Source organism: Metopolophium dirhodum, chromosome 3, assembly GCF_019925205.1.
Source record: "Metopolophium dirhodum isolate CAU chromosome 3, ASM1992520v1, whole genome shotgun sequence".
Lineage (NCBI taxonomy): Eukaryota > Metazoa > Arthropoda > Insecta > Hemiptera > Aphididae > Metopolophium > Metopolophium dirhodum.
The window spans coordinates 5,475,907-5,616,461 of record NC_083562.1 but is presented as its reverse complement, the minus strand read 5'-3'; the positions used below and the strand labels follow the sequence as shown (position 1 = coordinate 5,616,461).

The 140,555-nt window shown below is 29.7% G+C and overlaps 23 protein-coding genes and 1 pseudogene across 45 annotated transcripts; 11 read left to right on the top strand and 13 right to left on the bottom strand.

Moving 5' to 3' along the window:
* Positions 1-6,067: 6,067 nt before the first annotated feature.
* On the bottom strand, positions 6,068-13,689 carry LOC132940803 (armadillo segment polarity protein). Of its 3 annotated transcripts, none has more exons than XM_061008557.1 (14): positions 13,273-13,689; positions 12,839-12,867; positions 12,540-12,743; positions 12,289-12,476; positions 12,062-12,211; positions 11,842-11,996; positions 11,475-11,776; positions 11,263-11,408; positions 10,295-10,504; positions 9,970-10,224; positions 8,800-9,133; positions 8,572-8,723; positions 8,209-8,296; positions 6,068-7,056 (listed from the first exon to the last, which is right to left on the bottom strand). In XM_061008557.1, the coding sequence occupies exons 2-14, from the start codon at positions 12,855-12,857 to the stop codon at positions 6,875-6,877; spliced, it is 2,385 nt and encodes a 794-aa protein (XP_060864540.1). In that variant the 5' UTR covers positions 12,858-12,867; positions 13,273-13,689; the 3' UTR covers positions 6,068-6,874. The 3 variants fall into 3 exon arrangements, with proteins under 3 accessions (XP_060864540.1, XP_060864542.1, XP_060864541.1); XM_061008558.1 differs by lacking the exon at positions 8,209-8,296 and adding an exon at positions 8,483-8,507 and having other exon boundaries at positions 6,939-7,056; XM_061008559.1 differs by lacking the exon at positions 8,209-8,296 and having other exon boundaries at positions 6,891-7,056.
* A 223-nt stretch (positions 13,690-13,912) lies between these two features.
* LOC132940805 (armadillo segment polarity protein-like) lies at positions 13,913-20,353 on the top strand. 2 transcript variants are annotated; one of them, XM_061008560.1, is made up of 12 exons: positions 13,913-14,594; positions 14,728-14,952; positions 15,017-15,324; positions 15,408-15,562; positions 15,665-15,984; positions 16,061-16,206; positions 16,515-16,724; positions 16,790-17,044; positions 17,112-17,409; positions 17,476-17,618; positions 18,004-18,094; positions 19,834-20,353. In XM_061008560.1, exons 1-12 carry the CDS (start codon positions 14,573-14,575, stop codon positions 19,956-19,958), a joined length of 2,298 nt encoding a protein of 765 aa, XP_060864543.1. In that variant the 5' UTR covers positions 13,913-14,572; the 3' UTR covers positions 19,959-20,353. The 2 variants fall into 2 exon arrangements, with proteins under 2 accessions (XP_060864543.1, XP_060864544.1); XM_061008561.1 differs by lacking the exon at positions 18,004-18,094.
* A 579-nt stretch (positions 20,354-20,932) lies between these two features.
* On the bottom strand, positions 20,933-23,957 carry LOC132940806 (nucleotide exchange factor SIL1). Its single transcript, XM_061008563.1, has 7 exons — positions 23,430-23,957; positions 22,868-23,004; positions 22,539-22,789; positions 22,229-22,403; positions 21,999-22,142; positions 21,749-21,909; positions 20,933-21,680 (listed from the first exon to the last, which is right to left on the bottom strand). Exons 1-7 carry the CDS (start codon positions 23,650-23,652, stop codon positions 21,410-21,412), a joined length of 1,362 nt encoding a protein of 453 aa, XP_060864546.1. The 5' UTR covers positions 23,653-23,957; the 3' UTR covers positions 20,933-21,409.
* Positions 23,958-24,158: 201 nt separating this feature from the next.
* On the top strand, positions 24,159-27,252 carry LOC132940808 (nucleoplasmin-like protein ANO39). Of its 3 annotated transcripts, none has more exons than XM_061008571.1 (6): positions 24,159-24,373; positions 25,256-25,368; positions 25,425-25,644; positions 25,822-25,916; positions 25,981-26,065; positions 26,993-27,252. In XM_061008571.1, exons 1-5 carry the CDS (start codon positions 24,352-24,354, stop codon positions 25,999-26,001), a joined length of 471 nt encoding a protein of 156 aa, XP_060864554.1. In that variant the 5' UTR covers positions 24,159-24,351; the 3' UTR covers positions 26,002-26,065; positions 26,993-27,252. The 3 variants fall into 3 exon arrangements, with proteins under 3 accessions (XP_060864554.1, XP_060864553.1, XP_060864555.1); XM_061008570.1 differs by having other exon boundaries at positions 25,981-26,069; XM_061008572.1 differs by having other exon boundaries at positions 24,163-24,373; positions 25,825-25,916; positions 25,981-26,069.
* On the bottom strand, positions 27,107-29,456 carry LOC132940807 (WD repeat-containing protein 54-like). 6 transcript variants are annotated; one of them, XM_061008569.1, is made up of 5 exons: positions 28,832-29,456; positions 28,204-28,384; positions 27,937-28,147; positions 27,601-27,841; positions 27,107-27,519 (listed from the first exon to the last, which is right to left on the bottom strand). In XM_061008569.1, the coding sequence occupies exons 1-5, from the start codon at positions 29,045-29,047 to the stop codon at positions 27,379-27,381; spliced, it is 990 nt and encodes a 329-aa protein (XP_060864552.1). In that variant the 5' UTR covers positions 29,048-29,456; the 3' UTR covers positions 27,107-27,378. The 6 variants fall into 6 exon arrangements, with proteins under 6 accessions (XP_060864552.1, XP_060864548.1, XP_060864551.1 ...); XM_061008565.1 differs by having other exon boundaries at positions 27,107-27,841; positions 28,832-29,090; positions 29,191-29,456; XM_061008568.1 differs by having other exon boundaries at positions 27,580-27,841; positions 28,832-29,455.
* Positions 29,457-35,680: 6,224 nt separating this feature from the next.
* On the bottom strand, positions 35,681-48,976 carry LOC132940118 (M-phase inducer phosphatase 3-like). 3 transcript variants are annotated; one of them, XM_061007542.1, is made up of 6 exons: positions 48,553-48,976; positions 42,473-42,934; positions 40,608-40,827; positions 40,200-40,368; positions 39,946-40,131; positions 35,681-36,386 (listed from the first exon to the last, which is right to left on the bottom strand). In XM_061007542.1, the coding sequence occupies exons 2-6, from the start codon at positions 42,926-42,928 to the stop codon at positions 36,110-36,112; spliced, it is 1,308 nt and encodes a 435-aa protein (XP_060863525.1). In that variant the 5' UTR covers positions 42,929-42,934; positions 48,553-48,976; the 3' UTR covers positions 35,681-36,109. The 3 variants fall into 3 exon arrangements, with proteins under 3 accessions (XP_060863525.1, XP_060863524.1, XP_060863527.1); XM_061007541.1 differs by having other exon boundaries at positions 35,682-36,386; positions 48,546-48,976; XM_061007544.1 differs by lacking the exon at positions 35,681-36,386 and having other exon boundaries at positions 39,942-40,131; positions 48,546-48,976.
* A 926-nt stretch (positions 48,977-49,902) lies between these two features.
* On the top strand, positions 49,903-51,059 carry LOC132940120 (nascent polypeptide-associated complex subunit alpha). The gene is made up of 3 exons (XM_061007546.1): positions 49,903-50,061; positions 50,168-50,397; positions 50,471-51,059. The coding sequence occupies exons 2-3, from the start codon at positions 50,173-50,175 to the stop codon at positions 50,873-50,875; spliced, it is 630 nt and encodes a 209-aa protein (XP_060863529.1). The 5' UTR covers positions 49,903-50,061; positions 50,168-50,172; the 3' UTR covers positions 50,876-51,059.
* A 2,506-nt stretch (positions 51,060-53,565) lies between these two features.
* LOC132940870 (attractin-like protein 1) lies at positions 53,566-71,129 on the bottom strand. Of its 2 annotated transcripts, none has more exons than XM_061008668.1 (23): positions 70,924-71,129; positions 70,511-70,856; positions 67,684-67,887; positions 64,646-64,774; positions 64,270-64,466; positions 64,035-64,208; positions 63,883-63,962; positions 63,478-63,808; positions 63,200-63,383; positions 62,668-62,982; positions 62,420-62,581; positions 62,128-62,314; positions 60,532-60,702; positions 60,277-60,460; positions 59,864-60,031; positions 59,245-59,388; positions 58,993-59,142; positions 58,717-58,881; positions 58,145-58,361; positions 57,989-58,067; positions 57,629-57,775; positions 57,437-57,551; positions 53,566-56,561 (listed from the first exon to the last, which is right to left on the bottom strand). In XM_061008668.1, exons 2-23 carry the CDS (start codon positions 70,780-70,782, stop codon positions 56,401-56,403), a joined length of 3,936 nt encoding a protein of 1,311 aa, XP_060864651.1. In that variant the 5' UTR covers positions 70,783-70,856; positions 70,924-71,129; the 3' UTR covers positions 53,566-56,400. The 2 variants fall into 2 exon arrangements, with proteins under 2 accessions (XP_060864651.1, XP_060864650.1); XM_061008667.1 differs by having other exon boundaries at positions 70,944-71,129.
* Positions 71,130-78,603: 7,474 nt separating this feature from the next.
* On the top strand, positions 78,604-80,986 carry LOC132941659 (cyclin-dependent kinase 7). Its single transcript, XM_061009803.1, has 8 exons — positions 78,604-79,251; positions 79,390-79,449; positions 79,511-79,619; positions 79,696-79,868; positions 79,934-80,239; positions 80,357-80,529; positions 80,612-80,739; positions 80,857-80,986. The coding sequence occupies exons 1-8, from the start codon at positions 79,198-79,200 to the stop codon at positions 80,895-80,897; spliced, it is 1,044 nt and encodes a 347-aa protein (XP_060865786.1). The 5' UTR covers positions 78,604-79,197; the 3' UTR covers positions 80,898-80,986.
* LOC132941660 (phosducin-like protein) lies at positions 80,788-81,896 on the bottom strand. The gene has a single exon (XM_061009804.1). It carries the CDS (start codon positions 81,735-81,737, stop codon positions 80,976-80,978), a length of 762 nt encoding a protein of 253 aa, XP_060865787.1. The 5' UTR covers positions 81,738-81,896; the 3' UTR covers positions 80,788-80,975.
* A 3,285-nt stretch (positions 81,897-85,181) lies between these two features.
* On the bottom strand, positions 85,182-86,928 carry LOC132941986 (uncharacterized). Its single transcript, XM_061010268.1, has 3 exons — positions 86,391-86,928; positions 86,110-86,317; positions 85,182-86,051 (listed from the first exon to the last, which is right to left on the bottom strand). Exons 1-3 carry the CDS (start codon positions 86,734-86,736, stop codon positions 85,808-85,810), a joined length of 798 nt encoding a protein of 265 aa, XP_060866251.1. The 5' UTR covers positions 86,737-86,928; the 3' UTR covers positions 85,182-85,807.
* Positions 86,929-87,025: 97 nt separating this feature from the next.
* Positions 87,026-88,492, top strand: LOC132941988 (thioredoxin domain-containing protein 9). The gene is made up of 3 exons (XM_061010270.1): positions 87,026-87,213; positions 87,345-87,529; positions 87,589-88,492. The coding sequence occupies exons 2-3, from the start codon at positions 87,353-87,355 to the stop codon at positions 88,063-88,065; spliced, it is 654 nt and encodes a 217-aa protein (XP_060866253.1). The 5' UTR covers positions 87,026-87,213; positions 87,345-87,352; the 3' UTR covers positions 88,066-88,492.
* Positions 88,493-89,672: 1,180 nt separating this feature from the next.
* LOC132941984 (exosome complex component RRP45-like) lies at positions 89,673-94,640 on the bottom strand. The gene is made up of 8 exons (XM_061010266.1): positions 94,489-94,640; positions 94,244-94,426; positions 93,829-94,122; positions 92,509-92,729; positions 92,222-92,443; positions 91,790-91,917; positions 90,958-91,176; positions 89,673-89,846 (listed from the first exon to the last, which is right to left on the bottom strand). The coding sequence occupies exons 2-8, from the start codon at positions 94,307-94,309 to the stop codon at positions 89,797-89,799; spliced, it is 1,200 nt and encodes a 399-aa protein (XP_060866249.1). The 5' UTR covers positions 94,310-94,426; positions 94,489-94,640; the 3' UTR covers positions 89,673-89,796.
* A 321-nt stretch (positions 94,641-94,961) lies between these two features.
* On the top strand, positions 94,962-96,057 carry LOC132941989 (probable small nuclear ribonucleoprotein E). Its single transcript, XM_061010271.1, has 2 exons — positions 94,962-95,201; positions 95,774-96,057. Exons 1-2 carry the CDS (start codon positions 95,112-95,114, stop codon positions 95,963-95,965), a joined length of 282 nt encoding a protein of 93 aa, XP_060866254.1. The 5' UTR covers positions 94,962-95,111; the 3' UTR covers positions 95,966-96,057.
* A 1,173-nt stretch (positions 96,058-97,230) lies between these two features.
* LOC132941985 (protein abrupt-like) lies at positions 97,231-104,802 on the top strand. Its single transcript, XM_061010267.1, has 4 exons — positions 97,231-101,241; positions 101,329-101,511; positions 101,899-102,045; positions 102,108-104,802. Exons 1-4 carry the CDS (start codon positions 101,056-101,058, stop codon positions 102,528-102,530), a joined length of 939 nt encoding a protein of 312 aa, XP_060866250.1. The 5' UTR covers positions 97,231-101,055; the 3' UTR covers positions 102,531-104,802.
* A 161-nt stretch (positions 104,803-104,963) lies between these two features.
* Positions 104,964-110,643, bottom strand: LOC132941987 (CD82 antigen-like). Its single transcript, XM_061010269.1, has 5 exons — positions 110,313-110,643; positions 109,035-109,229; positions 108,791-108,964; positions 106,418-106,624; positions 104,964-106,097 (listed from the first exon to the last, which is right to left on the bottom strand). Exons 1-5 carry the CDS (start codon positions 110,376-110,378, stop codon positions 105,945-105,947), a joined length of 795 nt encoding a protein of 264 aa, XP_060866252.1. The 5' UTR covers positions 110,379-110,643; the 3' UTR covers positions 104,964-105,944.
* A 1,867-nt stretch (positions 110,644-112,510) lies between these two features.
* On the top strand, positions 112,511-114,020 carry LOC132940121 (ubiquitin-conjugating enzyme E2-17 kDa). The gene is made up of 4 exons (XM_061007547.1): positions 112,511-112,779; positions 112,890-112,970; positions 113,030-113,234; positions 113,613-114,020. Exons 1-4 carry the CDS (start codon positions 112,736-112,738, stop codon positions 113,736-113,738), a joined length of 456 nt encoding a protein of 151 aa, XP_060863530.1. The 5' UTR covers positions 112,511-112,735; the 3' UTR covers positions 113,739-114,020.
* Positions 114,021-115,277: 1,257 nt separating this feature from the next.
* LOC132940055 (uncharacterized) lies at positions 115,278-116,033 on the bottom strand (annotated as a pseudogene).
* LOC132940119 (proteasome subunit alpha type-6-like) lies at positions 115,977-119,963 on the bottom strand. Its single transcript, XM_061007545.1, has 7 exons — positions 119,804-119,963; positions 119,634-119,728; positions 118,472-118,553; positions 118,230-118,385; positions 117,976-118,154; positions 117,796-117,890; positions 115,977-116,347 (listed from the first exon to the last, which is right to left on the bottom strand). Exons 1-7 carry the CDS (start codon positions 119,877-119,879, stop codon positions 116,290-116,292), a joined length of 741 nt encoding a protein of 246 aa, XP_060863528.1. The 5' UTR covers positions 119,880-119,963; the 3' UTR covers positions 115,977-116,289.
* Positions 119,964-120,166: 203 nt separating this feature from the next.
* LOC132940117 (probable DNA-directed RNA polymerase III subunit RPC6) lies at positions 120,167-121,300 on the top strand. Its single transcript, XM_061007540.1, has one exon. The coding sequence runs from the start codon at positions 120,235-120,237 to the stop codon at positions 121,192-121,194; it is 960 nt and encodes a 319-aa protein (XP_060863523.1). The 5' UTR covers positions 120,167-120,234; the 3' UTR covers positions 121,195-121,300.
* Positions 121,301-124,663: 3,363 nt separating this feature from the next.
* Positions 124,664-126,436, top strand: LOC132940139 (ubiquitin-conjugating enzyme E2-17 kDa-like). Its single transcript, XM_061007577.1, has 3 exons — positions 124,664-125,162; positions 125,271-125,351; positions 125,408-126,436. Exons 1-3 carry the CDS (start codon positions 125,083-125,085, stop codon positions 125,547-125,549), a joined length of 303 nt encoding a protein of 100 aa, XP_060863560.1. The 5' UTR covers positions 124,664-125,082; the 3' UTR covers positions 125,550-126,436.
* A 126-nt stretch (positions 126,437-126,562) lies between these two features.
* Positions 126,563-133,456, bottom strand: LOC132940135 (condensin-2 complex subunit H2-like). The gene is given in 16 exon segments (XM_061007566.1): positions 126,563-127,130; positions 127,192-127,416; positions 127,472-127,647; positions 130,398-130,436; positions 130,515-130,538; positions 130,618-130,639; positions 130,641-130,784; positions 131,289-131,418; positions 131,482-131,603; positions 131,681-131,792; positions 131,858-132,017; positions 132,105-132,235; positions 132,708-132,874; positions 132,947-133,074; positions 133,148-133,235; positions 133,317-133,456. Coding segments are annotated over 15 exon segments (1,746 nt in total). The 5' UTR covers positions 133,179-133,235; positions 133,317-133,456; the 3' UTR covers positions 126,563-126,995.
* Positions 133,432-138,717, bottom strand: LOC132940137 (ADP-ribose pyrophosphatase, mitochondrial). Of its 9 annotated transcripts, XR_009664064.1 has the most exons (5): positions 138,273-138,699; positions 138,047-138,181; positions 134,126-135,206; positions 133,648-133,818; positions 133,432-133,568 (listed from the first exon to the last, which is right to left on the bottom strand). XR_009664064.1 is itself a non-coding variant. In XM_061007569.1 (4 exons), exons 3-4 carry the CDS (start codon positions 135,013-135,015, stop codon positions 133,505-133,507), a joined length of 954 nt encoding a protein of 317 aa, XP_060863552.1. In that variant the 5' UTR covers positions 135,016-135,206; positions 138,047-138,181; positions 138,273-138,717; the 3' UTR covers positions 133,434-133,504. The 9 variants fall into 9 exon arrangements, 7 of the variants coding, with proteins under 7 accessions (XP_060863552.1, XP_060863554.1, XP_060863558.1 ...); XR_009664063.1 differs by having other exon boundaries at positions 133,648-135,206; positions 138,273-138,695; XM_061007569.1 differs by lacking the exon at positions 133,648-133,818 and having other exon boundaries at positions 133,434-133,568; positions 138,273-138,717.
* Positions 136,035-138,127, top strand: LOC132940136 (trimethyllysine dioxygenase, mitochondrial). 2 transcript variants are annotated; one of them, XM_061007567.1, is made up of 6 exons: positions 136,035-136,174; positions 136,275-136,396; positions 136,499-136,707; positions 137,106-137,281; positions 137,379-137,609; positions 137,689-138,127. In XM_061007567.1, exons 1-6 carry the CDS (start codon positions 136,104-136,106, stop codon positions 137,948-137,950), a joined length of 1,071 nt encoding a protein of 356 aa, XP_060863550.1. In that variant the 5' UTR covers positions 136,035-136,103; the 3' UTR covers positions 137,951-138,127. The 2 variants fall into 2 exon arrangements, with proteins under 2 accessions (XP_060863550.1, XP_060863551.1); XM_061007568.1 differs by having other exon boundaries at positions 136,499-136,711; positions 137,110-137,281.
* Positions 138,718-140,555: the final 1,838 nt, after the last annotated feature.

Below are 140,555 nucleotides of genomic sequence, written 5' to 3'. Positions count from 1 at the left end.
TTTTAAATATTTTATTGTACCTATTGAATAAAATGTTGAACAATTATAATATTATCATTTATTTTTAAACTACATATTTTATTAAAATATAACAATAATAAATTATATTTTAACTCTAATACCACGTACCTAATTATCTACATTTGTTTGGCAGCTATAATTTTAAAGTATAACTATAAACATTGATAATATAATCCGATACTAGAAAAGCATAAAATGCAAATAAAATTGTAATGGATGGTCTTAAATTTGAATTCAATGATATAATATCATTGTATACAAAATTATGAAAAACGATTCTGAGCAGATGATTTGTCAGTCTAGGATATTTTATATTATATTTATATTATTACTTATTTTAAATTATTATTATTATTTATTACGGTAAGTAAGTTTAGTAAGTATTATAAAATATAAAAAGGTGGATAAGTGGATGTCGCTCTGCTGTACAGTAGGTTACAAGTGGGTCACTGTAATGGATGCTGTTAAATTTGAATTCAATGATATAATATCATTGTATAAGAAAAACGATTCTGAGCGAAAACAGTCAGTCAGCCTATGATATTACCAAGTATATTTGATGATATTATTGTGAATAAAGTAATTTATATATAACCTATTTACGCGGAGCCTTGTTTTAAATTTTCAATCCTTAGCCATAAAAGTTAAACATTTTATACATTTTTAACTACAAAATAATTAATAAATTATAAATTTGATAAATGTTGTCAAAATTTGAACTTTAAATGCATATAAAAAAAATTGTGCCAATGTATTTTTAATATTTTTCAACTGCTATTAGAACGACATATCAGGAGCCTTATATTAAATGTTCACGCTTTTTTACCCAACAAATAAAATTTTATTGATATTTATAGAAAAAAAACACTAAAAAAATTGAAAACTGACAATGTCCGTAAACAGCTCAAAAAGAGTCAAAATTTTATGGTGTATAGAAAATGCTAATATAAACATTCAGTGAAATTTTCAAGTATCTACAGTCATTCGTTTTTTAATTACGATAAAATAAGAAAATTGTTACATGAGAAATCGAGTGAATATCAAATGTTGTAAAAATATAAATTTCAGACGCTCATAAAAATTTAATTTAAGTTTCTTGTAAACATTTTTTTTTGTTTGATAAAGGTAGACAAACTTAAATGTTAGAAATGTCAGATATATAAACTGTAATAAAGGTTATTTAATTAATCATATTAATTACAATGATTGTTAGTCAATGTGCTATGACCATGTCGGCATGTCCTTAGTATATTATAATATACAATATAATAGGTAGGTAAGGTAGACAAACTTATGAGTTATGAGTAATCTTATATTACATTTTCAAATCTTAAATTTAAAAAGAAAAATTTTTATGAATTCTCAACTCAAAATAATTTGCTAATTTTCGTGATTTTTCCGTATTTTGTTAAAATTTTAACTTTAAATGCTTATAAATAAAAACTGTGACTAAGGATTTTTAATTTTTTTCATCTGCCTTTGAAGCAATAACCTAGGAGCCTTCTATTAAATTTTCAAGCTTTTTTACTCAACACATAAAATTTTATTGATATTTATAGAAAAAAAACTAAAAAAATTGAAAACTGACAATGTCCGTAACCAGCTCAAAAAGAGTCAAAATATTTTCAAAATTGTATGGTGTATTGAAAATGCTAATATTAACATTCAGTCAAAATTTCATGTCCCTACGGTTATTTGTTTTAGAGTTACACCAAAAACCAAAATCGATTTTCTCGAAAGCAAATTTTGCGTAAAAATTCCTGTTTTTCCTTAATTTTTCTTTTGTTTTTCACGTCGCCTTTGAAAATTACTGGGAACCAACTAGATTCACTTTCCTATCAGAAAAGTTACTGTTGGAGAAAATCCAAGCACTTTTACTGTCCTGAAAGGTGATGACAGACACAAAAATAAAAAATAAATTTAAAAAATTAAAAAATTAAAAAAAAAACACACATCATTGTAAAATCAATACATTCATCGCTTCGCTCAGAATCTAAAATAAATTACCCAATAAAGTAATATATAAATATTTTACTGTATGGACGACTGCCGGTCGTCCAAACACTGCACGTGTGTACATGCGTACGGTGTACCCACTACCTATATGCTCCTGGTATCCGATAGAAATAACCAGTTCGCACACGACAATCAAAATATGTATTAGACAAATGTAAAGTAGGTAGTAGGTAATTTATAACTATTTTACTATTTAAAAATGTAAAATTAAGAATATTATACAATTAATTTTCTTAATTTTAGTAGGGGAGCGATCGTCCCGTCGTCCAAACCACGAGCCGCCACTGATTACAAGGTAGTGTAGATCAAGTCACCATAGGACGTATAGCCGTTTATAGGTACCGTAAACGGCGTAAACCAACTGAAGCGCTAAAACGCTAAAAAATGTCAACGTTTATAAGTCCATTTCTTCGCATATGAATCTTGTTGAGTTAAGCTTTAACGCCTTTAACTAAAGTTCTTTAATATATTTATGTAAATTAATTTGGTTGTATCAATAGGTAGGTTAATGAGTATATACTATACACGCAGTGCTGTAGACAGGAATTTTCATTTGAGGGGGGGGAGGGGTAAATATACATTATTTTTAAGGTAGAACGCGAGGTAGTGTTCCTGCACTAATATTATATATAAAAAAAAAATAAAAAAAAAAATTTTAAAAACACACTTTTCCATAAAAACATTTAAAAAAAAATTTTAAAAATTGCACTAAAAAGACAAAAATAATTCTCTGTACTTAAAAATAATGAAAAATTTATTGATGAAAAATTTAAAAGTGTGTGGTGCTCATACACTTGACATATATTCCCAGTCACTATCTTATAAACATGATTGAACAAAGAAGTGTATGTGAGACTTTCCTTGGCTTTTAAATTTTTCATCAGTAAATTTTTCATTATTTTGCTCTTATACTTGACATATACTGCCAGTCACTATCTTATAAACAGGATTGAACAAAGAAGTGTATGTGAGACTTAGCTCGGCTTTTAATGTTTTGTATGATGCACCACACACTTTTAAATTTTTCATCAATAAATTTTTCATTATTTTTAAGTACAGAGAATTATTTTTGTCTTTTTAGTGCAATTTTTAAAATTTTTTTTTAAATGTTTTTATGGAAAAGTGTGTTTTTAAAATTTTTTTTTTTATTTTTTATTTTCTACTTTTTAGTTGAAAGTAAATATTTTTATTAAACGTTTAAGAAATATGTTATCCGGTGTTTTCGGTACCTATATCAGAATACCGGTATAATGTTATTTGGTAATAATTACCGTTGTTACCATAGATATTATAATAATGGATAGGACACGCCTATACTTGCTTCGTAAGAGGTTGCGGTTTTTTTTGGGGAAGAGAGAAAGTTCAATATCTGCGAGAGATATTACGGCGACGTCGTGGGGACAATCCTTTTTTTTTTTTTTTGGTCCATGTCCCAAAATGACAACGGATTATTGTATTGTCATCCAAGACCAAGGTCTATACCAATTTTCAGAATTTTTCATCTTCAAAAAGTGCCTCAAATCGAGCGCGCAAGATTTGATCACAGACAGACGTGAAACCAAACTTAAGAAAAGTGTTAAAAAAGAACAAATGGGGATCCATGACCCATTACCGTCACCCAGTGAATACTCCCATGTATACACGGTATTATTGACGAATGATGGACACCTAGAAAATGTCAGCAACAAGTGCCGACAACAGCGTTTTCCTAACAAATGGTGGAAATGATCCGGTAAATCACGATTCCGTACGTTTTACCCACGCTGTAGATAATACGGTGTATTAACTTCCTATGTTTTGATTAAGTCATTTTTTAGTCGTATTTCGACGGCATTTAATGCGGGAATTGTCTGCCAGAAGCGCTAGGAAGGCCGATTCTTTAAATAATTTTATGTAGCGCTGTATATGGATTAAAACTTAAGGAACCATTATAGTTTACTTCCCAAACGATTTTTTGGAAATGTTAGTACTTTTTATTTTTTAACAAAAAAAGTAAGTAAGATAGGTAAATTTTGATTTCACCAACACGTTTAGCATATAAATATCAACATCTCATAAAAATGTAAATTCTTAGTATTTTAAATTTAAAAACACGATTTTTCCAATAATCGAGCTTTTTGAAGTGTTTTTCGACTATAACTTAAAAATTAAGTAATAGCGATTTTTTTTCAAGTAAAACGAGCAAAGACAAATGTTGTGTTTTATTTTGGGTATTAATTTCCTTTTAATTATGTAACCTACCTATTAAATTGTATATTATAATATACTAAGGACATGCCGACATGGTCATAGCACATTAACTAACAATCATTGTAATTAATATGATTAATTAAATAACCTTTATTACAGTTTATATATCTGACATTTCTAACATTTAAGTTTGTCTACCTTTATCAAACAAAAAAAATGTCTACAAGCAATTCAAATTAAATTTTTATGAGCGTTTGAAGTTCATATTTTTACAACAATATTGGATATTCACTCGATTTCTCATGTGGCGGTTTTGTTATTTTATTGTTATTCAAAAACGAATAACTGTAGATCACATGACAATTTTACTGAATATTTATATTTTCATTTTCTATACACCATAATATTTTGAAAATATTTTGACTCTTTTTGGACTGTTTATGGACATTGTCTGTTTTCAATTTTTTAGTTTTTTTTCTATAAATATCAATAAAATTTTATTTGTTGGGTAACGAAACGTGAAAATTTATTGCAAGGCTCCTGATATATTGTTACAATAGCAGTTGAAAAATATTAAAAATACAATGCACTTTTTTTTTATAATCATTTTAAGTTCGAATTTTGACAAAAATTAATAATTTTAGATTCTGAGCGAAGCGATGAATGTATTGATTTTACAATGATGTGTGTTTTTTTTTATTTTTTTATTTTTGTGTCTGTCATCACCTTTTAGGACAGTAAAAGTGCTTGGATTTTCTTCAATAGTAACTTTTCTGATAGGAAAGTGAATCTAGTTGGTACTTTGGGGGGGGTCAAAAGTAAAAGTTTCCCAGTAATTTTCAAAAGCGAAGTGAAAAACAAAAGAATAATTAAGGAAAAACGGGAATTTTTACGCAAAATCTGTTTTCGAGAAAATCGATTTTGGTTTTTGGTGTAACTCTAAAACAAATGACCGTAGGGACATGAAATTTTGACTGAATGTTTATATTAGCATTTTCTATACACCATAAAATTTTGAAAATATATTGACTCTTTTTGAGTTGTTTACGGACATTGTCAGTTTTCAATTTTTTTAGTTTTTTTTTCTATAAATATCAATAAAATTTTATTTGTTGGGTAAAAAAGCGTGAAAATTTAATATAAGGCTCCTGATATATCGTTCTAATAGCAGTTGAAAAATATTAAAAATCCTTAGTCACAGTTTTTATTTCTAAGCATTTAAAGTTCAAATTTTGATAACATTTATCAAATTTATAATTTATTAATTATTTTGTAGTTAAAAATGTATAAAATGTTTAACTTTTATGGCTAATGATTGAAAATTTAAAACAAGGCTTCATGTAAATAGGTTATTAATAAATTACTTTATTCACAATAATATCATCAAATATACTTATATAATTTGCTGACTGACCATTTTCGCTCAGAATCGTTTTTTCTTATACAATGATATAATATCATTGAATTCAAATTTAACACCATCCATTACAGTGACCCACTTGCCCACCTATTTATGATGTTTGCTTCCAAAATTACATTGATTTGGAATATTTTAGCAGGATATAGTATATTATACATTTTATCTGTTTTATGTTTACTACTATTAATTTCAATGTTCCAATCCCTGCATTGGTTAAATTCACTTCAAGGAATTTAGAAGTATCTACTTTTTCAAAGGTATCAACATAAAAATTATTATTTTTTAGAAATTCTATAATATTATTATTAAATTGTTATATCCTTGAGCAAATAAAGTAAAAGTTTAATGGTTACGCTCAGATATAAACATTGCCGAAATATTGGTATTTTACATTTAAAATAAAATGCCATTTAATAAATATACAGTATAATATCAAATTTATTTATTTAGTTTGATAAAAAAAAAATGTATTTAGTAAGAATCAAAATATAATATAATGTTGGTACATAATAAGTATAATAAATAATATCAAATATAATATAAAATAAAAATATTTAGATGATTTATCTAGTTGTATGCAAACACAAAAATGTTATAACAACAATGAAATTAATAAATTGTTAAAAATAAAATAATAATTTCTATGAATGTGTAATCAGTTTTAAAAACAAATTCACTTAGTTTACATATCTAATTATTTCATAAAAAATAAATCACTGTAAACAAAAACACGAAGAATAACAGAGATCAATAATTTTCAACTACAAGAAACATAAAGAACATTTTTAATTTTTGGTTTCACTTTTGGGAAAATAATAATATATTATACTAATTTATATAAAGCAAATATACACTATTATAAATGTAAGGATAGTACATACATTACATAAAATAAATGACAGTATGTTAATAATTCAAAATAGTGCTAGAGGTTTAATAATTATAATGATGCTGTTAGCTGATTCATAGTTTATTTTATTCAAATGGTCCTCATATAATTATTTTTAAGCTATATCAACATCATTAGTTATTGTTTGTAACCTCTTGGCTTATTTCCGCCAAAAAAAACTGATTTACGTTATTTGGACCATTTTACAACCCAGAGTTGTTTATATGAATTGAGTATCTGTCCATGTCCAAACAACTGAAGTGATTTGTAATTTATTTACAATATAAAAAATTTAATCTATTTCATATTTAATACTTATTAGGTTATTTCAATCAAATTTATAGGTCAGTATCATACCAAGCAGCTACTTGATTGTTGTCTTGAGGAGGTTCAGGTAAATCTCCTAGACGACCAAAATCAATATCATTAGCTGTTACTACGTCCATCGGACTACAGTTGGATTCTTGTTGAGAACATATTTCTAAACCTTGCATAGAGTCTATTGGTAACGTGTCATACCCTTAAAAATATAAAATCAATTGTTCATTATTTACATAAATTACACAATTAAAAACTAGCATATTAGATTAATAGAATCATTATAATCTAATCTAAAGCCGATTTATTAAAAATTATATTTAAATGTTTTATACAAGAATTAACTTAACAAATATAATTCAATTGCATTTGTTAAAAGTTTGGTAGGAGTAAGATATTAATCGTATTAAAATTACTTAAATAACAATTGTTTGTTGTGTTCCCTGACCACGTTTTCATAATTCCTGCTCTAAGAGTTTTTTAAAAAGCTTAAAAATTATTTTGTAGTTAAAACTTACAAAATATTCAACTTTTAAAAGTTGAAAATCAAAAACAAGGTTAAAAAAGGGTTAAAGTTTAGTTTTTTAGAAGGTTAGATTTTAGGAAAGAGTTCCTATTTCGGAAAATGTGGAAAAGGGTTTAACTTTTATAAAAAATAAAAGAATTAAAGTAAAATAAAAGGGTTGTATTTTAACAGGTTTTTTAAACGAGTAAATTTTTATACTTAATACTTTTTTAAAAAGGGTAAAATTTACTTTTTACTTTTTTTTTTATCAAAGTTATGCCAAGTAAAAACGACTAACTTGGTATAGCTTTGATACTTTAGAGTTAATTCATACACTTACGTACAAACAACACGGGGTCCGTGATCTACCGCAGGTAGATTGCTTACCTGATAATATACTGCTGCGAATCAGAATTTTTATTCCGGGCAACAGAAAAGTTAAGATAGATCTAGAACATCATACACGTAATTCCTGCTCTAACGGTTTTCCCAGAAAGTCGAATTTTCCACGGGTGGGGCTGGGGTAATGTTACTATTAAAAAATAGGGAAGAGTTGTCCTATCTTGTCTAGAGAGCAGCCGGTACAAAGTTTTAAACTAGCGACAGAGCTTGACAACACTGGCACTTATAATCCCATTCATTCTAACTGTTCCCATATAATATATTGTTAACAATTTAAATAAAACATATTTATTTTAATGAAACAAAAATTTATAAATATTAAATATTTTTAATGAGGAATTTATTTACTTTGTACTTACTGTTAATGTAGAATTGCATGCAAAACAAGCGCAGAATTATTAGTATAGTTAAGCAAATTCAGCCACTAGATCTAAAACATGTATGTACCTGACTGTTGATGGTAGTTGTTACGTCTCATTGGGCCCATTCCATTGTGAACGCTACCAAGTCCGTGACTATACAAATCGTATGCATCCTGTTTACAAAATATAAACAAAAAATCTAACTACTGTACAAAACAATAATAAAATAAATAATATTCCATGCCAACACTGCCTAGGTGTACAAAACACCATGCATCAACTTATAAAATTATATAATATATATACATTTTTCAGATAAAAAGCAACAATGACACTTTACTGTTTATTCGAAAACATACCTCAACAAGCGATGTATGCCTCTGGCTAATAGAAACATTTTATATTAAATCAGACTTGAAAAAAAAGAAGTCTTAATGATTTTAATTACCTGAAGATCAGGCCCCATTCCAAGATCATTAGGTGGCCATGTATTTTGATCTTCACGGCATAGTGAATTACTCAGCTCTGCTGATAACCGTTTTTTATAATCATTTGGTTTATCTTCTGACATTCGGAATAAAACTGCTGCTGCATATGTTGCTTTAAACAAAATTACAAAAAACATGATGCATTTTTTTTTTTTGTTATTTTATAAATTAAAATAATTTACACTTACCAACTCCTTCGTTACGGGAATGTAATAGTTCAGTTAGAGGCGCTGTCGCACCTTCTGCTTCAATCATATCTGCTCCATCTTTATCAATAGCTAACTCGCATAGTGCACCAGCAGCCACTCGTTGAACATTTTCAATATCATTAAATAACAATTGAACTAATACTGCTATCAGTCCTTGTTGGGAGCGCATAAGCACTCGATTGTGTGATTCTCTTGCAAGAATATGCAATGCACCAGTAGTGCCTTCAACAATTTCTTCCATGCGCACTCCATCAGCATATACACCACCTGATTGTGATCTGCCAGATCCTGCTACACTACTATTTGTAGATGTCTATAAAGTCAAGTTGAAAATTTTAAATATAAATATTAATTTTACGGATCAAATGGAAAATTGATAATACATATATTAATATGCATACAGTAATATATTACATGGGAGCCAGAAAAAAAGTCTGGGGAAAAAAAGTACACGGAAAAAAAGTCCGATTTAATTTTTTTCGGAAAAAAAGTCCGACAAGAAAATTATTATACAAAAAAAAAGTCCGGTTTAATTTAAAAAAAAATAAAATTACTAAATGTATAATATATAATATGAATTTAATTTAAAACTATAAATAATTAAAATTTAAAACTAATATTTATTTCGTTTTCGAATGCAATGGCCAATATTAATTAAAAATTCTTCCACCGATATTTCGTCAACGGCCACTCTAGAACATAAGTTTTTTAAACGTTCACCGGTACGTTTTTTTGGTGTTGGAATCCCTTCACCTAATTCTTGTTACGCTATTTTAGCTCTATCTACTCCTAACACTTCACGCATTTTAGAAATTAACTTCCATTCATATTTTATCTTATAATACAGATTAATTGTGCTATCTTTATTGCCTTTTAATGTACACGATTTTTCTATCATATATTCTAGTATATTTTTTCCATCTACCTTACCTTAATACCTTCTATTTCTGTAGATTGTATAACGACGTGAAATTTTAATTCTTTATAGTTTTAAATTATATTAGATCATACCAATCATATATAATATTATTAATTTTGAATTAATTAAATAAGTTTAAATATTTTTTATGAAACAATAAATCAACCGGACTTTTTTTCCGTATAATAATTTTCTTGTCGAACTTTTTTTCCGGGATTCATATTACATACCCTTTGAATATCTTGAAACGCTCTCATCAATAAACGTATTAAATGGAGAATTGCGCCGTGTTCTCTTAATGGCACATGGTTTCCTTGACATTGAGCTACATTTCGAATTAGTCCAATAGCAGCTTTGACAAGTGGCCAACGGGAAGGAGGTTGTAACAACTTTACTATAACTTGAATACCTCCAATGTGACGTATAGCATTTTGAGCACTATCTGATTCAACATGTCTAGATGTCAAATGTCTCAAAGCACACACCTGAAATGAAATTATGATATTTTTTAATTCAAACTATTTAATACAATTCTATCTAAACAATTAAATTTACAGCTGGTTCAGTTATTTCTTCACGATCTCCAGCATTCATAATTGTCTGTACTAGTGCTTCAACACCACCCACTTGAACCACAGTAACTTTATTACGTTGATTATTACAAGTCAAATTTGATAAAATTCCAGCAGCACAAGTAACTACATTAACATCTGAATGGTTTAAAGCAATTACCAACGATTGCAATAACTGTTCTAATCCATCAACCTTAAAAATAAAAATAGTTTATTAGCAAACTTATTAATATAATAATATATCTATATTAATAAAATGCAGTGTGTGTGTGTGTGTATGTATATTTGTAAGCAATCCACAGCCAAGACTATCACACTCATGGCTTTGGTACATCCTATACCTGAGGCACCACGGAGCTAATTTTTATATTTTGTATTAAAAAGAAAGGCTCACCAGGGATTTGTGGGTTCACAAACTAATATTATTTTGTTTATATACAATTGCTGACAGCAAATTAAACAGTTATTATAATCAGATAAAATTTTAGACCTGTATTTTATATTTGGTCAAATTACTGTGGTAAAAATATGCGTAGCTTACATTTAACGTAGTTAAAAGACAGAGTAAATCCACTGTCGTTATTTAATTTATCACGGTCAACGATGTGCAAGATCAGCTGTAATTAATTACATTATAAAATCATAGACATAAAACAGATGACACTTATGCAAATTCAATTTTTGCACGATTTCATAAAATGTTAGTCAATATAGATTCAGTAAGAAAATAATTATAATAATAGGATATGATTTTTAACCTGTAATTTATATTTTGTCAAAACAACCTAAATCACTGTTAAAAATTTTTATAGTTCACATTTAACAGTTTAAGAAGGGGTAAATCTAAAATCCACGGAATTTAATTTGTCACAGCCAGATCTGTGTGCAAGATCATTTAGTATATGATACAAATTACAATTCCAACATAAATATATTTTGATTCTAAAATACCTTAGTTCCGGCGTCAGACAAGTTACGCAAGGTCCATAAAGCATTTTGTACCAAACGTTGACTGCCATGTTGTAAATGCATAGCAAGAGCTTGCATGCCACCAGCTTCCACAATTGCCGGTTTGTTACTTGAACACACAGACAAAACTGAAAAGAACATTTATTTATTTATTAAATTTAAAACGATAAATATTAAATAATAAAATTTAATACCTTTCAAAACTCTAGATGTTGTCCACAAAAGCTTCTCATAGTCATATGAACGCATAATACGTACAAGTTCAATAGGTCCTTGAGAGGCAAGAATAATTAATTTACTTTCTTGATTACCATATGCTAATATTTGTAAGCAATCAGTTATGATTGTCAAAAATTTAACATTGTTACGTTGCAAAAGCGCTACCATTTTTTGTAGACCTCCAGCAAGACGAACTGCCATTTTTGAACCCTCTTGGTGTAGCAATAAATTATGTAAAGTTGTTATAGCATAATATAATATAGACTCGACAGGAGAACTAAAAAATATTTGTATATTATTATATAAGTTAGATGAAAAAATGAATTACTAATTAGTAATTACCTAAGTAGTTTAACCAAAGCTGGTATTCCTCCACTTTTAAATATAGCTAAAAGTCCTTGTCGATGATGTGATAAATTATGTAGAGTACCAACTGCACCTTTAGTCATTTCTAAATCATTACTATTTGACAATGCTTTCACTAATGCAGCAACCATCTAGACATCAATCAATCATTAAAAAAATAATCTATTAAATATGAATAAAAAAAAATTTAATTTACTTGAGGACTATTCATGATTGCATGTCGTGATGCTTCTTTTTTCGATAATTGGTGAACCATCATGGCAGCTTGTGATACAACAACTTGGTCTTCATCATTCAATAATTTTATGAGTTCTGGGATAGCTCTAGTTGCCAAATCAGCATCATCCTAAAATATAAAAATGTATATTTAAATATTAAATGTCACCTATAATTTAGAATTTAGTATTATAAAAAAGTATTTACCTGATAATTAATCAAATTAACTACGGCATGTTTAAGCATTTGACTAGGCTCAGCTAACCGTTGGACAGCTGTCAACTGTCCTTGATTGAATTGTGTAGAAGGAATCTCAATTCCTTCTTCCAGTGTTTCTGGAAACATCGCTGCTCTTACTCTTTGAGTACGTGACTGACTCAGTTGTTGATTCATTTCTGGAATAACATTTTAGTTTAATTATTGATATGTAGTTATTTAAATATAATTATGCTATTTACCATCAACTTGATCTTGAGTAAACCCATGTGAAAATCCTTGATTAAGTTCATAGATCAATTGGTCACGTTCTAAATCATCTTCTTTGTCAGTAATAGAATGCGCTTGGGTGGTTCCACCAGAGTGGATACCGGACTCTGGCAAGTACTGCCCACCTTGTTGCCACATCATGGCTGTATCCTTTGAATAACCCGTGTTACTCGGCACTTAACAAAATTTAACATATGAAATTAAATTAGGATTTATACTTAATGGGTAGATGCAATCATAATAGTAGGTTGTTTGACAATATGATACTTACACACTCGTGATTGATACATTCTGTTAGAGCTACAACAAAAAAATAAATAAAAGAGAGTACTGGTTAATATGATACTGGTACGGTTTGCTTAAGTCTAAATTACATGATTTTTTTATAATATAACTCCACAATGGTAATGATATGGTATTCCTTAAGATTGTATGACTCATAGTATATGTTTAGTCATGCATTGTTTACCAAGTATTTGACACGATTTGTACAGCAGTTACCTACCTATATGATTCAACTGGACACGAACAAAGATTTATCTTATAAAAAAATATTATAGATATCAATAGTTCTACAAAACTTTGGTTCCTCTTGGAGGAGGGTACGGGACGGGAAGCAAGCGATATTGCTCGATTATTAATCGCGAACGGATGGGATTAATGTTGTATCGAGTGAGTAAACGACGTCGCATCGAGGACACTTACTTTTGAACGATGTCCGGAACCGCAGCAATACAATCCTCCAACGGAATAGATGAGACGATCGGTAGGAAAAAAATGAAAACACTCAACGCGTAAACATTACCGTCTCGCGAAGATCGGTGATATTACTACTGCCGCGGAACGCGTAATATCGTCCGGCGCTATCAACGAATTATTTTACAATATTTCTTTCACTCGGACCTCTGAGTCACGTCCGTCTGCGGGAGTTTGTCGGACAACGAAATATGGCCGAGTAGGCGTACAATCACAACAACATAATAATAATAATAATAATAATAATAGGAAAGAAACGGAAAAAAAAAATACGACAAGAACGGATTACTCGGGAGCGGTGGGGGCGGCGGCGAACGCAAGCACTGCACTCCGAACAGGATAAATACACTATAGCACTGCAGCAGAGTACGATTCGGCGGTGGTGCGTGGTGGTGTAACACAACTATTTACTACGAAAATACTACGCCACTCGGCGGCAGTGTTCGGTTGTCGGGTCGATACGAATATTTTCCTCGCCGACACGGATTCCGTGGCAGTGTGACCGCCGCCGCAATATTATCGGGCACGAAAAGCCGGAGATGTACAATAATAAGAGTTGTTATTGCCATTGTGCATATTAACTTGCCTTGTACTAATGTTGTATTGGAATATCGTACGGTGATATGTGTAGTTTTGTAGTTGTGTGTGCATTCCACCACCATCCACGACACGCCAGTACCATAATATTTAAGTGTGTATAGTGTGTACTATTATAGACAGTGTATACTGTGTACCTAGTATTACGCGGTCCAGACGTGGAGTGTGCACTCGCTTATATATATATATATAGAGCCGTCGGTGACAAGTGTACTACCGTCAGGCTGCCACGGCCCGCGGAGGATCCTTCCTTACACCCCCGGTGAATAGTTGCGCTACTCAGTGCACACCCAGGACAGGACGAACGGGAACACCTCCCCAACGCCATTTTGTAGCGCTTTAACTCCGATATCCGTACGTTCGTGGTGCGTCCGAATTTCGGCAGTTGTTCGTACAAAACGATAGACGATCCGAGACCATTCCGTTCGACAGCAGAAGTGAGAAAAACATCGGTTTAAAAAAAAAAAAAAAAACATAAATACCGAAGACTCCGATAACGACGAGCACTTCGTCGGCGGTATCAGTGTCTTTCGCGGCGCCCGGTCGAGTGCAACGTCCAGAAAAAACTTCGCACGTCAGCGAGTGAGTTTCAATAAATTTATTGTGCTGTGGCTTGTGAGTACCTCTACGGTCGAAATACCTACTGACAACCATGAGCTACCAACCTAGAGGAAGTACGTATTTTTCACGATCGCTACGTTTCAGTTATTGTTTTTTTATTTTTCATAATTCATCATAGACTATGTAATTCATGTATTCTTATCTATGTATAATATACATTATAATATCTATGTGTACGCATAATAGTGTCCGGTAACATGGTGAACCCAATCAACGAGACCATGGACATCAAAGATCCGTCGCTGGTATGGCAGCAGAGCGGCCAATATTTACCAGACTCTGGCATACAATCCGGAGGTAGCACCCAGACGCATTCTATAACTACCAAAGAAGATGATATGGAGAGGGACCGACTTTTGTTTGATCTTGATCAAGGGTTCCCGCAATCTTTTCCACATGATCAAGTCGAAGGTATGATGATTAAATTACTGTTGCAGTGTAACAGTAGATATTTTATATTTTGTAATGTTTTCAGGCATGAATCAACATTTAGGCCAAACTTGTGGTGAAAATTTAGAAGATGAAGTGGAAATGCCCACCCAATTCAATGTCAACAGTGCTGCGAATGTACAAAATATGACTGGGCCAAGCCAAATGTTGAAATATGCTGTTGTCAATTTGATCAACTACCAAGATAATGCCGAACTTGCCACCTGGGCTATTCCAGAATTAATAAAGTTGTTGAATGATGAAGATCAAGTTGTTGTATCACAAGCTGCCGTCATGGTTTATCAACTATCTAACAGAGAAGCTGCGTTGCATGCAATTATAAACAGCCCACAAGTATACATCTATTTTCCTTTAAAATTATTTCAGAATTATTTGTTTTAAAGTAAAACATCTTAAAATTAAATTAAATTTTATAGATGATTGGTACATTAGTTAAATCTATATCAAACAGCAATGATTTGGACACCACAATTGGTGCAGTTGGAACATTACGAAATTTGTCTAATCACCGTCAGGGCTTATTAGCAATTTTCAAGAGTGGAGGAATACCAGCTTTGGTAAAATTAATGAGGTGATTTAACATTGTCTTATTTAAATCTTGACCAATAACAAATATACTTTATTATATATATGACATATGTTTCGTGGTTTTATTTTAAATCTGTTTTAATAGCTCTCCTGTTGTAACCATTTTACGAGATGCTGTGATAACTATTCATAATTTATTATTGCATCAAGATGGTTCTAAAATGGCTGTTCGTGTAGCTGGTGGCTTACAAAAAATGATATCTTTGTTGACATTCAAGTCGAATAGCCATTCGATTACTGTTAAGTTTTTAACTATCATCACTGATTGTCTGCATATTTTGGCTTGTGGAAATCAAGAAAGCAAATTGATAATACTAGCTGCACAAGGACATGTTGAACTTGTGCGTATTATGCGTTCATATAATTATGAGAAATTATTATGGCTCACTTGTCGTGTTCTTAAAGGTATAAAATAGTTATAATTTATAATTACTTAAATTATCGTATTCATTCTATATTTAATTGTTTTATATATTTTTAGTTCTTTCTGTGTGCTCACGAAACAAGCCAGCTATTGTGGAAGCTGGTGGAATGCAAGCTTTGGCAATGCATCTTCAACATGACAGTCAGCAATTAGTGTATAATGTTTTATGGACTTTGAGAAACTTATCAGATGCAGGAACAAAGGTAATTTCAACAATATTGATCAACTGTGTAAATGTTAATATAAATATTAATATAATAATATTATGAATATTTAAATTTTTGATACTCTTTATAGGCTCAAACTATTATCTTCTAAGTGACAACTTTCTTTGTTTAATTTTGGTAGTCTCTAATACACATAATTAACAAACAATACAATACATTTTCATTCTATTAAAATAATTTCCTTTAATTCATAAAAAATAGTATACATATTAGATTATGAATGTATAATAATTTTTCAATATTTACTCTAAAAGTCATAAACTATAGTTCGTTCAAAACTTTAGGTTGATGGATTAGAACAACTATTGCAATCGCTAGTTGCAGCTTTGGGTCACACAAATATTAATATTGTAACTTGTGCTGCTGGAATATTATCGAATTTGACATGTAATAACCAGAGAAATAAGTTGACTGTATGCCAGTTTGGAGGTGTTGAAGCTCTTGTACGTGCAATCATGAACGCTGGAGACAATGAAGAGATAACTAAACCTGCTGTAACATTTCATTCAAATATTTTTACAATTTGAATTATTTATAAATTATAAAATTTTTCTTTTAGGTTTGTGCTTTAAGACATATAACATCAGGACACGCAGAAGTTGAAAACGCTCAAAATGCAGTTTGTCGATCAGGTGGTGCTCAAGTTGTGGCCAAGCTATTACAACCATCATCTCATTGGCCTCTTATTAAAGCTGTAATTGGTTTGATAAAAAATATAGCACAGTGTAAAGCAACTCATGGATTACTTCGTGAACATAATGCCATACACAATTTAGTTGGACTTTCAATGCGTGCTTTCCAAGATCTTCAGAATGTAATTATTTTTATAACATTTATCAAAATGATTCATAATGTAATATTTATGATTAAATCTATTTCAGCATTCAAATACTAGTGTAAAACCAGAAGGAGTCCGGATGGAAGAGGTTATTGAATGTGTTATTGGAACGTTACACATATTAGCTAAAGAATCGCAAAGTCGATCAATAATGCGTTCTCAGCAAGGATTTATGGCTATATTAATACAGTTATTATTTAACAACTTTGAAAATATACAACGTTTAGCTGCTGACACATTAAACGAGTTAGCTGCGGATAAAGAAGGTGCCGATATGATAGAAGCTGAAGGAGGAACTGCCTCACTTAGTGAATTATTACATTGTGGAAATGAAGCTCTTGGTTAGTATTTTTCTTTTTTTCTAATTTAAAATAATATATTGGTTTAATAATTTGTATATTTTCTAGCTACATGTGCAGCTGCTATTCTATCTAGGGTTTCTGAACATAAATTACAAAAATGTCTGTCTATGGAACTCAGTAACTCATTATTTAGCGAAGATCAAAATTTATGGCCATCTGGTGATCTTGGTATAGCACCAGATCTTCAGGTATATATTAATAGGTTTAACTTTTTATTAGTGTGCAGATATTTGATAAAACTTAGAGCGTGAGATATTCATCTTCATAATATTTATCTATGAACATTGTGTAGGTAAGTCCAGTAATTAAATTAGATATGTGTGTTACAATTTGATCCACAAGCTAGTTGTATTACACTACAACAATTTAATTCCTGCACATAGTTCAATATACTCTTATCAATACATCCATGTTTAGCTTGACACCATATTTTGTATTTCTATTACAGTATTATTAGTACCCAAGTATTATTGTATGAAGTTGTTTTTATGTTTTTTAGTTAGGCATTATAAATATTAGAAAATTTGCACACTTGTACATTGTTTGAGCTTTTGTGTGTTTTTCAACCAACAGGACATGATAGGTGCGAACGAGTATGATATGTATGGTCAAGGATTGAGCACTGTCTACAGTGGTGTAGGGTCACCCAAACACAGTGCTTCAGGTACACTTTAAATATAAAAACCACTGCTTACATGTATTTTTATAATAGATAACATAGTATTGCTTTAGCTCACTTTTTTTTTTATTTCGTCGCATTGCTTGGGGATTTGGTAAGTTATAGTACTACCAAGTACCAACTAAAATGACTAATATTTTATATTTTGTAAGTATTGAATTATGATAATTAGGGATGGTTTGATCTTAAGTATTCAAACCTAAAAATGTTTAATGGTTAGATCATAACAAATTTCAAAGTACAATAATGGTACAGTTTACACTTGACAGAATACTGTCATACTTCAAACATTTCAAACTTGATTATGCTTGATCTGTTTGATGTATGAATATAACTTATATGTGAAAAACTAAAAACCTCAAATACTCATCCCTAATTATAATGTATAATAATATAACTTGTAGATTACATGTGAACTATAAAAGTCTTGAGATAATGAGATCAACTAAATATTTCAAACAGTTAAAATTAAATACATGTTTTTAATTCGAGTCATATCAAAGTAAAAAATAGAGTAGGTATCTAACTTTTGTTGGGTCATAACTTTTCATAGTTTTCTTTGAAACTGATAAACAGTGCTCGGAAGTTATAGCACTAAAAAATATATTTTTTAGCACTTAAATTAAATCATTGAGTATATTTTATTGTATTTCAATATATACTATTTATGCATTAAAAATAGGAAAGATGCTAAATATATTTAACAAAAACATTTACATTTATTTTCATTTTTATTCTATGAAATGCCTTTTTATCAAAATTTGTGTCTAGTATAATGGCATATATTATACGGTAGATAAAATATGTTCACTGCTCAAGAATTAGGTACTGGCTATTCATTTATAAAAAAATAATTGCATATCCAAAAGTTTTAATTTTATTTATTTTTAACATTATCAATGAGCATATATTTAAAAAGTTCAACAAAATTAGTTTGACTTCATTCATATATGATAATAAACCTAAAAATAATACTCAAAATTCAAAATAAGCAAAATGGCACTGAAACCTGCAAACATGCAAATATTTTGTTTAATACATCAAGGAAGTATGATATTTAATAATCAATGTTCAATTGGTAATAGTATGGTAATAGTTACTAACACAATCTTTTAATACCTACTGTGCTTTCACTCACTTAATTTTATCTCTATTGCAATAAATTCTTTAGAGAACGCCACATGAACATTTGTTGTCTCCGTCCTATAAGTGTGTAACATAGCAAATTTACGCTCGCCGGATAACGTTTTGCTCCGTTAGTTTAACAATTAGAGTGAGTAAACCTATTATGAAACTTGATAATAAGAACATTATCTGTGTTTGTATGTTGGTTTTTTAAGATAGTTCAACTTAGTATATAATATAGCGTAAATTAAAAATGTCCTTAACTCACTTAAAAACTGTATATAGTAATATTGTAATAGTAAAAAACAATCATACGAACACAGATAATGTTCTTACCATCAAGTTTCATAATAGTTGATTCACTCTAATTTTTAAACTAACAGAGCTAAACGTCATCTGGGCATCCCCTTAAGCTTTAATGTTTCTCCGTCCATCTAAATAATCATAACATAACATTTTTGCATAGATCATTAAATATTAAAAAAATTATTTTTATGAACATTAACGTCAATATTATTTTACTAACAGTTGAAATTATTATATTATATTATGGATTATCATAATACTATATATTAATGTAATATTTCACATGTTTTCAGGGTATGACACGCTACCCTTAGATTCAATGGAAGGATTAGAAATTTGTCCTCAACAAGATTCCAGTTATGGCTCAATGGATGTCGATTTTGTTATTCAAAATGACATGACTTCTTTGCCACTCTAACGATGAGATGAACAATGGCATGTATTTGAAATTTATTTTCAAAGTGTATACGTTTATTTTAAATTATTTGGATTACTGATTTATGTTATAAATTTAGTTTTTATATATGCCATAAGTTAAGTATAAATATCATTGAATATGGAAATGTACTTACAGATGGATATAATTGAATATTTTAAGTTTAAATCAATTATCGACTGTTTAATATTTAATAGCTAAATCCCAGCAATAGTAAGACAGAAAAATAAGTATAACGTAAAATGAACTTCTTATATTAGTGTTTTATTTATCATTGAGACTTATTTGAAATAATTTTTTATTATGTGTACTGTGTAGTATGTAATTTTACATTATTATTAAATTTGAATGTTTAATGCTTCAATTGTTGCAGTTTATTTTATGTTTATGATTTTTTTTTGTTCATGTATTAACAAATTATATCCCTAACTTCTACTATAGATTTTTGGAAAATACTATCATTGTATTTAATTTAGTAATAATTGTGGCTTAGTAATATGGGTTTCTAAGAATTAATAAGGACAAACGTTTCTTTATTTATATTATCTATAAATATTAAATAATATAATATAATTCCAAAAGCAAATGAGAACTATTCAAGTGTTTACCAATTTACATAGAAAACCATAAAGTAACCTCAGGCGACGACTGATATTTGTCAGGTTTGGTCTGACCATAATCCTTGATTAAATTAGATATTGTACAAGATTGTCTGTACATTGTTGTCTTCACAAAACCTAAGCTAGATAGTTGGAACATTAAAGACATGTCATTTTGAAGAGCGCAGCACTTTAGTCAAACCCATTACCACCACCATGCACAGAAGTCCGCTGCCTTTGGATACTCTTATATGAGACGGACTGACAAAGGTATATAATATATTAATATGTATTTACTATATACTACACTGTATTTATGTTCCTATATGTGACACTGATAGAGCGATATAAATACTATTATAGGCAATAACTTTTATTTAAAAATATTCATCAAACAAATTAAATGTATTTAACTACCTATGTTATTATTTAGTTAATACTTGTTTAACAATAATTAACATATTCACAAGTTGGCTGTCATATACGATACCCAACTATCAACTTAAGTAGAAGTTAACTTTGTTTATTTTTAGGTAAAAATAGGCCCAAATCAGATACTGGATTTTTTTTTGTATATAAATGTATTTGGAGTCAAGTAGATATATTATTAATTATGGCAAATCATAGATATTTAAGTTATACATTTTTTTAAATATATATTTATAATTCAAATAATTAACAAACACTAAACATATAATCTTTTTCTCAAAATAAATATATAATTTCAATAAATTAAAAACTAAATAAAAATTATATCACAGAAAAAAATATTCAGTATATTAGATTTTAGTTACACACAGTTTCATCAATTTATAAGGTAAACTAGACATAATACTATTCTAATACAGGGTCATAAGTGTTAGTCAACTCCGTCGTTAATTGATATAACTCATCAAAAAATACATCTTTTTGGTGTAATTGTTTGTAATGAGTTTGTAGTGTGTAAAGTGATTGATATAATTCCTTATTCCCTTGTAATTTAACTTTGCATAATTTTTGCATTGCTAATAAAGATTTTCCAGAGGCTTCAACCATATCATGGTTTTCTTCATCAAGTGGTAATTGGTTAGAGAGTATAATAAACTCATTGCCCAAAATGTTGCACCTTAACAAATGATTAAAATGTGAATATTCAACAAAATCTAACATGAATGTAATTTTTTTTAAACATACCACCCGTTTTCAACAAGTATATCTTTCAAGTGCAAATCATCATACTGACGAACTCTTTCGGCAGCCTCAGTGCTTAACTTCTTATTAGTTTCTTCTTTGAATGTTAGTTTAGCATCTTCAATTTCTATAGTTAAGTCTTCTAATAGTTGAGTAACTTTTAACTAACATGAAAAAATAAAACATACTTATATTTCAGAAAAATATGAATGATTAATTAGTACTGTCAATAATTAAATTAAATAATTGTCACCTTAAGTTTAGTATTTAATTCGGTTGAAGGCCTTTTGAATACAGAAATGAAAGTTTGAATACCATTATTATCTATTAATTGTTTTTGCGCTAATGGAAATCGTCTAGTAATCGATGATAGAGCAAAGATACAATTTTTTTGAACCTGGGTAAAAATGTAATAAGAATTATGATAAAATGATAAAACAAAATAAATATTTTTTCAAACAGTTAAATATAATATGTACTTACAGAAAATATAAATTCATCATCAATATATTTTAATAAAAGTGGTATAACATTGCTTTCTAAAGAGGCAATTTGAACCTTTTGATTATTAGAGGCAGCAGAACCAAGGAGCATTGCTCCTTGTGCTTTCATTAAACTGGAATTACTATTAATACAAGGAATTATAATTAATTTTATCCTGAAACAAAAAATAGATCATTATGAATCATTTAATTTAAAAAGTAAAAAAGTTTAGTAAACATATTATACAATTTGTATAGTGTTTATAAGATTTAACTACATTTACTAAACACTTAAGTGAGGTAACACATACCCTTTATTTTTTACAAAAACCTCTGCTGTATCAACCTGATGTAAGAGATATTCAAGATCAGTTAAAATATTTTGAAGATTTTTGTCACTATCTTCATATAATTTTAGTTGTTCCTGAAATTTTTTAGAAAGTTCATCCATGATATCCATATCACTTTTTATAGTCATATTTAAATCTTTGAGATCGTCTTTAAGTTTTTCATATGATCTAAATTTGTGTGAATTATCTGGTAGACTTCTCTTTGTATCTTTCTGTAAATACATTTAACAAATTTTAATTAATAAATAAAAATTATGATTTATTTTTAGGACAACACAAAAATTACTTACAATATTCTTTGGTTCACTAGAGTCTGTAATGGCCAAACTATTTGTATTGTTTTTTTTATTGTCCTCCATTAATTTAACTTTTTTCTCACCAGTCTGAAGATCAATTTGTATATGAAGTCCGGGAGGAATAAGTTGATCTAAAGAAAAATATAAACTTTGTTACTAATTTACATATTTTTGAATGAACTAAAATGTAGCAAAATGTTGACAGGGAAAATTACTACATTAGCCTAAGATTATCTATAATAAATGAGTCAATTGCTCAGATTAAAAGCATTGATTATGTACCTAATATAGAAGTATTTAGCTAGGATATCCATAATTCTAACCGGAACAAAGAAAAAATCAGAAAACATGATAATTCAAATAGCCAATGCAGAATACTATTTCAATATTACAATACATTTTGATGAATATAATATGCAGATATTTGCTGGGGCATCATGAGACACAACTAGAGAAATTTCTAATCTAACCAGACATTTAAGGAATATTAATATATTGAATTAGAATAAATTCATAGGATTACAGTTGCTAAATAATACAAAATTTAATTGTATACCTGCATCGATTATTTGCCATTCGTTTGTTGGCACAAACTCTTTAGGCTTATTGAAAGTCGTAACATTTTTTGAAGATTCTGGCACTGTTTCAACAACCATTTCTTCGGGCTGGGGCAATACTCGGTCCCAATGATAAAACACTGTGTCCAGATACAAAAAAGCGCCCAGCGACGCGGCTACAAGAATCACCAAGAATAATCTGACTAAAGACATTTCAAACATTTTCTTCGAGGTTATTTTACGTTAACTGGACGTGCAGTAGATGAGTAAAATGTATCAAGAGTAGACGCGGAGGTTGATTTTATTGGTTCAACAGAAATAAAATAAACTGCCTGTGCAAATATTGAAACAAAACCGCCAAAATATCATCACTCATTAGTAGGAATGTTGACGGTGTTTTCATAAAAAAAAATTAAATATGGCAAATAATGTTCAACTGTTAAAGTGACGTACTGTAGTTATTATTATTTATTTTTTAGTTTTTAGTTGTTATTTACTTGATCGCAAAAACCAAAATCCGAATCGTGTGCAGATAACGCGGCAATTACAGCATCCAATGAGAAACGAACAGATAAGGTGAATACGACGTACGACGGGCGTACCATACGTTCGGTCTGAACTTTTTTTTCCTCCCTTAGCTCCGGCCTCACTGACCCGGCGTGGCGTCCGTAGGTAGCGCCACAGATGGTCGGCGGTGTATGGACAGACAACGGATTTTGTTTACCGGCAACGACGACGACGGCGACGACGACGACGAAAACCGCTGTCGGCCATTACTGTTGCAGTTGTCGTACCGTACACGTTGTGCGCAATTGTCAATTTTAACAGTACTCTTTTTACCAACTCCGCGTTTTAACTACAAACGCGTCGCCACTCACGCTCGAAAACATTTTCACGTCGATAAACAGTCGAAACGTCAGAATGACTGAAGACTACTTTTGGGGTGAGTATGATGGCCGCGCGAAAACTTCGTGTTTGTCGATATTTAATATGGTCGCGCGCTCCACACGTTGCTGATTTTTTTCACGATTTACTTCCCCCCGTCCACACCGATTTTCTGCGTTTTGCGTGGTTTCCTCGCGTGGTTCACACGTTTCCGGCCGAATGTTTTTTACAGCCGTCTGCGGCGCGCGATTTTTTCTATCCCTTCGAGTGGCCCCTCGGCAAACCGAAGCCTAAAAGTCACATGGTCCGCGCGCAGCCCGCTCTTTGTGCGCGACAACGTTTTCCCGGCGAAAAAATTGTTCGTTATTGTTCTCGTCGACGTTTATGAATCGTTCATCGACGACTCGATTCATTTTACTTTTTATTGCCTCGTGCGCGGCCGTTACGATCTATTTCGGTTTTTCCACGTCGGACGGGACGCGTGTCGTTGGTGATTAAATTTTTCTACGATTGGGCGCGTGCCCGACAGAGACGTTGTTTTTCGTCTGTTCCCGAATTTTTTTTTACTGCACGTCCTCCCGCGCCTCGTGTGCCCGTCGCACGTTGCGTCGTCGCGTTTGACATAATATGAGAGGGCATGACGACCGTTTCAAGGCGAAAGACGGCGACCCCGATCTTCCGGTTTTTAATTTTGGCTACGCGATATGGCTGTACGTTGTTACACCTACCACCCATATTTAACGACAACTTGCTTATTTTGCTCGACGCCGTCCCGTGCCCGCACTGTTGATGTTATTCCGGCGCGGAATGATGAGGGATAATTTTAAACCGGTTCGGCCTAACGAATTTCTAGACGCGTTGTGTATGTTAGGGATTGCTTTTACACGGTGCATTCTTGTGTTGTAAACATTAATTGTATAAGTGAACAAACAATTTATAGGAGTTACCTTGGATAAGACTAAGGGTACCGAAGTGTGGGATCCTGATGTAAAACCCGATGTCAACGACAGTACTCACGTTTTCCGGGGTGAACATACTTTGCTCGTCAAACAGGTTGGTAAAATTTATATTTAGTTATCTAGACAATTTGTACAAATACATTTTTTCAGGCTGTTCTTGGACCGGAAGTACCGGACGATGAAGTCAACGTAATTGAAGTGGAAGCAATGGGTTACAAATCCGACATTAAGTTCCCCGTTGTTGTATTGAAAGGAGGCACTGGTCATAGTCAATGTGTACTTGATCTTTTGTTCCCAGATCCTCCAGTTACATTTAAACTTGTAAAAGGAAATGGTCCTATTCATCTATTGGGAAATCACTCAGTTGGTAGTAAGTATTAATAAGCAGTGATTGTTTTTTTTTGTTTTTTGCTATGATGAATTATTTTTGGGTAATTTGCGTCTGATTAACAATCTGATGAACCTTTTTTAGTTTCTGAGCAAAATTTTTATATTTTTAATTTATATAATATGATGGTTATTTAAAATACAAACAATTTACTTGGAGTAGCTGGTGAAGGAATGGCTGATGAAGAAGATGATGATGAAATTGATGAAGAATTTGAAGAAGAGGAAGAGGAAATTGAAGAAGAAAAAAATAGTGTATGTAGTTTCTTATTAATTTTTTTTAAATGTTATTTATATTATTTTGACTTTATTATTATAGGTAGATGAAAAAAAAACGTAAAATAGCTGCCAATTCAAATTCAAAGGGCGGTAAAGCACCTAAGAGGCCTAAAATTGATAACGAAGTAGGTAATGTATTTTTGTTATTTTGTATCATAAGTTATGTTAACTTACAGAATTAATTTAATATTTACATATGTTCTTTTTGGAATAAAGTAGTTTTCTCATTATTCAAACTCAGTAATATGTGAAGGTTTTCATAATTTTGGGTCATTTTATTCATGAACATCAAACAGTGATTTTTAATTATTATCAATTTATTACATTTTTGGTGCCACTGAGCAATCGCTTCTAAGTGGCGACCAAAACTCATCTGTTCTCACCAACGTAGGCCATCGCCGTGAGTGGGAGAATTTTGGGTACGCTAATGAGTAGCGCTCTCTCGGTGGCACGAGTGTAACATACTAGTTTTGGCCTCTTGTTTAATATAAACTTTAAAATAATGTTGTATCCTGTTATTTTTTTTTTTTTTAATTTGAACATTTCATCATCAGCCTGCTAGATTTACACTCAATACATGTTTAATAAAAGATCAAGTATAGATCTCATGAACTTGTGTTGCTTGACCACCGCTGTCTTTTCCTAATGTGAATAGAATATAATTATTATAAACTATTTATGTGAAGATTAAATGACTTGTAGAACAGGAAATAAAAGGACTACCAAGATTATTATGCTAATTTTTTTTAAAAATTATTTCTCGTCTTCGTGTAACTTAAAGTCAAGATAAAGTTTCCAGCTAGAAACTAATTTTTCAAATTTGCTGCTGACCCCCTAACAGGGGGTTCCATTATTGTCAGTTCACTTTGTCTTAACTTAATTATTAGATAATAAGTACATTTACTTTATACTAGAGCTAACATTACAAGGTGGGTTAGGTATGAAAAATAAAATAGTGCGCTGACATTTTTTCCCCCAATTGTATGTAATGAATCTATTAAATATTATATAAACATTTTATAAGTGTACTAATACTTTGTTTTTTTTTTCAGACTAATTAAACTCAACATCAGGCTTTAATGTTCCTGGATGTATAAATTCCAATGAAACAAGAGACACTGTCCTCTGGTGTTAATTTATTTAACAATTAAGGTTTTTTAATTTCAAATTGTTTTTTTTTTTTTAGTCTGACCTTCTGTATGTAATAATTAGGCTTTTTAACTTATATTAAGGATATCCTATCTGTTATCCGAAAATAGAAACATCCAAAATAATGTTGAAGTTACTAAAATTATATATTCATAATATCTGATGTATTTTTTTTATTATTATTTAAGCCCTCCACTTATACAATATAAATACAATGTCTTGTTTTAAATTCAAATTTTTTACCATATTTACATTAATTAAATTTTTTTTAAAAATAAAGTTACATATCCTACAACTGGTTTAATGTGTAGCATGTTATATATGGTGAATCATATGCAGTAGTACAAAATTTTGATCCATTTCTAGTAATGAATTGGCATCCCACAAACATGGTATCTTCTTTCATGTAGCAATATACTAAAGTAACCGTCTGAAATGGTAAAATAGTAGGTAATTTGCAAAATATGTTTGTGTTCATTATTATTATTACTGTAGAACTTATTTTCCAAACCCTAATCCATGAGTCTTCAGATACACTCAACAACAAATCTGCATCTTTAGCTGCTGACATTGATGTTACGCATCTGGCGTGAGCTGATATCTGGACCATCATTGGTAGCTCATCTTCTGCATCTCCATTTATAAGTTTGACAGTTGGGTCGAACATACGAATTGTTCCACATCCATAACCTACGGCCATTAGTCCGACTCTAGTCATTTCGGTTGTAGTGCACGGATGTCTAAAAGACAGACTGTAAGTGTCAATGCCTCATACTTCAGATGTGTTATTTTGTGAAATATAAAATGGCAAATTGTGCAGTGCTATCATATTCTGTGTTATACAAACCCCCCAAAAATTTTTGATCGAGCAATGATCATCAGTTCTCCACAATCAATTTGTGAGAGTACTGTACAACCAGACTCATCACAAGACACCAAATTGTGTTTGTAAGATGACATGTCTGTGATAGGGGCTCCATGGAACAGCTTTCGGTCTAAAAACACCACTTGTCCGTCTTCATCTGGTCCGAACACTCTGATTGCTCCGTTACTATTCCCTGTTGATGTAATTTTATGTTATAATCTTACAGAAACTAAAACTGAATTTACGTACCGACACACAGGTAAGTGCACTCGAATGCAGCTATCCCTTTTGCGTATTTCTCCTTCATGCTTTTGTCCTCGCAGTTATGTGTGTATATGCGTTTGAACTGTTTGTCGCAATCATAAATGATCAATCCTTCTGAACAAGTGACTACAAGGCAATTTATGTAGCCGAGTGTACACCAGAGTATCTAAAGATAGGAAAATAACCATAATACTGGTTTCGGAATTGTATGTATATAATTTGTACAAATATTTATTGACAAGTAAGTTGTATGAGTTCAGAAAATTTCTTTTATGAATAATAAGTGATTGAAAAGTTTGGATAATTTTCTTTTCAGTCAACAAGTTGTAGGCTTGTATCGACTAGGTCAAAATACCTTTGTTCTTTGTCATTTGAAGGGTGTAGTTTATCATGGAATATTGTTAGGAGAGTTTTGATGCTCGATCAGGCCTGCTAGTGATACGTATGGAGGGGGTTCAATTACTAACATAGATATCCACGGTGGGAAATTGGTAATTGACTTGAAAAATCGTATAATTTTGCCGGTTGATTTAAAGTTATAAAAAATTTCTTCCCGTATCCGAATACTATTTTTAATATTGTTACTTATTCGAGGATTTTATAATCATTTTACTTGGGTGACGTCGGTCTTCGTGTCGAGACAATACTGCAGAACATCGGCTGCATTATCCACGGAATTTTCTGTACCCACCACGTGAACCGATTGCCGGTCGATGACCGCGAAACCGTGCAACGTTTTTTGATACTTGGACACGTTCACGGCAACGTTGTTCGTGACCGCCGACACGGTACCTTTGACGAAAATTTGTTTTTCCTTTGAGTATAACATCGGTCGTCCGTGGGTTCCGGGTAATACCGTGTCCGTTTATGGCCTAAATATATGGTTTTAGTAAGTTTAAATTAAAAATCGACTCTCTTGGCTCAAGCTATTTTATCACAATAATTATATATATCGGGAAGTGCAGTTATTACAGTCGTGCAGTAGTAGCTGTGCGAGTAAACTAAACCATACACAGACAAAGCCAGGAGGGGGTTGAATAAAGGGTTGGTCGTTGTAGACATTAAAAAATCTAACGATCGATTCGATAATCGGTCGTCTTTGTCTCGGGAATGAAATTTGTTACTAATATTTAATAGAATATACTATTGTGTAGCCCGGTAGTCGTACCACCGTGCGAGTTTATTGATTTTAACCCGGGGTTAGTCCTATTATTCGCGGTGTTGTTCACATTATTTAACGTGTGTGAAGTTGGGTGAACAAAGATAGGTGACTCTACGGTGATAAGAAACCATGTATGCCCGGTTGCATGTCGGTGAATTCCAGGCGCCCAACATTTACAGTCGACTCTCGATAATTCGAACCTTCAGTAATTCCATGACAAAATGAATAGGTATGCCATCAACTTTGTGATGCGCAACTACTGTGTGTTGTCTCACCACAAAAAATTACGTCATCCTTTCACCGATATTATATTATATAATTATTATTATTATTTCTGCTGGTGAGAACGGCTTCTTGGCCGAAGTGCGGGAGGGGTGCGCGTTCTCGACCAATATTTGTTACGTTGATGGCATACCTATTTATTTTGTCATGAGTAATTCGAAACCTTCGGTAATATTCGAAGTAAATACTCCGGTCCCTTGAAAATCACGCCGTAATTCGAACAAAAACGATGCATTTAAGTACACTCGATAATTCGAAATTAAATTTTGGGAAAACTGGCCACCAAGTTAGTAACACGTCACGATTCGTTCAACGCTCGGCAATCCGAAATATAATCACCCAATGTATTTTATATGTATTCTTATAATATTTTTGTTAATAATTTACCATGCAATCGTTTAGTAAATTTAGCTCATTATTTTCGATAACCATAGAATTATTATCGTAAGAACCTTATCGTTTTATTTCTTAATCGTCTCTAACCCGTCAGTGGTCGCGATGTGAGCTCACCTCTTTAGTATTTTGAGAGACACTATTATTTATTTATTACTTGATTCATCTGATACTCTTTATACCTTCAATCGAAACATGTTTAAATATACTTTTGCAAATATAATAATTTTATAGATAATTCTCGATTAGATATCGACATGCAATGTTGTTAATATCCATAAATTGAGCATTGCACTCACTCTGCAATAGATCGACCTAATACTATTTCGTTAACTCAGGGCCGTTCTTACCATCGCCAGTTAAGGTTAACGGACACTAATTAACCGGCAGAATTCTTTGCCGGTAATAAAATCTGTTATCAGCCGGTGAGCGTTAACCGACACTTACCCAGACATTGTAAGAATTTTCACACATTGTCAGACCTATTTTTAAGGAGCACACAATATTCATGTATGCGTACTGTATAAATGTATAATAATCAGCAAAATATTCCAAACCACTAGGGCCAAGCTGAACGATAATGATTATATTACGTATAAAAAATTATAAATCAATTTTTAGTGGTGAACAATTTATAATCAAGAAAAATTGTAGGAACATTTTTTGTAAAAGATCAAAGTATAAATAATTTGTTGTTGGTTTCAATATTTTATGTTCATTTTATATTAAATAATGATGAAAAAACAACGAGGCGAGCGCAGCGTTCACTCAATACCAATGGCGGGCGGGACTCTGCATATCGTACTAACGACGGTATATCGTAATTTAACTCGTCGAGTGGTTGATAGCCGTCAGCCGAATGTAGTTTTAGTTCAAAAAAATACTATCGAAAAAATGAAACTTAATTCGATGAAGCAGAAGACCATTACAGATTTCTTCAAATAATAATAATCTTTCATAATAATAATTTCATTTATATATATATTATATTACAGTATAATGATTGTAGTTATAAAGTGGGTAAGTGGATGTCGCTCTGCTGTACAGTAAGCAGTTGCGTATATATAGGAATTATTTTCACTATGGACCAATAAATCAGTTATCACTAGTCAAGCATAGCACGCCATAATTATACTTTTTTAGGGAGCTGGGTGGTTATTATCACGACGTACACAGTACAAATAAAAATTGCGCAATTCAATTTTATAATTATTATGTAAAATTAATTTTTTGGTTCTTTTTTTAAAAATATTGACAGTTTCATTTATATATTTTAATGTTATCTCACTATGAATTTAATATCAAAGTCAATGAGTCACCAAAGCAAGTCCTGACAATCTAACATTTCCTTGTTGATTCCTCAAAAATGATTTTAATCAACCAGCTAACTTAACGATGGCGAAAAACTGTAAACAGTGTAAACATACATGCAATGCTTTAATTGAACCTGCGATTTCATTATGGGCTTTGGCCTAGGGGGGCTCCCCCCCTCCTATATACGCCACTGACAGTAGGTTACAAGTGGGTCAGTGTAAGTTTTTCAACAGTCCCGTCAACTTTGAATTATCGATAGTCGACTGCATATGTATATATATATATATACAAAATCAGTGGCGGCTCGTGGGCGGTGCTGGTGGTTGGGGTGCGACTTAAAATATAATAGCGGTAGCCATAGGTATAACAAATTATTTAAATATACGAAAATATACATCTTACCATGAAAAAATAGATTTATTTTGTCATGCATCCCACTTTTTATATAGTCGCAGGTCGCAGTAGAAAATGTAAGTTAAAATAATAATAATAGCGATTAGCAACCGACAACGCTGTTAATTTTAAAAATAAATTACCCAATATTGTAATATACTAATGTATATAAATATTTTACTGTATGGACGACGCTGCCAGTCGTCCAAACCCGTATATAACATCGCAGCAACAATAAACGTACCCGCACGCACACGATTTCGGGCGTCGTTTATAAGTCATTATTAGGGCTCAGAAGTTGAGGCATTTTGCATTTTTTTTTGGATCTTTTTAGACGATGCTCTCCTGGCCACAAATGTGTTTCATTAGCACGTGAATCTGAAAAACTAAATTTTATTTTGCATTTTTATGCTTTTTTTGGCTTTTTTTCCTTTTAAGTAATTTTTTGACATTTTAAGTCATTTTTATTGATTTCACACTAGTTCACTTCTTATAGTTTCTTATCTATGCCAATAACTTAAAACTTGGAAATTACCACGGACTAAGATTAGTACCTATCCGATTTTATCTCGCCGATTATATTTTGTCGTTGTCGTGTTTCCTAATAATCGATTAGTATCCGATTTTATCTGACCGATTACAGTCGTAATTTCAGATATGCCCCAATCACTTCAGTGGACGTGGAGAGAAGTTTTTCAAACTATAAATATTTATTAACAGATAATCGTCGTTCATTTACTTTTGATAACATCAAAACGCTCTAATTATACAATGCAATGATTTTTGAGTAATTTGTACGGTTTGATAAATGTATCGAACAAATATTTTTTATTTCATTTTTAAAGACATTATTTGTCATTTTTATGTCATACTTTGAGGGATTTGTAAGCTTTGATAAATGTATATAGAAATTTATAGTAAAATAGAGTAAAAAAATTTAAAAAAAATGTATTTTTATAAATTTAAAACAAATATTTGTAATTTTTTTAGATCATTTTTAAAGACATTTTTCGTCATTTTTGCATTTTTTTTAGGTCATTTTTTGATGTTTTTAAGGTCATCAACTTCCAAGCCCTAGTTATTATATACGAATTCTGAATATTGCTCGTACGCATAGATATTGAAGAATCTGATTAAAAATAAATTACCCAATATTGTAATATACTAATATATGAATATTTTACCACTGCTCGTGTGGTAATTTATAACTTACTATTTTACTATTTAAAATGTAAAATTAAGAATATTATACAATTAATTTTCTTAATTTTAGTAGGGGTGCGATCGTCCCGTCGTCCAAACCACGAGCCGCCACTGTACAAAATACTAAATATATAATATACTAAAAAAAGAATTCGAATTACAGTTAAGAAAAAAATTTTGTTTTTTATTATTGTACATGTTTATTATTTTAGTAAATTAGGTGGTACATAATAGAATTATTTATTGCTTTTAAATTTTAAATTAAACTAAATAATAATTGTACTACGTAAATTAAATTATTATTATAAAAGATTATTATTTTTGGGGAAATCTGTAATGGTTTTCTGCTTCGTCGAATTTAGTTTCATTTTTTCAATAGTATTTTTTTTGAACTAAAACTTGAAATAAAACTATATTCGGCTGTCGGCTATCGACGAATCGACGAGTTCAATTACGATTAGAGACGATTAAGAAATAAAACGATAAGGCGGTAATAATGCTATAGTTATCGAAAATAATAAGGTAAATTTCTATATATGATTTGTACAGTAAATTATTAACAAAAAGATTATAGGAATAGAGATAAGATACAAATGGTGAATATATTTAGGATTGCCGAGCGGTGAACGAATGATACTTCAAATTGTGATTTGTGACGTGTTAGTGGCAGTGGTGTATTAACGGGGGGGGGGGGGGGGGTCAATCGCCCCATAGGCTGTATATAATAGTCAAAATTTTTCGGAGTCCTAACTTGAGACGTCTAGCTTTAAAAGCTAAAAAGCGGGACTACTGAATAAAATCCCCCCCCACCCATGACAAAAACCGCGTAATTTTCAAGGGACCTAGTATTTACTTCGAATTACTGAAGGTTTGAATTATCGAGAGTCGACTCTACTTACAACTCACATAGTCACATATTATATATGTTGTTGTTTTGGTAGGCACTGTTATTCATTTGGACACGGGTCACAACTCACAACATATCCATCACGCGTTCATCGATGAATCGCTGAAAAAATGTCCCACACTAGGAAAAAAACGTTCCGATAAAAATGAATGAAAATATATCAAAACTGAAATATAAATATGTTAAAATTGTATTGAAAAATACATTAAAGTTACATAAAAAAATCATAACCTATCATAACTTATGTAATTACTTAGGTACTATTAAATCACATATTAAAATATAATAAAATTTAATTTAATACAAGTCTAAAATAATAAAATGCAATACAATAGTCAATAATATAAATACAATTATAGTACCTATATAATTATAATAATAATGCTATAAAAATGTAATATTATAATTTTTTTTTTTTTATTAGGGTTAAGGCTTCGATTACTAGGTCATTAGCCTGTCGTACTGTAGATTAGTTAACACGTGTGTGTTTGTTTTGGCAGAATTTTTAATTTGGGCACCTGTAGGTATCTGCCATGCCCGGCCGGGGGATGGCGCCACTTGTTTTCCGGACACCGTGACTTGCCCGAAGAAAAATGCCGCCCGCGACCGAGGTATCGAACTCGGGTCGGCCACTCCGTCCCCCAATATTATAATTAGATACACCTCTTTCTTATGTTATGATTTACGGCTGTTAAAAAGGCCTATTTTAGGTATACATATAACCTATTGGATATTATTATTCCGAAAAACGTTTGTTTTTATGTTGTGTTCCTAATCAAAGTTCAAGTTATAAGTATCTAAAGTAATTTCGTATATATTTATTAGTCTACTATATTTGAAAAACCATCCAGAATGAATTCCTATTATAACAAACTAACATTTTTTAAATATTACCTCTGCTTTATATCTTTCAATTTATGATGAATAATTTATAATATGAAACTTTTTATATTTATCTATACTATTTGATACATACCATATTATCATTACACTAAAACTAAATAGTAAATTACTAAATTATAGCAAAAGCCAAAAATATGATCTTCATTAAGGAACTTGAATATTAAATATACATATATAATATTATAGTATATACACTATTTAGGTATGTAAGCTACCTTCTATTTTTTATGTAACTTTAATGTATTTTTCAATACAATTTTAACATAATTATACTTCAATATTGATATATTTTCATTAATTTTTTTCGGGATTTTTTTTTTTCCGATTACCTTCATTGATTCACTATATAAAGGCAAGAACCACTCAGGCTTTAGTTCAAGTTGAGCAATCCAATGTTCACACTAGAAAGAAGTGAACATTGACTGTGCAACGTTGTTTTTAATATTTCGATATCACAAATTCAAAAAAAAGTATTCAAGTTTGAAAAACTCAAAAAAATGAATTTTCAAACAATAAGAACTTTTTTTGAATTTGTGATAAGTTTAAAAAAATTAAAAACAATTTTGCACAGTCAATATTTTCTTCTTTCTAAAGTGAAAATTTGGTTGCTTAGCTTGGACAACAGCCTGAGTGGTTCTTACCTACATAAAATCAGTTTTTATTATGTCTTACATTTGTCAGACGGAGACAAGACATGAACCCGGTAGCGACCTCATAAGGGGTAGTTTTAACTATCTTTTTTGTTTAATGCTCTTTTGAACGAGTTGATAGAGAGAATGTTTAAAAATTATAACTAACAGCCATTGACATAGATAAATATATTAAAATATAATATAATGTACATAATATATGATCTCATAACAATTAATATTTCAGACAAAATATGAAAAAAATAAATTTATTGAATACATTTTTTTTTTAAATACTTAGCATATATACATTTTACTAATACACATAAAAATGTAGAACACAATATGGGAAACGTGATATGAAAAAAAAAATAACACATTCAATCGATTTTCATTCATTATAACTTAATTATTTTAATAATGGATTGAAAAAAAACATAATAAATCCTATAAGTCTTCTTTTTTTAAATGTTTACACACCAACAAGTAATATTTTTTTTTTTTTTAGTTTAATGCTATACAAAAAATCTTATTGCACTTAGCAATACTATAATATAGCATCACAAAAGTTATACAAAATTGCATCAGTTTTAAAAAGAAAAATTGGTTAAATGGTTAAAAAGAATACAAATAAACGCAAAAACAATCAAATATATATAAAAAAAAACTCAACACTTATTTACACGAAATAATACGTAAAAGCGATTAATTAAAACCCAATCGTTTGAGTGTGTTTCTGCCAGCTAAAAGTGACGTTGTAACATTGTGACAAGACGATGTTTTTGATTTGGAACGGAACTTTCTTAGATCTGAGGTGTGGGCAGGATCATACATTGACCGATAACTAGATGGCACACACAAACTACTGTGTTGACTGTAAAATTTACAGTATCCACCATCAAGCAAATACATTTCTGGATAGTCCAAGTAAGGATAGCACATACTGTTATTTTCCCTATCTGCGTTACGCAGGTATCGCGACCTACAAAACAAACAAAACAGGCTATTCATTTCTTTGGTTTACTTAAAAAAAAAAAAAATGTGAAATAGCTAAATCATATATTTTAATCTTTACTAATACTATAAAGCTGAAGAGTTTATTTTAGAGAGCCTTTATATATAAGAAAGTGGTTAACTTTTTCTATAGACTGTCTGTTATCATTGATAATGGACGCCATTTTTCGTCCAAATTTGTATATATCTTACCAATGTTAAATACATTAATTGTCAATTGTTTTTACACTACCTACAATGTTATTTTAATAATATGTAACTATTAATATTTTGTTTTGTTTTGTTGCATAATAATATAATAACCGTATTCATATTTTGTATCATAGACTATTGTTATTTGTTATGATAAATTAAGATATATATATATATATACCTAGTTATTACATCCATATTTAATATTATATTAAACAATAATTTATTATTTTAGTTGCTGTTATGCAGTACCTAAGCATATTTCTTTAATATTTTATAAATTTACTAATAAATTATATTATTTCCTATTTTATGCATTTTAGGTTTAAAAAAATGGGGGAATTTTTGGACAAAAAAAGGCTGATATTTACTCATTTGACCTCTCTCTTATTATCTAGGTTCTCTAGTTTGTTTTATTTGAAATCGCTAATCTAAGAAACTACTGGTTTGATTTGAAAAATTATTTTTGTGCTGGGTAGTCTGTTTGTTGAGAAAAGCTATAAGCTATATAACATCATGCTACAACCAATAGGTCTAACTCCCGGGAGATTCTCAAATAGGGACTTTGAGATTATTATTATTTTTGTTTATAAATGGTTGGTTTTAGTTTTAATAATAACTATTATTATTAATGCGATAAGCTTTAACAAACTCTTCAGCTTTACAATAGTAGTATAGATACTAGATAGTATGGAAAAATTTAAATTTCTTCGCAACAATGTAACCGTTGCTATAGTTTTGACTGGTCCAACAGTTGGTCAAACAATACTAAAATGTTGCATACCAATGATTTGCATTTTAACTTCAAAATAATACAATTTTCTCTTAAGTTATCATCTGTAGTAACAATTAATAAAACATTTAAGCACGTAGGAATTGATCAAGACTATTTTTCACATGAACTATATGTTATCAAGATAAGGTTGCAGAGAAAACCAGTATGTTCTTCTACCATAAGAAAATAAAACTAAAGAAGTATCTACTTTAAAATAAATACTACAAAAATAGAACTAATTATATAAATACATACTTACTAACTATAATATAATATTTGAGTTACAAAACTCCCCCAATTACATGGGGAAAACTATATTCAACAATTTAAATAACGAAGTAAAAAGTCTAATAAAAGTGTATGTGAGCCAATCCAATAATACCAATGATATTATTAATAAAAATAAAATAAAAAAAGGCAATAAATAAAATAGTTAGTGATCTTGATGATAATGTGTGTATCAATAAAATTATAAAAAGTTTATATGTCTAAACATAATATCTTAAAATAGTATGTACCTATATGTAACGTTATATATATACTACATTATGTTTAATTAATTAAATCGTATTTTTATTTGTATAAGTATTTTACTATAAAACTTATTGTAATATTGATGGACTTTGTATACCAGATACGAGCTTATAGCTCAGTTGGTATACGTATCAGCTATTATTAATGTAATTTATTGTTATTATTTAATTGTGATTGTTTAGGTTGAATAAATAAATACATTTTAATCATAATATAAAGTTGTCATTTTTTACAGACCACAAAGTACGCAGGATCAGCTAGCTAGTACTTTAAGATTTAAATAGTTCAAGTATATAATTATAATCACCTTAATAATTGTGTTACATGAGTTCAGTGGATTAAATCTAAATTTATATATTTTGAGGGTACAATAAGAATATGTGATTGTGTGAGAATTTAGGCCATAAGTCCACATGGGCTTAATTAAAAATGTATACATGAGAAGTTTGATGCTTAGTTTGGTGTTTGTTAGATATTAGTGTTTTAATTGAGCAAAGACAAGTTTAAGGCGAGTTTTTTTGTTCTGATATGGAGTGTCCAGGTAAGACTGCGATCAATGGTTAGGCCTAAGTACAGATTGGGACAAAGGAATTGGGATGTTACCAAGAGAGACTTCTGAGCAGGGGGAAGAAGACGGTGAGTGAAAGTAGTGTGTATGGATTTTGATTGGTTGACTTTGACTCTCCATTTTTGACATTAAGTCAAGGAGATTATGGAGATTTGAGGAAACAGTGTGTGGTTTTTTATGTACTGATATAATTGCCTTAATCTTTCGTAAATCCAGCTACTGACGGAACGTTGGTCTGCAACATATATAATACATAGTATTGGAGAAAGTAGGACCCTTGAGAGGCTCCCGCATTAATAATTGCAATGCTTGAGAAGCAAAAACCAAACTTGACTTAAAAATGATGAACAGTAAGATAAGATTTAATCAGTAAAAAGAATATGTTGGGGGGAGAAAAATTTTACATTTATATAGTAGCCCATCGTACAAAGCCTATCAAAGGCCTGATGTGAAACATCAAGGAACACGCACGAGCAGTATTTATTTTTTTTCAGACAGAAGAATAATCTATGTAATTGATGTGTTGAGAGGCCTGAAAGCCGAATTGGGTGTTAGGAAGATGTTAAAAGAAAAAAATGGAAGGCAGAATTCTTTTTAGAATAAGTCTTTTTGATAGGTTGTTAATAGATATAAGATTAATAGGTCGAAAGGATCAATATAACAGTGTTGTTAAAATTCCTTTTATATAGGAATCTGTTCAATTCCTCGTTCCTTTAGTATAAATAGGAAGTCGTTTATTTAGTTCCTCATTCATTTAATGTCAAAAGGAACTCGTTCAATTCCTAGTTCCTATGAAAAAGGAACTCATTCTTTTCCTCGTTCTTCACAGTTCATGAGCTATCAGTTATTATTATAATCACTAATCAGAACACAGTCATATGTGAATAAAAAGTTGGTAGTCACGTCTATTATTTTTTTTACAGATAATCAAACAAAATTAAAAAAATTTTCTTTCCTAATGTTTTTTTAAACTCTTCCGAGAAGAACAAAAGAATTATAATATTTACGATCCTGTTCCTAAAAATAAGGAATTGATTCACGTTCCTATTCCTTTAAAAAATAATGGAATTTATTACTTCATCCGTTCCTCTAAAAAGGAATCAATTCCAGGAATCGTTCTTTGACAACACTGCAATATAACTATATTTTAGTGTATATTTCGCGATGAAAATGATAATAAAACTTTTTAACTTAAAAACTAAAAATATTGTTCCTTTGGTTATGCTTTAGTTTTAGTTGCTAAATCATTTTTACTAGTCAGGACTTTTAGGTCCTTAAAGAGTTTAATATATTCCACCTAATATTTTAAGATTATTTCTTAGTGTCATTTAAGTTGGAATATAAGTCAGTATTTATTACTACTTGTCAAGTTGAATACACTCAAAAAACAAAAATATAAACTATAAATGTACAACATAAATTTAAGTCTATTATAATAATTAATAACATTTTACTCACAGACGTGGGCCTCTCTCCGATGAAAATTCACAGTGAAATATCAAAACATTTCTCTTCACATTAATTTTATCAGTTTTATGAGATTTTTTACCCAACTTGTCTTCAGTATAATCTTTAAATAGTTGCTCTTTAGTAAATATGTTGATAGCTCCTCTTATATGACCACCTTCATATTCATAGGGATATCTGCAAAAAAAATTAATTAATAAATACATAACACAATTTTACTTACAATAAAATAATATTTGTATAACCTGCAATCTATTATCACATAGGAATCAATACAATCATTGAATGCGCCCTCCAATAAATGAGCCAATGTATCGGAAGATATACTACGGAGATCTGCATGACGGCCAAGTGTTAACAAAGGCAATATAAATGATCGACTGAAGTCACCAATTAAATTTGATTCATTATCCTCTGATAAAATAAAAGAACAATATTTTTTTTAAAGTTGTACAACTATTTTAATTTGATCACATAAATTGGCCAAAGAAAACTACTGTAGCATATTATAATTATCATCATAAATAAATTTCAATACATAGTTAAACTATTAATTAATGAAGTTATTTTGTTATCATTTTAATCCAACAATTTTACAAACAAAAAATAAGGATTTAATTGCTTCGTTTAAAATAATCTAGTGTATTACTTACCTTTCTCAAATGCAGCTTTTATAGTGGCATCATTAGTTGAAAATGACCTTTGAAGCTTGGGAACACTATTTTTGCAAAATCCATAGTCAAAGAATGAAGTTTTCTTGTGCGATACAGGAGCAGTTAAAGAAGTATTTTCAGTGTCTAACTCAAATTCATTAAATAATTTACGTTTTTTCAGAACAACATTAGTGTCTTTAATTTTTCCAAAGACTAAATCCTATTTGTAAGAAAATACAATGATAAATTGAAAAAATTATTTACACTACTACATAAAATAATTACTTTCAACTTTTCGAGTTGTTTCTGAATCATATTTAGAATTTCTTTGTTTTAAAATAGGTTATAAAATAGGTATTAATGGCTTTGAATTGTGTTCAAATCTTCATATACAGTAAAATATATAAATCAGACAAAAATACAAATAAAAGTTAAATTGTGGCTTGGTGTTGTGGTCCATGCATTCAGTCACAAAATGTGTTGCACAAATACACCTTCGTGTTCCAATCCAACCATACATCCTCCCCCCCTTGCAAACAGTGAATGGCCATAGTTGCTGTGCTTAAATATAAAATTAAAATGTAATTTAATGATTTTAGGAAAATACCTGGTTAATGCCCGTGAATCTTCAGAGAGCACTGAAAAAAAATAACAATTTATTATTAGTAATTAAATTAGGAGTTCTTTGAAGTTCTTGATCCACAGTTGTAATGTAAGACAACCTATCTTGTATTAAGTGGGTAATTACCTAAATAATTAGATTTTGTGATGTATACTTGTGTTTCTATTTAACCATTATGAAATAAATACATTTCTATTTTTTTATTTTTTTAATGAGTGTTAAAATGAGTTCATTTAATGATGAAGCACTAATCAATAAAGAGGTATCACCAATGACAAATTTAGTAAATAGTCTAACAGTCGGATGCAAACTAACATTATAACCCAGAGAAACTCCAAAAAAATGTTATGATAACATACTCCACGTTCTTACTCAATTAAAATAAATAATAGTTATTTTGTATTACTTTGATTTGAGTGTCCTGAGAAATCAATTGTATCCAAAGTGTTAAAGCCTAAGGCTTTGTCATTTACATCTCCAACAATGTACTAAGTTCTTGATGCACTGGCATAATACAAGAGGTCGTCACCCATTGGAAGATCATGATCTTAATTCATGAGACTGTGGTTTTTTTTCAATGCTCTCTGAAGATTCCCGGGCAAGATTAACCAGGTATTTTCCTAAAATCAGTAAATTTAATTTTAATTTTTATATTTAAGCACGGCTACTATGCCCATTCACTGTTTGTAGGGGGGTACGGTTAAATTGGAACACATGTGTATTTGTGCAACACATTTTGTGACTGAATGCATCCACCGCACCAACACCAAGCCACAATTTAACTTTTATTTGTATTTTTACCTGAATTATATATTTTACTGTGTATGAAGATTTGAACCCAGAACTGTAATTGAAAAGAAAAATTCATTATTAAATGTTTCTTGGTCAAATTCAATTGTTTGTTACAAAGGAGTTCCAGAAATAGATGATCAATTTCCAGAAAAGTAACCTTTCTTCATCAATATTGGTAAATAATAAATAAGAATACATTATATTTTAATACCTACTATAGTTTAACTATTATTGATGGTGGAAGTCCCAAGATTCACTTCACAATGGAGATATTTTTTTCTTACATTCGCCATTAATTAAACCTATTGTCAAATGTAAGGGAGGAGAGGTGGGAAATTAGGGAATTTGAATGGTTGAATAATATGTATTTTTGTGAAATCGCTTATACCTGTGTACCTACCTATAAATTAAATATTTAGTGAATAAGTAATACACAATTTAAATTTCTTACCTTATAATCATAAGAACTCGAAGCTTTTACTTCATAGTCAGCTTTGTTATTTTGAATTTTGTTTGAACTAAAGGTATCATTTGAAAGATATTCAACTCCTTTGACATTTTTCGATTTCAGTGGTGTTATGGTATTATGTTCAATTAGTTGAGAAGTTGAAGATTCCGCTGTGGCAATTGATGATAAACATAATTGTTCATTCTTTGATTTTGAAATAAGACTTTCAAATTTTTCACTCAGAGTAGGAGTTAATTCAGTTGAATTCATATTAAAAGATGTTTCAGGAAAATCATGTTCAGGATCATATACTTTTGATGGAGAGATATTTTCATCCACATTGTCTATACAAAATAATTTACGTTTTCTATTTGTTGTCAATGGTGATTGTTCAATTTTATGTAACTGAATCTGAAGAGACCTCGGAAGAGATTTACGAGGATTTGTATAAGTAAACATTTTAATCTAAAACAAATAAAAATATTAAATATATTTAACCAATGATATTATACACTACAATAAATAGGAATACCCGAATACATTTACCAAGCACCCTGATTTTCAACCAATTTTTTAGAGGACTTGAGTATTTTAGTACATTGAAAACGATGGTGAAAGAATTTGGATGTCAGTCTTTGTTTCAAATTTAAAGCTATATTTTAAGTTAGCTGTTTATACCATACAGTATTAAATAGCTATCTTTTCCATTAAAAAAAAGGACAATGGGACAGTGGGTTTCAAGTTAAAACAATACACATCAGGTACATGTAACCCAAACACAAAAAAAAAAATTAAAAAAGGGTGCCCAGTAAAGTAATTCCTTGAATTTTTATTATTTATATACCATACAATTTCCGTAATAATCATAGAATAAAGAATATAGAAGAATAATAATAATAGAGAATAAATACTCAATTTAATGATCTAATTTTACCAATTGAGAGTTCTAATTTTAATTATTTTTTGTTTTATAATATTTTGTAATAGCCCATGTGTTATATATATTTTATAAATTAAGTTGTAAAATAGCGTTTTGATAATGATTACAATAGGTAATAATATACCTACCTATGTAGCAAGGGCGAGCACTTAGTTATTTTAAAATATTTTTTGTTGACATAAAAGAACCTATAAATTGTTAGTTGTTAGGAAACTACTGTAGTTAATTACTCTTTTTTTTTGTTTTCACAATCAGGCATGTCATTAAAGACTAAAGAAGCAACATTTTTATAGGAAGCTGAAAAAGTATATTTGAGGGAAATGTAACAAATAGACTATTACCTACTAGTTATTGCTAAAAAACTAAATGATCTTGTTAGTTGGAATGAACAATATCTAGTCTCATGATATATAAATCAACTGTTAAACTCTGTGATTGATTCAAAACTTAGATCTCTTAAATCATATAGACTAATTATTAAAAGAATTAAAAATATTTTGAAAATTTTATCATTTAGGTAGGTACAGAAAATGATTCGCAGAAGAATACAAAAGCAGTTTCCGCGGTGTCGTCGGTTCAAACACGAAAAATAAAAATAAAAAGGTACAGAAAATGCTACTTAAATATTTTGTGAAAATTTCAAGTATCTGCAGTTGTGTTTTTAAGAAATGCCAAGAAAATTGATTTTGTCAAAAACAGGATTATTAAAAATAAAAAAACGAACAACACGCAAAATTATAGTAAAATAATCTAAGTCTTTTGTATCATACAATTTTAACTAATTTTGATCATTATCAAGCTAAAACAACTTTAAAATAATAATATAATTTATTGGGTATCAAAATATATATATACAATGTACTAACTACATAGGTACCAAAATATAAATTTATCTAAAGCCAAATCAAATTTTAAACTTACATTATAAAAATTGATTATAATGGTTGTAGTAAAGTCATGAGAGTAAGATGAAATGGTGAAAATTGCAAACATCTAGCTTTAAACTTATATTTTTCATTTTTTAATACTTATCTATTTGGTAGCTTTGTTATGCGAATAGTACCTATAAAGATAAGTGAAAAATAAAAGAATTGACTTCTCTGTAGTTCACTATAGTTTAGTTTACTTTGAATTTTGATTATAGAGTAAATAAAACAAGAAATAAGGTAAATTTTTTGTTAAATGGGCCGATTCTTTGTTGAGGGTCAATAGAAATTTAAAATCACAATCCAGCGCTGAACTTACATCAAATATTCAAATTTATTTTAATATAATACAGGGTGATTCTTTTATTATAAAACACTCATTATTTCAAAAAGTATTTATGTTTTTGAAAATATTTTTTTACATAGTTTCATGTTGTTAAAAAAACAAGTTTTTATTAAAAAAACAAGTTTTTATTAAAAAAACATTTTTTAATTATTTTACTTTTTGAATGACAACATAGGTAAAGTTTTAATTTCATATTCCAAAGCAAAATAGTTTTCTAAATATTTTGATACATAAAAATCAAATTAAGGGGGAGTAGCTAGTTTATGAGTTATGAGTTATCCTTCTATGGTAGGATGTTGCGTGGGGGAACCAGTTTTGGTCGGTGCACCGTGCGTTCTCTGGTTGAACAGAGTATACATTATGTCTATACGATAACAAGTTTTTGGCATTATTTTTTGTAACATCTGCACCGAAAAGTTGGAGCGACTTTTTCATGTACAGGTCGTGATGAGGTGGGAATTCCCATAGTGTCGGGTGGTTACATGGAAATCCCCAAAAGTGCCTGGTGGTAAAATGGAAATCCCCAAGTGCCGGGCTCGCATATCCCCTGCACAAACAGCCACTGAAATCTATACCACGGTCCTTACAAAACATAAACTTTTGGTTACATCTTAACAGCGGCGGTCAAATGATTTTGCCATGGAGGGGGATGTGGTTGAATTTTTAACATTTAAACAAATATAATTTTATGATACCTATAGATATTTATGGTAATGCCAAATATCAATTTTATCAATTATGGTAAATACAAACTTCATTTATAAAGAATTAATTACAATATTATTATAAAATAATAGTAAATCTATTTTTTATTTTTATTTTGCTAGTTTGTTCAGTATTACTTTCAATGCTTATGAAAATTATTGTGACTTATGATTTATAATTTTTTTGTAATGAAAATATGTACAACTTATGAATTACCTTTTATTCAATTTTCAAAATTGTTCGGCTAGCCAAATTTATCTTATCGACAATTCAAAAAAACTGTCTATAAATAGCTCAAAAAACCTCAAAATCTTTCAAAAGTTATATCATGTACCTATAGGTGACGCCAATAAAAACATTTGATGAAAATTTCAAGTATCTAAATTTTTTAGTTTTTGAGAAACCGCAAAATTAAAAAAAAGGTGGGTAAGTGGACGTTGCTCTGCCGTACAGTAGGTTACAAGTGGGTCACTGTAATGGATGGTGTTAAATTTGAATTCAATGATATAATATCATTGTATAAGAAAAACGATTCTGAGCAAAAACAGTCAGTCAGCCTATGATATTACCAAGTATATTTGATGATATTATTGTGAATAAAGTAATTTATATATAATTTATTTACGTGGAGCCTTGTTTTCAATTTTCAATCCTTAGCTATAAAAGTTGAATATTTTATAAATTTTTAACTACAAAAAAATTATTAAACTTTAAATTTGATACATTTTGTCAAAATTTGAACTTTAAATGCTTATAAAAAAAAATTGTGCTTAGGTATGTATATTTAATATTTTTTAACTGTTATTGTAACAATATATCAGGAGCCTTGAATTAAATGTTCACGCTTTTTTACCCATCAAATAAAATTTAATTGAGCCTTAGCGATCCAAAAAGCAATCCATATAATCAAGGAAATGCCTAACAACACCTTCAATATATTAACTGACTCTCTGAGTACACTAATAAGTATCCAAAACCCCAATAAAAATAACGAAATAACTAATAATATTACCAATCTTCTCAACAGCACTAACAAACTTATAACACTAACATGGATTCCTAGCCATACCGGAATTGAAGGGAACGAAAGAGCAGACATGATGGCAAAACAAGCAACCAGTGACCAAACCATTGAAGTATTGAACTTTCTTTCCAAAGATGACCTTAAAAGAGAAGCCAAACATTTCATAACAAACTTATGGCGTAAGGAATGGCATTTACTAAGGGACAACAAATTAAGAGAAATTAAACCCACCACCGATAGATGGATTAACCCAACAAATTTAACAAGACAACAAGTAATTTTAACCCGCTTAAGGATTGGACACACCTGGCGTACTCACAAACACCTCATGGACAAAACAGACCTAGAACCATGCACCACCTGCGGATCCGAAATCTCCATCAAACACCTGCTACTAGAATGCCGCCAATTTAATGAAGAAAGAACTAAACACAACATTCCCAGCAGTCTCTCCGTATGTCTCAACAATGAACCCCTAAATATCAACCGAACACTTAGTTTTATAAGAGACACTAATTTACATAAAACCATGTAACCAAAAATCTAAATAATTTTAATTTTTTCCTTTTTGTTATAATTTACTACATATTTATAAGTATTTACCTATAATGTATTATAATAATATTGTCAGTTTGTAATAATTAATCGCGGCCAATGACCTATGCAGTCGAGGCCTTGTTCTTTATAATAATAAAAAAAAAAAATTTAATTGATATTTATAGACAAAAAAACTAAAAATATTGAAAACTGACAATGTTCGTAAACAGCTCAAAATAAGTAAAAATATTTTGAAAACATTCAGTAAAGTTTGCATGTTTCTAGAGTCGTTAGTTTTTGAATTATATCAAAATAAAAAAATCGTTACATAAGAAATTGAGTGAATAACAAATTTTGTAAAAATATGAATTTAAAATGCTCATAAAAATTTAATTTCACTTTCCGGTTGACATTTTTTTTTTTGATAAAGGTAGACAAACTTATGAAAAATCTTGTATTACACTTTCAAATTTTAGATTTAAAAAAAAATTTTTTATGAATTTCAAGCTAAAAAAAATTTGAAAAATGTCGTGTTTTTTCCGTATTTTGTCAATAATGAACTTTAAATGCTTATTAAAAAAAAACAGAAAAAACTGTGACTAAGGATTTTTAATATTTTTCAAAAATCATTGTAACAACATAATAGGAGCTTTATATTAATTTTCCAAGCTTTTTTATCTAACAAATAAAGTTTTATTGTCATTCATAGAAAAAAACCTAAAAAGTTGGAAACTGAGTATATCCGTAAACAGCTCAAAACAATTCAAAATATTTTTAAAATTTTTTCATGTATAGAAAAGACTAATATAAGCATTCAGTGAAAATGTCATGTATTTACGATCATTTGTTTTAGAGATCCACCAAAAGCCAAAATCGATTTTGTCAAAAACAAATTTTGCGTAAAAATTCCCGTTTTTCATTAATTTTTAATTTTTTTTTTCGGGCGCTTTTGAAAACTATTGGGAATTTTAAATTTCGACCTCCTAAAAGTACCAACTAGATTCACTTTCCCATCGAACAAAATACTAAAGTTGAAAATCGAAGCATTATTTCGACTACCAATCGTGTACACAGACACAAAAATAAAAAAAAAAAATAAAAAAACTCATCATTGTAAAATCAATACATTCATCGTTTCACTCAGAATCTAAAAATCAATTTTGTCAAAAACTAGTTTTGCGTAAAAATTCACGTTTTTCCCTAATTTTTAATTTGGTTTTTCCTGGAGCATTGATGTCATGGGGGGATCCATCCCCATTGTTTGACCACCACCGCATCTTATATCACAGAATAGATAAATAATATTCATATTATAACCTCCATGAAGCTTAAAAGAAATAAAACCAAATCGTTTCTTTCATGCATTAGTTGTTGTCGTAAAATGGTCTATAGTTGTTGCATAGATCCTTTGCGGTGGTCAATGAATGCAAAGGAGTGACAACAAATAATATGTGTGGCTCGTGCGGGAATGCAATTTCAGTCTTCGGCATATCACCTACGACTGATATGCTGACCTCGCGCCGTTGTCCACACTCCACAGTATACCTACTATCGACGTTTAAGGCTTAAAAGTATGTAATATTGTCGCGACTACTTACGACTTACTGCGACTACTCCGGTGTATTGCAATTTGAAGTCTGAAGACCGAACGCACTCCACGTCTTCACTAGTCCGTTTTAAAAACGTGTAACGTGGATTAATTTTTAGTAACTACAATAATATAACTGTTACGCTTATGGTATCGTGAAAATGTGAAATAGCTATAATAGACAATCGGCCATCAGAAATGGTAAACAAGCCGACCCGCGTATCGTACCCCACCTATGTGCCAGTAAACGTTTCCATAATACGGGTAACCAAGGTTAGAACATCATGTTGGTGCGCGGGCTTGTTTCCATGTTATTCGGAGATACAAACTTCAGATCAAGGTGTATCAATATTCAATATTCAATACAGTTTACAGTACCTTGCTTCAGATCATACAGTATGATTTATACCACGAATTAAGATATATCTATCTATTAAGGTATATCTTAATTCGTGTTTATACTGATCGTAGGTATAATTTTTCATGGTAAATTTTCCTGGCTTTCCAAATATCTATGTTAAGAAGTCCGTCGACTCCTTCCGGAACGTTGCCAAAAAAAATCAAAAACCTCTGACGGATACCCTTTGGGCGTCATACGGGAAATAGTCATCTGTGTCTTTCGGGTGCTAAATACAATTACTTAATAAGCCGTGTGTTTTTTTTTAATGTATCTCGTCGGATAGTGATACTTCCTGGCTTTCCGAATAATTATGTTAAGTCCGTCGGCTCCTTCCAGAACGTTGCCAAGAAAATTAAAAACCACGGACGGATATCCGGTTTGCGTCGTATGGCCGTCATGTCCTGGGCTTTGCGGCGCTATTTTATAATACTTAATAACCTTTAAGGGTTTTTATGAAATTACAACAAAATATTTTGGGGCAAATCCTTTGCCGATATTTTTGTGGTTAGAAATGGAAGTAGAACATTCAATTTTCAATATACAAACGGCAATATAAATAACGCCTAGAAAATACCGTAATGCGACCGAGCATACAAGTGTTCTTATCACTAGCCACCCGAAAAAAATAGTCAACCAACTTCAAGGTTAATAGAATATTATATAGAATATTATATTCTATTAACCTTGACCCAACTCGTATTATTTATTAGATTAGTTATTAACAATGTACATTTTTAGGCGCTCAATCTTTGGTCCGACGTTAAATGTACCTACCTGACGTACGGATATCCTGTCTCATAATTCGTATTTCGTATTGAATTATTATCAAAAGACATAAGTCATAATATTGTTTTTTACTTTTTTTGACACATTATTTTGTCGTTCAAGCAGTTTGACCGGGACTTTCGACATTATCACGCGCGGTAACACTGTACGCTTATTTCTTTTACACAGAATATTATACTCTCATACTCCTTGACTTGAATGCCGAACTGTGATTTTGATAATACCGAAGTCGGTCTTCGCGAGTCTCATTGTTGATCACAACACGTTTTTTCGTACCTAACCTCGAGGCCTGTCCCGTTGTTTGTTGTTCGACCACCATCAATTTTTTCTAACGCATCGAGTAAGTAACGAAAGACGTCGAGTCTATGGCACATTCGTCTTTAATACGTTAACAATCCTTAAGTGAACAGACTTTAAATGGCGCTAACGCTTGTGTTTTATTGCAGGAAACATGCCTGAATTAACGGAAATCGATGCGACGAAAAAGGTAAGCTTCGAGGACCCCAAGAAAGACGCTGCAGACAGTGACAGTGATTCGAGCGGCGTAGATGTTGCAACCGGTAAGGGTGGCGAGGGAGCAAGCGGCGTCACCGCGGAAGACTTGTCCAACAAGGCCAGACAGTCGAGAGGCGAGAAAAAAGCCAGGAAAATCATATCTAAACTTGGTCTCAAGCAGGTGCGTTGTAGGAAATTATTGTTTGGTTATAATGCTCGGTGTTCATCAACCCTCAAATTGTTATTGGTTTTAGATCCACGGAGTCAATCGAGTGACCATTCGCAAGTCCAAAAATATTTTGTTTGTCATTAACAATCCTGATGTCTTCAAGAACCCAGCGTCCGACACTTACATTGTGTTTGGTGAGGCCAAGATCGAAGATTTAAGCCAGCAAGCGCAAGTTGCAGCTGCTGAGAAGTTCAAGTCTGCTGATATGATGCCGAACGTATTGGACAAAGATGGTGCATCCCGGCCAATGGTCAGCCAGCCTATCCAAGAAGAAGAAGAGGAAGAAGGCGAGATTGATTACAAGGGAGTAGAAGAAAAGGATGTGGACCTAGTTTGTGCGCAAGCACAAGTGACCAAACGCAAGGCCATTGAAGCGCTGCTAAAGAACAACAATGATATTGTCAATGCCATTATGGACTTGACGATGTAAAACTAATATACATATATAACGTTTTAAGGGAGAGAATTATCATTGTTTATACTTTAGACTGATAATGAGATCCATAAATAAATAAGCAGGTTTACTTCGTGATCTTCTGTAAAATTGATTATATCCTAAACGTTATTTGTATATACTATTTTTCAGTTCAATACAAAACTTTCTCTGGCTACAATATTGAGTTACTTCATTTTTATAGCAACCTTCTAAATATGCATTGATTTATTTTATCTCTTATCTCAGCTATATATTATTGTCTCTTAAAATTAAGTACATAATAATATCATATAAACAATTTTTTTGGTGTTTGTTGAATTACTTATTAAAATAACATTTAATTAATATCTTTGTGTTGTTTGATAGACAGTCATCTTGGTTTTAAGTTACAATAATGAAAGAATGTTACAAATAATATAAATAAAAATAATTGTTAACATCATCTTGTTGGAATTTATTGTCAAATATACGGATGCAATGCAACAAAATTACATTTGAACAAAAAAAGAAAATTATACATTAGATTATTATAAAACATCAAGAATTATAATCAAGGCAGGATTAAGGGGGATCTAGCCAGGGCTCTCCCAAGTACCAAAATGAAAGGGGCCCAAACAATTTTAAGCTGATACACATTTTTTAGTGATTTTAAAGAAAAGTTTTTCAATATTTTAAAAACCATTTTTTTTTTATCGACAAAAAGAACTAAATAGTAGATACGTACTAAAGCACTATGGTAGAAAAGACGTATTTTACTGTAATGTAATATTTTCATTGATATCAATAATATCATCAATCATTATTTATATTCTTTATGTACGGAGAGAGCTTTTTTCTAAATTAACTAGGGTAAAACATAAGTATTTAACCAATCAAACCCAAGAAAACTTAGACATACAAATGATTTTATATTCTGAGAATGATTTGTTAAAATCATTAGACTTAAATGAAGTACTAAGAGAGTTGGCCTCAAGTAAAGCAAGAAAAACAAAATTATTTGATAAAATGGTTTTTGTTTTATATATTAACTTTGATTTTTGTTGTAAATGAGTATACTGTTAATAAATTAAAAAGTTATTATGAAAATTTGAATTTAAATTAATGAAATATGAAGTATTGACTTTTATTATACTACAATAAATTAATGAGTAGCTTTTAGACATAAATTACATTTACCTATTAATTTTATGATTTTATAATGCAATTGTCAATTTGTGAAATAGTTGGAAAAATGTATGTTCCGGCGAGCAGCTTTGTTAAGCATATTTTGTCAAAAGAGCCCATATGAAATTTCAGCCCCGGAGCTCAATAGGTTCTTAATCCGGCCTTAAAATATACGCATTATTTCCATGACATTGAGGTTAAAATACAATTTAGATACATTTATTTATAAATTAGTTATGACTTATACATACAAGTCTGAAGTCTTATACGGATGCCTATGTCTGGCACATTAATGAAGTAAAGAAAAATTGCTTTAAGTTGTAACTGGGCTGCCCCTTTTACGCTGCCAAACTTGTATTTTTAGTGGAAATCAAACCTCAGTAATTGGCTTTGGGCACACAACACAAAATGGTGAACATTAACTAAAATATTTATTGTAAGTGCCACAATTGATGTATATGGGGGATTCTTCCATTCTTTTTGCGACAAACTGTTTTCACATTCACAAATATTTACATTTAATTATTATTTACAAATTCCATGGTTTTTCATTGAAGTCAGCTGTGATAATTGGTATTTGTCAAAAAAATATGTTCAATTTATTTTTTAAGTTTTCTTAATGCTATGATGTGTGGGCGGCCGTTCAGTATAAATAAATGTGTGCAGTTGGTTTTGAATTTCCAACATTTGTCGGTTCGTAAGAAGGATTTTACTTAGTTATCATCAGCCATATGTAGTACGGTCCGTACTATGTGGCTGGTGACAATGTATAATCAACACTTCTCTGTTTATATCAATATTAAAGTTGGCAAGACACCAACGTCCAGTAGACTTTCAACATATTATATATGTGAATAGGCGTTGATTTAAACTTAAATCTTAGTTATATATTTATAATTTAATCATTTTAGTGTCTATTCAATTGATTCATAAAATAATGTAGTAATACATAAATGCGAGTAGGCTGATTTATTATATCGTATAGGCTATTGCTTTTTATAATAATTGTATTTGCAATTACTTTTGATATAATGATCGTGATTTACTAAGATTAATTGACAATGTGAGAATAGTCTGTAGGTCAATATATATATTATATGGTGGACATTGGACATGGATATATGGTACATAATTAATAGTTACAAAAAAATAATTTAACAAGTATTGCTTGCAGGCTAGACTCAACAGGTTAATTCTTTCAAGATTAGTTATAGCATCCTACATTTATGATAGTTTTATTTTCATTTATTTTATTAAAAACACAACAATTTTTTAACAGTGCTTTTAATAGTTATATTTAGCTATTATAGTATTATTAAAATGTTCTATTGTATTATTTAATGTGCCCAGAACACATAATATTTTTTGAATTCACAATTCACCATAACATACATATTGTTAGATCAACTGAACGATTTTGTATGAAAATACTTTCAAATAAATATTCATAAGGCTTAATATAGGTTAAATTTGTTCGTTAGGATTTACAGTCAAAAGTAGAACAACATTTTTTAGTTGATTGTAAATTGTATATTTATATTTAACTAGAATTAAAAATTCTTGTGTTATATACATTTAATAACTTTAAAAATGTATGACTTATAACAAAAGGTACTAAATATGCACATATTTATTTTATTTTTATAACAGTATAACCATTTTTAATAACATCATTTAACATAATATTTAACATTCCCAATAGCGTTTATAGTTGAATAATGCATTTATTATGTAAATAGTAATTATTGAATTGATTTAGATGAAATATCAAATATACAAGTTTTTTTGAAACAATAATATTCTCAAAAGCTAATATTATTTTCTCGCATTAAATTTATGATAATTATATTTTTATAAGTAGGTACAATAGATGCATCATATTATAATTTAAGCCATATACTCTGTGTCCTGTTTTCTTTCTTTTATACAAAATAAACTAGGATATTAAATAACATGACTAATGACCAGGGGCGCCCGCAGAAAATCAGCTCAGTGAGTGCAAAATTAAATTTATCTTATACATACATAGGTAGTCAGTAGTCACATATTTACATTATTATTCACTGATTTTTTTATTCATTAAAAAAATTCCAGTAGGTACAATGGCACCCACTGGCCACTCTCTGCAGGGGCCCCTGCTAATGACAAAACAAGTATAGTTTAATAGTTTTCTTAACAAAAAATATATGATAATGAAAATATAAAAAAAATGGACGTTTTAAAAAAAAATATTTATAAACTAATAATATATGATATACTAAAATTATAATAATAAAAAAAAAAAAATTTATATAACTGTATTAATTAATAATAATTAGCACTTAGCAGTGTTATTTGGAGAATTTTACCATTCGTATAATATGTATAATATATGTACATACAAAATCATAAAGTAGTTAACACTATATAAAGAAAAACCACTCACAATCGAGCAAGCAAATCTAAAATCACAGAAAATATTTTTTATAAATAATACGTTTCTTTTTATCAGAACACATAATAATTAATAATGTATAATTTATAATAATAAATAATTCTTATAAAATGTATCATAGCACAGTATTACTACAGTATATTATTATAATGAGAAAAAGAGTTTTACCGAATACGCGTGTCATCGTCGTGTCATGCCGGACACCCGTTAGACGAACGATTTAGAATTTGGCCCCGTTTCGAATTACGGACCTAAATATATTATTATCATAATTATGTAGGCAATGTAAGCGTAGAAGATCGAAACAAAAAACCACCCGAAAAGAATAATGAAAACCGAACCGAGAAACTTCATGTCATGCCTATAATGTAGTATCAATAATATTATAGTACAAGTAAAATATGTTGCGATAACGCAATCCGACAAATTCATAATGGGAAATGGGGATACGAAAATATGGAAACGACTACCTAATTTAGTTGACTAATACGGACGCTCTTGGATCGTATGCGATTGATGGATGGAGAAATTGCAGGGCTATGTTGGATCCGCTGCCGTAGTATCTTTTATTACTGTTCGCGATAGCAACGAGATGTTTCACTTTCGAGGGATTAAGCGATTTGACTATTTGAGGGCTGGCGACATGTGCCACGGAATGGACGAGAAGAGGCGACATTTCGAACCGTCCGTACATGGGTATTGCAAAGAAATACTGTCTATCGTACAACAAGTAACAACAATAATAATAATTTTATATGGGTGTCACAGCAGTTGTACACAATAATAAATAATATATTAAATAATTATAATATCGTAAGACGTAGAGGTATGTATAAATATTTTATAAATATAATAATCACAAACGACATGCGACATGCAAAATATTATATATTCTACCTACGCGGCAGTACGGTGTACTAGGTACACCCAAACCGTCTCTCGACATTAGAGACCGATGGTATAATATATTATTATATAGGAATTAGGAATGTGTGGCAGCGCGTGTCTGAGAAGAGAACTATTGCACTCTGAACGAGTGTGTATACATGGCGAAGGCAGGCATTGGTAAGCAAGTAAAAAATTAAACTATAAATCATGGGTGATTGATGAGGGGGGGGGAGAAGTCAATCAGGAGGGATATCCATTGACACATTGTAACATATGGCGTGTTTATCAATTGGTGAATAAGACACAGATTTGAGATTTTTGTGGAATGAAAGTACACGGATCAAGATGAGATTCTAAGTATCGTGTCCATATGCATTGGCGCAAAACTTGGGTTAAAATTCTGGTAGGGGGGGGGGGGGGTAGGCTCACCTAACAAAACTATTAATTTAAAATAACCCATTGGGGCTTATATCTAAATCAATAAGGGATAATTTTAAGGGGGCTAAGCACCCCCTAGTTGCGCCACTGCCTATATGAGATTAAAAAGAAATGGCCTGTGCGCGGCGTCTATACAATAAAAATGTTACAACACTTGCTGGCGCAGCAGTAAAAAAAATACAGGCCTAGCGTGTGTATAATACTATTATATTCCATCGTACCTATGTTTTGTCGTTAATAAACCAATCTGACGACCAACAGATTAATTCAGAAACCTACGGATAGTTTAGTAGTAGTAGTAGTAGTAGTAGTAGTAGTAATAGTAGTACATTAATTGTATTTATATTAAATATAGTAGTAAAGTATTACATAAATGCACCGTATAAACGTATATTATAATAATATATACGATCTCATCAGTCTTATCTGGTTCGACTATACACACAGTGGATATATATAAATATATATATATATATTTAGGTGTAGGTATTTTTTTATACGATTATAATATTACTATATGTTATGCTGCAGCACGAAAGAACCGCCAACGAAGCTGGTGAAGAGAAGAGAGATTGTGAGTGTCGTCGTCATTATTTTAAATTCGCGCTTCGCTGGGATGCTGACTGGCTTTCAAACCCCTACCGGTCCAGTGGACGTCTTCTTTGCCCGGCAGCGGAGAACTGCTGTTGTCGATTCCGTTGGTCTTGGAATGTTGAACATTGCCGACCACCACCAGAGCTGACGCTATCGCCAGACCTGAGTTGAATAACAAAAAAATGCGACAGAAGTATTAACTTTAGTAGTAGTAGGTGCATACATTTGCAAACTAGTTTGTAAAAAATTGAGAAAAACAAACAACTTATTATTATATTATATTAACTGCCGCAGTTGTTGGACTGGGAGATAAAGATGATATCCCTCAATAGTGGCGTAGCCAGGATTATGAACAGGAGGGAGGCGTATAAATCAAACTAAGTTTTTTTACAGTTTTTGTATACTAATAATACATTTATTCGGGCAGGAAAGGCAATGGGAGTGGGGGGGGGAGGATTAAACACCTAAATTCTCCCTCCTGGCTTCGTCACTTTCCCTGAAATGTTACTCCTCAGGGCTCGAGAGTACGGTAGGCTTATCATAGACACGCCTTGGGAATGGTGGGGTTTGTGGCGTAGGAAACTGCCTTAAGAAAATACAAAGCATTTCTAGACATTTAAAGCCAGCTTCCCACAGCTCGAGGTTTGTGGTTCCGGTAGTCACTAGTCAGTTTTAAAGATTAAAAGACAGTTGGTGTGTACAAGCGCTGGCTGTGGTAAGGCTCGTCAGTATCTCATCAATTTATAATACATTTCGTTCTATGGTTGCGGCAATGATTTCAGCGGGTTTCTGAAATTTTCATTTTAATTTACTGAAAAATTAATTTAAGGACGAGCCAAGCCGAGCAATTCTGATTACACACTACACAGAATATTAGTATTACTTATTATCGCCACTCTGACGCTCTGTACAATCATGAGTTACAACTCCAAACTACGAGCCTCAAGTTGTGGAAAACCTCCTTAGTCCTTGAGTTAGTTCAAATGAACCATTCTGATATCTAAATAGATAATAGGCATTTAATATATTTGACATACCCGAATATCCGTGTGGTGTGAATCTATCGTTACCCGTCGGCTGTCTGACAAGCAATGTCAACACGGCTGCTCGATTGCCAGCACAAGGTTCCAAGGCCACTGGATTTGGTACGTCCTGCATAACAAAGCATATATTTTTAAGCACACCTAATGTCATATTACTGTTTAATAATAGTTATTAATATCACTTACGATTTTGCGTTTTCTCAAATTGCTCGAAACAGAAATGGTCGGTATCGATGGTATTTGGTTACCATGAATGGCATTGCGTTTTTCTATTTCCACCTCGACCACCGAAAACGGTCTGCTGGCCATCTGTTCCATTTCCACGAACATTCTCTACGCGCAAAATGAACAGAATAATATGATATTATTATAATTGTCATGCATTTGTATACATGCTCGGCTACATAACATTGCAGTGTTAAAACGTGTTGGCTATTTTTTTAGATTTAAACGGATTACCAGTAAAATTGATTTTTTGGCAATGGGCCAAAGTTAGAGACAATATGAACAAATATTTATTATTTACACATAAACGACAAGACCTACCTGTCTCCTGCGATACATGTCATATTTCTGTTTGAGTTTCCACAATATGGCGGCCACCAACAGCAATAGCAAGAAACATCTGCAACGTTATAACAAAAATCCGAGGTAATGACAATACAGAACCTGCTGAACCTGCTGCGGTAAAATTATACGTACGAAGAGAATGTGATGAAAAACTGTTGGAGATTTAATTTTGGATACTGAGAAAACGATATCTGTATCCAGAGTGGAGGTTTAAAATCGTAAACGTAAACATAGAATGTTGTCAGCGACATGTTGTCACCGGTGCCAAACATGTATTCTGATTTCAAAAACTTAGTTCTAAAGTTTGTGCAATTCTGTAATGGTAGTAGCATCTTTTCTGGTCCGGAAGCTATAAATGTGAAATATTATAAAAATTAAACTTACAAGTTGATTAATTTTTATACTGTAGATTTCTTTTCTTAAGAAAACCCCCTTAAATAAGTTTGAGTGGAATCTAAAATGTGTTATGTGTCAGCTAAAGAAAAATAGTACAAGTTGGGTCCATATTTATTACGGTATAAACACGTATTATGGAAGAAAATGAGAAAATGAGAAAGAGCTATTAATTTTTAACATATTTTATTGTAGAAATGAAGGGGCACAGGCCAATTGAGTTTTGATGTTGCTGCCAATGAATACACTGCACCATTTGATTCAAAAATATAAATACATATATATTTTTTTATTTTTTTACTGAAACATACCAGGTCTGACAGTGATGTTCATCTTGGCCATCACCGAACAGGTGATGCTAAAGTCGGCATCAACATCAGACTTTGAAGGCGAATTTTGAAAATTGATTTGTGTGAACCTCAGATCATCTTTTTTCGACAAGTTGAACGTGAATTGATAGTCAATGGTCAGATCATCTAAAAAAATAAAATGTTATAATGCTTGAAATAGTAGATGAATGGAGCATAAATGTATACATTATATTGATATTTGTTCTAATCCTAAGCAAAACTAGACAATTTACTTACAAAAACAGGAACCGTGATTAGATGGATCTCCAAGATAATGGTTATTTGTGTCACATTTTTCACAGTTATCTCCGATTATCCCTTTTGTAGTACAATAGCATTTTCCATTCTCCTGATTACAATGGTTACCTTGATTGTTACACCGACACTCTATAAAATTAAATTTGTATGAATAATTTAATTATTTTTACTGGTCCCTAGTGCAATAATAATAATTATAATAATGATTAATTCCCTAAATAAAACAATTACCTTTACATTCACCACCATTGACTGGGTTCCCATAGAATCCTTTAATACACGTCTCACAGTTTTGACCTTCGGTGTTATTTGAACAGGGGTGTATACACACATCAGTATTGTTCATACAAGTGCTGTGGCCATTGCACTGGCAAGCTGTGTAAATAGTAAATAACATTGCATTAGTATGTATAAAACCATAGGAAGTAAAAAAAAAGTAAAAATTCTAATAATGTCCATTTAAAGCCTTAGAAATAATTAAACAATATTGTGAAAAAAAAAAACTATATTATAAATTTGACTATTCTTAAGAATCCGATTGTTCTTAAAAAATTTAATTCATTTTTGACTACTGTCTACTGTACTTTCACATACATTTTGAAATAGTTTATGTCTGATACTATACTCCGTTCCACAAGAGAATAATCGGTCCACCAACTACCCGGTGTTAGCGTGATCATGTGGTTCACGACGCACCAATCAAATCATTTATGATGCACAAAAAGTGATTATTCTCACGTGGGACAGAGTATATAAATACTATGATCAAATAAATTAAAAATTCTGTGCAAAATCTTGTGGAACACTTATTTTATTAAATACCAATTAATGCTTAATTTTATATACTAACTTGGGCAGTGAGTGAAGTACCATTTATTTTGAGAACATGATTGTGGTGGCGTATTGCCACCTGCCATGCATGAACCTAACCCAGTGCCCGACCCGTCATCACACCAACCACACTCTGGATCATCTCGACAGTCAGTGCAAGTCCTATAGTAATTGCATTGTGAATTACCTGAAAACATTTGGTAATTTAAAATAAAAATAGAAGTTCTATTTTAAACTAAAGTGTATAATAATAAAAATAGTTTTGTACCAAATTAATATTTTTGAGTTTACATTTCAAGTAAAAAATTATAAAGAATAATAATAAGCATTAAAATATCAAAACATTAAACATACAATATTATCAGGAAATGTTGTCATCACTTATCAGCATTAGCAAAATATAAAAATAAAAATAAATTAGAAATTACTCACCTGGTGAAGTTCTACAACGGTGCTCATCTGTTGTCCATTCTCTGCACTGACCGTATGGAAATGAAGATGTGTACGCATTTTTGTCAATGCATCGTTCATTATTTTGACACCAAATGCATTCATCTTTTGTACAATTGGTACATTCAGTATAATGATCACAAACACTTTCACATACATCTGGTGACTGTGTAAAAAATATGGAGCTTATAAAATTGTATTTATAAAACAATCATAGACTTTGGAGACAAAACTAACTGTAAAATCTTGAATCATGGATTTGTTTGTGATTGGTACACATATAGGAACTTCAATCTTGGAATTCCAATGACATCCAGTATGTGTAACACAATATTGACAAGAGTGAAGATGGTTACAACGCATATGATCAGCATTTTCATTAGTACATTGATAACCAGATGTTATTGGCTACAAAAGCGAAATCATCATTTATATTAGACATTTTGATATGGGCGCAAATCCAGGATGTCCCCACTTTTAGAAATTGTATGTATTTGACATTTATATGTATAATAAATAATTCATGTCTTAAAATCCATAAATTTAAAATGTAATTAAATATTATTATGGTACTTCCTGGTTATCTCGACAACCCAAATTTTTCTAAGACTACCTGTTCGAACTATCCACATTATCTCGACAACCTCCGTATAGGAATCTATTTATAAATTTAAATTCCCATGTGTTAATCTATATCTTCGCAATACACAATAAATTTTTTTTTTCTATGTACAATTTACTATCACGTATTTTGCCATCAGACTATTAACTATTTATGTCGGTATGTATTTGGACATAAATAAAATTAAATCCAACCACTGGAGCACACACACCCATAAAATCAAACGCCTTAGTAGTGAAAGTAGTGAAACTTTGCAAACAATCCATTTTATAAAATTCGAATGGATATTAAAACATACTAACAAATTATTAATGTAATTTTTTGATTTAAATTATTTATTTTGTTTGAATTTTTAAAATGTTTTTAAACTTATACATTATTTTACCTGTTTTATTACCATCTTAAATGTAATAACTGAATGTCAACAATATAATACAAATAAATACTTAGTTATGTAATAAATGTGGTAGTCGAGATAACACTTAAGTACCATTGTTATTAATTCATATCTAGTGTTACACAATGTGATTCTCCAAGTATGGTACATGGTTATTCAAAATCTTATTTTTGGAATTTTTAAATATATTTAAAGACCATTTTTCAAATTCTTGAGATTTCTTGTACTACTCAAGGAATGTCTTGTGAAGATACAAACTCCGTTTTTCAACCCCCTTTCCACTGTACATTTATCATCCTTAATTAGTAAAAATTGTCCAAGTATAATCTATTAAGCATAGTTTAAATCTTTGTAATACCATTTTTAAGGACTTTATTAGTATAAACATTTTAATAAGTGAAAAACTACTCATTTGAATTTTATTTGTCAACTTTTACAGACAAGTTATTCATAAATTAATTTACAGTAAAAGGGTGGGGGGGTCCTATCTAAAAAGTAGATATTTGGATCACTACAGGACACTCCATAAGAAGTACAAAACATCTAAAGAGTTTGAAATATGGTCTAAATATATTTAAAAATTCCAAAAACAAGATTTTTAACAACGGCATTATTGAAGAAAAATAGGAGGCCAGAGTGCTTGGTGAATAACCTGTATATAATCTATTATGTACTAAAATTGTATGCTTGTATTTTTTCTTAAAAAAATTAGCCACTCGCCTATTTCAGAGATCTAGAACTACGCCCGTTTAAATATAAGTATTCACTATTAAGTATACATGAAATCGCTCTGCCATCAAGCTACAATACTTACACGTTCACTACGATACGGAATATCATCTCTATTCATTGTAGTACATTGTTCTATATCATGTACACAGGAATTTGATAAAGGGCACCAACCACACCGATGAGTATGAACGCATGATTCACATGTAGTTTGCCGCTTGCACTGATCGATAATTCCCGTGACTTGAGACTTACTTTCTTCAGGACAACGGCTATATTTTTTATTTTATGGATCAAAAATTGTAATATTTACATTGTTAAATGGTTAAGAAAGAATATATTTATCAATGTTTTATTAAAGATTAAATTGATATTACCTGTAAGTTGATTCAAAATCTATACTGGGTGGAATAGCTGGGATTTCTGAAAATGGTAAACAAATGGCTTTTTCGTTATCCCAGACACATTTAACACCAAAATGACGACTATTCAAACAATTAGTTATCATATTATTTGATGAACAATTCCCAGGAGAAAATCTAAATAAAATAAAAGTTGTATGTATCATCAGTAAAAATGTCAATGTAAAAGCACTAAAAATGATAAACAGTTTGATTTTTCTTACTTGAGAATATCATTGAGCATTTGGCCATTGAAACCACCGTAAAGATACATAGATTTTTCAAATGTTATTGCAGAATGTCCAAATCGCATGAGACTGGTGAATAGATTTGAGGGCAATGCCATTTGTGTCCAAGAGTCACAATAGGTATCATAAAGTAATGGCTGTGCAGTGTAACACTGACCTCCAGATGAAACTAAATTTACTCCAGTATCGTTGTGTATGTTTCCACCGTAAATCAACATTAAACCTCCAGTAGGACTCAACATAGAACCACTATGTAAGAACCTACCACTTGGACCATCACTCATTAAATACCTGTAGAGAAAGACATATACATTATAATTATTTTTATTTATTTTACTGTAATCACTCTTTCAAGGATGCCTATTTGCTTAAAAGTTACAAGAAACCTATGTAGTTACTATAAATCATGTCTATTTACTTTTGACATGTTATTTTTAATTTATCTCTGTAGTTCCTTAAGTATAAGTATATAAAGAAAAGAAAAAGTATAATCAATAATATTAATTACCATGTATGTGAGTAAGGATCATATGCATACAGTTTTGAAGATAAAGCCGATTGCAAAGGACTCATTGACACATAGCCACCATATACAAGAATACGTTCTGTCACAGGATCCCAAGCAGCACTGTGCCCGTATCCACCCTTTACTGGATAACCTTTAGTTTTTACAACTGCCCATTCTCTAGTGCCTATAAAAAATATTATTATTGATTTGTATTTAATCAAATCAACAGATAAAATAATTTTATCACTATTAAATGATTATATTTATTAATGACTTACCAAAATAATATTCTTGAACAAAATTCATAAAACCATAAGTAGGAGAATGTCCAAAAATAATAATCATGCGTTCTGTCACATATCTAGAGCCAGATCCAGACGAAGTAGATTGTGATATAAACGAAGGCGGTACCAATGTTGCTGTGTGTCCAGCACTACGCAATGGTCCACACAAGGCTTGATTTGTGAAACCAATGTTCATAAGGTTACGTTCACATGAACCAGTATTGACTGTGACATTTTCCCAGGACTTGGCACTTATGTCATAAGCCCACAATTCATTACACACAATTCCATCTTCTTTTACTCCTCCATAAACATATATCTTGTCCTACAAACAATTGTAATTTTGCATAATATTTAACACTATTAAATAAAACTATAATATTGTTTAGATATACATACACCAAACAGCACAGACGAATGTCCATATCGTATGGTTGGTGCTGTTTTGCTTATTACATGAGGTGTTTCCCATACATGACCTAACATAAAATAAAGTAAAAATAAATATTGTATTTCATTATTTAATGTATATAAGTAATTTAGAAACTTACCATTGAAATCATAAACATATAACATATGTCCTTTTTTAAAAGACTCTCCCCCAACAATATACATAGAGTCTTGCCATACAACTGCTGTATGAGATGCAGATCCTTGGGGAACAAAATCGCTTGTCTTCAATAATTCCCAGTAACCGTGTTCAGCTACTTGGCTACAGTCATCACCTATAAAAAAGCACACAATTAGTAATATAGAATTAAATACAAATCTAAATAATTTATTTACCTTTATACTTTGGATTGCAGACACAGCGATGTTGTTCCTTATCACACACCCCATTACTGGCTGTGCACTTGTTTGGACAAATCGGAATGTGGCATGCTTCTCCAATAAATTGGGCATCACAAGTGCATACAGAGTCTACACAAACACCATGTCCTGAACATTCTTTAGAGGAAGTTGTACTTGGACATGTGTTTAAACTGAAATATTTTATACATTAGTTTTTAGTCTTATCTAATTAAATTCTAAATTTACAAAGATAGTATCTTTAATACATAAACTTCAATACTGAATTTAATTTTAAAATTTTTTCATATAAAAATGTTATTATATATAAACTTTTGTTACATACAATGACTCTAAGATAAATTTAACATACCTGTAAGAAATATTAAAACCAGACAAATTATAAGCTATATCGCTATAAAAATGTAATAGAGCAAATCCGGAATGGGCAACTATTTCTGGTACACTCTGCAGAGAGTAATCTTTTGAGTACATAAGACCACTGAAAATATACATTATAATTACATTTTATTATTTTTAAATCATTGTTTTAGTACAGTAGAAATCCGTAATGAGTCCCAAGGGTCAGAAACTGTATCTTGTTGTATATGGTTAAAATGAGTGTTCACTGTAAATAAGTGGAAAAATTAAAAATACCAAAAAAAAAAGAAAGATTTTTGTGCTTATTGAAAAACTGTAACTAAACTAACGACACAATATGATTGGAAGTTTTCACGTTACTAACAATACTTATACGTTATAATCAATGTATACTTTAAAACACCGGAACTCATATAAACATGTTTATATCATAAGCACAAATAGTAGGGGGGGCTGACTAAACTACTCATAGCCCCCTTAAGATAGATTAATCTTTGAATTCATATAATATAAATCAGTGGTGCGCAATCTGGGGTTCGCAACATTTTAATAAGGGTTGTCAATAATTTAACACCAAATGAAAAAGTTACATATTATTACATAATATTATTTTGTACTGTCGGTAATTGGGTAAAATTGTATACGGACATTACATATTATTATTCAAATGTTTGGGCTAGTTGTGCCACTGGTTTTTATAAAGGTACACATTCAGTATAATATGTATGTGATTAATGTAATAATGTATATAATATATTATATTTATGTTGCATCCACTTAGTATAATCGTATTTTTCATAAAATAAACTACCATCCAGGGCTTGGAACCGAAATTAAAAATACCGGTATTTTAACCAGAACCTATTGAAAATATTGAAATCAGAACCTTACCGAAACCCTTTTTTTGATTTTCTTAGGAACTTAAACCGGAATCGATATTTGTCGGAAGGGAATTTTTCGGTTTTTTTCGGTTCTGGTTTTATTTAATTATTTGATATATTTAGGTAGGTAATACATTTAAAATAAAAATAGTTGATTCATAAAATTTGGTTGTAAATGTATACTGATTAGTCAACCTGTTTTTTAAATACAAAATATAATAAAATTGTTCATATGGTTATTTAAATTTTTTATTGCATTAAATTTTACATGAAAAATAAACTATACATTTGGTCTTTTAAACCACCAAAAATACTATTTTTTAGTGTCTATTCTAGATTAAAATTTAAAAGTAAAATAAATTATATTTCAGACTCTTATTATATTATATATTATGGTCTCATATTAAATTAGACCAAAAATTATCAAAAATGAATTCAGATTTTGAAACCCAAAACTTGAAATAAGAAAAAGTCAATTAATCAAAATAACTTTTAGTAGAAAAGTAATTTTCATATTTTAATTTATACTAAAAACCATCAGTTAAGTAAATTAAGTACCTTTTCACACAAAATATGATTTTTATAGAAAAAAATCTTTATATGCCTATTGTACAATTTCTGGTATAAATGTCAGTAGTTCAAGCTGAACTTTACAACTCACAAGGTCACAGATTCACAGGCCACAGCTACAGAGTAAATTAGTCAAGGATCTAAGGGCTGTATAAATTGGAATCTATTGAACAATGACAATGCTTTTTAATACTCTTTTCAATTGAAAATTATGTACCTTGTACAAATTACCTATATATCAAAATTAATTTACAAGAACCTATAATTTAAGATAATATACCGAGGCAGAGTTCCATTCTCAAGTGTTGGCCACGTGCACATCATACACAATTCTAGGCAATTATTTAAATAAAACTACTTTTTATAGAAACCATTGAGTATTTGAGTGTTTGATTGTATCAAATTATACGATGCACTGACTTCTACTTTTTACAACATGAGCCAACCCTATTTTTTAAAATTTGTTTTGGATTTTTTTAAAACAAAATTATAGTTAACTTACCTACTAATCCCTTTAATCCAATAAGACTACTATCATTTTAGATAATATATGTATGAAGTTTAAACTTGTTCTTTTTTTACTTTTTGAAAAATAATATACCTATAAATACCAGTATTTACCGGTACCAGAACCGAAACCGAAATAGCATAAATGTTCGAAGCCCTGCTACCATCATATCATGTAAGTCAAATTTTAGTTCATGAAATGGACATATATTATATCCATTTCATGAAATGAAAATATCTTATTTTACACTTTGTGTAATATTTTTAATTAATTACATCAATAGGTAAGTTTTGTGAAATCAAAATAATAACATTGACAAGATCACACAAATCTAATTATTTTAATTTTAGCCATGTCAGCTTCTGTTATGTATAACAGTCATTGCCATAACGCTAATAATATTTGTAATAATAAGTATTAATACATATATTATAATAATAAATAATGTTCTACTTATTATGTACTCTATGCTCTTAGGCATTTATAATTAAAATGAATAAATAAAAATAAATAAATCATTGTAATACAAGTAATAATAAATATATAATATAGTAGTTTAAAAATTTAACTTATTTTAAACTGGTAGTATTTTTTTGAAAACAAATCAGAGTTTAGTATAAAACATGTTATATTAATGACAACAATTTAAGAATATTAGATTCATGTAATCGTGTCAATATTATTATTTTGATTTCACGAAAAGTTACCAATTGATGTAATTAATTAAAAATATTACAGTGTAAAATATGATTTTCCTTTTTGTGAACTTAAATTTAACTTACACAATATGATCGTAGTTCATGAAATGGATATACATTTCATGAAAAATACGATTACATTAATTGGACGTGGCATTTACATAGTTACATTCATATCTACAGAATAACATGCTCTGTGTTTTTCTCACGTTAGATGATATCTAATTCTAACCATAATTGTTGTAGACAAATATACTTATGTACAATCTATATGGACTTGTGTCAGGATCTAGCATTTGAATGTTCTAACAGACGCTCATTGTAGTGATTTCTTCTGTAAATAGATTTTTTTTAACTGCAAAATAATACATGCCTATAAACACCAAGTAGTGGAGAATGAACACTGTCTCCATCATATATATATAAATGATCCCAACCGCATTCCGTAATGAATTCTTCAAAATGCAATCTGATCGTGGAATTAGTGGAATTTCCTGCTTCTATAAGCCAACTACACTTCACATCCAGCGAGTAGTTACCAATGCCATCAGAAATGAAACCAGAAGTTCCATTTAATCTAGAATGAAATTTAACTTGATAATAACACATATTATATTATAAAACCACGTATTATATAATATTGAATTAAATAATATTGAAATAAAAATCTCAAATGGAATTCAACTTTCAAAGATTTAAACTAAACATTATTCAGTGTTTATTCACTGTATAATGAATATTTCTTTCAAAAAATTTTAACTAGTTCTAAACAATATTATTTATTAGAAGATATTTATAATAGCTAATAGACGACACTAGTATAAATAGTTTAAAATTCGAGTGGTAAATTGTATAATTTTATATAAAATTGGTTATAAATTATAATGCTGCATTTTCCATACAAGGGTAAACTTAATGCTTTGTCGACTGTTACCAAACTGATACATTATGGTAGTGGAGGAAGTTTAACAGGTTATTGATTTTTAAAAAGATGGATATTCCAAGTTAAAATACGAGTTGAGATAAGGTTGAATATTGAATTAAGCCATATGAAATTCTCCATATGTGATGCCAATGGCTAATGAACCTTGACTCATTTGGGTCTGCAATCTTTATTTGATAAAGAAAATATTATAGTAAATACAATTTGGCAGTTTTAAATAAATGACCATGGAAAAAAACCCCGAAAATAGCCTAGAAGCTAGAATTATATTATTTTGCATATTTTTTTTGAGTCCACACAGTATTGTAGTCATACGGGGGTTTGAAATCTTTACAAATCACGAACATGTAAATTAATATAAAAAGTTTTTTTTGCATATTTGAAAATATTTTAAGATAAAAGAATATTTTGTATAATAAAGAATATTAGAGAATATATTGATTAATTGTATGGATTTTTGATATTTTGTGTCGCAGTGGCGTAAATAATATGAATTATATGCCCAATAATAGTGATATATATATATATGTATTAAATATTTATATACCAACATCTATACGATAATTATAAGTTATAACTTATAACCCATAAATTCATTTAACAGTCCATAGATAACGATGAAAACTGTGTTAATTAAAAGTACATCATTAATCTAATTTAATTAAATAAATAAAATATTATCTCTATAAGTTAGTTTTTTATAAGCAGTACTTATTATTTTTTCTTAGCTATATACCTATTTATATTAGTATTTTTTGTATTATGTCAGTGGCGCCGAAGTCCATGTTTATGTATGGCAGCTGCCATACATATAAACATTTAGCTAGGGGGGGGGGGGGGGGGGGTTATAGGAGGATAAAATTATGAAAATTTATAGGAATAGGATCACAAATTATTAAGTAATATTGCCCATTGAGAGTAATAACAATATTAGTATTGTATACTATTATAATATAATGTAAAAGGTTGCATTTTGTTTATATTTTTGTATTTTGTACTATTGTTGCAGCCGTTGCAGGTAATTAATTATTATTTTAATATTATTACATACGTATTGGTTGAAAAAAAGAAGAGAAATCTGATCAAAAATAAAACAAAAGTGGATGGCAAATTGTTTGTGAGACTGTGAGGGGGTTTCAAATTTTCTTAGTGGGTTATGTGGGGTGGGGTGGGTGGTTGTCGGAGATCCTTGCCATACATTTAATTTTGTACTTCGGCGCCACTGTATTATGTACTTTATTATTCTTATTCTTTAGCATATAAAAGCATATTTTTAATTTAAGAGAATATATTTATATAAAAGCATATTTATTGCATATTTTATTATAATTTTTAAAGAATATTGGAAGAATATTTTCAACTTTTTAAGAGAATATTAGTCTGGCCTCTACCTATGGTAATAAAAGTCCATGTGATTGCCTTATAATTATTTTATTATAGTTAATATAATATTTTATAATTAAATATGTTGTTGGTTATACTGTAACATAGAACAATTTTGAACTTCAGAAGTACTAGAACCTCAATGACCAAGTGTATACTAGTGTGGTAGTACATATTTTAAATATTGAAATACCCATTTGAATGGATATGCCTTTCAATAAATTGTATTTTAGTACTCAACTTTGATAACAACAAAGTACAGTTAACTTAATTTATATTTTAGAGTTTTGGCTAGATAAAACCACTGTATACCAGGTTGTTAGTGTCTCTCGTCATTGAGTAGGTTATTGTTATAGATGTATTAAAATTTAATTTTATAATAAAATCTTCATTTCTCAAGCAATTTGTTAAAATAATAGTATAAAAGTGAGTTTGTTCCAGTGGATATTTATTCTGCATTTCATGCAATTTATGTGCATTTAGTATTATTCAATACTGACAAATATTGAGTTAAGAAAGTACCTATATCCACCCTGAAGCTATAATTGAAAACAGACATAATAAAATGAACTAATTAACTCAATAAACTCTACATTTTTAGTTAGTATTACCTACTATTAAGTATGTTTACAAATTCTTTCCGATGTCAAAAACTAGGCCATAGGTACAAAATATAATGTAGATTTTAAATACACATATGAAACTGATAGTCATGGAGATGTAATACAAGTGATACAACCAATAAATTCATTGAGCGACATGCTAACTGGTTGACCCACATTACAGAGACAAATTCATAAGTGAACTAGACTTCTTCACTGAGTCACAACACAGAAACTATGGTACTAGTACTTTATCTGGGGCGGTAACTCACTTGACTTTTCCACCACAATACTGGCACTGAGGGCCTTGCCATCCGTCATTGCACACGCATGTTCCATTCAAGCAGATGCCATTGCCGCACTCGACGTCTTTGCACCGGTCCAATGAGCATTGTGCCAAGGATGCTAAACCAAAAACGATTACCAGCAGCAGCAGCGGAGCGAAATTGGTAGCCACCTTAGCGGTCATTGTTGGGGCAATCCGTTTCCGTCGATATTTGGACTTAAACAGGAACAGAAACATGTCGAACAAGGCATGTTTCATGATGTGCGGCAATCGTGGTCGTCTGACCAAAATACCGAAAGTTGGACGACGGCGAGATCGAGTCTCTCCTTTTCCTTTTTAATAATAATTATTATAGTTAATAGTTAATACTAATATTACTTATTACTTATTAGTTATTACTTATTATTATTATTGTTTACTTTTTTTTGTTAGTGTCCCGAATCTTAAGGAGATCGACGTTATCTCATTCTGTCACTCTCTAATCATGTCAGCTCGTTATCTACGTTGCACTCGCACACGCAAGCAGAAAACATAGTGGTCACTCGTCACCATGAAATATGAATTAAGATAATATTATTATGGACAACGACCGTAGTCAGTACTGGAAACGCTGAACGGCCACCTAGACCCCCGGTTAACTAGATCCCCAAGATCTAAATGATACCAAAACGAACAAGGATCTAGTTATCAGTGGATCTAAATAACCACGAGGAACTAGTTGACCATGGGAGGACTAGTGGTCTCAGGATCTAAATTACTATGCATTTGTATTTGGTATTATGGTATTTTACTATTTTGTAGTTAGTAGTTCCAGAATAATTTACGGAAATATAAAATACATATAAAAAAAAAAGTGGGTAAGTAGATGTCGCTCTGCTGTACAGTAGGTTACAAGTAGGTCACTGTAATGGATGGTGTTAAATTTGAATTCAATGTTATAATATCATTGTATAAGAAAAACGATTCTGAGCGAAAACGGTCTGTCAGCCTATGATATTACTAAGTATATTTGATGATATTATTGTGTATTAAGTAATTTATATATTGACCTATTTACGTGGAACCTTGTTTTAAATTTTCATTCTTATATAATACTAGCTGACCTAGTGGCTAGTTCAATAAGTCAAAAGAAGGTTAGTTAAGTAAACCTTTGGTTAGTTGAAGCTAGAGATATAATTATAATAATATATAAATTATAAAGGCTCTCTAGTTGAAGCTATGGTGAGGTTAGTGGACTATCAACACTGCAGGGACGGATCTGAAGCTTGTTTATGCTGGCGGTAAGTAGGAATACTATTGAGTGGTATATAATAAAATTAGTACAACGAAAATTTAATTTATGTATTAATTAATAATTAACTTATATGAGTTCATATGAGAATCCAAATTCCAAGTTCAGTTTAAATACTCTGAACAAACATTGATTAACAATATTACTGTAATTAATATGATTAATTAAATAAATAATAATTAAATAATCTTAGTTACAGTTTATAAATCTGACTTTTCTGAGTGGGTACACATAAATATCGCGTTTTAAATCCATAAGTATATAACTTTAAGTTTGGTATAAATGCAGTTCAGCTTGGCCAAGCGTTTTTTGGATTTTTTTTCTTCGAAATGCGTGTTTTGCATGCTTAATTTGATGGTACTTACCAAATAAAAACGCTCAAACTTAGTTTGTAAGTTATGGTCAAAAAATTTTTTTTTTAATTTTTGATATCGCCACAGTTGTTTGAATCCTTGGTAACTTTCAATCAGTTGTATACATTAAAGAAATTGGGATAGACCGCCTCTGGTATTTGACTGTGTTCACCTTCACAATATCTGATGCCTGTATCATTGTACAAAACATATACTCCCGTTCGCCGACAGAATGTTGTTATTTCGCGCACATGACTGGTGCTGGGAAGTAGGAATTTGGGTGTTTAGGGCGATGTACAAATACTAATGTACGACACGTTTTGGTTTGTGAGCACTGTGACCATATTTTGCCTATACTATACGCCGTGCAACGCTTTATGTTCACGTGAAGTATTTAAAACGATATTATTATCATGTCGTCGTTCTACAACAAATATGGTGAGAGAAAAGTTGTCCCGCGCAAAACAGTTTTTGCTATGTCGTACATTTGTAAAACGGAGACAACACATGCGGGTGTGACATCCTCTTAAGAAATAAGAACATTTTTTTTTTTTTTTATTGATACGGCTTCAACATTAAAGTCATTAGCCGGGGACAAAAACATGTTTACAAGTTATTTACAATTATCTTAATATTTAAATAAAGGAAATACAGTATAGTACAAGTATGTGGTGATAATGGTAAAGGTAACAATAATATATAACTATTTAGATTCTATTAAATAGATTGGTTATTTTAAGGAATGTTATTAAATAGTTAAAATTGTCTATACTTAAAATATCTCTTAATGTTAGGTGAGGAAAAATTTTTCTTTGTTCTGTTAAATTAGGGCATTCAAGGAGTAGGTGTGCTGTGGAAATCGGGGCGTTGTTGCAGCATTCGCAGTTTGGTCTCGGCTCTCTTCTCATTAAGTGGACGTGTGTCCAATTTTCATTCGTGTCCATATCACTTGTTGTCTTCTCGTACTTGAGGGAGGATTCGGGTTAGGTGACAGAAAAGGTTTTATCTGGTATAGTTTGTTGTTAAATTCCTGGTCCCAGAGTCGCTGGTGAATCTTTTTGCTATTTTTTAAGGCGTATCGGGCAGTGTCCTGATAAGTCGAAAGGTCTATTTTGGGGATATTGATGTTGATCGAGGCTTCTTTAGCTGCTACATCAGCTTCTTCATTTCCTGGTATGTTTTTGTGGACAGGAATCCACATGAAGGTTACCGAACGGGGGGCAAGGGAAGAGGCTCTTTCTTGTATGTTTTTTATTATTTCATTTGATGTCCCTTGGTTTAGTATAGCTAGGATAGAACTAAGGGAATCGCTGGCTATTAAGAAGGACTTTGTATTTTTCCAATTTTGCTCAGTTAGTTCTATGGCTTTCAGGATCGCTAGTGCCTCGATGGTGAAAATAGAATTAATCTCCAGTGAAGAGAACTTAAAGGTTTCTTCATCTGTAATTATAGCTAGTCCTGTTTTGTCGTTGGATTTTGATCCATCGGTGTATATAATTTTATGATTACAGAAATTCTTAAGTATAATGTCATTAAAATGTTTAGGGATTTCGGACGGCTCTATGTAATAAGAACATTATCTGTGTTTGTATGTGGGTTTTTTACGATGGTTAAATTTAACACATAAAAATGGCCAAATAGGATAGTTGTTGTAACTCTTTACTATGTCCTTGTCCCTTGACCATTAAAATTGAAGTTAACTGCATTTGTCAGTCAAATCAACTAAAATGGAACGTTTATCTAAATATAGTATCTTAATTATTATTTATTTGAAGGTATTAAAATAAGAAATTGTAAGAAATTTTAGAATTGTAATTTTGTAAACCGATGTTATTTAGTTAAATGTTTTTTGAGGGTTAATTGTTAAATGTACTAGAAGCTTAGGCCATTACCTGAAATATTTTATCAGCTAAAATAAATATCAATGCAAGTTCTTATGACTATGTGTATTATGTATAGTCATACATAACTCATAGTTGATTTATTAAATCCGTCAACAATAATATCAAATATGAGATTACCACTGCGGCAATGCGGCCCGCGATTCCTCTTCTATCATAACCTATTTAATATAAAATAATCTCAATAATTGTATTTGCATAAAATGTAGGTAGGTACCTAATTATTTACCAATGGTTTTAATCTAATTATTAAAAAATTTCATTCGATTTAATAAAAAATATTAGATTCCGAGTGAAACGAGATATGTATATTTTTAAAATCTATATTTTTATATCTGTATTAATTAATCTATATTTCGTATACCTATTATAAAAGTGATGAACCATATTATGTAGATATAAGATATTTTAAGTCTTGAAATAAACAGGTAGGTTTCAAATGAAAAATTACAATTTACAACTCGTGGTACTTTCTAAGCGTTGTACCGGAAAATAACTTGCGAAGTAAGCACAATATTATTAAAATACCGAATAAGGTGTACAACAGGCTGTTGTCAACTACAGTTGTACGGACATCGAACACACACATTATGCACGATACAAGATAATCGGTTATCTTCGTCTGTTGAGTGCTTCTTTGAAACGCGATTATCGCGTATTTTGGATATTCCAAAAAAAAATGTATAGGTACCCTTACTTGATAACGTATTATAATATAATATTATAATCGCCCGCCTCAACCATCGCCACATGCTATTAGAGTATCTATTAGTAGATCATATATTCATATTATACTATAAAAAAGGTTAGGTTAGGTTAGGTTAGGTTAATACTAGTATAATATGATCTAAGGCCGTATACCAGCATTGCTTAAATGCGATGACGGATGAAAGAAATAGACGGTTTATCGATTTTCTACTGTATATTATATGCATAATATAATAATATTATTAGGTAGGTAATAGGTATATCGTTATAAGTATGCGTGTTATGACGTTATGTTATGAGCCGTTCATTAGGTTTTTATCTTGTGCCGACTGCCGATTCTCGCAGTCTCGATGTACATTTGCGAATCCGCTCCATAACCCATTACGAAGATATTGAGTTAAAACAATATTAACATTTAAACAATTTATTTAATTTTCCTTTCCTCGTCTTAAAAAATTGGACGACCCCCCCATGACCCCCCTTCGGTTCATCCCTGTACAGATTATATTACTATGTTATAAGTTTCTACACAGTACTTACTCAAACTTGTAATATTATAATAATATACCTATTGATTATTGTGAATTTTAATTCTATATTTTCTATAATGTATAATATTTCTATCGATATCGACTATCATCTCATCATGACTTCCCCTTTTAAACAGCTTTTTGAAGTGAGTATTTTAATAGTTAGGTACATATTATATTTTATTTGTATAATTATATATATAGTAGTACTATAAACCATAATGAATGTTATTCAATAATTTAATATTTTTACTGTACATAGGATACTGAAAAAAATGACAAAATATATGACGTAAAACCTAAGTATATTGAAGTTCATTTACAATTCACAAGCAGTCCAGATTCGTTTGACATATCTACACAGTCTGAAAGTAAAAGATTTGAACCATACTCCAGGCCATGTACTTCAGCTTCTTCAATTACACTTAATTCCAAATATGGTATTTTTAAACCCATGGAATGGACTAACAATGTAAGTTAATATTTTTAATACAATTTTCATTTTCATTTTATTATTTTGATGGTATAGGTATTGATTCTTATTATATTCTGTATATAGACTGTATTAAAACTGTTAAGCACAATAAATGATGGAAGATATGTCATTGCCAATGCAAAACAAAACAACGGTTTCTTATCCGACGAAGGACAAAATGTAGATCGCGGACCCCGTGCTGTTTGTACGTAAGTGTATCTAAATTATCAAAATTTTATCAAGTTTGTCATTTTTACTTAATTCCACCTACGGAGGATTAATATAATCAATTAATACAAAAGCCTAACGCAACCGTACTAAAATCCGATGAATAAAAAAAAACAAATTTAACACTTTTTAATTTAGCCTATCTTCTTCCCAGAGGTCTAATCTTGCACACAAACATTCATTTTTATCTATACTAATATATAAAATGATAGTGTTTGTTTGTATGTTCGGGATAAACTCCGAAACTACTGAACCGATTTCAAAAATTCTTTCACCAATACGAAACCACATTATTTGTGAGTGTCATAGGCTAATTTAAAAAGGGAAGTGATTACCCCCAGTAGGTGCTCAAACAGGAATTTTGAGATTTACGATAGAAATTTTTGTTTTTTAATGATTGCTATTGGTTATATATATATATAGATAAAAATAATTGTATAGACGTTGTTGTTGTTTTCGGCCATGTCGCCAGGTGTGCACTTAAGAGGCCATAACTCCGGGGAACCACTTATTCCACAGCGTACAAACGTCACAGAAACCATCTACTTATCAATCTTAATATGTCCTGAATTTTTTATCGAAATCGGTTTGGTGGATCTTGAGTTATAAAATTTATTCAAAATGTACACTTATTTTTATATATATAGATATTCTGTGGATATATAGAACAACTAGATAGCCGACTACTATACAACTGTCATCAAATACTATAGATTATCTAAAGCATTTGCTGTCATGTTGTTCTATATGTCTATGGATATAATATCTTAGTCCGTGGCACAGTGCCACAGTTACATATGAGCAGTGTTGGGGAAGTTACTTATTTTGGGTAATTAAATTACATTACTAATTACTAATCAAAATTGTAACTCAATTATTTTTAAGTTACTTTTTTTTCATTTTGTCAAGTTTTGAGTTTTAAAAGTAACTCAATAGAAGTTACTTTTCTTTTTTTTAATATCACTGGAGCTTAATAACTATTTTTCCTATATGACAATACACAAACTAAATAATGACTATCAACAATATGAAATTATTAACAATTAATACTAATTTTGCTACACATTAAATATCAATCTTTATTTTTCAAATTTATTATAAACAACAATGCGTTTTCAAAATTATTGTCACTAATTTTGGATCGCTTTTTAGTGCATATATCTCCTGCTATGCTAAACAAACGTTCAACAGAAGCACTTGAGGGTAAAGCAGTATTATATTTAAAAAAAATTAATCTCATTATTGGCATGTTTTTTTAAAATAGTTAAATCACCATTAAAAGGAGTAAATAAAAAACGTTCAAGTTAAGCATTAGAATGCTCTATATCTTCATCAAAAATAATGTTATCATTGACTTCCTCAAGTTGATTTTGCTCTAAACTATTATCATTAACAGGTTTGAAATATTCTATTTCACTTTGAAGGATGTCAGTGGCTTCTTCTTTTTCCAATACTGACATACCTTTGAACTTAAATCACGTATTTCACTTTCACAGTCTAATTCCATTTTATACACAAAAATGCACTTCAAAATTATAAAATCCAGTGATTCACGAATGTCGAATTGTCGAATAATCTAAAACTTAAATCGTAATGAACTAACGAGCCATAACTAATAAGTAATAACTAATAGGTATCAGAAATTCATAAGGTTAGATCGTCAACGGACGACGACAGACAATAGTCACCGATTACAAGAAACGAATTTGTGGGTAATTACAATAAGCAATAAATAATAATAATAATAATTATTATTATTTTTAGTATTATTAAATTATTTATTATTATTATTGAGTTCCAACAACACTGTTGTATAAGCAGACGTCGACGTCGTGAGCCTGCTGCGGGCGACCGCGGAGACACAACACAGAGTAAAGATAACAATTCCATTCTAAAAATAACAGTTTATCGTCAAATAGTAAATAGCTATAATAACAAAAGTATTTTAGTATCACAAGTTTAGAAAATTCTACTTATAAATTATAATAATTAGGTATATGATATATTTTAATATTTACACTCATTATCAATACCTACGGGCTACGTTCTAAAAATGTATTAATCCAAAAAAAAAGTAACGAGTAATTTAGTAAAAATTACTACAAAAAAGTAACTTAAATTACATATAAATTACTTACAATAAAATGTAATTAAATTACCATCAAATTACTTAAAAAGTAATTTCGTTACAGTAACTTGTAACTTAAGTTACTCCCCAACACTGCATATTATATTATATATAATAATTTATTATATATATCTGTGGTCCGTGGCACGAATTAAGATATAAACGGTACGAAACGAACTTGTGATGAGTGAAACCCGCACCTTCTCACGGTGCGGCTAGACTACTAGCGCTATACAAGATTGTTCAGTGTTAACCGGGAGAATAAGAAACTAATAGTTCATTATTCTCCCGGTTAACACAACAATCCTATAAAGCGCTAAAGTCTAACCGCAACGTGAGATTGAGAAGCGGGCGGATTCAGAAAAAACTTTGATAAGACCTTTCCGTTTCGTATTCTGTATATTATCAGCTTAGTCCGTGCCCGTGGATAATACCTATTTAACATAGGCGTGGCCTACCCATATCTTTATTATCTATGAGTGATCCGCTCGTGTTAATACCCGTGGTACTATTTATACTGTTTTTGAATTATGAGTTACAAGTGTCTGCTTCACGTCGTGACTACAGACTAAATGCTTCAGGTTTACACAGTCGTAGTATAATTACCTTAGTGCTCAGCTCATATTATACTAAGTACATTACACTATACTACCTGAAACTTCGTTCTTCGTTGACCGATTGTTCGTATATTTCAATACTTGTCAATGCGAGTAAAGTTATTGACGATCGACATACAGCTTAAGTATGAACTAGATACTTCCTGAATTGCGAAATTTGTCAATATTCTTATTCGCCAAACCACATTTATAATATCTGTCTCTGCTAATGCTAAATTACTTCGTAGTTCGTTAACACCGCGAATCAAGATATTTATTTACCGAGCATTGAAACATTAATGTTATGGTTCATCTCAGTAGATCGATTATGTTTGTACAATCAATATTTGTTAATTGGTATATTATAAAAGGTTACCGTCTTGGATAAGATTTTTAAACATTTTTCATTCCAATTTCTTATTACGAATTTATAAACACGTGCGATCTTATAAATTTTACAACAATGGATTCCAAATCAAAAAAATACGAAATTATTGAATTTTTGGGCGAAGGACAGGTAATATGAATTTAATTAATGTATCTCTTTAAAATATTAATATTCATATTTGATACTTGTATAATTGTAAAACCAACTTAAAATAAGTTATATTATTTAGAATCAAAATAATAATATTTCTTAATTTATTCAATTTAGTTTGCCACGGTGTATAAAGCTAAGGATTCAGTCACCGACAACATTGTTGCTGTCAAAAAGGTAATTTTGATTAGATATAGCTGTACAATATATTATTTTAAACGACTGTTTTGTCCTTTAGATTAAAGTTGGTACTGTAGAAGACGCCAAGGATGGTGTTAATCGTACAGCTCTCAGAGAAATAAAACTTCTTATTGAACTTGATCATGAAAATATCATTGCTCTGTTTGGTATACGATTGAAGAATTTAATATAATATAATCAATTTAGCATGTATTGTTATCTTTGTTTAAACATTTTTTTTAGATGTTTTTGGTCATTTGTCAAATATATCTTTAGTATATGATTTTATGGACACAGATCTTGAAGTCATTATTAAAGACTCATCAATAGTATTCACTCAGTCCCACATTAAAGCGTATACAATAATGACACTCAAAGGATTGGAATATTTACATATGAATTGGATTTTGCATAGAGTAAGAATTGCTTTTAAATCATCAAATATATATAACATTTAAACCATGATACTGATTTATTACAGGATTTAAAACCAAACAACTTATTAGTGAATAAAAAAGGTATATTAAAAATAGCTGATTTTGGTTTAGCTAAAAGATTTGGATCACCGGATCGCTTGCACACACATCGGGTAGTCACTAGATTTTATCGAGCACCAGAACTGCTATTTGGTGCACGAGCATATGGACCTGCTGTTGACATTTGGGCAACTGGCTGTATAGTAGCAGAACTTTTACTTAGAGTTCCATTTTTACCTGGTGAATCCGATTTAGACCAGTTAACCAAAATATTTACTACCCTAGGATCACCAAATGAAGAGACTTGGCCGGTAACAATCTTAAATGATTTTTATGTACAATTATATGCTTGAATATTATACTATATTATACTTGGCATATTCTATTAATGACCAAATGTAATTTTATTTGTTCATATCTATTTTCAGGGTGTTGCTAAATTATCTGATTATGTGGTATTCAAAAAATTTCCAGCAATTCCTTTAAGAGAAATATTCACAGCAGCTCCAAATGAATTACTAGATGTAATTGGTGGTATGCTTAATATTAATCCATTGGCAAGACCTACATGTTCTGAAGCATTACAAATGCCATACTTTAGGTGAATAAAAATTAAACTTACATATTTTTAATCGTTTAATTAACTTACGCATTTACTTATCTTTTATAATACACATTTTCAGTAATCGGCCACCACCTTCTTTAGGTAGTCAACTGCCAATACCATCTTGTATCAGAGATAGTAACCCAGAAGATCAGGATCAGGATGCTAAAGGACAAAAAAGGAAATTCACCGATTATTCAGAAGGAGGCAATTATAATTTTAACTAAAATGTCAAATGATTTTTACAAATTTAAATGTTCATTAATTATGAGTATATTTAATTTTACAATTAATAATAAAATTAAAATGTTTGATTTGTTTCAGGAACACAACCAAAACGTTTAGTCTTTGATAACTTTGCATAAGTATGTTAAGCATACCAACAAGAAATAATTCCTTACATTAAATTTGTATATTATATTTTTGTACACATTAAAATTAATTTAAATATCATCATCGTTGTCATTTTCTTTGGTTATTATAGAAGGTATACACGATTTATCTGAAAGAACACCATGTTCAATTAAGAAGTTTTCTACGTCACCGGCATAAAAGTCATCTCCTAGTTCGTCTGTAATTCGCACAAAATTTCCAACAAGTTGTCCCGCTCTATATGCAAGTAAAGCTGGAACACCACACATTTTGAAGTTTAAACTCATACCAGCACTTGAACCAATTAGCTTACAAAATTTTGTTTTTTGAAATTCGCGGCATAGAACTTTCAAACATGAATTCATGATTGAACATGTTGGCACATTGTGTTCATAAACATGCACAATAACAGTTACATAGGGATTTTCATTCTCGACTGCAACTAAAAAGTCGTCTCCAGTTAATAAATCAAAGACTTTACCAAATTCTGGTGCTTCCTGAGTCTTGGCCATCATTTCCTTCATCCGCTTTTTACGGTATTCAGCTAGAAATTGATCATCTAATTCTTCAGCTTCTGACTTACATGTTAGAGCCATATCATTTATCTGCTTTAATACATCTTTTTCACGCTGTATCCTCTGAGCAGACTGCTGTCGTTTGTATTGTTCCCAATCATTAAGTACTCCTTTTGGTCCAGTGTTTGACGATGTCCCGTCCCAGTCTGACTTTGACTGTTTGGGAGGATCCCTGTCAAGCATTGGCTCATCTTCGTCACTGCTACTACAGTAGTAATGCAGTTTTTCGCCCAGCAATTTACTTTCTAAATCTGCCATGGTGAATAAATGAATGAGGTAATATTAAATCGCTGGGCAAAAGAATAAAATATGTATAAAACTTATATTATTTAATATCTTTTCTATGATTATACTAATAATTAATATATTTTTAATAATTTAATCCCCACAACTTAGGGTCAACTGTCAAGTAAACAGTAAACATTAATCAATACTGTTAAAATGATTATGTTATCACGGTAACACAACATAATAAGTTATTTTGTGGTAGCACTGATCTATCCTGTGGCGCTCCCTAGCATAGACATAAATAAATAAATTTATATGTCTGACCACGGACCGCGAATTAAGATATATCTTGTCTGATTACAGTTCTTTATAATCGTGTGGCTGACCCACACCCACGACCCACCACGGTCTTGGGAAATAATATCTGCTATGACCCATGATATAACCATAGAACAATAACTAATAAACTAAATACTAATATAACTAAATTAGTTATATCATGCTTAGACCGTGGTCTGACCGCTCCGTTTCTACAGTCTACCCAGCGCCCCGGCCCGTTCCCGCTTTCCCGTTAGCGCGTCCAATCGCGTACCTTCGCCGCGGCGGCGGTCGGTTGGTTAATGGTTTTCAAATTTTTCAAAAATAAAACGTTTTTCGAGAAATGTTGCGTTTTTTACGCCGTTTTTCGCATTTTTGACATTTTATCGTCCCCGTCACTCCTCTTTTAGCATAGTTGGTTCGCCGCTGATATGCGGTTTGTACGCGATCGCTATCGACGTCGTTATTATTGCTGTTTTCGTCTTCCGTTTATGCTCTATTCGTTTAGTTTATTTCTTTTTAAACCCGTGGGTTTGCGGTTTGTACACTTTAAAATTCGCGCCCACAAAATGTCAGTCGGTCTTCGTTCCAACGCACAAGTCGAACGTAGGTTGTTAAGCCGGTCCGAGTTCGAAGTTAGGTAGAGATTAATCATTTTCAGGAACGCTAATTTTTTTTTAGTTTTTGGGTCCCCTTTCTTTTATTTTTCTAATTCGCGCACTGTCTATATGTTTTTATTGTTGTATTTTATTAGGAGTTATAATTGCACATTTCTCAAAATGTTCATTGTTATATATCATACAATAAATACCTATTATATTTATTTGTATACGTATATAGTATATTGTATATATAATAGTTTGTATTTTTCGTAAATTATTTCATATGTTGTGTGATAGGGATTTCATTTATAGCCCCTCGACGTCGGGTCTGCAATCCACTGCAGTATACTGTACTATAGGAATCTAGGAAAAAAAATCCTCAAAGCTATACCTAACCGTACTGACCGTACTGTTGGGTACAACAGCTGTCAAAAATAATAATTAATAATAATAAAAAATATACAATTTATCTATCATCTGATTCTATCCCAGGTAACCCAATTAAAAGACTTAAAAGACAGTCATGGGGTCGCGACTTGCTAGCCAGTGGCGCCGAAGTACAAAATTAAATGTATGGCGAGGATCTCCGACAACCACCCACCCCACCCCACATAATCCACTAAGAAAATTTGAAACACCCTCACAGACTCACAAACAATTTGCCATCCACTTTTGTTTTATTTTTGATCAGATTTTTCTTCTTTTTTTCAGCCAATACGTATGTAATAATATTAAAATAATAATTAATTACCTGCAACAGCTGCAACGATAGTACAAAATACAAAAATATAAACAAAATGCAACCTTTTATATTATATTATAATATTATGTATACAATATTAATATTGTTATTACTCTCAATGGGCAATATTACTTAATAATTTGTGATCCTATTCCTATTAATTTTCATAACTTTATTCTCCTATGAACCGCCTATGATATTACCTGTCAGCCTATGATATTACGAAGTATATTTGATGATATTATTGTGAATAAAGTAATTTATATAATAACCTATTTATGTGGAGCCTTGTTTTACATTTTCAATCCTTAGCCATAAAAGTTAAACATTTTATACATTTTTACTACATTTTTACTACAAAATAATTAATAAATTATAAATTTGATAAATGTTGTCAAAATTTGAACTTTGAATGCTTATAAAAAAAAATTGTGCCTATGTATTTTCAATATTTTTCAACTGCTATTAGAACGATATATCAGGAGCCTTATATTAAATTTTCAAGCTGTTTTACTCAACAAATAAAATTTTATTGATATTTATAGAAAAAAAAACTAAAAAAAATGGAAATTGACAATGTCCGTAAACAGCTCAAAATAAGTCAAAATATTTGGAAAATGTTATGGTGTATAGGAAATGCAATTATAAACATTCAGTCAAAATTTCATGTCCCTACGGTCATTTGTTTTAGAGTTACACCAAAAACCAAAATCGATTTTCTCAAAAACAGATTTTGCGTAAAAATTCCCGTTTATCCTTAATTTTTCTTTTGTTTTTCACGTCGCTTATGAAAACTATTGGGAAATTTTAACTTATGACCCCCCAAAGTACCAACTAGATTCACTTTCCTATCAGAAAAGTTACTGTTGAAGAAAATCCAAGCACTTTTTACTGGCCTAAAAGGTGATGACAGACAAATAAAAAATAAAAAAAAAACACATCATTGTAAAATCAATACATTCATCGTTCCATTCAGAATCTAAAATTAAAAGTACAGTAAGTTGAATCTCAATTTGACAAATATCATACTGAAATTAAATAATATTATAAGGCGTGTGTACACTAAGTTTTAACATGGTTTTATAACACATGATAATCTTCTTATGTATTTATATTTAAATAATAAGTATTTACAATGTGAGCAATTTCGGAAAGCAAGACGATCGTCGTGAAAGTGACAATAAATAAATGTGTGATATACGGTAGTGATAAAAACATTTCTATAGTGCTCAAATCTTATGATTTATAATACTAAATCATTTGTTTTCAAGTTACCCAAATGTCCCAAGTAAACCCATTTTACCGTAAACTTTTCAACTTTTGGTCGGAACTTGCTTTACCTCACGTTCATATGTAATCGGAAAAAAAATCCAAAAACCCCAAAGCAAATACTTCATAAAATATTCATAACTCGCTTTAAAATTAAAATATAATATAAAGCCTATAATGATATTGACTAGATTATTATTTTAACTTTAAATTAATTAAAATTAAATAATTTTTGTGTTGACAAATACCATCAACTATTAACTTAACTTAAATTAATAAGTTAAGCTAATAATAAAAATGCAGGTAAGTTTACTAGTCGCTGATTTTCTGTTGGCTGTAAGTTGATGAAAATTATTTTTCAACCCATTACCGATAAATCATAATATGTAGGTATATCTGTGATATACGCACATTGAATGCCGAATGAGACTTTATACGTATTTCTGGGAATAAAATAAGTGATAATCACTTTAATAGTAATCATAATTCATAGGTATATTACTATTCAAACAATCTATGATAATTATTATTGTACTTAATTAATAACTAATGACTAATGAGTAACGAATAGCTGGTATTATGATTTATGAGAATATAATTTGTGGCATATCGTGGGCTATTGATGTTTTCATACAGGCGACTAATGTTACATTTCATGGAGAGTCATGGATTTAATTTACATTAGATTTATTATATTTAATTATTATATTGATACAAAGATACCTACACTATACTCATGTACCAATTACTAGTGTGATACAAATCAAAATGTGTAATAAATAAATATAATATGTACTAAAACCTCAGAGTTTAGAAGACTGGTGTATTAACTACATCCTAATTATTGATGCAAAAAAGGGATGATCATTGATCAGTACTCTAACATCATATATTTTGCACCACTAGAACTGAGTATAATTTATACACGCAAAACACTTGAATAAATAGTTTAATATTACATTTAACCTGTAAAGGATAATATGCTCAGCTAGTTAAAAATAAAAACTGGACAACATTATTACTTTCAAACTAACTTATACGTCATATTATAATAGGCATAAATTTATTAAGTGAAAATCATATTTATGATTCATAGCTCTAAAATGTTTATCGTAGGTGTTCACGATCAATTTTTGTTTTATACAGTAAATATATACAATACAATTTTTTTAATAACTATTCAACATTTCTGTTTTAATTTTAATGATTTCCTGGGCTTGTTTAAATCTTTTAACTAAATCTTTATATTGTGGACCATCTACAAGCTTATATTTATCTTGTAGTTTCTGTAATTCCTCGAACTTTGACAAATCTGTTTCATATTCTTTTTCTTTAGTACTGAAGTATTTTTCCAATGACTCAAATAATTCTTTGGAACAGGAAAATTTACTGATGATATCGCTCTGCAACTTACTAATAAAAGTGATTAAACAAATTGAAAATTACAATTGAAATGTTAGTTATATCTTACTTTGAATTTACTTTAATAGCATCTACTTTTTTTGATAATTGTTGGGCTTCTAAAATATTGACATTGCTACTATCTAATAATGTAAGCATTGAATGTTGTATATCTTTTTGATTATTTGTATACTTATTCAAAAGAGTCAACATATTATTTAATTTATTTTTTATAGTATCTGGCATAACTGGTTCAGATTCAATTAACTTTAACAAATCTACAAAAATTATACAAATAATATAGATATTAGATCGTTATAAACATGCACTTTGGTTTAATAACTTGCATACCTGCAGGGATAGATTCTTTTTCATTGGTAATCAGAGCACACTCATTGTGTATGCACTCCTCAATGCATTTATCCAATTTAATTTTATCATCGTCTGATAACTCTTTTACTTTGTAATGTGATTCTTCATCCTTAAAAAGTCTATAATGAGTAGTTATATCTGAGCATTTTTTTCTCAATTCATCATCCTTAATGTGACTTAGCGAGTTTACAAATATGCGTTGTTTAAGAAATTCTAATTCATTAAATCTGATCTTCTCAGTGGTTTCTTCTTTCTCGTACGATTTCTGTTCAGGAACTTGATCCCCGCGAATCATTTTTTCGAATTTTTTCATTTTAAGAGCCATGTCATCGGTTCAAATTATATAAATCGATAAATCGTCAAGCAATTCTAAAGCAAATGTTTGATTTAAAAATAAACTCACAGTTGAATGTTTACAAAATTAAAAAAAGTTTAACTGCTCAACCGAAATGATTGAAAAGCGGAAATTCAAATCGGAAATTCAAAACGTTCATAATCAATAAGATAATGTGATGATATAACAATAGATTGTATGCTATCTCGTATTTCTATGATTTTTGCCATGAAATATGTTAACACTATTATCGTAAAATCGTGGTTCATTCCAAGATCTTTATTCCTTCAAGACTGAACTATTAAAGTTGAGTGAAGTGTACTCCAGCCTGGAGTCGTTGAATGAGGATTGATTTGATACGTATTCCGTGTAATTTGTTCATTATTCAATTATAAACGTTTGACATATTTTTTTAGTACCTACAATTATTTTTACGTTTTACATACCATCATTTACGCGGAAAATACTGTAAGAAAAATATTTATTTGTATTAAATTAATATTCTTGTCGACTGTTTAATATAGTAGTAATATGAAAATAATAAATGACAGATGTTCAAATAATAATGTGGTTTTTTGATTTTTTTTTTTTTTTTGAAGCATTTAAAATGGAGAACGTCTTAGAAAAACAACTATTGAAAGTGGCAGAATCAATTGAGCAAAAGCTTGATCAAGAAATACAGAAACTTGACGAGTTGGACTTAGACAGTATTGAAAACATACGAGAACACCGCTTGCAACAAATGAAAAAAATGATCAAACAGAAGGAAGAGTGGATGGCTAAAGTATAAGTTATTTTATTTATTTGTCTATAATTTACTTAGTTATGAAATGTGTTTCTCAGGGACATGGAGAATATGAAGAATTAAGTGATGAGAAAGGTTTCTTCGAAAAATCAAAACTGAGTCCAAACATGGTGTTACACTTTTATAAAGATGGATCGACTCGATGCAAAATAGTTGATCATCATTTAAAAATATTATGTGCACAACATTTGGAAACACGTTTTGTTAAACTAAATGTTACACGTTTTCCTTTTCTGACAGAACGCATGAAAATCCGAGTCATACCAACCATTGTGTCAATAGTTGATAGTATATCCAAAGACTTTATTGTTGGTTTTACTGAATTAGGGAATTGTGATGATTTCTCAACCGAGATGTTGGAATGGCGTTTAGCACGTTCACAAGTTATTGATTATAAGGGAGACTTACTTAACCCACCAGATGTAGTCAAGAATAACCGAACAATGTTATTAGAGAAAAATAAGACAATAAGAGGTTATATAGGAAATGATTCCGATGGTCTAGATTCAGATTAATCTGGTCTGAAATGTAAAACTAATGTACTAATAATATACTAATATATATGATAATTTAATTTTTTTTAACACTTATAATTGTTAATCTCGTTAACCCCTGCTGTTGAATATTTTTTACATTCCTACTAGATTTTTCAAATTTATTACATTTAGAGAATAAGGCACTTTTTTACCTATGATTTTTATTTTATTTTAAAATGCTCATTTAAGTTACTTATTCCAGCATAAACAAAAAAAAAACAGAAAACAAAGTTTTTTTATTTTTCATTATCACATTTATTGTCACTTATTTAAAAAAAAAAAGAAACAATAATTTGTAAGTTTGTTGTTAAATTAAATGTAACACACAACTGACACCCTTAGTCTATACCCAACGTTTAATTTATTTTTAATTTCTTGTATACAATAAAATAATTTAATTGATTAACATGTGTTTTTTTTATTTATTTATACATGTTCAGGGCTCAGATTTGAATTCATTCAAATCTTATTTCTGGAATGCTGACTGAATATTGACAATTTGCTTTCCAAGATACAAATGGGTTTTAAGTACATTCTATGCTCACAGCAAACTTTTTTTGGTTCATTTTTTATTGTTGGCATAATTTATTTTTTTAGGTAATTTTTAACTTTTTTCCAGTAATATAAAAAGAAAAATATGTTTATATATAAATGTACATATTGTACTGGAAAACAGGTAATCCGATTTTTAAATTCAACTTAATTTCTGAAGAAATCCAGGAAACTTTTTAGTTCCTAAGACATAAATGCAATTTTCTAAGGGAATTTAAATTCAGGCCCTATGTATGAACATACAATGTATACAATTAAGATCTTTAGTATATGTGAGGTAGGCGATAAATATTTTTTTATTGGAGTTGCGATAATAAGTGGCCTATTTGTTATTAGCTGGGGATTTGCGTTAGATGTTAGCAGATCTTTACACAATTTTTATTTAAGCCTGATTTAATATTTCCTGGGAGTGACGGAAATGTGTGCTTTATATTAGTGGATTTTCTAATAGACTCAAAAAACGTACATTGAAATCTGTAGCATCTTCTTAATTGTTCTAATGGCAAGATATTTATGAAGGATTGAGTTAGAAATAAATGTTGCAGCATTAATAATTTTTCAGAGAGTAATATTTTGGAATACTTGAATTTCGTTTTAGTCAATCCTTATATTCAAATCCCATATGCCCAGTCTAGATGGGCTCTAGGAGTGATTTATATATTAATTTAGTTTTTTAAGTAGTGAATTAATATTTGAACACTACATTTTTAGAAATTGTGAATGTGTATTAACAATGTTCTAATATAACTTTCCGTAAAATATTCATGTTTAAAAGGTTAACATGCTTTTCACAATTATTTCTCTAATAAATTGCTAATTACATTATTTCTCTAGCAAGAGGTAACCTAACCTAACCTTGAGAGCATTCAAGAATTGTTGATCAGCCCAGCGTTGTGGAAAATAAATACTAAGTTACCATCACATACCTTAAAAAGGTAGTTATAATATTGTAATAACTAATTAGTAACATTATGTTACATTTACAACCCAACGCTGATTTTATGACATGAGCATATACATTTTTAATACAGCCATACAAGTAAATTATTTGGTTTTAATAGTTTAAAAAAACAACATGCATACAAAATACGATTTAATAATATAAATTATAAATAATTATTAAAAATTTTATACATAATAAAGAATTTGTGTACTTGTTTAATCCAAAATTATGGTACCGGTGTCACTATTTTCATCATCGGAAACAACTAAAAAAAATATAAATATTTATATAATTTCAATTTATTTAAAAAATAATAAGCAAATAAGAAAATTAATACACATTCCATGAACAATTATATAGACTTAGATCACAAATAATACTTGAAGTACTTTTCAGTTTTTGCTAATAATTATTTCAATTGATTATTGTGGAATAATTTATTTACAATTTGATTTTATAAAATTCTATTGATGTCAATTATTTGGCCCACTATTACATTTTACAAATTAAAAATGGCAACCTAGACTTCAAACCAAATTACAGTTTTTATTTCATAACTTTGTTGACACTCAATATATTTAAACATAAATCTATCTCTATAATATTTTCACATCAAAATTTCATTTCATGTTATGAGTAGGACTAGGATATATAATGACTAGGACTAGGATTTCAATGCAAAGTTCATTATTAATTAGGTGCTCTGAGACAATGCATACTAATTTCTAAGTATATAATTGAGGTATATTTGTTTTTTTAACATTTGTAGTTAAACATGTTAAAAATGAAAGTGAAGTCAAAATTTGGAGGATAGTCTTGGTTTTGAAGTTATAGCTATTTGAAGTCGAGACCCATCCAAGGTGGTTTAATATTGATTTTGATTTTAATTGCATGTGACCACGCCGGGTGTATATGTGCTTTTAATAATTTTGTTTTAAGTTTGAGATCCACCCAAGGTGATTTTACATAAAAAGTTGAGGAATGTTTTCGATTTTAATTATCTGAACGATTGACCACATCGGGTGTATATGAAAATAGTAAATACAATTAATTTCAATTAGCTATTATTTTGAGTAAGACCGACCGCCAAATTCTAACTTAACCATTGTTTTCAAAATTCTTAACTACATACGTTAAAACAAAAAAGAAATGTCTAGTAAAATCTCCATAATTTGTTTAATATAAGAGATACTTTATAGGACACTCTTATTTTGTATTTATCGCAGTTTTTCTATATAGAGTACTATTTGGTATTTTATTAATTTTTAGTGAGGGTATTGATAACCAAAAAGCATTTAAACTTACAATAAATATAGTAAAAATATGAGTTTGATAAAATTATTTTATTTTACAATACTTATTGACCAAAGACTTACCATATTTGCCAATAATTGGTCTAACATCATCTAATTTATAATGGTTAATGATTTCAATACTCTCATCACTTGATGATGATTCACTACTTTCAGGATCAATGACTATCAAATCGTCATTTTTGTCACCTTTTTTACTTATTTGGTGCAAATTATTATGAGAAGCTGTGAATGCAGTTCCGTTAGCTATCTTGATCACATCTTGATCAACGACCATTTTTTCTACAACACAAAAATATTTTAAGATGTTTATTAGGTGTTTTGATTACAGAAGTTAATAAGTTGGGTCATTGAAAAAATGTAATAATGGAAACAAATTTTCTGTTATTTTTTTTTTTTATATCCAAGTGCATAGCATACAACCATGGTTGTCTGACCAAAGAAATAAAATAAGTGGATACTTTTTTTTGCTATAGTAAATATTTTAATAATATTAATTTTTAAATAATATGTAGGCTACACTGCTACAGTAATTATAAATGGTCAATGATAACTACATTCAAACTTTATTGTAAAAATATTTTCACTAATATTATCATTTAACAGTAAAATATTTATTCCTGTCTTTATAATATAATAATTAATAAGAATACATTCAGAATTGCAAACTAATTTAAGTCTAGTGATTCCATATTAATCCAATGAATATTCAAGAAAAGCAAGTTAAAATAGTTAAAAATATAATATGATTTATTTATTAAGTTGGGTTTTAAAATAGAGATAATAAACAAATGAAACAATGTATATATTTTTTTAGTAGTTTTTGAGCCACACAGACACAGTAAAGATCATCAACTTTTGTTGCCCACCATAATAAATAAATAAAATGCTATACCATCAATTTCTTCCTTTATATCTTCTCGATTGGATGGACCAACAAAATGTATTTTATCAGACAAACATAATTTTAGACCATTATCTTCAGAAACTGCTGGTTCTAGGCCTTTAAATGATTTACTAGAACTGTTAGGACATAAATAATGAAAATACACATACACAAATATTAGTTATGGGTACAATGGACAAATTGTTTAATCAAACTGAACTTAAAATTTTGTTCATTAATTAGATTAAAATTTAATTTTTTTTGAAAACCATACCTATAACATGCATTAGAAAATTATAATTATTGTTTAGAGATATCAATAACACTTTCATCAAAATTATAATTTTAAGTTTGAGTAGTTAAAATAAAACTAGAAACTAACGGTTCGGTTTGATTGACTGAAGTTAAGTATATTAAAATAATCAAAATTATTAATCTTACCGATTTTTAATATCAATTTGTATAGCTGATTTTATTTTATCCACAAGTTTAATAGCCACGGAAGCGGCTTGATTGGAACAGCTCATAAGAAGATTTTGACTTAAAGAAGCACAACCTTCAATGTCTACACCACACATTTCACTGTGGTTGTTAAAACATATAGATAATTTATTATCACAGACTTTGTCTTCCAGAAGCGATGGATCCAAAATAATAAAATCACTAAAATCAAATCCTTGAACATTGATTATACAAACAATGAAAAGTACATACAAAAAATAACATACTATTTTTCAAAAATGGCAAAGCTTGCAATTACTGGATGATGATGAAGTGATAGTGGTATAGGATCTCTTTCTGAACTAGAATAGACAACTACTTTTTCTCCTGTTGACACAACATCTGGATACCGAAAATGCATTAATGCTGCTAAAGTTGCAATTGAACAACATCCCAAAGTATTACCATCCATATTCAAAACACTCAAATCTACTTTAATTTTCCACACCTAAAATTATTTAAAAATTAATCTAAGTTTTTACACTAATACCTATGAATTTATTTTGTACTTGAGAAAAAATATTGACTTACTAAAAAGAACAATCCCTAGCAAAAAAAATTGATATGTTTTACAATTTTTTTACTTTTTATTTTAATTAACCAACCTACTCTAAATGGCAATTTAAGTAACAGATATAGATATTATAAGTATATACATATTATCAGCAAACAACTATTATTCAAATGTAAACAAAAATAAAATAAACTAGTAACTAATAATTTTAATAATAAAATATAAATAAATAAGAATAATGGTGTTATTAAAATATGTACTATACAGCCATATTCTGCTCATTTTTTCTTCAATAATGCAGTTATTCAAAATCGGAATTTTGGAATATACCTAAGATAATGTTAGCACACTATTTGTTTTTTCTCTCAGACCAGCGCGCAACATACCAAATTTAACGTTCACAATAATGATTTCTAAAATAGAGGAAAATAAGAGGTAATCTCCTATAAAATGTACAGATAAGATTATTATCTAGGATGTTTTATACGCTTTTTATTATATTTTAATTTTTAAGCGAGATGAGTATTTTAAAATTATAAATTGTTTGTATATCTTAGAATACTCATAACTTGCTTTAAAATTAAAATGTAATAAAACGCCTATGAGATGCTATAGATAATAATCTTACCTTTAAATTTTGCAAGTGAAGAGGTAATTTTACTCTAATTTTAGAAATTAATATGATTATATATTATAATCAATATAATGAACGTAAAATTTGCTGTGATGCGCATGGGTCTGAGAGATCAAACAAATAGTGCGCTGACATCCTCTAAGGGACCATATTTTCAAACTGTTTGTACCTACTAGTAAGGAGTGTCCTGCAGCAACTCAAACTTATGTTTTTCAAATGTAAACCCTTTTTTTTGAACTAAAAATTATTTTGTAAAGAATTTTTTTTGAAAATTTTTAAATGCTTAATTCAAAATTTGATTGAGTAGTTTTTTTTTAGTACTGGGATTATTATCGTGTGAATTTTATATGGGAACCACAATTCATTTATTTACATAAAACAAAAATAAATTGAACATACTTTTTCCTCAGCAATTATACATAATGCTTCAAGATCTATACATTTTGAATCTTTATAGAATCTTTCCAAGACTTGATTTATTTTTGTAAGATCATTAATCTTGTTGTCACCAGCTAATTCAGCAGATATTTGTAGTACACCTTCATTTGGACGACTATTGTTAGGTTGATATATTTCACAGCTAACTTGAGCAAAGACACGTGTGCAGCCAAGTGTTACTAAACAATTACCCCAGTCAAGCCCATATGAAATTTTCAATGGTCTGTATTCATCTTTTTTACGGCCATCAAGACGCTAAAAACATTTACAAAAGTATTTATTTAATTTCAGAAAATGCCAAACTTCCACTGAAATGATTAATAAAAATATGAACCCAAACTTCAAATAAATTATAAAATCAAAATAATAAACTTACTATTTTTTGAGATGCTGCTTCCAATATGAACGTTTTTTCACAATCCGATAATAGATTTCCATTCATTTTGAAATCCTTGTTAGTCGTTACTTAATGTGATTTTCCGAATTCATATAAGTAATTCTATCTTAGTTCGTGTGTGTATCCATATTCCATAGAGAAGTAAGTGGTATAGCGTATAACCTGAAAGTAATTTAAAATTTTAAAAATCAACCATCACAAGTGAAGATAACATATTATCATACATGATACAACTTTTTGATACGCATCGTGTTCGCCGACCACTCCACACCCCGTCAAATAGCGCTGGTTCGCCGCATAGATAATATAAGATCTTATATTATCTATGGTTCGCCGCTGTATGTTGGACGGATAGTTTAACGGCCAATGAAATGAGGCGAACTACGATCATGGTTGGGAAGGGTGGTATGCGATAACCGGACTACATCTCGTATTGTAACAACTGACATACCCATCTATTTTGTCATGTCATCATAGTTCTAAATTCAGGCACGAAGATCTTCTCTACATCTTCTCTACTCTACTATTATATTATGTTCGTGATCGGGAATATGGGGATCTAACGGACTTGGCGTGGGGCAGTTCTTCTCTGGAGATAGCAGCCCGAGCTAATCTCTTGGAAGATACGATGTTTTTGGTTTATAACGTCTTATACAGAGGTATAAACTTGAATGTAATTTAATGCTAACCCTAAAAACGAGTTATCATAATTCTGAACCGTGCCGTTTATTGTTTAATGTTTAATGTTTATACTTTATTCAGATTTCAGTTTGTTGAGTAGTATTGACGCTAACTTACATTTAAGTGTTTTAAACTTTATTTTTATTTAAGTTATACAAAAACTAAAATGTACAAAGTTCCTCAAAAAGTACAGAAGGTAATGGTACAGCCCATTAACCTTATCTTTCGGCACTTGCAAAATCGTGCTAAAGTTCAAGTAAGTATTTCGAACGTATTGAAGTAACATAAATATTTACGGGAGCAGATGACAGATATTATATGGCATAAAATTGCCGTACGTCCAGGTACAATGGGATAAGTCACCGGTTTAAACTTATTAACTTTGGTATCAGTAGTCTCGGTGTACCATACAGAGTGTCCTGATAAAGTGTAAACAGAATATAATAATTAAAAGTTCTAAATTATTTTTATTAAGACACATTGAATTCCCCGACCAACACGTTTATTACCATTTACATTTATCCCAAGTAGACCTAAAGATCCCTAAGACCTATTGAATGTGTATTATATCCTTCATAATAATAACAAATGGTTCAATATTCAAAAAGGTCCTGGTCAATTTTATAATTTATGGCTACACTACAACCCATGTCCCTTTATTGGTTTTTTTTGTATGATATATTACTATTCACAGTCATTTATAATATATATATATATATATTGTTGTATAAGGTTTCAATAATAAATAATATTTTGAAATCTGCTCCCTACAAAAAATTGTAATTACTAAATGACAATATCAAATTTAATCATGTATTCCAATTTTAGGTATGGCTTCAGGAGAAAATTCATTTAAGGATTGAAGGACATATTGTGGGTTTTGATGAATATATGAATCTGGTCTTGGACGAAGCTTGTGAAGTTAACACTAAAGTTGACTCACGGAAACCTGTTGGCCGTATATTGTTGAAAGGAGAAAACATTACATTAATACAAAATATGACTCCTTCCATAGGATAAAAACAAGAACTGTCTGAATAAAAAAAATATACTTCAATATATCCTTTGTAATATAAATTCATAATAAAATATCTTAATACTTACAACTCAAACTATGTATAACCTCATTAACCTGCGGTAATATTTTTATTTAATGTTCAAGAAATCAGAACAACTATTTTTTAACGCATATTGATAATTTTCACTTTATGTGATATATATAAATAAATCATTTGTATGCCTTATTTTTAGATTAATCCATTACTCACATATTCCCCATGGATAGGCGTAGGCCCACGTTAGAGGAGCGCACTGATATGATTTGTATCGTTAAAAAAATTGTTTTATATTGCTGGTTATGTTAAAAAGGTTGGCAAGTGGGTACCATTATACTGTACAATAGGTGTCGTGCAGGCAGTGGTGTCATTTGGAGGGAAGGTATATTGGTAACTGGGGCATTTTCCCCTAGTATTTAATTATTATTTACTAAATTTATTTTTCCAATTATATAGTAAAGTACTTGGAATTTTATATTTTAACCTTTCAAAACCTCTCGCCAATTACGATATCTCCTCACATCACAACACATCAATTTAAAAAACAAGCTACTATTTTATAAACTCTTACTCAAACCGATCTGGACATACGGTATCCAACTCTGGCGTGCAGCCAAAAAGTCCAACTTAAACAAAATTCAAATCTTCCAATCAAAATGTCTCCGTCAAATAACTAAAGCCTCCCTACTATGTATCTAACGACACTCTACATAAAGATCTAGCCATCCAATCAGTTCAAAATGTTGCGAAAACTTTCTACAAACGCACACACTCCAAGTTCCACAGCCATCATAACCCCCTGATTTCACAGCTATCCACCAACGCTATTCCTGGTGACCCCAGAAGGCGTCTAAAACGTACCTGGTGTCGCGACTTACTAATTTAAAATTGTTCATACCTCTACCTCCCCTAATCTTATAATCCTGCCCTCTCTTACTAGCAAATTAAAATCCTAACCTTAGGTGCCTCCAATGGGCGGCTTCTTATCTCCAGCCACTCAAGCCATTTCACCTCCATCACATGCACTTATTGTAAAACAACATTTATAGATTGTGTATATTTAAATAAACGATATAAAAAAAAAAAAAAACCTTTCAAAAGTATTAATTAGATCCAATTTGGTCTCAGTTACCACTTAAAACTAGAAATCGAAGAATTTTTTCTACTATATTATATTACTCGTGTATATATACAAAAAAAATAATATGAAATCAATACGTTCATTGGAGCGGAAAATATTGGTAAATTTTAAAATAAAAACCAAACAATTAATTCCCTCCATTTTTCCATTTAATGTTGTCAATACAACATTTTCTGCTGAGAAAAACTGTTTTAGCTACTCTTATTTAAAAACTGTGGCTTTTACTTTAACCAGAAACCAGTAGGCAACAAGTAGTAACTTGAAATAATGAAATGATGATGTAACAGCAAATCTTTTATTAGCAAGACAGAGTCAAAACATCGAAAAAGAATCACCCATTTGTTTTTATGAAAGTTTAATATTTGGGCATGGTCTTAGAATTCAATAATGAGAATTTTTGATCGACAGTGTTTTTTTTTATTTGGAAAACATAATTAGAATTAAAGTTATCAGTTTGAGGTTTTAAGTTTTTTTTCATTTAATTGTTAAAAATTATAGTTGGTGCCCAAAAAAACCCTACGTCACAAACTTCTTCAATATGTGTTGTGGAATTTTGGTAGCTCTTAAATAAATACAGAAAGTAGTGGTGGTCAAACGGGGGAGGATGAAGGGGATATATCCTACTGTGGCCTTTTTTTCAATGCTTAAGAGCTGATTACCTTAAAATATTAGGCATACGGCATATCCCCCCCTCCCTTTAGACAAAATCATTGACCACCACTGACAGATAGTAGGTATTTGGTTAAATTGGTTCGTCTCGCACAAAACAGTTTTTGCTATTCTGTATGGCTGAGACAACATAATATGTGGTTGGAGAGTCCTCTATAATAATTATTTATTTTTTATTTCACAATCATAGATATTAAAGATATGGATGGGCCTACCAGTGGCATGGCGAAAAACTTGGTGGTCCTAGGGTCATAAAAAACAGAGGCCATCTTTAAGGCACTGTGTGTGGCAGTGCCAATGTAATATTGTCCACAAAAATACGCTCTTCAGGAATAATGATTATGTCCTGTAAAATCAACCAAATTTGATAATTTATTTTTCAACTGATAGAGAGTAATATTCTACAAGCTGCACTGTACTCCGTTTTTCAATATTTTTATCTCAAACTTTATGATATGTCTTCAAAATTATTACAATTTCAAGCTTTGCTTTTTTATATCCTAAGCGGAGCGATGAATGTATTTGGTTTTACAATGATATGTGTGAACACGATAAGTAATCGAAATAATGCTTCGATATTAACTTCAGTATCATGTTCGATGGAAAAGATGATATTGTTGGTCCATCGAGGATAACAAAATTTAAAATTCCCCTTAATTTTCAAAAGCGCCGGAAAACCGGGAATTTTTACGTAAAATCGGTTATTGGTAAAGTCGTTTTTAGTGTAACTCTAAAACTAATGACCGTAGATATATGAAATTTAAGCTGGTTGTTTATATAAGTATATAACTATTCTCTATACACGATACAATTTTAATTTGTTTTGAACTGTTTACGGACATAATCAGTTTCAAATGTTTTTAATTTTTATTTCATTGAATGTCAATAAAATTTTATTTGTTAGGTAAAAATCTTGAAAATTTAATACAAGGCTCCTAACATATTGTTACAATGATATTAAAAATCCAGTCACAATTTTTTTATAAGCGTTCAAAGTTTCAATATTGACAAAATACGTAAAAATTATGAAAATATGTAAATTATTTTGAGCTAGAAATTCATAAAAAAATTTCTTTTTTAATATAAGATTTGAAAATGCAATACAAAATTCTTCATAAGTTTGTCTACATTTATCAAAAAAAAAAAGTCAAATTACATTTTTATGAGCGTTTGAAGTTCATAGGTTACAACATTGCATATCCACTCGATTTCTCATGTAGGTAGCGATTTTCTTATTTTCTTGTAACTTGTCAGTTGTAATTCAATAAGAAACAAATGTAGATACATTAAAATTTCACTAACTATTTCCATTTTCTATATATTATCATAATATTTTGAAAAAAATGTTGCCACATTTTGAACTGTTTACGGACAATTTCAAATTTCAATTTTTTTAGTTTATTTACAATTTTCTACAAATATTAATAACATTTTATTTGATGAGCCAAAAAGCGTGAACATTTAATACAAGGCTCTTGATATACTGCTACAATAGCAGTTGAAAAATATTAAAAATACATAGGCACAATTTTTTTTTAATAAGCATTTAAAGTTCCAATTTTGACAAAATGTATCAAATTAAAAATTTAATAATTATTTTGTAGTAAAAAATGTATAAAATGTTTAACCTTTATAGCTCAGGATTGAAAATGGCTAAAATGCACTTTACCACCCCATGCAAATTTTTCGATATGCATATTTTTTTGGAACTTACTCATTTTAAATATTTAAGAACAATAGTGCAATCAGAATTTGTCGGTGGGACTTAGTTTTGAAGTTATAGCCTTTGGAAATTTGCGTTTTTTACGCATGAGCGCAATGTTACGTTTATCATGTCTTTTTTTTTTAATCTTTTAACACTTATAATGTTGTTGTTACTTACCTATTGGCCGAGCCCTAGGACCTCAAGTTTGGCAACCGGAGCTATTATATTTGAGTTACTTTTACTAACAAGGTTTATTACATAAGTTTATTTGTTAGGTCATCCGTCTACCCACTGGTTAGGTACATAAGTTTCAAAAAAAATTTCAATATTCTTAAAAGACGCAGTTCTAGTTTACTGCTAGATATAGGCGCAACTAGGGTTAAAATTCTGGGGGGGTCAACAAAACTATTTATTTTAAATAACCTATAGGGGGTTATATCTAAATCAAGAAGGGATATTTGGGGGGGGCTTAGCCCCCTAGTTGTGCCGATGAAACTAGAGTGATGCATGAACGCATAAAAATCGCAAATGAGTGAACTTCATAACTACATAACTTATTTGGTAATATATCATAGGCTGACTGACCGTCTTCGCTCAGAATCGGTTTTCTTATACAATGATATATTATATCATTGAATTCAAATTTAATACAATCTATTACAGTGGCCTACTTGTTACCTTAATAATGTCCTGTACAGCCGAGCGACACCCACTTGCCCACCTTTTTACTTCTGGCTCCCAAAACCTACAGGCAGAAATTCATTACAATTTCAGAGGGGGCTAATGTTATTAACATCAATGTGAGCGGGAGGCTTCGATCCTACAAAATTATAAAATGAGGAGCTCGAAGGACATTTGCGGGGGGCTAAGCCGTCTCAAGCTCCCCCGATTTCCACCAATGCGGCGAAACCCAAATAAATGATTCGGGTGTAAAAGAATCACTGAAATTATAGATTTCCATTTTGCGATTTAAGAATATGATACAATCATAGGTATAATAACCATAGACCTATACACCTAAGCGGTGTCCATTAGTTCATAGGGCTATAATTTGAAATTACAACGACATGGGGGTACTGACTGCTTAGAATAATCCAGTCTTCGCGCACGGACTGCATGAAGTCTAACAATTGCAATTATAATATTATTGCGCTTAATATTAATCTGTGCTTCGTGTTTGTGGTAGGAATATCGTGATAATAACACTACTGTGGTCGTTGATAGCCGCACCGCAGTAAGTGTTGTTTATCTGGGACCCAACCATGAATTACCAATAATTATCTTCAAAACATAGATAATGCATATTATCTTGAAACAACATTTTGTATTCGTATTTCGTATCAATCGTGTATATTCGTATCTCGCCACTATTATACTACTATAGCGGACGGCACTACGGTAGTATATAGTCGTCATTATCCCGAAAACTGTTGTAGTCGTAGTACTTAGGAGACATTGCGAGGTGCTACACGTTGGTGAGACCGTACCGTCGTTCCTTGGTTAAATATTTCATTTTGTACATCCATTCGTAACTAATATAATGAACACGTCCACACAATACAGCATGCGTTGGGACGACTTTTCGTCTCATTTCACGAACGAATTTGTGTCTCTGCGGAACGACGAACAATTCGTCGATGTAACGTTATGTTGCGATGATCAGTTCATCAAAGCTCACAAAGTTATTTTATCAGCATGCAGTCCTTATTTCAAAAAAATACTCATGGTATTATTCACGTTTGTTTTAATAATTAATCATAATTGAATTATGTGTTCTTTGCTAATCGTAGCCAATAATTATTAATATCTATAGATGAATCCGTCAAAACATGTCACAGTTATCATGCACAACGTGGAATATGAACTCATGAAGACTTTGGTTGACTTTATGTATTTGGGAGAAGTACTCGTGAATCAAAATAATGTTGATAGGTTTTTCAAATTGGCCAAAACATTTAACATAAAAGGATTTCAAAATGGATTCAATAAAAATGAAGTTAGTATTAAGATATAAGTTTGAACAATGGATAGTAACTTCATACATCCACGTTATGATATATTTCCTTTCTGCCAAATTTAAGAACAGCAATATGATTCTTCTTTAAATACATTTTTCTTTTTAATTTCTTCAACTCAGTAATAAAGCTGCAATACCAATAAGACAATAAACCGCTGATTAATATATGAGTATAGTATACACTTAATATATACTACTAAATAGTTGGTTCTGTAATAAGCAATATCATAAAAAATTACTGTTGGATTAAAAAAATAGTTATGCTGAATAATATGTCGGTATACTTAAATAATAGTTTTGTGCTAACATTGTGTACCTATTATTAAATAAAAAATAAAAAACTATAATCATCAAAACCTTTTTCAGACATCAATTTTGCCTTCATTATGTGAAAATGTTGAGCAAGATGTGCCAAAAAACGATGTTATTGATTCAATGGATAACCATGATGATGGATTATTTGCTAATCAACTAGATCAACTCAATCAACTTGTGAATCCCAATGAAATAATTGTATGTTGTAATTAAGTAATTAAGTGAACAAAATGAATATTATTATTTTTTATGTATTACAGAAACGAAGGAAAATAGAAACAAATTATTGGCAACAATCTACTGAAACAACTTCATCAACACAACCTGAAAAACAGAGGTGTCATTCATTGGATCCACGACCATGTCCAGAGTGTGGACGTCAATATAGCAGTTTATCTAACTTAAGGCAACACATTGAATTAATTCATAAACCTGGTTGTGTTGTTTGTCCTTTATGTGGTAAAACATTTAAAAATAAGCTTTACCTACGGCGGCATTTTATTAGTTTTCATGAAATGTTACCATCCAAAGTACAAAATACATCTGACCCAGGTACACCTTACACTTCAAATTCATTACATTATCAATCTGATCAAAACCAACAGAGAATACAAATAAAAGAACAGTCTAATAGCCAACAATTAAGTTCTACTTGTTTTGATCAAAGTATACATCCCCGTTAAGTAGAGCAAAATTACAAAATCTGTAAAGTTGCTTTTTTTAAATATTGTTATTGTATTATTATTGAGTATTATCAAAGGCAAAAGGTTAAAGTGTCTTATTGTAAATTAATTATTGGCTTTTTATGTGCAATTATATTAAATGTAAATACTTTATTCTTTATTAAAATGTATGCTATTTTTGCAGGCACATGTTCAGCAGGTTTATAGGGCTTATCTTCAAAAAACTTTTAATGATATACATTTTTTAATTTTTTTAAAATTATTATAATATTTGGAATCAAAACAAATTCTCTTGAATAGAATTCTGACTATGTGCCTGATTTAATGATCTCTAAATTAAGTATTACAAGGTGTATCGTAGCTATACAATTTCTATGCAAACTAAGATTTATATTTAGCCTGTATCTAATATTATTTATTAAACCATTTAATATGGTGCTAATACTTGTTATCCAAATATATTATAATATTTAAATCTCATAGTCTAATCAATTTAAGAATGAATGTAAAATGTTGCTAGATACTTTTCGTTATCCAATAAAAATATATAATGCCACTAATATATTAATAACAAATAACAATGTATCACATGTCTAACCCTTTTTTGAGTGACTAGACAAAACATAAAGATCTAGATTCTTTAATTATAATTTATTATATTATATTAATTTAAAAATTAAAAATTAATTCTAATATTTTACTGCATTTAGGTATATAGAAACTCTGAAACTAAGCTATATTATTTCTTCATAGTCAATTATCAACAATTTAATTTTTTTTCAATGTATTTTCATGATTTATGTATATGTTAAAATGAATTTGGATAGTGAAATAATTATGAACATATCCAGAAAAAATTATATTATACAATTTCAAAACTAATGATTATTTAAAAACTAAAACACAATCATAACTCCAGTTGTCCAACTATGACATTATTCCATGATCAATTGGCTAAATGTATACGTTAAAAATTTTAATATATTTTTAAATTGTTTTGATTATTTTATTTTATGAATACCATTCTTTTAACTAAAGACCACCATTTCAGAATTTGATTTTGGCATAATATTTATAACTTGTTTAGTACCTATATCCCACACTTTATTACAAATTATTTTTGGTCTGCCATTTAAACTTAATTTAATCATTAAGTATAACCGCTATAACTATACTAACTATACTAGAAATATCAATAACTAAGTCAGAAATATAGTTGACTTAATCTTTATTTTGTACTATAAATATATATAAAATCTATAATCTATTCTAAATATGTTCAGTAACGGGCGGCCAACTTGTGGATTTGTTCTCTTGGTCAACATGGTTGGGGAAGCCAGTTGATGTCATAAAACCGTCGCTGTCCTGTGCTTATCTGATTTTGAATTTTGTACATAAATATCATATTTACACTAAAATATGATATGTTTGAGCTAATACTTGTCATATAATGAATCGTGAACCTATATTGTATCATATTGTTGATTAATTTTACTTTTAAATAGTTTTAATTAAGTTATTTTGTATGTTTCTTGATTATCATATTAATAATGTGGTTTAAAAATTTTAAATTAATGAACTACATTCTGAAACCCCTTTAAAGTTACTTGTATAAGTTGTAAATTATTTAGGTAATAAATTGTATAAAATATATAATATATAAATTAGTTATACATTATATTCTATTTTACTTTTTAAATTGGAGGAATACAGTTTACTTTACTGTACCAATTTTTTGACATAAATTAAATTGAGAAATGAATTAAATGAACAAAAGAAAACATTTTTATTTTCAAACAATCCATCACGGCAAATGTCATATATGATAATATACAATTCCTAAATTTACCACCATCATCATCATCATCATTAACAACATCATCATCATCATCATCATCATCATCATCATTAACAACATCATTATCATCATCATCATCATCATTATAATCTCATCATAACACTCTGGTCCTTAATCACTTTTATGGAAAGAAATCCTTGAACCATGAAACAAGTTAATGGTACCCATACATTTAGGTACGTGAATAACTAATATGTACATAATGCTGCAATGTAAGTAGCAGTTGAATTCTCGGAAATATTCAATTTTGGGTGGGGGGGGGGTTGTAGATAATTTCTAGGAACATATATAAGGGTATGTTGGCTATCAGCACACAAAAAAACCACCAATTAGGATGAGGGGTTTAAACCCCATCACCCCCCCCCCCCCCGCCTATGAGTTGGCCCGTGGTCTTTAGAAGCAGAGTAGTAGATATCCAAGAATATTTGGACAAATAAAGTAAGAAAAATAAAATTGGTTTAATCAAATTTAACAGGTAACATATTACTATGTATATAGTCAAGTTTATTAGAAAAATGAACAGATTACCAGTATTTATAATTAATACTAATATTATAGTTATTTGATTTTAATAAAATAATAAATTTCAATAAATAAAGTAATTAAATCTAAATTGTTAAATATTTTTGTTACATGTTTCAAAACAACTTGAACTACTACTATCATTAACAGATCAATAATTTTGATACAGACAATATTAAGAGATTAACCAATAAAGACTAGGAACTAATATTAGCTCAAATTAGCAAAAATAAATCAATTTTAAAATTACATGACTAAAGTGACTCACTTAAAATCTATGATGGCATGTTGTCATTATACAATGTATGTTGTTTAGAGTTTTAAAGCACAATATAAATTATAGAACAATTTTAATATTATTTATAAATAGTTTGTTATGTCGTATGTATTATAAGTAAAATTAAAATATCTAATTTCTATAAAAAAAAATAACAATAAATAATATTAAAAAAAAAAACACAAGAACACACATGTAAAAAAATCTTTATAATAATAACAGTCATGGGTTATTATTAAAGGATATTAAATATTATGACACGTTATATATATAAATATAAAAAAAAAAAATGATTTGACTTTATATATTTTTATGGTTCTAAGAGGCTGATACTGAATTCTATCATATAATTATTAATTAATTGATACATTAAATAAATATTTGTAGATCTATAATATATATAAAGGATTTTTTTCTATTTATTACAAATCGTTATTTTGTGATGTAAAAAAATGGTCTGCACACTAATGTAATAGAAAATGAAGATGTTAAATTCAATTTGAACACTTAAAGATGGAGCGCATATAGTGATGTAAGGATAACACACATAAGGGGTATAGTTGCTTTAACATTGTCCGAGTAGGATAAAGTTAAACAATTTACTTATTTTAATTCAAATGTTAGTCACTGAATCATTAAGCAATAACAATAGACAAACTAATAAAATTGACGATAATTAATAATTAGTAGTAAATTATATTTTTAGAATACATTTAAAGCTTTTATGTATAAGTTTATAGAAAATTGACATCAGGATTTAATTTTTGTATGTGTTGACTGCTCTTATAGCACAACACAATATTAATGCCAGAACTAAACCAAAGAACTCAACTGAACCAATTGCCACAAGTAATACAAGGAATAAAATCATACTCTTTCGTGAAGTATACAACAATTTTTCAGTGCATCCCTGGAAATAATAAATTATTTTTAAAATAAGTCACATATTAGATATAATTTGCTATTAAGAAATTGTTAATGGCTATGTAAGAAAAAACTGTTTAATGTAACAACTATTTAAAATAATAGAATTTTAGTTAACATGATTTAAAAATGAAAGGATAATAATTTTTATCAAATGTTATACTCATAAGTTATATTAGTTATTTAAGATACTCAAAAACTTATTTAAATGGACGAACTTGCTATGTTATGTATTATACTTAATACCTAGTATTACCTATGTTTTTGCTTATATCTAAATATAAATTAAATCAATGAATTTCATACCTCAGAATAAATAAATTCAGAAATTGGTCCTGAAGCTACAGCAGTTTGAGCATCTGAACATTGTTTAGGATCACCTTTACAACAAGAAGCAGGAATTTTATATGATTGTTCTGGAGAACTTATTGCAAGTCCTAGACTTTCTGTCTGTGGGTTATTATATTTGCTCCCAGCCCAATCAGACGGGCCTGATGCACCACAACATTCAAACTGTAACATACATTTGAAATTATAATTAACTAATATTAATATAAATATATAATTAAATACTTTAACATTAATCATGTAGAGGTTAATATATGATATTAAATTTATGCTCTACATAATATATCATACATGTTTAAGACTCAATACTTTTATTTAACGAAAGTATTACTGTACATTGGAATTGACTTATAAGGGTATTTTTCTGTTGTCTCGACTACCACACCGATGCTGATTACCTGTTGCCGACTGCAGTAATTTCTGTCGTATACACACTATTGTTAAGAGACGTTGCACCCGCATGTGTCTCTCCGTTTAACTAATGTACAATTTAGCAAAAACTGTTTTGAGCGGGAAAGAACTGAGAACGCTACAGTCATAACTAAGAAACAAAATTTTCACCACATAAAAAGAAGAATTTTAGCTGTGCAATATTGTTTTTATTTTTTTGTTATCGGAACTTCAAAAACAGTGTTATTAAAGTTTGAAAAACACAAATAATAATGGATTTTGAAACAAAAAGAACTTTTTTCGTATAAGTGATATCAAAAAAATAAAAACGATATTGCACAGCCAAAGTTTTCCTTTATATGTGGTGAGAATGTTGTTTCTTAGTTATGACTGTAACCTTCTTGGTTCTTTCCCACGCCAAAACGTTTTTGCTATGCCGTACGTGCGAAAGACGGAGACAACATAATGTGTGGTTGCAACGTCCTCTTAACATATTATTTTATTTTATTCATTATAAATTTTAAAATAACTATGGATCTTTGGAGTTTACCGAACAGTGAAAAAGATACCCTTGACATTTTTCAAGAGAAGGGTTTAATTCCAAGACACTGAATATAAAAACGTTCATAATAAAAAACTATACATTGGCAAAAATGAATTTTTTTGGAAATGTTACGTGTCAGTATAAAACTAATATGCATATAAGTAATTGGGTTGAAAGTAGTTGTATGTCTTTTTTAACAATACTGTGCAGAATTAACCTCCGCTAAATTAGGTGAAAAACATTTAAATATGAGTCATTGCACGGTTCCTAACTGTAATCCAAGTTCCTAATTGTGTGAAGGAAACACTTTTATTATTGCAGTTAAACAATATATAAAGGTAAGTATCATTGGCGCAACTAGGGGGGGGGGCTACCCAAAAATACCCATTATTGATTTAGATATAAGCCTCCTATAGGTTATTTTTAATAAATGGTTTTATTAGCCCCCCCAGAATTTTAACCCTAGTTGCGCATATGGTAAGTATAACCCTATATTCAGACTGTTGGTGTGGATATGATACACACAAGCTAACCAGAACTGGATACACGTATGGTACGGTCAATCATACTTATAACTTTACTTCATATTCATCATATTGAACATCTTTGGGGCTCCGCTAAATGGAGAAATAAAAAGTGTAGGGGACTCAGACGCCATCATTTGAAGTCCTATCTAGCAGAGTTTATCTGAAGAAAAAACATCAAAAGAGATCCATTCGATAATATAATGAAAAATATTTTCGAAAATTGGTCGCCAAAAATAGAATTTTAGACTTTTGTAAATGTGATAATTTTTTTTTATTTTTATATATATGTGTATTTCATATCGATTTTATGATAATTTTTAATTTGACGTTTTGTGATAATTTATGTGATAACTGATAATAAACGTCATACTAATATACATTTTAAAATAAATGGCAATTCATGTGTATTATACTATAATGTATTAAAAGACGGAACTATATAGTCTGGCTGGTAGTATCGGGGGGATAGTACTATAGTAGTCAAGATAACAGAATTCAGTAGTCACGGTATTGAACGGTAGTAGGGATAACAGAAAAGTACCAATAGTTCAACATATTGTATAACTAATGTCTAATAGTAATATAAATAAATTATAAAATATTTTTCAAAGGCACATCATTCCTGTTAAGAAATGTTTTTCGTTTGCAATGATTTATGTTATAATTGAATGAATTCAAATAAATTTAACATATTGATTACAATGACAAGGTATACCCAAAACATACTATAAAGCAGAGCAGCACCCAATTGTAAAGTAAAACAAAAAATTTGGTACAAAATAAATAAATAAATGTCAGTCAATGGCCCAGATGCTGAGTATTATATTTAAAAAAGTTATTAATATTATTTATTAAATAATTAATACTTACACCACTCTGTATAGCATCAAATGTTTCTGTACGGCCTTCAATTGAACCATACTCTGATTGAACCGTTGTTTTAACAGTATATCGAACTAATTCTACTAACTTATCATTATTTGCATACATCCACACAGCAGCTGATATTTGGGCCACAAGTACAGCAAGTAACAGGCAAAAATACTGTAATAAAAACACCAATTTATGTTTTCAAATAAAATTCATATACAAATATTTTTTAATTTTATATTACAAGAACGAGTGAACATTGAGATTCACTTATTGCAGCTGCACAACCAAGAAATCCGACGATCAGAAGTAATGTTCCAACAAATAGAATAAGATATACACCGGTGTAGTAACTGGCTTCATCTTGTACCATACTTAGGGAAAATGTTGGATCTACCCACATCCATACTGCAAGCAGCATTAATAATAGGCCACAAGACTGAAATAAAATAATAAACAATTATAAATATTTAAAATTTTTTAAAAAGAGTTGCTATAGGTCTACAAGATGATTTTTTTAATTTTTAAGAGCACATATATAATTTTTAAACTTTATTTTTTTTACACATCAAAAAAAGAGGAAGATAGTGGGTACTGTTGTTAACTGTGTGTGCTCTTAAAGTTCCTCTGTACGTCACTGAATTATTATGTCACCTAAATAACCTAAGAAGTTTTATACGTCAATCCAGTTCAATTACTAGGCATAGAGTTAGTATAATACATATAGAAGTATATTATGCACTAATTTTCAGATGGCAAGTACAGTGGAACCTCAATAAGTCAAAATTCAAGGGAAATCAAATTTTTTCGACTTACTAAGGTTATGGTAGCTTAGGTTAGATTAGGCAAGGGAACGGCATTTATTTTGACTTATCGTGGTTCCACTGTATTTAAAAAATAAGATATAGGTATATATATTATGTATAGATAAATCCTCCATAACTAATGTCTTCATTCAAAACCTCCTATATTACCTGTTATATTTACATACCAAATTAAGAACAATTTATAACGTGTACAATTATCATAATTCATTGCTAGATTTGTAACCATTCATTATTGCAAGAGACTTAAATAGTTATAAATAATTATGAAGCTGCTGTCACAAAAATTAAAGATAAAAATATTGAAATAAAAGCAACAGCCGTGATCCAAATATGACATCAATTTTGCATTTAAAAAAAATCTCTGTACCGCATATCACACAATTATAACCCATTTGGGTAAAGTATTTAAGATTTTATGGGCTTAAAACCATTCAATACAAATCGTGTAGAACTTAATGAAAACAAAAAAAAAAAAAAACACAGATAATAATAACACCGATCGCCCGTGTGCGGCATAAAATTATCTCGTCATCCATAAGCGCGATGAAAATATCAAACTTTCCGGAGGGCACGACGACGTCATCGTGACAATAACATTCGACTACAGACGCGATTTACCGCAGTACCCGCGGACAACGAGCATCGTGTCCGCCATGACGGTGAGATCTCTAGATACGACGACGATCGGTACTCACCAGATACAGGATATTCAGTAGGGTAACTACGTGTTTCATGAACGCATAGCAGCCGGTCAACGCCATCTCACCCGTTCAAACGATATCGCGTTCGCAAATCAAAACCGAAACGACGACGAAAACAACGACGCTTAACTTGTTAGAGCCTCTGTTGACAGGTTCGAGCGTCGAGATCGAGCTTCCCTTAAATGGTCATGTGCCGTCACTCGTCAAATTCGCTATCTAATTCTATTATCTTACTATCTTATCGGTCTCTAATCTGTCCACTAGTGGCTATAATAGTCTGTGTTGTAAACTGTAGTCCCTTGTCACTGTCTAGATCACAACAACAACAACAACAACAATAATAAATACATCAGTGTGTTGATTACAGCGTCGGGATTGGGGGGAGGGGGGGATTGAGATGATATTATTATAAGTAAGTTATAATTTATAACCACGGAATTCCGTGTTATAACGGTTATTGGCGACATTAAAATATAAAATTCAAATTTTATAGAAAATGCGTCATTTAAAATTGAAGTTCAGTCCGCCACTGCCAATGGGTGTCATCTTATTCAAGAAATCCATGTTTTTTTAACCCTTATCCTATATACTTATTGTACAAAATTGTATAGATTGTGTATGTGCGTTTGTGAAATAAAATGTCTATGTTTAGCACGATAATGTAGACAATATCTATAGATATCAATTTCGGTTTAGTGGTTTGGGCTTACTTATAGTATGGAAAATTACATAACTATTGATGTGTAATCGGTCAGCGGTCTTAATTAATGATTTTGCGAAAACTCCAAAAAGAATTAATTTAATTCTGTAGATATTAATTAAAATAAAATTGTGTTCATTTATTATTTTATACCTATGATTGTGATTTTTTAAATTTAATTAAGCATTTATCTTGCAACATTACAGCTGTTGGTGAATGGTGATTATAGCTAAAAATAATAATTCAATGATTATTTTGGATCATTTAAAGGTATGGGGACAAAGACTCAACTTTTAATGTTTTGTTAAAAAATTGTAGAGCTGAAGCCCTCCCCCCCCCCCATTGAAATTCCCTATTTGCGCCTATGGTACCTACATTCAATACAAACTATTGTCATTTCTCTAATAAATCGTTCGAAATAACTATTGCGTACTGGCCGTAATTAAGGAGTTGTAGTTAGGCAATTTCTAGTTTTTCTCTGTTAAGCATTGTCGTTGTGTGCGTAGTAAATTAGCATTAGTGTGAATGTTGTTGCTTCTTACACCCACCTGTCATCTCGCCAATCCAAATCATTGTTGTGGGTGACTCTTGTACGCTCACGCAAAGGTCGATTCAAACGGCTACTGTTCGTACATTTATACGTCAATAACATCTAATAATTTCACTTCAATCGGTCGGATCTCGGATCATATCGCATTGTTGAGGCGAAAAGACTTCTGAAAACTAATTTGAGTTCATTGTGAAGTCTACTTGAAATTGGTCCGGTCACATTTTCAGTTTTGTTTAATAATGTCTTTACACACTATTACAAGATTTGAAATTTTTCAAACAATTTAAATCAACTTTATGGAACTTTGGGGGCAAAATTTGAAAAATGCCGTCCAATCTCGAGTAGACTTCGTGTCGAATTAATTTACTTTTCCAGAAGTCTTATACTTATCGCTTCAATACAATGATGATGATCGGTCCGATTGAAGTTAAATGGGCAGTCGTTGACGGACAAATTGGCCGGTATCCAATAGCCATACAATTTCAGTAATTTTTATGATGTTAAGTAATTTTCGCTATAATGGCCTTATTTATAATTATAAACTCGCAGTATATATTATACGTAGTGATGATGGTTCGTTCGTTGTATAGGACCGTAGGTAATATATTATTATGGTGTACCAATCTATAATTACGTAAAAATAAAATTACGTAATAAATATATTATTACGTTCATCATATTTTTTTCAATAAGTCAGAAATCTCTGTCCGTGCTGTAAAGTGTAAAGCGGGCTTATTACAGAAATCGTGACAATATTGTATTTTATGAAATATTATTTTATTGTGACCCGCGAGCTTTCTAAGGGAGCGGAAAGGCGGCGGCATTCACTATTCCGTATACCACGGTTACCACGACTTTTGGATGGATCACTGTCAACTTGGCGGATTCGGTTTGCAACACTGTAGTTGTTAGTTTCCGATTTATGATAAGTACGGGTGCGAAGTCGTACTGAAGACGACAATAACAACCTTGGGTCGTTTCCAAGTCTCTCGTTGCTTTTGTCGAGAGAAAAAAAAACGCCAGTGTTTTTAATAGATAGTACGACTAAAGGATTGCGGAAAATGAACTTTTGGAGTTGACAGTATCGTTGCCGTTGGACAGTGTTATTCTCCGTTAGTCATATCGATCGTTCGTCGTAGTACGTCTGTGTGTAATAATCTGTCAACAATGTCCACGCCAGCTAGGAGAAGATTGATGAGAGATTTCAAAAGGTAAAAACTTTATTGGTACACCACATCGCATCATCGGGCGACTAAAAATAATCTCATTGTTTTTTACTGGTTTACTGTCCGATTTGTTACTAAAACCTAATTGATATTAGATTGCAGGAAGATCCGCCGACCGGTGTAAGTGGAGCACCTACTGACAATAATATTATGATTTGGAATGCTGTTATATTTGGGTAAAGCTATATCTACTGTGTTGACAAAGACAAACATTCCAGCTTAAAATGTTTTCTAGGCCACATGATACACCATTTGAAGATGGTACGTTTAAATTAACTATTGAGTTTACTGAAGAATATCCAAATAAAGCACCAACAGTAAGATTTGTATCAAAAATGTTTCATCCAAATGTGTATGCAGATGGTGGAATATGCTTAGATATTTTACAAAATAGATGGAGCCCTACATATGATGTATCTGCCATACTGACTTCAATTCAAGTACTTACTAAAAAAAAAAAAAAAAATCGTAATTTAATATAGTTGTACCTACTTTGTTGGACACCTTTTTTGGTATCATATTATATAATAGATTAATGATTATAGACCGTATTTAATCTTATAATTTAAACAAATAGCATGTTTTATAATATTGTTTGCTGTTGTGACTGTCATGGCAAAGATAAGAAATACCATAGTTAATTTAGGTAATAATAACAATAAATCATTCGAAAATTATTTTTAGCCATTTGCTAATTTTATTTCTCTATTCCTAAATAGTTTTGATAAAAAATCATTATTTTTATAAAAAGGTGCCTAATAAAGTAGATATATATAAACTAACAGATTTTTCATATTTTGTATTTTTTTCATATTTAGTCATTACTCAGTGATCCAAATCCAAATTCGCCAGCCAATTCGATGGCCGCTCAGTTATACAAGGAAAATCGACGGGAATACGAAAAAAGAGTGAAGGCTTGTGTAGAACAGAGTTTCATTGATTAATTTTTTTTTTGAAGTGCTTAACATTTTCATCTTTAGTATTTATCAAATATGAAGAAAAATAAATATATTTATATATATTATGTATATGTATAATATGTATTATTACATTTCCAAAAATTCAATATTTTTATTTTATGAATTTAATTTTTCTTTTATTTGGTAAACCATTGTTATATTTTGTGGCTTAAAACTAACATAATAAATATAAATATATAATATAATTTAAAAATAAAATGATTAAACATGTTTGAAATGATTAATCTATTAGAAACATTTAATGAATTGAGTTTTGTTTAATTATTATTTGTTCCAAAATTCTATTTTCTGATGATATGTCTAGTCTTGATAGTACTGTAAGTATTATTCATTTAAGATTGTTATTTACAATTATATTTTAGAATTTTTTGTTAATTAAGAACCAATTCGCCAAGTGATTATTAAAAATTATAATTTTTAACACATAAATGATCATATTGATTTTTAATTTTTAAGATTATAGGGACACAACTACTTTACCTGGTGATCTTTTTTTTGTTGGAAGTTAATTTGAGACAAATTCTGATTGCGCCATCATCCTTAACTCCTTAAAATTTGTGATAGACATGGTAAACTAATGTATTGTGTACACCGTGAACAAAAAATTGCAGACTCCAGAAATCCACATATTTTTTTTTACCTATCATTCTTAATTTATTATTGTATGTAAATTCGTAAGTTTGCTCAGTAAAGAATTGTTATATCAAAAAAGTAAACTACCTATTTATTTAATATTATCTTATATTACAAAGTGTTGATGAAAATGTTGCTATAGCATAATTTGTGGATATACCACTTAATCGGCGGAATTCTGCTGGTAATAAAATCTTATTAGCCGGTTAGTGTTACCCAAAAACTTCACCAAAAGGCAACTCCGTCAGCTGGCTTCAGTTGGTCAGACAAATACTTATTAACATTAAACTGTGTGGGTACAGTTAACGGATAATCGGCTTTTAATTTTTCCATAGAATTTCCTAAATATTCCAGTGGTCCATCAGGTGGAAGATGTTCAAACGTTCCGGTGAGTCGCCAATCGTATAACTAGCCCAGTAGTGCCATCATATAATCGTTCCGTGCGTACACCGCTTGAGATGGGAATTTTAACATAAATTATTTAATACTTGTAAATAAAATATTTAGTAAATTTAATACAAACTCAATAACATTTTTATAACTAAGTTAATCATTTAACCAATATACCAATCGTCCACTCCTTACTACAAGTACCTATTATATTTATATATATATTATAAGTATGTATTGTCGTACAAACGGCGGGGGTGCTTAGTACCTCTTATATTAGTAATATTGGACTAAAAATATTGTTTAAAGTAAATCAGAGATGACGGTGTTAAAAATTGTCTTAGTAATAATTATTTGCTGGAAGATCTCATGTGCATGATATAAATATAAGTAGGTATGTAACCAGTTATATTTATACCATGCATCGTGTAGATATGGATGTCACTAAAGCGTTGTTGTGCATATGAAAACAATTGAAATGAGTGGTCACTCGAATTTTAAAACTGTAAAATTTACCTTACCGGTTAAATTTACTGAGCTCCCATCTTCTTTTAGACGTTTGCATTTTCAGCCAACTGGTCCTTATCTTCTTTGTTGAATCTATAACTACCTTGGGGTCGTCGCCATCTTCTTTTTCGGGACATTTGAAGTGTATGCTACAAATGGATGGGTTAATATCTTTGTCCTTTAACATTTCTTCACACATGTTATCGGCTTCCCACGTAGCCAATGGAATAATAGTAGCTATTGGTAAAACTATTGGGTGATTTTAGAGGACCAATAGGGGGAATCGACTTAAATATACCATACATTTTATCTTTGAGAATAGACAAAATCATGTTGAAAAGATATCTGTTGCACTTAACTTTAAAGAATCTTTTAACTTATCTGTTGCATATTCTGCCGCGATTTCCTGATTCAAGGCATAATCTTTTCTTTATCTTTTTCTTTGCTCAAGTTGGGTGCAAATTTCTTTAACATTGCAGTATAATATAAAAATTTGATGTTGATTGAATCGTTATTTGCAATGCAAACAACTTTATCCATCTGATTTCCAAACATTGACGTATGGCGACTGATCCAGATCGAGTACTAGATCTATCCTTGCTCCCAGTCTTTGTCAGAAGACATATTCATATATTTTTACTCAAAAATAAAAAAAAATGTATAAACTATGAGTAGTGGATTATTTAAAAGTTTTTATTTTAATAGTTGTAAAATAAAACACACAATCATAGCTGAATTTTATAAATACACTAGATAATTGTTTGGTTGGTTATATAAAGCCAGTATATAAAAATATATTAAGCCGTTTATAATTATAAAATATACAAATATTTTTATTGAATAAAAAAAACACATTAATTTATTGGAAAGGAAAACATTCACCATTCAAAATAATGAATTATTGTTTTTATTATTATTTATTTTTTAAGTATTACATGACAAATAATACAATATTATTATACCTTCAGATTTATAATGTACTTGCTTAATCTCTTTGAGCAATTTGAGTTAAATGACGATCAACTTCTTGTTCACTTAAGACCCTGTGTTAAAAAAAAAAAAATTACTTATGTGTACTCCAGATAATTTTCGGTGATTGGGTGGAGAGTGGCTAGCGTCCTTAATATTATTCGATACTTTCCTATGAAATACTTGGGTATTTCAATAAAATCATAGGAACAATTTTAGTTCCCCCCTCAAAAATAATAATAAATATATCTAATGTCTACCAATGCTCCACATGATTACGAGTTGTACCCTTATGTATTGGCTCTGTCTTACTAATGTATAACATACCAAAATGTAAGCTCAGCAATGAGCAGTTTCAATTTGTGTGGGGTTACCTTTAATATTAGAGAGAATTTACCTATTAATAAATTTAAAGGTAAGAACATTATCTATGTTCTCATGTTGGTTTTTAATAATATTTTACATTTTTAAGTAAGTTATGATTCATAATTTAATTGAGAATTTTTGAACATTAATACTTAATAAGTTTAAATACTCATAATTCACTCACAAATTAAAATGGTCATAACTTCAATATTAAAACGTTATAAAAATCCTTATAAGCAGGGATGATCTCTAGGACAGGGGTCGCCAATCTTTTCCAACAAGTGAGCAACATTAACAATTTTAAGTACCTGGTGATCTACCACTATTTGTTTGGGTATACTTTTTATATTATTACATGCAGCATAATAATATTCTACTTTCATTATTTCTCCATCAAGAAAATTGTATGTTTTTGTTTGCTAATAAAGAGATAACTACTTTACTTAGTATATAAAGTTTAAAGGTGTTAAGAACTTAAAGATTACTCACATGATCAACATATATGGGTATAATTAATTTTTAATAAGTTCGACCAGTAGGGTATACATATTATACGCCGCATACTCTCAAGACATTTTTACAAAGTTATAGGTATGTAAGGCTTAGTAATTTAGTATACTCTCAAAAAATGAATGAATGAACACCTCTGCTTACAAGGTCTAGTTAATATGCTTAACTTTACAATTGATAAGTTAAATCTCTCTGCTATTAAATATAGGCTAAAATGGATTTTTCTGTAAATGAAATTAGCTATCTTATGCGTTAGAACAACGCACAAGAGTACAATAATCCTTTAAAAATTATGAAATTCATCCAAATTTCAATGATTTATAAAATAAAATTATAGAAAAGAATCAAATCTGGTTGAGATATAATATAAAATACAATTTAGAGATTTCTCATAGTAACTCATATCACTTCAAAATGTTAGTAATTAGATTTTTATAAATTTAACTATAAATTATAGAATTAAATTCACTTAAGGGATTAGTTTTTAGTTATTTCACAATTTTAATAGTGAAAACTGATAAAATATTACACAGTTATCAATTATAAAAAAAGAAAAGCTTATTCTAATGAAATGTTGATTCCAAATTTTTTATTGATAACTTCTGGTATCACACCCACATATTTTTATAACTAGGATCAAACTTACTCAAATTGCTTGTTCTCGGTTGTTACAATACCAACTTCAATATCACTAGGTTTAAAATCAACAGCTAAAACGTTTGACAAACAGGATATGGCCAGCTAAAATGTATTTAAAAAAAAAACTGTCAAACAAATGTAACAAAATGTACAAAGTTATATTGGAAATAATAAAAAATGTTAATACTTCAATAGCTTCATCTTTTGAGTATTCCTTCTTTTTTTTCAATTTCTTTTCTAAATAAGTATTAGCTTCTGTTTGTTTTGTTCCAACTGCAATAGCATGGAATGAACAATAATATCCTGCAGGATCTGTCTTGTACACCATAGGTCCTTTTCTGTCATCAGTCCCAATTAATATCATACCTTGAAATGAAAAACATAATTTAAGTAATATACAGTGTTTGCATACATTTACTATTTATTTTAATTTTTACTTACTGCATCCAAGTGGTCTCATTTCAGCATTTTGTGTGTACACTTGAGAAATATCAGCCATACGACTACACAATGTTTCCACAGGCATTTCAAAACCATTTTTGTATTTATATTCACATGCTTCAGCTCTAGCTCTATACACTTGAGAATGACCATCAGCTAAAAAAATTAAAATAATTTAAATTCATGTTTGTTATTTTGTAAAATTAAAATTAATTTTCACAACAATTAGAACTCTCATTTACCAGTCATTCCAGTCATAACACATCCAATGTTTTTTGTAATCCGGAACAAATGAGTTACAGTTTTAGGATCAATTAATTTATCCTGAAAAGAAGAAATGAATAAAATATTGGTAAAGAAGAAGTTTCTAGGTCTAAAAATAATGTGTTAATAATACTAATGTATTTAATTATATTTATGATATTAGTTTAAATATAGTTCTGAATATCCAACATGAATAAAAATATAAATTATATTTGTAGGTAGTTATGTACACATAATCTAGTTTAGTGCAGATCGAGAAAACTAAGATTTAAATAGTTGGAAATCATTATTTAAAAAAAAAAAAACAGTTATAATTATTGACTTATATCTACGTCTAACAGTCCCTATATAATAAGTATTTTTTGTATTTAATGTATTTACAATTAAGTAGTGATGGGCAACAATATAATTTTGTGTATCAACATCGTTCTGATTTTTCTGATATTGTATAACAATATTGTCAATTGTACGATATCGCATTGAAAATAAACACTTTAAATATTATAACCTACTTATTAGTTATTAAAAAAAATAATTACTAATTCAAAAATTTGCTTTACCTAGCTAGTTGAAGATTAAACTAGTTCCCAATACAATATCTACATTGTATCGAATTATCGATATTATTGCCCATCAGTACAGTTAAGGGATTCATATCATGGAGTGCAAAAAATATCCTACTTATTGAAGAGAATAGTTTTTTTAGGACTGTGTAGAAAGGGGGGGGGGTATATTAGCTATTAAGTGACTAACCTACAGAAAAGCTATTGATTTATTGATTTCATATCAACCAATATTTCTAAATGGGTAGTTCAGATAAAATTAAAATATTAAGCAAGGTTTGAGTTAAGAGTTTATGAAAATTAAAACCATTCATATCTAATTATCTATAACACTATCGGTTGTTTCAATAAATAATGTATGGATTCTTAATCATTACAAGGTTTAATTCGAGAATCTAAAGCCAGGAGTCGCTATTCTTGCAGAGATTTTAAAGCACTAAAAAATAATGCAACCAAAAAACTTAGGTATAATTAAACAACATATATTAAAAATTTTCTTAGGCTTTTAAAGGCTCACATTTTTACAATTTATTTTAGTACTGATTATTTTATTTTATTAATAGCAGTAAACACTTACTGGCACTTTTCGCTGTGTAGCTACTACAGCAACGTCAACTCCTTTGATTGCCACTGATGTAAGTCCACCTTGTAATATTGCTTTGATGGCATATTCTAAAAGAAATTATAAAAATTATTAGGTTGATTTATCATAGGTACAATATATTTTTATTCGAACTTTTGACTTACCAACTTGATAAAGTCTTCCTTCTGGAGAAAATATCGTTATGTGTCTGTCAAAACCGGCACTAGTTCCACGAGACATTTTCTTATTTGTTTATTAATTTATTAATTGCAAAAAAAAAAACTTATTATTTTAGTTTAAATAACAATGAAGAATTTACAATATATATTTGTTTTGGATGATTTTCAAAATTATTCTCTATGAAACATAACCTCAACATTATCTTATCATCAAAAGTTTATTGTTTATTGTTTGTGTTGGTTACATTGACAAATATCAAGTATCTAATGGTTGGTAGTGGCTGTATTTTATATTTTTATCATAGCGAGATTATAGATATCTTAAATTGTGCTTATCAATTATCAAATAGTTACTATAACAACTACATTCAAATTGAGTTTTGCTTTCAACACTATTTGTCCATCTCCCGTCTTTGATGTCGGCAGCCGTTAAACGTGGTCACAGGGATGACCTGTCCGATGTCGCACCAGTGGCCAAGAAAGCTCGGGAACCGGAAACCGCCGAGCAGCGCGTTCTCGAGATCATCAAATGCTCCGGCAACAAGGGAGTATCCGACGAGGATCTCATCCGGGCCTGTCCCGTGCTGACGATCGAGGAACGCGTAGACGTGGTTAACAAGCTGATCACCTCCAATGCGATCACACTGCACAAGGTAAAGGACACCCTTAGGTACAAGTATAAAGGGCCGACAGCGTCTACGCCCGGGGACGCCAACACCGAGGAACTGGTCGTGTTCAATCTGATACGTGACTCGGGCCGAAAAGGTATATGGATCCGGGATGTGCGCATCAAGTCCAACCTGGGTCTGCCACGACTCAAGAAGATCCTCAAGTCACTGGAGACGAAAAAAGCCATCAAGGCCGTCAAGTCGGTGGCAGCCGCCAGGAAAATCGTGTACATGTTGTTCGACCTGGAACCGGACAGCTCTATTACAGGCGGCGCGTGGTACTCTAATCAAGAATTTGAGTCAGAGTTCATCGAGATACTCACCAAACACAGCTTCAAGTTCTTGGAAGCGAAAAAGTCAAAAGCCCTAAAGAACACTACTATACGCAGTCCGTTAGTCAAGTATAATACGTCGTACGCGACTGCCGACAGGGTACTGGAATTCATATCGAAAACTGGCATCAGCAAAGTGAGACTCACCGTAGAGGACATAATATCCATACTCGACCTATTGGTCTATGACGGGTTGGCCGCAAAGCGTGTTAACTCCGAAGGAAAATTAGAGTACCGTTCCACTAGAACTTTATTGAGCAGAAACGCTGTGAGTTTTTTGCCTTGCGGTAGCTGTCCAGTCATAAAACGATGTTCCGATGCTAATCAATTAAATTGTTTAAACTGTAAGCATATGAAAATTTGGACTACAATTTGACATGGTTTTTATATGTTATGTGTTATGTAACCACCCGTGTATTCAACTAAATATCTGTTATTTATTATTAAAATAATGATTTTATGATTAAACTTACATTTTCAGATTTTTTATTCATTCATTTATTTAGTAAATATAACTCATGTCACACTTAGGTTGAGCATATGAATTATTAGATAAAAATTAGACATTTGGTAAACAAGGACGAGGATAATAAAATAAGAATGAAGAATATAATAAAATAATAGGTAACAACTAACAAAATATGATATAATAAGTAATTATAATAATACGCGATGCTGCGCTGGGTAGTTTGAAATTGTGGTTGTCACACGAAACTTAAAATTCAAAGATGTTATAGGGGCATCAACAATCGATCCGTTTAAATGCTTGTATACAAATACAAGATCCTTTATCGTTCTTTTAGATTTCATAAATGTATTGATTTTACAATAATGTGTGTTTTTTATTTTTAAGTTTTTAAATTGTTGTGTCTGTCACCACCGCGGTTTGGGACATTAAAACCGTATCGATTTTCTTCAACAGTTTCAGCTTGTTCGATGGGAAAGTGAATCTAGTTGGTGCATTCGGGAAGTGAAAGTTTAAAATTCCCAATAGTTTTCAAACGCTTTGGGAAAAACCACATACAAATTAAGGAAAAACGGAAATTGTAACGCAAAATCGGTTTACGAAAAAATCGATTTTATACACTAAAACAAATGACCTTATATGCATGGAATTTTCACTGGTTGTTTGTATTCGCATTTTCTATTCACGAAATAATTTTCAAAATATTCTGATATGTTTACCGACATTTTCAGTTTCCAAATTAATTAGTTTTTTTCTATGAATGACAATAATTTTACCGTCATTAAAAAGCTTTAAAAAATAATACAAGGCTCCTAATATTATATTGTTACAATGAAATTTAAAAAATATTAAAAATCCAGTCACAATTTTTTTTTTTATAAGCATTTAAATTTTAAAGTTTAATTTTTGACATAATATATAATATACTTGCATAGTATAATACGTATAATGTATTAACAATGGTTATAAATAGTAGTTTTTATAATACATGTTATTACGTATTGGTGTAATATTATTAATATTCTGCGAATTTCTGTGAATATTCAATATAATAACTATAATTATAAATTATTATTTATTATTTATTAGTTAATATAATATATAATATTTTGGATTATTATTACTTATTTTTTTAAAATTCAATTCAACCCAAATTGTGGTTTAGGAATATAATTAACTTAACGTGACAATAAAATAAATTAACTCATAAGACATAAGTTACTCAATAACATGGAAAAAAATGTAACTCGTTATTGAAGTGAAGTTAGTTAAAAGTAACTTAACTTTTGTTAACAATATTGATTTAATTTTTTGTAATTATAAAAAGAATTATTTTACCTAACTCATGAATTATTTGTAATTATTTATGTGTTGTGAGTTTTGATCATATTATTAGATATAGGTAATGTTCTCTATAATATTTAATACTGAAAAATTTTTTTTTAATGTCACCCTGTATAATTCCTTAAAATATCCACTGACTTGCCCACCTTTGTATATTTACATATTATTGTGTATGAACTATGAACGTTGATTTATATATATATATTATTTTAAACTTAGCAGTTATAATACATATAGTACCCACTGGTGGCACTCAAGCCAGGATTAAGGTGGAGGGGTGGCAAGGGGGGGCACGGTCCCGGAGACCATCTTTATCACCAAAATATATTTTTTAAAGCGTCCAATATTTTTCAAAAAAAAATTATTTAGCTCTTGTAAATTAGGTATTTAAGTTAAAAGTATTAATGCATATTACTATACTAAACTTTAGAGGACCATAGTTGATAACCTAGCGAACCAAAATTGATTATTTGACTGTCAAAATGTTCAGAAAAAAAGCTTTTCCGGAATCCATAAAAATATAATATAGTGGTTATTATTTGAAAAAATAAAGTCGATTTTATTATTGGTACAACTGTGTTTAAAAATTTTGAAAATGTTATAAAAAAATTGCCTGTAAAAAATAAAGAAACACACGTCTTTTTTTATTTTAACGTAACTATATATCATCGATCAATAATAAATTGTTAAAAAAAACCCGCGTACAATGACATAGGATACACTGTATATTTTTTGTTTAGTAAAAAATTATACAATAGTATAAAGTCGTTAATATGTAATAATACAATTATATATAATATTAATAATATTAAACTTATTAAGTTAAAGTTGAAAGGGGGCCCAATCAATTGATCCTTAATCCGGGCTTGGCGGCACTATACGTATTTTTGGACCCTGGGTAATATTTTTCGTGGGGCCCTTGAATCTTGATGATTATGGAACAAGATGGTAAATGCCTACACTTGATATTTTGTTTTATACAGGGTGTTTCAGGTTTCTGAAATGGATGAAATAACTAGTATAACGTACTCTGTGTGATGACCCAATGAAGATATTTTTTTAATTAGTTTTCTCTCTTCAAAATCAGGGTTTATTCAACTTATTTTTACAACATTATCTTAAATATAAAAATAAATACTCTAGTTGTATAATTTGTACAATTCTCATACGAATCAAGGTGTCACATCATTTTCGAGCTTGTCGCACGTTTTTCACACTCAAATCGCAGACTAAAAAATTATGGTGTGGCACATCGATTTGTATGATTTGTAATTTACACTTAATTAGTTTAAAATATAACAATAAGTTATTGATGAACTGGTCACGAAAAAAAGGAAACTTGATTTTTTATTATAATTTTTAACTAGACCTAACAACAATAATAAATGCGATGTACTAAAAATAATGATTAAAGTTACGTCTAAACGTTTAATGCCTAAATTAATAAACTAATAATAAGAATATAATATATAAATAGTAATATAGTATACAATATTATGTAACTAAAAGACTATACCTAATATGTTGATACAAATGTTACTAATAATACTTGTTCAAAAACATAAAACCGATTTAACAACCATTTTTTTTAAATTTAAATCTGACCTCATGCATTTTTGTCTTTGACGTTGACTCGCCTCATCAATACCATGTAGTAAGTGTATAATTCTTTTACAAACTGAAAATCATTACATAAATACTCAAGTACAATCAGTTAGGGAAAACTTGGTAGGTACCTATAGTGGCTAGGTGCCTTGGTGGCATGCGAAAATAGGAAAAATGTTTAAGGGGAGGCTCTTTTTTTAATTATAATATATATTTAATTTTTTTTTTTGAGGGGCTATGACACCCCCCCCCCCCCTAAGCCCCCACATATCTGCGCCACTGCTTGGTGGATAGTTGATACCTCTCTATACCGTGATTTACATATGGTACCTATTGGTATACTTGTTTTAGCTAGGACCTTGAGGTCCATGCATATAACATAGATGTGGACTTCAAAAAAGGTAAAAAAATATGAAATAAAAATTCATGGCTTACTGAGAAGTATACATTTTATATAAATAAATAAAACATGGATATTCTATAATAATCTTACCGAAATGGACATAAATAACCAGGTATATAATTACATTACATTATGTACGAATCCGTATAATCCGCACTTTTTTTATGAATTCGGCAAAAAATAATTTGAGTTATTGATGTCAAACGATTATACAGATGAAACGTATCACACTGAATGTTTCGATTATACTGGCACTGATCTGAATACAAAACACGTGATAAAACTATTATTATAAATTATAATATTATAATTATATAATACACTAGGTGATCCCGTGCACTTTGTTGCCCGTGAAAAATGGCAACTCTTGGAAAAATTGTGATTGTTCAACTCATTTTGGGTGTAACTCGCTGCAAACGTTTGTACCTGATCTGCCCGAATAACCAATGGCAACCAATAATATGTGTAATAATCGGTCAACAATGTCCACGCCAGCAAGGAGAAGATTGATGAGAGATTTCAAAAGGTAAAAACTTTATTGGTACCACATCGCATCATAGGGCGCCTAAAAATAATCTCATTGTTTTTTACTGGTTTACGGTCCGATTCGTTACTAAAACCTAATTGATATTAGATTGCAGGAAAATCCGCCGACCGGTGTAAGCGGAGCACCTACTGACAATAATATTATGATTTGGAATGCTGTTATATTCGGGTAAAGCTATATCTGTGTTGACAGAGACAAACATTCCAGCTTAAAATGTTTTCTAGGCCACATGATACACCATTTGAAGATGGTACGTTTAAATTAACTATTGAGTTTACTGAAGAATATCCAAATAAAGCACCGACAGTAAGATTTGTATCAAAAATGTTTCATCCAAATGTGTATGCAGATGGCGGAATATGCTGATTGCTTAGATATTTTACAAAATAGATGGAGCCCTACATATTATGATGTATCTGCCATACTGACTTCAATTCAAGTACTTACTAAAAAAAAAAAAAAAAATCGTAATTTAATATAGTTGTACCTACTTTGTTGGACACCTTTTTTGGTATCATATTGTATAATAGATTAATGATTATAGACCGTATTTAATCTTATGTCTTAAACTAATACCATGTTTTATAATATTGTTTGCTGTTGTGACTGTCATGGCGAAGATAAGAAATACCATAGTTAATTTAGTCGATAATTATTTTTAGCCATTTGCTAATTTTTTTCCCTATTCCTAAATAGTTTTGATAAAAATCATTAATTCTATAAAAAGGTGCCTAATAAAGTGGATATTTAAAAACTAACAGATTTTTCATATTTTGTAATTTTTTTTCATATTTAGTCATTACTCAGTGATACAATGTCCGGTTAATGTTAACGGGCATTTACCCAGCGGAATTCTGCTGGTAATAAAATCTTATTAGCCGGTTAGACGTTAGTGTTACCCGACCTTAACTGGACATTGTAAGAACGTCCCTAAAAGAATAATATCATACCCTTATTTAATATTTTTTAACCTATCCGTCTGTGTACTGTTGTTGAAAATCAGAGTTACAGGCTCTAGGTTCTTTAATTATGCCATAGATTTTAGATTAAATAATATATTAATTTGTGAATAATGTTTTATCTTTAGTTTATTTATTTAATTTTTTTTTTTGAGATTTTATTATATTCTTTATTAAAAATAATAATAATTGACTGATAAAAATTTCAAAATAAAATTTTTAATAGTAAAACTTCATCCAACCCATGTCTTAATAAATATATATGATCACAACTTTGTGATACCACCCTTGCCATGTCTATCACATAGTTATCCGCTTCTATAATATCCTATTGACATTTGTGACCAATGAAATACGGACAACTACGAGCAATGGTTTTATATGTAGAATAGTGAGGAGATGTGCAAATCAGACAAAAACTGGTTTTTTGTTATAATACCTATTTATTTAGTCATGATCCAACCAATTGTATTGATTATTTAAATATGTTAATTATTCTCTAAAACTATTAAAAATATATACACTAACAAAATTTAAATATAAATTAATTATTATTTGACGACATGTATAATTATTACTTATATTGAGCTGCAATTTGTTTTATACTTGATCTGTATGTAAAATATTATAATATTATGAATTATATTTTAAAAGTAAAGACACTAAAAAATGGATTTTCAAAAATAATAATAATTTAACAAAATTTTCAAATATCTTATACAAAATAAGGACAAAAATGCACTCAAATGAGGTAAAAAAAATGCACCATCAGTATCAGTAAAGACAAGTATGCAAAAGTATTTTCGTAAAGTATAAATATTTAAAAGGCACAATCATAAAATAATTTTCATAATCAATTTTGTTCTTGATTCACTTGATTACCAATATTAACTTGAAGTTCTTCATGATGTCTTTCCTTCTTTAAAAGTGTGATTGATATATCGTTCTCGGCAATGTCATTTGATATTTCCAAATTATATGTGTTAACCTAATTTAAAAGAATTTTATTAATTAATTTAAAAAAAATGTTAATAAAATATCATAGGTACCATCATTAATAAAGACAAAAAATATCGAGCTACTTCTTCTTTGTCTAGTCCTCCAACTAATTCTCTAAATAATTTTTTTTCACCAATAAATTCAAAGCAGCTCAATATACGTGTTCCATATTCATGTACATCAAACTCTATTCTTTTTTCTTCTTCTTCTAAAATTGGACGCAGGGTGTTATGCCATTCTTGTACTCGTTGTCGCATTTTTAGTTGTTCATTCATCTAAAGTAATAAAGAATATAATAACATTTTTTGTTAGATGAAAAATTCAACTTACCATTTCGATTTGATTTTGTTCATGTTTCTGCATATCTAGTGCATTTTTCTGATATGATTGAAAATTTTCAATATTGGCGTCCTCCATCGGTTCTTCATTTTCCGGTTGGTCAACATCTCCGAATAAATCATTGTCATCATGAATTGGACTGTCAAAGCCTATAAATCCTGGTTCATCTGCATCAATTCAACAAACAAATGTTAATTCGACTAAGAAATTAAAAATATATTGTAACATTGAATTATTGGGATGTTATACATAAAACCTAACTCTGGAAATATGGTTGAAGATGAATGGTGTTAAACTTGAATTCAATGATATAATATCATTGTATAAGAAAAACGATTCTGAGCGAATATGGTCAGTCAGCCTATGATATTACTATGTATATTTAATGATATTATTGTGAATAAAGTCATTTATAAATAACCTATTTACGTGGAACCTTGTTTTAAATTTTCAACTCTTTAATATAAAAGATGAACTTTTTATAAAAATTCGAACTTTAAATGCTTAAAAAAAAATTGTACCTCTGTATTTTTAATATTTTTCAATTGCTATTGTAACAATATATCCAGGAGCCTTGTATTAAATTTTCACGCATTTTCACCAAACAAATAACATTTTATTAATATTTGTAGAAAATATTTGACAATTATAGAAAAAAAACTAAAAAATTGGAAACTGTAAATGTTTGTAAACAGTTCAAAATAAGTCAAAATATTTTTAAAATGTTAGAGTATAGAAAATGTTGATATAAATATTCAGTCAAAATGTTATGTATCTACAGTCATTTGTTTTAGTTTCACCAAAAACCAAAATGGATTTTGCGTAAAAATTCCTATTTTTCCTTCATTTTTCACGGCGTTTTTGAAAACAATTTTACTTTTGAAAAGTTACCCCTAAACTACCAACTAGATTCATTTTCCTATCAGAAAAGATACTGTTGAAGAAAATCCAAGCACTTTTAATGTCCTAAAAGTTTATGACAGGCACAACAAAAAATTTAAAAAAACTTACATCATTGTAAAATTAATACATTTATCGGTCCCCACTCAGAATCTAAAAATTGTTTTGTTAAATATTTGCATTCAGAGAAAAAAGTTCTAAAAGAGCGACTGAGGGTTTTCTAATAATGCAGGTCTTTTCTCAACGAGATTTCTGAATACCTCATTACCTCTAAAAAATTAATTTGAGCAATATTTTAATATTTTTTGAAAATGTTCTCGAGAATGTTGTTGAAAGACCACAGATGGGTACTGAACACAGTTTGTGAAAAACATTTAAACTTATCTTCAACTAAAATTTTATTATTTGTTTATAATATGTTTAATACATTTATTTAAATTGTTTATTAATGAGAATTTGTGTTCATTTTTATCATGGTTCTCGTGGAATTCACAGAAGGATTCTACCAGGTAAAAAGGTTGGGCACTGCTGCTATATAGTTTAAATTCATAAAATGTCTGAGCTGAGCAATAAATATATTGGTTAAACAATTTTTTTTTGTGTACAGACATTCAATTTTAAGAAAATCCTAAATACTACCCATGTTTACCAAAAAGTTATTTTAATAAGTACTAAAAACTATTAATATAAAAAAGATATACTGGCTAAATATAAATAGGTACTTAATACAAAAAAGAAAATTAGAGACTATTAGATGTTATTATAAGAAAATAGCAAATTTAGCATTAAAACAATAAATCATTAGTGAAATACTGATATCAAATCCAGTGTGATATATTTTTGTTATTTGAAAATTATATTAACAACAATAGGAAATGTGTGGCACTGAACTAATTTTGATTAGCAAGATTCTAGCATAAATAACAATAAGTACAAAACTGTACTGAGAAAAAATAGCTCTTAGGCCAGGCTTCCACCAAATCAGTTCGAAATGGGTAGCCATTATGTAATTTCAGTGGGCATGCACTGGTAGTTTATTTATTTCACAGCATTGATGGGCACCCGGCCTTAAATTAAATAATTTATAACATTTCATGGAAAAATATCTTGATATTTAGCTCTAAATCTGTTGAAATATCTACAATTTTTGATTACCGATCCTGTTCATTGAAATAGTCATAACTATAAAACTGGTATCAAAATAATAATCATAAATTCAATCAAAATTGTGAATGACAAAGTAAGAGAGGTTCAAGCTAATGGAAGAATATAATCTTAAATACACCGATAACAAAGAACAAAAACCAGGAAGTCACTCTGCTGTAGATTCATGAACCTCGTCATTAAGTATGTCACTGTAGTAGATATCTTAAATTTGAAAACATTGCATACAAAAAATGATTTTATGCAGATGGTGGGTCAGTTTACATCTCTAAAGATATTTTACAAATTATTTATTTATATATATAAGTAATTTATTGTACTAACTCAGCTTGAACTGATTTCGCCAAAACAATGAATATTATATAATTTACCATTGTTATTAACTTATAACCAGTGTGAATAGGTTCATTGTATAAATAGCTTAAAATTAATCTATATATTTTGAAAATTGAATTATGTACACTAAATAGTAAATAGTAAAAATATAGTAAATTTAGTAATAAATATGAAAGAAAAAGGTTTCAATTCCTTACAAAAAATATTATTGCAATAACTAAAAATATTATTTTTCATTTAAATATCCCAGTGGCGTAAGTATACAAACTTAAGATTTCTATAAACAAAATATTGTGCATAATATGCAATATTTTTTTATTCCAGTAAGAATAACTAATACGGAACCTTGTATTATATTTTCAAGCTTATTGGCCAAACATAAATTTTTTTATCAACATGTTAACCAAAAAACAAAAAAAATTATCTAAGAGCAAAAATATTTTGTAAATTGTTTATTGCTAATATAAATGTTTGATAAACATTTTTAATTACAATAAGATAACCAAATTAAACATACCACCATTTTTCAATTTTTCTTCAATTTCCTTATCATGATCTAAGAATAATTAAAAATATGATTAATATTGATTCTGATAAAAACTGGTCAAGCTTAAATAAAATTTTAAAAACTTACAGTCAAATCGTTCTTTTTCTTCCTCTGAAAAACCAATGAAAAAATTTGTATTAATATAATACATTTTAAGAAAGAATATTAGTGAAACATTTTTAACATTTACCTATAATGCGTTTTTTTTTTAAGTTTAGCTATTTCGGATCTTTGAACTTCCAGTGCATCATGGATAAGTTGTCGAAATACAGTATCAGCATATAAACCAGATTTCAATCTAAACATTTGACATGTTAATTCTGCTACAGTATATGTTGGTAACCACATTCCACCATCCTAGAAATTTTTCACATATAAAAAAATATTTTAAAAATGGAGTTAAATCAGATCTACTTTGAATAAGCAATTGTTTTGAGGTGGCCTTTAGCAGTGAATGTGTTAATAAAAATAATTATATAATTCTATTGATAGGTTTTATCAGATTTAAGTAAGTAATGAAAATTTATTTAAAAAAGAGATGTACAACTACACTAATGATTATTATTTATAAATATTGAAAAATTGGAGGCCTAACACCTTAACCCATTAGCACCAGTTTTTTTAATTACAATTTAAACCAAAATTTTGTTGAAAATGCATGTTATACCTCAAAAATGATTGTAAAAAATGTATGTTGCCATATGGGTTAATTTACTTCTTATCAAAATAACAATAATAAATTATCATACAAATAGGGAGAAAATGTTCATCAAACATCTATGCATTAGTTACTTTTTAAGAGTAAAATTAACAAATTAACTATATACCACAAAAATTATTTGTATGATTATGTTTACAAACTTCTTTTTTAGATCCTTTTTTCTTTACACAAGGTTTATCTGCAAAATTATTATCCTTAGCATTTAAAACTGAATCCCATACATCATCAGTATTTTGAGGTATTTGGCTAACATTCAATATATTTTCTGGACTGTAAAATAATATAAACATCATTATAAAAAGACAAGTTTATACTCAAAAGTATTTTATTTACTTTGGTAACATTGCATTAGCAACACAAACTTCATCAGTAACTGTCTGATCAAAAATTACTGGATCGGGAGTATTTGGAAATGTTTCATCGATTTCATCAACTTCCATTAAATTCAATGGTAACTAAATAATTCAAATTATTCAGTTAAAAAAAAAAAACTATGGTTAACCTATAATTTATATTAATAATAATAATATACTGGGTCAGTGCTTTTTCGATAATTGAGAGGAGTTGCAGAATTTGGATCTTCAGTAGTGGAACAATCAAATTCCTCATTTACAGCCAAATCACGATTTAGAGGAAAATTTAACCTTAAAAAATAATATAATTAAAAAAAACAATCCACATACTTTATTATTTTCTGTTATATTCTTACATATAGTCATATTTCTTTCCAATATTATCTCCATTTCCAATACAGATATAAGGCAATATTTTACTGTACTTGTTATCTACTTTTATATTAGCATTGAGTACAATTCTTTGTACTGGTGGTTTTTTACCCAAATTTATTACTTTGCAGTCATAAGTTTTCACTATAAAAGAATGTACAAGTTTATATTATTTATTGACAATTAGACAACAGTTACACTTGAGGTTAAACTTATAGTAAATGTACTTACGTGTTCCAATGGTGTGCCCTTTTATTGGTTCAAAAGAAGAATAAAATTTTACCTTTTTTTCTTTCTTTTTTTTTTTATTTCCTACTTCGTTCTCTGCATCAAAATCTACATCAATATTGTCATTTATTCGGCTGTCATAACAAATCAATATTTAGTATTATTTACATTTATAATCAAATCATAATAATGGTTAATATATTATTATTTACACCAACTAGAAATTATATTCCAAACATTTTTACTAACAAATCCAAACTTAAAAAAATAGTAATAATGAGAAATTAACCACTGTCTAATATTGATCAAGTATTGAAAAATAGTTGTAATTCAGCTGGGTGATAAGGCCACTTGGGTGCCCTTAATAATACAGTACAATAAACTAAAAACTTCTATCAAAAGAAAAGGACAGTTAAATATCATATTCAATATAATAAAAAAAATTTCAAAAATCATATTTTTACTTCTATTGGAGAATGGTTATATAATAATTTAAGGTTTCAAAAAAAGATAATTATAATGTATTATAATATATAATTCCCAGGGCTGGCCAATCAGGGTTTGGAGGGAAAATATACAAAGTTATTAAGTGAGATTAAAACTCACTAAGCTCGGAATTTCCCAATAAGTTTCACCATGACATCAATTAATTCATCAACTCTTTTTTGATAAATAAGTATGACATTTTGAATCATTAATGCAGCTTCTACAAATACTAAGGAACCTCCTAGATCAGTATCTACTCTCAAGTGAATCAAAAACGAATCCAATTCCTGAAATAAAAAACACATGACAAATACCTATATGTGAAATATTATTTTCTTTGTATTGAGGTTAAGAATTACCTTGATAAGATCATATTGAAGAGGTTCACAATGTTTTTTTTTTGCAAGTGTTTCGATAGGCCGTAGTAAATTTTTAAACGCTACAGCAAAATCGCTATCATTTTGATATTTACGTACAGATGTTTCTGCTGAAAATAAAAATATATATGATATTTACATTTATGGTTTCAATAACTTAAATTTAATATTTTATAAAAGTACCAATTGATTCATTTTTTGAAATGTCCAACATTGTGATATATTGTATATTATGTTATCTTGAAGGACAAAAATATAAATAGTACAAATTCTGAAATTTGAAATATAATTAGTAATTAGTTTTTTTTTATAGAAACCTTAGTTATAAATTAAAAAATAATATTATACAAACACTGGATAGGCATCTCACATTACTCATCCGGCTTCTGTCAATATTGTATTATTATTTTTACTTTGAAAGATAAAACATTCTAAAACTTTTTCGAAAAATAGCTCTATTTACTAGTTTATAGAATGTTTTCAAATTTAATAATAATACAAAATTCTATAATCGGACAATTTGTTTAAATTATATCATGCCTAAGATGGTAAAACACTTATGGTAATTCCAGTCAGAGACAACATAAGTGTGTACGGTAACTTCCTAAAATATTTTTAAAAAATAAATAAATATTTAATAATACGCAATTTAAAACTATAAAAAGCAAAAACTGACTATATACCTTAAGTTTTTACCTCCCTACAAATTGATCTAATGATGACCTTCACCAGTTTCCAACCACATTTCATTAATATCATAATATGTAGATATGTGATTGTTTTTTTAAAAAAAATGTATATCTATTATATTTATACTAATATACCATTATGTAACTAATAATTAATATGCTTTTCTAAAAAAAAATGTTCAAGTTTAATATTTTTATTTGCATATTTTATAAATTTTAACTTAAAAAACTTAATTTCCGAGCATTAATAATAACAATTGTAAATTTAAAGTAAAGAATGTTTGTTTATTGAAAAATAAAATAAAATAAATGGAATCATTCAAGTTGTATATTATATAAGTTTATTATTATTTATTTAATAAAATTAATTACTATATCTTAAATTTTACAAAAAATATTATCAACCATTGAAATTATTAACTATGTATGTATATGTATTAATAATTTAAGAATATTAATTAAATTAAATCACCAATGACATTTTAATCTGGTAGCAATTTCCTCTAAAAATGATATATGATTGGCATATAATTTCAGATTTCTATCTAAATCTACCCATTTCACTCCAACTGCATCATCTCCTGCGTGAAGTTTTAACATTCCTACATGATCTCCTTTCTCATCATGAAAAAGAGTTGCAATGGTTTCCATCCAAGCATTATCCGTGTTTCTAGGATCATCAACATATCCACAAAAAACTTCTATGCCTTCATTAAATATTTCCGTTATTTCTTTTTCTATTTTTACAGCATCTTCTTTAGATTTTTGCAGCAAGTCCATAGCTTCTTCCATGAATTCTCTCTTCAGAGTAGAAGAAATTACTTCTCCAGAATCAACCATACCACCAGGTAATGCCCACTCACCGGAATCTTTTCTTTTAATGGCAACAAACTGAAGAATAGGTTTATCACTGTTTTCATTAAATACATGTTCATTTTTAGATTTTTTCCAACGAGTAACAATTGGATCAGCAGCATGATTTGGGCCCCAACGACCAAGAACTCCACGGCCAGTTATACCAGTTCGGCCACAAGGATTCAGGGGATAGCCATTTTTAATTTCATACTTTCCAGTCAAACTAATTCTATTAACATAACCATCAATTGAATTCCAACTGGGTTGGAAATCAGATACATTCAAATCTAGATCAGCCCATGGTTGACCAACAATACATGTTGATGTAAACAATGTTGGATTATACATAGGATATGGGGAATTCCAACTAACTTTATCATCTGGTACATGAAATCGAACAATTTTGCCATCTGTTTTAGGATAAATGTTGTTTCTACATTTATAGTGGAACATGATTTTGGCGAGCATTTGCTTTTCTTCTAGTAACAATAAAAACAAATATCTCATGTTGGAATTTATTAGTTTATTTATTTTAGCATGTAGAAGAATATAAATACTATAATATATAGAAATTATTTTCTTAAAATAAATACTTAAGGGCTCTCAGGTAAGTACAATAAAATGCAGATGATAACTTTCTTAAAATCTCATCTATATGACTACATGTCATTCAGTCGTTGTATATTAGTTTTTAATAACTGTGGAATAAAATATGTACATTTTGAAAAATGCAAAAACACATGTAACATAAAATATTAAAGTTAACCAATATGATTAAAACTAAGTTATTAACTGAATTTTAATCTTTATATAGATTAATAGTTTAGGTATTGAAACTATGGTTAAAATTATGAAAGAATGGAATTAAAATAAATTAAATCATGTATTTTATCTATAATTGTATTTTATAAGTTACAAAAAAATTTTAACCTTGGAACCTAATTAAATTATTTATTGTACATTATTACTTATCATATGTTTAAATTAACTCTTAAGTAGGACCATATTTTTCTTTATTGTTCATTGTAACTACTATTACTACATACTGAACCAATGATAAACTCGAATAGACATGGACATCGATAACTTGTAACAAAAAAATATTATGTATACCAGCGGTTCCCAAATTTTTTTTGTTCGTTGTGCCGCTTTTTAAGTAAGGTTTTTAATTCAGGGCGTGCTTCCCCAAGTCATAGCATAATTAGTCATAAAAAATTTAAAAAATAAATCAACCTAAAAAATTGTATTGGATAATATGGAAATATTTATTTAATTAAAATCATACATAATTTATACATTTTTATTTACATAATCGTAATCGTTTCCGTAGCCACCTTAGTTAGGTTTTCAAATTTATTTTTGGACCATATAAAATTCAAAGACAGTTTTACTCACCAGGGCGCTACGGTGCTCACTTTGGGAACCACTGATGTATACACTTCATATAGTTTTACTATAGATTATATTAATAAGATTACTATAACTGTTATATACTTATATATACAACTTGAACTATAATATATTAAGACTAAATAAAGAAAATATTACTTATACATTTAGTTAAGAACTAAAACAAATTTTAAGTCATATAAAAAATGACTGTTCAACTAAAAATTGGCAAAGAAAATATTCCAATCAACATAATATGGTTACGAGACAATTGCAGGTAAAAATAATCATAAGCGCTGAATAATTGTATAAGTTTTAAATAAAAAAAAAAACAATTCTTATACATTTAATAAACCTACTTATGTCATGTTTTTCAGGTGTTCGGAATGTTATGATCATAATAATCATAATAGAAAAACAACTACTCAACAATTCCTTAAATCAATTAATATTAAAATCCAAGATTATACACAGGGAGATAATAATTTCTTCATTGGGTGTTAGATTCTTATATATATATATATGCATATAAATTATTTTAAAAAAGTATCTAGATAAAGTTTAAATCATATTTAAAATGTATATATTTTTTTAATCACAGGGTCTGATGGTCATAAATCTACATATCATACTAAGTGGGTGATTGACACATGGGCAGGAAATAGAATAAAAATTGAAGCAAATTCTTGTTTCGGCGAAGAACTTGAGAAACTACCTTCAAAAGTATCTTATAATGATCTATCTCTAAAAGAAGGTCAAAAAAAATTGATAAAATCAATTTTAAAATATGGTGTAGGAATTGTAACAAATGCAAGTAAATATTATAATATTAAGTTTTATTTGAATATTTCAACTTGAATTATTTATGAACAAAATAATGAAATGGTGTATTATATCAACAAAAATGACTTTACAGAAAAAACTCTCACGCCTCATTGATAAGTCGAATATTGATGACATTTTTTTATTAAAAAGATTAGTACTTCTGAATCGTTCAAAATATATCAATATTTTAACTTCTATAATTATAATTTTTTAAAATTGAGGTTTAATCCATTCTGTGAAATGTTCTCTTCTTTTAAATTAAAATTTTTTTAACAAAATCTGTTGAACCCCTCTTCCCCCCATGAGTACTAATTAACATGACTTTTGATTAGTTGAACACTTAGATACACACTACAATTTTTAAATTTATTATATTAATATAGGTAGAACCAACATTGGAAGCTACAGAAAAATTAGTAAGGTTCATCGCACAACCACAAGAAACCATATTTGGAACAATGTGGACAGTTGGAATTAATGAAAATCATAAAGATCCAGCATATTTAAATGGTCCATTAATAGTACACAATGATAGCACATATTTCAATGAAAGTACTGGGTAAAAATATAGAATGAATAATCATAATATTTATGACTTAAATTTTTTAATTTATATAATTCAATACCTAAGTGGCTAACATAATTTCATATTTCAGTCTTCAAGTATTTCATATGTTGGAAAGGGACATCAATTGTAAAGGAGGTTTAAGTACTATAGTTGATGGGTTTAAAGTAGCAGAAATATTAAAAAAAGAAAATCCATTACATTTTAAAAATCTTACTGAAATTGAAATAGAATCTGAATACATAGAACCCGGTTTTCACTATAAATGTACAGGACCAGTTATAAAAATTGATCCTACTACAAAAGAAGTATATCAAATAAGGTGAATATTCTATTTTTATTTTTGTTATTTAATATCGCAGACTTGAGCAACAATAATGATGGTGGTTTTGAAAAATCAGGTTCAATATATATGACCGCAGCGCTCTACCACCATCACGTGTTAATGAGTTTTACGAAAGTTATGCTCATTTCATAGAAATATTAGAGAGAGAAGAGATGTATTGGAAGCATTGTTTGCAGCCGGGAACTGTGATGATTTATAACAATTGGAGGGTGTTACACGGCAGAACATCTTTTACAGGGAAACGGATTTTTGGTGGATGTTATGTATCAATGACTGAATTTTTAAGCAAAGCAAGGACATTGAAATTAATAACATAATATTTGTCAAAACATAATTTAGGTAGTCAAATTATTTACAATTAATTAACACTGTCAAGTGTAAGTAAATATTAAAATATTGGTAGAGGTACTTACACAGAATTGTTATTGAAGTATGTATTTTCAGAGGATGTAGAATTATAGCAACATAATATACAATAATTTAACTTCAGATAACTTGTTATTAAAAGTGTTTATGAAAATAGTACCCAACTTTATTTTAACCTATGGCTATTTTTTTTAGCGGTAAAAAGTCATTATCAATATTATAATGTTTATCATTAAATAAAATAATACTAAAAAATCAATTGTGACTACCTACCGTATTACCGTTAACTGCTTTACGATGCGCACTATCTAATATTTTGATTGTGTTTAAACTTTAAAATTTATAACTAAATTTTAGATCATATCCAAGACGGTTATTAAGATAATTTTCAAATACATAAAAGTGGCTTACTTACTGGGCACCGCCGCACCGGCTTTTTCCCTTTTTTTCACAGATTACAGAAACAGAATTCAACAATGATTTAAGCGTCCGACGCGGCGACGCGGCCTACCGATTTTAGCGTCCTTTGTTGTGATTGGTCCATATCACGGGCTATGATTAACAGGACTGGAAACGAAAAATAGTGACAATAGAGCCACAGAATAGATAAAAAGTATATGATAGAATCATAGAACAATATAATATATAGATATGATATGGTACATTGTATAAAATGAAAAGAATCACATCGAAAGTCAACGAGCGATTGTAGCGCCATCTCCTGTATATCTATCCTTTTCACCAGCTTACTACACCGTTCTATTATACCATAGAACAATCAATGGTATAATATTTATATGATTATGCGGTGACTAAATTTTAGTTACTCAATTTTGTCGCCATGATCGCCACGATCGCTCGTTAACTTTCCATAACAGATCTTGATCAAACCACAGAATATATGAAATAATTTTATATATTCTGTGATCAAACGGTAAAGGTTCGTTTCCTGATACTGATAAACATGTTTCGGTGATAGTAACAAAATCATGCTTCATTTAGGAACTATAAAGTAATAGCAATATAGCGTTCGGGGCGGGGACGCGGCTTCAATAACAAATATTATATAGTCGGCTATAGTGTGTATAATATACTAATCCATGGTATATAGTCGGTTACAGTCTACATAAATTGACCTATTATAAATTATAAATAATAGGTCAATGGTCGGCTATCTAGCTGTTCAACTGTTGTTCCTATATGTCCTATATATCGGAAAAAAAATCCCCAGACTACAAATATTACTCTCAACCACATGCAACATGAACAAATATTTTTTAAACGTTAAATAGTATCTATATTTACCATTTACCACATTATTAATATTTAATTACAAATACGCATATTATATTATGTTATTAAAAAAATTATATATTATAAATAAAATTTTGTTTTAAATTACGATAGTATATTATGTGTAATATGCCTCGTGCCTACATTTAATAAATTATTGTTTGATAAATATTATTATTATTATTACCTATATTTTGTATAATATTGTTGTATACTATGTTTTTAACTTAATTATTTGACGTATCGATCATTCGAAATATTTTTATATGCTATACTTGTGGAGTTGTCAAATTAATTAAGTTGAATTACACATAATATTTAAAACAAAATATTATTTATAATGTATAATTTTTTTAATAATATAATATAATATAATATACGTATTTGTAATTGAATATTAATAATGTGATAAATGATAATTATAGATAGGTACTAATTAACGTTAAAAAAATATTTGTTCATGTCGCATGTGGTTGTAAGTAATATTGTATAGTATAGTTAGTATAGTCTTTTTTTATAGTCTGGGGATTTTTTTTCCGGGATTCGTCTATGGCAGGGATGGCAAATAGGATTTTTTCTACGTGCCAATTTATGACATAATTCAAAAAAAATTTTCAGCCATGCCATAATTATTTTTATTAACACATCAATATACAAATACAAAATATAAATGAAAAATTAATGAAGTAGAAAATTATGTAAAAATGGAAATAATGTAAAAAAAATATTAAATTATTATTGTTTATTAGAAATCTTTTGCTTCATATTGGTTGAAAGGTTTTTTATATCTGGTTGATATGATGTTGATTGCAAGGCAATACATGCTGCCGAATCTTCCTCCGTTAATCTGTTCCTAGCCTTTGAATGTGTATGATTTAATACCGAAAAGAGACTTTCGCAAGCATATGTTGTAGAAAAGATTGTTAACAATAAAATTGCCAATTTTTTGACAGAAGCAAAATTTTCTGGAATATTATTCCATACTTCTAATATTATGTTGTTAACACCGCAATCTGTTTCTTCGTTATGTATTCGATGGACGATGACGTTCCAATTCTTCGATACGCTCTCGCATATTCACAAATTTGTTTGTCCAAATTGGATTAGTTTACAAATCGATTAACTGCATTTCTAAATTTTACTAAATACTATTAAATAAAAAAAAAGATAAGATAACGATACGTCGTTGTGAAACATAATATATTAATATTATTAATATAAATATGTATACCTATATGGACAAATTAAAGTTTTTCGAGTGCC

Excerpts from the sequence above, each read along its gene's own strand:
- LOC132940803 (XM_061008557.1), bottom strand. Across the intron at positions 11,997-12,061 it reads CAATCATGAATAGTCCTCAA|ATGGTTGCTGCATTAGTGAA; the intron begins GTAAATTAAATT and ends ATTGATGTCTAG. Across the intron at positions 10,225-10,294 it reads AAGAAATAACTGAACCAGCT|GTGTGTGCTTTGAGACATTT; the intron begins GTAAATTTAATT and ends ATTTCATTTCAG.
- LOC132940805 (XM_061008560.1), top strand. The coding sequence starts at position 14,573 with ATGAGCTACCAACCTAGAGGAA. Across the intron at positions 15,563-15,664 it reads GCTTTGGTAAAATTAATGAG|CTCTCCTGTTGTAACCATTT; the intron begins GTGATTTAACAT and ends CTGTTTTAATAG. Across the intron at positions 17,619-18,003 it reads GTATAGCACCAGATCTTCAG|GACATGATAGGTGCGAACGA; the intron begins GTATATATTAAT and ends TTCAACCAACAG.
- LOC132940806 (XM_061008563.1), bottom strand. The coding sequence starts at position 23,652 with ATGTTTGAAATGTCTTTAGTCAGATTATTCTTGGTGATTCTTGTAGCC. Across the intron at positions 22,404-22,538 it reads GTTTTTGTAAAAAATAAAGG|GATAAAATTAATTATAATTC; the intron begins GTATGTGTTACC and ends TTTTTGTTTCAG. Across the intron at positions 21,910-21,998 it reads AATTAAATACTAAACTTAAG|TTAAAAGTTACTCAACTATT; the intron begins GTGACAATTATT and ends TTTTCATGTTAG.
- LOC132940808 (XM_061008571.1), top strand. The coding sequence starts at position 24,352 with ATGACTGAAGACTACTTTTGGG. Across the intron at positions 24,374-25,255 it reads GACTGAAGACTACTTTTGGG|GAGTTACCTTGGATAAGACT; the intron begins GTGAGTATGATG and ends AACAATTTATAG. Across the intron at positions 25,917-25,980 it reads TTGAAGAAGAAAAAAATAGT|GTAGATGAAAAAAAAACGTA; the intron begins GTATGTAGTTTC and ends TTATTATTATAG.
- LOC132940807 (XM_061008564.1), bottom strand. The coding sequence starts at position 29,047 with ATGTTATACTCAAAGGAAAAACAAATTTTCGTCAAAGGTACCGTGTCG. Across the intron at positions 28,385-28,831 it reads CGAAGACCGACGTCACCCAA|ATACTCTGGTGTACACTCGG; the intron begins GTAAAATGATTA and ends TCCTATCTTTAG. Across the intron at positions 28,148-28,203 it reads GTGCACTTACCTGTGTGTCG|GGAATAGTAACGGAGCAATC; the intron begins GTACGTAAATTC and ends TTACATCAACAG.
- LOC132940118 (XM_061007542.1), bottom strand. The coding sequence starts at position 42,928 with ATGTTTACTTATACAAATCCTCGTAAATCTCTTCCGAGGTCTCTTCAG. Across the intron at positions 40,369-40,607 it reads AAAAGCTGCATTTGAGAAAG|AGGATAATGAATCAAATTTA; the intron begins GTAAGTAATACA and ends TTATTTTATCAG. Across the intron at positions 40,132-40,199 it reads TATGTGATAATAGATTGCAG|ATATCCCTATGAATATGAAG; the intron begins GTTATACAAATA and ends TTTTTTTTGCAG.
- LOC132940120 (XM_061007546.1), top strand. The coding sequence starts at position 50,173 with ATGCCTGAATTAACGGAAATCGATGCGACGAAAAAGGTAAGCTTCGAG. Across the intron at positions 50,398-50,470 it reads CTAAACTTGGTCTCAAGCAG|ATCCACGGAGTCAATCGAGT; the intron begins GTGCGTTGTAGG and ends TATTGGTTTTAG.
- LOC132940870 (XM_061008668.1), bottom strand. The coding sequence starts at position 70,782 with ATGAAACATGCCTTGTTCGACATGTTTCTGTTCCTGTTTAAGTCCAAA. Across the intron at positions 58,882-58,992 it reads TAATCACGGTTCCTGTTTTT|ATGATCTGACCATTGACTAT; the intron begins GTAAGTAAATTG and ends TTATTTTTTTAG. Across the intron at positions 57,552-57,628 it reads ATTTGAGAAAACGCAAAATC|GACGTACCAAATCCAGTGGC; the intron begins GTAAGTGATATT and ends TTTGTTATGCAG.
- LOC132941659 (XM_061009803.1), top strand. The coding sequence starts at position 79,198 with ATGGATTCCAAATCAAAAAAATACGAAATTATTGAATTTTTGGGCGAA. Across the intron at positions 80,530-80,611 it reads TTACAAATGCCATACTTTAG|TAATCGGCCACCACCTTCTT; the intron begins GTGAATAAAAAT and ends ACACATTTTCAG. Across the intron at positions 80,740-80,856 it reads CACCGATTATTCAGAAGGAG|GAACACAACCAAAACGTTTA; the intron begins GCAATTATAATT and ends GATTTGTTTCAG.
- LOC132941660 (XM_061009804.1), bottom strand. The coding sequence starts at position 81,737 with ATGGCAGATTTAGAAAGTAAATTGCTGGGCGAAAAACTGCATTACTAC.
- LOC132941986 (XM_061010268.1), bottom strand. The coding sequence starts at position 86,736 with ATGGCTCTTAAAATGAAAAAATTCGAAAAAATGATTCGCGGGGATCAA. Across the intron at positions 86,318-86,390 it reads AAAAGAATCTATCCCTGCAG|ATTTGTTAAAGTTAATTGAA; the intron begins GTATGCAAGTTA and ends TAATTTTTGTAG. Across the intron at positions 86,052-86,109 it reads GCTATTAAAGTAAATTCAAA|TAAGTTGCAGAGCGATATCA; the intron begins GTAAGATATAAC and ends CACTTTTATTAG.
- LOC132941988 (XM_061010270.1), top strand. The coding sequence starts at position 87,353 with ATGGAGAACGTCTTAGAAAAACAACTATTGAAAGTGGCAGAATCAATT. Across the intron at positions 87,530-87,588 it reads AGGAAGAGTGGATGGCTAAA|GGACATGGAGAATATGAAGA; the intron begins GTATAAGTTATT and ends TGTGTTTCTCAG.
- LOC132941984 (XM_061010266.1), bottom strand. The coding sequence starts at position 94,309 with ATGAATGGAAATCTATTATCGGATTGTGAAAAAACGTTCATATTGGAA. Across the intron at positions 94,123-94,243 it reads AAGCAGCATCTCAAAAAATA|CGTCTTGATGGCCGTAAAAA; the intron begins GTAAGTTTATTA and ends AAATGTTTTTAG. Across the intron at positions 92,730-93,828 it reads GTATAATTGCTGAGGAAAAA|GTGTGGAAAATTAAAGTAGA; the intron begins GTATGTTCAATT and ends AAATAATTTTAG.
- LOC132941989 (XM_061010271.1), top strand. The coding sequence starts at position 95,112 with ATGTACAAAGTTCCTCAAAAAGTACAGAAGGTAATGGTACAGCCCATT. Across the intron at positions 95,202-95,773 it reads AAAATCGTGCTAAAGTTCAA|GTATGGCTTCAGGAGAAAAT; the intron begins GTAAGTATTTCG and ends TTCCAATTTTAG.
- LOC132941985 (XM_061010267.1), top strand. The coding sequence starts at position 101,056 with ATGAACACGTCCACACAATACAGCATGCGTTGGGACGACTTTTCGTCT. Across the intron at positions 101,242-101,328 it reads ATTTCAAAAAAATACTCATG|ATGAATCCGTCAAAACATGT; the intron begins GTATTATTCACG and ends TAATATCTATAG. Across the intron at positions 102,046-102,107 it reads TGAATCCCAATGAAATAATT|AAACGAAGGAAAATAGAAAC; the intron begins GTATGTTGTAAT and ends TATGTATTACAG.
- LOC132941987 (XM_061010269.1), bottom strand. The coding sequence starts at position 110,378 with ATGGCGTTGACCGGCTGCTATGCGTTCATGAAACACGTAGTTACCCTA. Across the intron at positions 108,965-109,034 it reads CTCAATGTTCACTCGTTCTT|TATTTTTGCCTGTTACTTGC; the intron begins GTAATATAAAAT and ends TTTTTATTACAG. Across the intron at positions 106,625-108,790 it reads TTGATGCTATACAGAGTGGT|TTTGAATGTTGTGGTGCATC; the intron begins GTAAGTATTAAT and ends TGTATGTTACAG.
- LOC132940121 (XM_061007547.1), top strand. The coding sequence starts at position 112,736 with ATGTCCACGCCAGCTAGGAGAAGATTGATGAGAGATTTCAAAAG. Across the intron at positions 112,780-112,889 it reads TTGATGAGAGATTTCAAAAG|ATTGCAGGAAGATCCGCCGA; the intron begins GTAAAAACTTTA and ends AATTGATATTAG. Across the intron at positions 112,971-113,029 it reads TGGAATGCTGTTATATTTGG|GCCACATGATACACCATTTG; the intron begins GTAAAGCTATAT and ends AATGTTTTCTAG.
- LOC132940119 (XM_061007545.1), bottom strand. The coding sequence starts at position 119,879 with ATGTCTCGTGGAACTAGTGCCGGTTTTGACAGACACATAACGATATTT. Across the intron at positions 118,554-119,633 it reads CTACACAGCGAAAAGTGCCA|GATAAATTAATTGATCCTAA; the intron begins GTAAGTGTTTAC and ends TCTTCTTTTCAG. Across the intron at positions 118,155-118,229 it reads AATGAGACCACTTGGATGCA|GTATGATATTAATTGGGACT; the intron begins GTAAGTAAAAAT and ends TTTCATTTCAAG.
- LOC132940117 (XM_061007540.1), top strand. The coding sequence starts at position 120,235 with ATGTCGGCAGCCGTTAAACGTGGTCACAGGGATGACCTGTCCGATGTC.
- LOC132940139 (XM_061007577.1), top strand. The coding sequence starts at position 125,083 with ATGGCAACCAATAATATGTGTAATAATCGGTCAACAATGTCCACGCCA. Across the intron at positions 125,163-125,270 it reads TTGATGAGAGATTTCAAAAG|ATTGCAGGAAAATCCGCCGA; the intron begins GTAAAAACTTTA and ends AATTGATATTAG. Across the intron at positions 125,352-125,407 it reads TGGAATGCTGTTATATTCGG|GCCACATGATACACCATTTG; the intron begins GTAAAGCTATAT and ends AATGTTTTCTAG.
- LOC132940137 (XM_061007569.1), bottom strand. The coding sequence starts at position 135,015 with ATGAGATATTTGTTTTTATTGTTACTAGAAGAAAAGCAAATGCTCGCC. Across the intron at positions 133,569-134,125 it reads ACCAGATTAAAATGTCATTG|GAAGTTACCGTACACACTTA; the intron begins GTGATTTAATTT and ends AAAATATTTTAG.
- LOC132940136 (XM_061007567.1), top strand. The coding sequence starts at position 136,104 with ATGACTGTTCAACTAAAAATTGGCAAAGAAAATATTCCAATCAACATA. Across the intron at positions 136,708-137,105 it reads GTGTAGGAATTGTAACAAAT|GTAGAACCAACATTGGAAGC; the intron begins GCAAGTAAATAT and ends ATATTAATATAG. Across the intron at positions 137,610-137,688 it reads AAAGAAGTATATCAAATAAG|GTTCAATATATATGACCGCA; the intron begins GTGAATATTCTA and ends TTGAAAAATCAG.